General features: G+C 39.5%; 6 protein-coding genes across 7 annotated transcripts; 2 read left to right on the top strand and 4 right to left on the bottom strand.

The window, feature by feature from the left end:
* Nucleotides 1-4710: 4710 nt before the first annotated feature.
* LOC123768203 (probable glutamate receptor) lies at nt 4711-24367 on the bottom strand. 2 transcript variants are annotated; one of them, XM_045758627.2, is made up of 6 exons: nt 11116-11175; nt 8992-10060; nt 8581-8777; nt 7447-7684; nt 6793-6954; nt 4711-5257 (listed from the first exon to the last, which is right to left on the bottom strand). In XM_045758627.2, the coding sequence occupies exons 1-6, from the start codon at nt 11148-11150 to the stop codon at nt 5123-5125; spliced, it is 1836 nt and encodes a 611-aa protein (XP_045614583.2). In that variant the 5' UTR covers nt 11151-11175; the 3' UTR covers nt 4711-5122. The 2 variants fall into 2 exon arrangements, 1 of the variants encoding a protein (XP_045614583.2); XR_011223252.1 differs by lacking the exons at nt 4711-5257; nt 6793-6954; nt 7447-7684; nt 8581-8777; nt 11116-11175 and adding an exon at nt 23909-24367 and having other exon boundaries at nt 9922-10060.
* LOC123768202 (alpha-amylase) lies at nt 13649-21226 on the top strand. The gene is made up of 15 exons (XM_069306953.1): nt 13649-13763; nt 14273-14444; nt 15093-15247; nt 15803-15960; nt 16356-16534; nt 16658-16796; nt 17511-17672; nt 17919-18066; nt 18404-18488; nt 19296-19424; nt 19643-19823; nt 20042-20194; nt 20328-20559; nt 20786-20909; nt 21067-21226. The coding sequence occupies exons 1-15, from the start codon at nt 13741-13743 to the stop codon at nt 21208-21210; spliced, it is 2184 nt and encodes a 727-aa protein (XP_069163054.1). The 5' UTR covers nt 13649-13740; the 3' UTR covers nt 21211-21226.
* Nucleotides 24368-28461: 4094 nt separating the features above from the next.
* Nucleotides 28462-37661, bottom strand: LOC123768199 (alpha-amylase). The gene is made up of 15 exons (XM_045758623.2): nt 37535-37661; nt 36579-36750; nt 35195-35349; nt 34484-34641; nt 33753-33931; nt 33491-33629; nt 32614-32775; nt 32184-32331; nt 31761-31845; nt 30831-30959; nt 30448-30628; nt 30077-30229; nt 29712-29943; nt 29363-29486; nt 28462-28621 (listed from the first exon to the last, which is right to left on the bottom strand). The coding sequence occupies exons 1-15, from the start codon at nt 37555-37557 to the stop codon at nt 28478-28480; spliced, it is 2184 nt and encodes a 727-aa protein (XP_045614579.2). The 5' UTR covers nt 37558-37661; the 3' UTR covers nt 28462-28477.
* A 6257-nt stretch (nt 37662-43918) lies between these two features.
* LOC123768200 (mucin-22) lies at nt 43919-47127 on the top strand. The gene is made up of 2 exons (XM_045758624.2): nt 43919-44068; nt 44299-47127. Exon 2 carries the CDS (start codon nt 44299-44301, stop codon nt 46309-46311), a length of 2013 nt encoding a protein of 670 aa, XP_045614580.2. The 5' UTR covers nt 43919-44068; the 3' UTR covers nt 46312-47127.
* Nucleotides 47128-47985: 858 nt separating this feature from the next.
* Nucleotides 47986-89861, bottom strand: LOC123768198 (polyamine-transporting ATPase 13A3). Its single transcript, XM_069306954.1, is given in 26 exon segments — nt 47986-52844; nt 57383-57561; nt 57915-58069; nt 58703-58831; nt 61897-61991; nt 62229-62435; nt 62886-63116; nt 63505-63674; nt 65024-65141; nt 65308-65435; nt 66390-66543; nt 67260-67388; nt 69561-69941; nt 71148-71357; nt 71745-71933; nt 75205-75387; nt 76925-77061; nt 77275-77406; nt 78595-78679; nt 79511-79715; nt 80245-80397; nt 82166-82326; nt 83058-83096; nt 83098-83333; nt 85846-86027; nt 89805-89861. Coding segments are annotated over 25 exon segments (4050 nt in total). The 5' UTR covers nt 85931-86027; nt 89805-89861; the 3' UTR covers nt 47986-52685.
* A 6319-nt stretch (nt 89862-96180) lies between these two features.
* pigeon (protein) lies at nt 96181-116800 on the bottom strand. The gene is given in 22 exon segments (XM_045758615.2): nt 96181-99283; nt 99738-99809; nt 100248-100469; nt 100681-100895; nt 101559-101641; nt 102627-102728; nt 103064-103234; nt 103868-104074; nt 104272-104448; nt 106010-106201; nt 108055-108185; nt 109315-109474; nt 109726-109893; nt 110353-110435; nt 110576-110758; nt 111383-111464; nt 112037-112126; nt 112128-112153; nt 113460-113529; nt 114614-114628; nt 114630-114799; nt 116646-116800. Coding segments are annotated over 22 exon segments (2775 nt in total). The 5' UTR covers nt 116695-116800; the 3' UTR covers nt 96181-99176.
* Nucleotides 116801-144179: the final 27379 nt, after the last annotated feature.

Raw genomic sequence — 144179 nt, forward strand, 5'->3', positions numbered from 1 at the left:
CCAACTGATAACAGGTTCATATGTAAGAAAAACTGCACCCTCAGTCACCTATTATAACACCTACAAACTCAGTCACTTATTATAATAGGTGCAACCTCAGTCACCTACTGAAATGGCTGCCAGCTCGGGCATGGCTGCACGCTTTACCTATATGGCTGCAAGCTTAGTCACTAATTACACAGGTTTCCGACCCCTCTTGCTTCTTATCTTACCACCTTGAATCTGTGAATGGAGTTAATCTCAAGTACTTGTCTTTCTAGTTCATATCACTTACCCACAACTCTTGCACGAGACTTGTGAAACAAACTTCGATTTTTTGGGGGGTAAGTGGGTATTTCACATCTGGGCTACATATTCTTGTATTATTATATTACTTTCTGTGTATGGTGTTCTGAAGGCTTTCGTGCCAAAATTCATGAAGGTTACATGAATTTTCGCCAGGTTGGCAAATGCTAATGTTATCATGTTAAGGTGTGCTGTTATCATCGACTTTAGTGCTACGTATATTGCCCGAGCCTTACATATTAATGTTTTAAGTTTTAAAGTAATTCGTATAACGAACATGAGAGCTCATGTTTTACTGAGATAATGTGCAACGTGTTCGGGGGTTCTTAAAGTGATGAATGATGACCATTTCAGTCTCAAGAATCTTGGGGAGCGGCTCCCAAATGACTTGAGACATTGTGCGTTTTTTTTTTTTTTTATGCCTGGTATGTCCTTGGGTACATTTTCGGGAGCGCGTGTACTCGCCTGATTGTGTTTGTGCTGAGCTTCAGCTCTCACTATCTTTTCTTCAGCTCAAAACGCTTCATTCGTGTTTATTAACTTACGAGGGACGTGATGTGTGGTGTATACCACCCAACTTGGGTGGGAGAGTTCCGTACGACACCAATACTCTAGTATAAATTAAAGACCAAATCGAGACCTGATTATCTGCAGGGTGACGGTAGAGGGATAGCCTAGTGTGCAGAGGTTTGTCAGGGTGTTATTTGTAATAATACAAATGTTTACAATATTATTATTATTATTATTATTATTATTATTATTATTATTATTATTATTATTATTATTATTATTATTCTAATACGGTGTTCTTGTTATTCCTGCTGTTCTTGCACAGGCCCCTGTGGTGACCTTGCTTTTTCCAAGTTGAACAGTCCTGAGCATGCGACTCCCAAGTATTAGTGTTGATGTCCAGGTGTTTGAGGGTCACCTAGAGCCAGTCCTTGACTCTTTTCTTCTTTGCACATGCATGAACGCGTGCCCTGGCATAATTCTCCATACAGCAGCTGTTTAGACAATCGATTGTCAGGCATTCTGACAACGTGGCCTGCCCATCTGGCCTGAGTTTTCTGTAGGAGGGTGTAGACGCTGGGAATACCGGCCTCTTCCAGGACCTCCGTGTCCAGGATTTGGTCCTGCCACTTGATGTGGAGGCGTCTGTGGAGACAGCTCGTGTGAAAGTGATTGAGCCGTTTGGTGGGTATCTGCTGTAGACAGTCCAGGTCTTGCTGGCGTAGAGTAGAATGGTAAGCACCACTGCACGGTAGACTTTCAATTTGGTGGTAAGACTGAGTCCCCTCCGCTCCCAGACATTCTCACGGAATCTTCGAAAGGCAGCGCTGGCCTTGGCGATCCTGTTGTTGGTTTCTGCGTCTATGTTCACAGCTTTTGAGAGTATGGTGCCAAGATAGGTGAAGTTCTCTACTGCCTGCAGGTTCTGCCCCATGACAGTGATGTGTGGTTCCTGGTAGGGCACTCCGGGCGCAGGTTGGTACATGACTTCAGTCTTTTTGGTGCTTATAGTGAGACCGAAGTTGTCGCAGGCTTGTGAAAAGCAGTCAATTTCGTGTTGCATCATTTGCTGTGCTGGCGTTGAGGACGCGATCATCAGCAAACAGGAAGTCTCTTATGATAATTTCCTTCACCTCTGAAGGAACCCACCGTCAATCCTGTATCTGATGGGTATTCCATCCTGACAATTACAGAAGGCATCAGTGAGCATGGCCGAGAATATCATGCTGAAGAGTATTGGGGCAAGAGCGTAGCCTGGCTTCACACCGTTCGTCACTGGGAGGTTTTTGACTCGTCTCCATCGTCCAGTACTTTCGCCATCATGCCATCGTCGAACTGCCGAACAATATCTGTAAATTTGCCAGGACAGTCAAACTTCTCCATTATCTTCCTCAAGCCATCTCTGCTGACCGTATCGAAGGCCTTGGTCAGTCTATTTTGTGAGCCGCTATAATTTTTACTACATCAGTTTCTGACCTTAAGGAGATTTTTTTACGTCAAAATGCGACGTACTATTCGAGAGGATTATTAAGTTATCACAGGTGATCACAGGACGTGTTGTGTATGGCTTGACAGCGTGTGGCTTGACAGCGTGTGGCTTGACAGCGTGTGGCTTGACAGTGTGTGGCAATTAGCGCACATCCAGGCTACCCTCCCCTCTCCCAAAGCCTCCCCTCCCTGCTTAGCGTGTGTCCCCCACATCATCGATCCTTATGAATACCGAAGCTGGAGATTTAGGATATACCCTCAAATGTCACGATCATTCGATTCTTTCGACACGATATTACCTTCAATATTTCTGGTATGTTTTGTTCACAAAACAGGAATTTTCTTGCAATTAAACGCCTGCTCGATTAATATTAGTTTTATTTATCGTGGAAATTTCTAAACCCCGAGAAAAACTGTTTACAGACTTTAAACAATAAAGCCATTATTTGTAAATGACGCCTGGACTTAATTACGCCGAACTGCGCACAAGAACGTTTGTCAGTTTAAATACTATTCACAAAGAGAATTTAATTGCTCCATAGCTATACTGGTGAAATTCCTTGTGTACCTCCGCCCTGACCTTGGACAATATGAATTACCATTAATGCCAGGGCAGATATATTTAAATCCTGGTGACTAGGATAGATGCCCCCGGTTTTATATTTCGTGACTTATTTCGTGTTAAATTATTGTATTTACGATGTTCCTCAAGGCAGTCTACGGGAGGTTAATAATGCAACGCGGCCGTTAGTTGATTGTATGCTCTTCATTGTTTCTTTGCGAGCTAATTTGTTGCACGTTATTGTTCTCACAAAAGGAGCTCGGCTAGGATTTGTACAACAAATCTTTTATATCTACTACATACCTTTACCTTCAGAAATATTTGTTATATATAGTTTTATATTATTTATTCAAAATAATACTTCTACAATTCACACTGAAAATAACTATTTCATTCCCGATTCCATCCTAGCAGAGATAAACAACGAAGACAAAGAATAAGACGACAAAATATAAGAAGGAAGAAATAAGAAAGATAAAATATGAGAATAAAACAATGGAAGATTGGGGGGGATGTGGTCCAGAACAATTAGAGCTGCCCTGAGCTCTAAAATCAAGCAGTTTACGCCCTTCATACCTTGTTATGTTAAGCTGGTAGTCTCTGCCTCACTGTTATGAACTACGTTGTTCATATTGACTCTTAAATACCCTGGGGTTATTTACATACCGGACGAGTAACTACCGCCGCACATTTAACATCTTGTGTATGCAAATAAGGAGTAGCTATGTAAGACTAAGCATATCTATAGTGACAAGTAGGCTGACTTTGCATGTGTAAAGTAAATGTTTTGGTTTAATCTCATTCATGCTGATTTGCGCATTGAACGTCAGTAAGTGATTGGCATACGCCGATCATATTGTAGGCTTAAACATTGCGGTTACCTTGCGATGATTCCGAGGCTTAGCGTCCCCGCGGCCCGGTCCTCGACCAGGCCTCCCCGTTGCTGAACTGGTCAATAATGAACATAGAGACTTGAATGTATTCTCTAGCATGTTAATATTTTAATTGACATGAAAGTCCCAAGGACATAGGACGTATCCCAGTTGCATTAACATCCTTCATATCTCTGGACTACAAGAAGTCATATACTATATGTTGTCACTTAATACATGTCAGATTGGGAGCCGGTCAGATACGGGATTGGGAGCCGGTCAGATAAGGGATTGGGAGCCGGTCAGATACGGGATTGGGAGCCGGTCAGATAAGGGATTGGGAGCCGGTCAGATACGGGATTGGGAGCCGGTCAGATACGGGATTGGGAGCCGGTCAGATACGGGATACGGGATCTACTCGCCAAGCCTGGCCCCAGGCTAGGCTTGGCGAGTAGAAGAACTCCCGAAATTTTCGAGGTATCTGCAAGTATATACTCCCCTCCTTCCCCCCCCCAAAGCCCGCCCACAATCATGTTGACTGACTACCATGACCACAGAACCACAGACACAATACACTATAAATCACACTAAAATACAACCCACAACCCACACGGGAATTACAGTAATTTCAACACATCCGCATGACATATGTAGATCAGCCGCATTTAAACCGAATTATGTTTAGCATGCTGTTCAATATCCGATCATTAACGAATCTTATTTCTGCCATTGTATATTTTTTGTGTCAGTAATGATGTGTTAACGGCCTGGTAATACAGACCAAGATGGGTACAGATTGAACATAAGGCTGTTAGGCTCCAACAGCTCAGTTTAGAAAAAAAAACATTTTTTATCTATAGCTGAATGTATAAATAATACACCATTGCAACTACTAAATTTATGTATAATGCAAGCGACACATTACTTTGTGGAGGGTTATTAAGGCCACCACATTAGCTTACTGGCTACCCGACAAGTATACATTTATTCTGAACAGTCGAGGACTAAAAAAGACGTATGCAAATTCATGTAAATTAACTGATACTTTTCCCCACTTACATCTTGACGCTCAGCAAACTTTAGGCAGGTGTTGGGAGTGTGGATAAGCCTCACATAAAACAAATACAAATACAGTATCTTAGATCAGACATGAAAACTATTTATACAACCGAGAAATAACCTTAGGTGGTAATCGTTGATTATTTGTTACTAAAGAAGGAAATGCAAAATTTTTGTCAATCAGGACTTTTATTAACTCACATTTCTCCTTTTCTAAAGTTATGCAATATTGAGTGAGCGGATTTGCCCTTTCAGTTAAATATTAAAAAAGAATTAAATGAAATAGTGAGAGTTCGGAGGAATAATCCTAGGCTGAAGGGCGATAGAACGTACTCTGCTGAGGGATCTATTTGATTGGCAAGACACGAGAGTGCACTAGGAATTCTACAAGTAAGACTAGAGCAGCTGCGGTCAGTCCCAGAGCCCAGAGCATGAACGCTCCCAGCAACTGTCCTAGCTGCAGGCTCCTCCCAGCCGACACCTGCCTCAACAAAGGGGAAAAATATGCACGCCATTAGGCCTTATTCCTAGTTATATATTTCAGATAATTTGCAAGAATCGCTTTTCATAATGTGCACTTAATGTGACAATGTGCGTTTATTTCTCAAGTATTAAAATTGATATGTATGCACTCAATTCAGTTGGAAATGCACCTTGTTTAGGCAATATACATTCATTTAAATATATATGCACTCAAGATTTTACAGTGTGCACCCATATATATATATATTCCAGGTGACTATTCAGTTTTACTCTGCTTCAAATTGAGGCTCTCACCCTTTGGCCTAGGATTTTTGTCTCCAATCAGGAAAAAAAAGCAAAATGGTGAGTAAGCAGATGACTCTGGCTTGCTAACGTTCGGCTTACTATAGGAGAATCGGAGGTACTAAAGTGTGTCTTGAATCATATCAGATATATGAAAGACCTGTTAGTTAATATACTGTATATTACCACGTTATTTAAATCAAAGTAAAGTACTTTCGTTTTAGTTAAGGTGGTTTATTATTTGAATAAGATTTAAGCCAAAAATGGGGTGAGGCTAGTATACGTTGCTGAGATGTTTAGTTTTGCTTAATCCTGTACACAATTATGTATTACCGTATACCCATTTACTCCTGTGTCCTATATAATGTATCGTGTGTGCCAGCAGGCTCTGGCACGGCTCTTAACAATTAAGTGTCCTGACTCAGGTTTACTCGTTATTCTGTAATGTATGTGTTATGTGGCCAGGAGTGTGTCAACACCACTTGTTTTGGGGCTGGCTGATGTATATATCTTGACCAGTGTATACATATGGGTACTTGTACTGGGTCATGTTTTGCATAGTCTTGTAGTGTGTGTATTTTGTATTATACATTAGCGACAGCTCTGTGGATGGTTATTCATTCATGTTCGGAGCTGGTATTTTCGATTATCCCTAATTGTATTTTTGTATATGTTAAATTGTTTTCATTTTGTATTTAGTTTCTCTGCGGCGTTTGTACTTTTGTCTGTGCTTTTTCTCGTGGAATCAACGTGTGTCCTTTTCTTGTGTTGTGCTTTTGTGTCGAGTGTTCATGGTGTTGACCTCCGTGTTTTTTTTCAATGCCCTTTAATGTGTGGAAGTGCACCTGGGTGTTTTGCTGGGGCGTTGAGTATTACCTGTCTGGATGAGTGTCACAACACACTGTGTGCGCGCTCGAGGAGTGGTCGTGTACTGTGGATAATTTTGCTTTTGAATGTGCTTGAGTACTGCATGAGTTTCTTTGTATAAAATGCTGTTTCATTCATTTGTCTTGTTTTAATCGATTGTATTTGATTAGCCTGTTTTTGAAGTGTGTTTGTGTGTATTTTCCAGAGGTGTTGGTTTTCTGTTGTGCATCTAATGTGTTGCTCGTTTTAAATTTTGTACATAGTTTTAATTTTTATTGTACATAGTAAAGAAAATATATCCTGTATAAATTAGTCTCGGGGCGGTCTGATAACCCATTACAGTTTCAAAAACTTGTACCAAAAACTTATCAAAAACTCGCTCACCTTATCGTGGCCAACTTGATCTCGGCCGCGTACTTTCGCCATGCGGGTGTTGTACTCGTAGTCGACCAGACCGGCCTCCTGCAGGCGGGTCAGCGCCTCCACCAGCAGCGGCGTGTACGGACAGTTCTTCCTCAGGATCCACGACACGTAGCCTGGATACACCTGAGGGCCAACATATACATGTAACACACTCCGTGATACATATATAATATGCTACTAGTTGTAAGCTACTGACTATTCGTTACTCTGACTACTATTTACTTTAGAAGTAGACGAAGACCATTATTAAGAATGGTGTAGAGGTAGTGAGAGTTAAGTCATTGGTTCCTCATGTCTAGCAAGATTGATAAGTCTTTGAAAACGGATGCAGCTTGGACAAGAATGGCCTAAGGATAGATTGAAACACACCAAACCAAACCTAGGCCTATAGGTTTATATACAAAATCTAATCAGTTTAATATATGCCTATGTTCGAAACCAAAATAAATAATCTAACCGAAGTTTGCGTATTGTGCTGTGGTTTTTTATAAACGTAGAAAGTAAGATTAGCATAATGTAATATCAATAATTACATATTGAATTACTAAATTTGTGACAGATAATATCAGTAGGCCTACAAAAACAAACACGAAAACGTCTTGAGTTGCAGGTTACCATCTCCTTCATGAAGTAGACGTCATCAGTAATGCCATAGTGGTCCACGATGTTGACCAGATAGGAATAGGTATCCAGCAGAGAATGTGTATTGCTCACTACCCACTTGAACCCCACGTCGAAATTCAGGTAGGCGTAGGGAAAGAGATCCATTTTGTTCCCCAGGGTGTACAGGGCCGGGTCTGTGGAGACCTTGAGGGCGGCGGGCACGAAGCTCCCGTAGTCTTGCATGCAGATCCTGCCACCAGATGGAGAGCAATTGTTATTAACTGGTCAATGGTGCTTCCTAGGAAGTGTTTAAATGGCCACCACATTAATGGGCTTGAATGGTGGACACTATAAAGTTGGAGGTAACTACTTGTTGAAAATCACAATACTTTGATGAATCTATGAACACATACTACTGCGTTATGTTTTGGAAATAATAATTCCTATAATCACCATCTGTTATTGGGGACAGGGAGCCTGTAAAAATCACTGGATCAACATGTGGATGGAACCAGCGTCCTGGTGACCCCATGACGCTGCTCCCCAGTTCTGATACAATGATTTTCGCAGATATATCACCACTGTGATTTCCTAGTGCATGCGTAGCCTGTACGTAAGCTTATCGAGGTCTCTCCACTATTATTTGTACTAACGTTAAACTCTGCGGACTTTGAGCGATACATTTCATTTACACAGACCTCCCTTCAAGGGAGGTCGGTGTATACCCTTGACCCCCTTATGCACACACTATATACAATTACCAAATTTAATACAAATTTAATGAGACTAGCCGCAAGCATCTGGCCTCCAACCTCGAACACACATTCTCATAGATATAAATGGTCTTTATGGACTATTTATATTATATATAAATGCCCATTTATATTCGAACTCGTATATTGTTATAGGCGTCAGTAAGTGTTAATTAGGCATGCTCTTTCCTATGTAATTCGTAATGAAAATAACTTGCATAGTAAAACATGGTTCATAAGTGTGGATCACTGGTATGTATTCTCTTCATCGTAATACATAGAACTAATTAACCGAGTCGTATATTGGATATAAACAGAAGATGCTTCGTATATACCAATAGGTCTTGTGCAGCTTCGCTTATTCCCATGTACGTGTCCTGTTTACCATTTTTACCTCAGTCCGGAAGCTGCAAGCTGCTCTACCGTCTCGATCCGTGTGGGATAGACAGGAACGGAGAGGAAGGCGACCAGGTTGCCGGTGTAGGCGGTAGTGAGGATGACGCAGGCTAGTAACCAGCACCCTAGCCACAGTCTCGTCCACGTCGCCTCTAGCCTCTGCTTCACGCCTTGACACACCACCCCGCCCAGGACCTGTACGTACAACCTCAACCTTGTACACAGCCTCATCCCCAACAGCTTGTAGTCATCGGGATGTGTCTTAAGCTACTACAGCAGAATGCTCACTCACAAAATTAGTAAAAGCTGTACAGTAAACTAGCTGTTTTGGGCAAAATTTTATTTAAGTACGGCAGATATACACGCATCTATCATCAAAGTATATATAGGCTATCCACCAAACACTTACCAGAATAAAGACATTTGAGAGGTCGTATTGATCTGGCACCAGATGGAGGCAGAGGGTGAGGAGCGCGATCACCAACACTATGGTGGATATGATAGCCAGCCACAGGAACCCCGAGAACGGGTACACGAGTCCCCGCCACAATGGCAAAGGGGGAGGCACACGGAGCACAAACACGTAACTCTCCACGAAGTAGGGATTCGAGATGTCGAACTCGTAGATGATTTCGTCTGACAGCTGGATAAGATTGATGGCAAGGTCCTTGTCGTTATACATAAGATCCCCCAGCATGCCAGTCCAGGTTCCATTTTCCATTGCGCCCCATTTGTGGTCTTTGGGCTCCATTTGGGTAGTGTACGTGAAGTTGAGTTTAGCGGCGATGATATCCAGGAGGTCGAAGTTCGAGCCTACACACACATCGTTCTGTGGGTACAGGAAAGGGAAGTTGTCGCAAAAGGAGGCTAGTTGGAGCACTGAGCCATCAAGAGTTTTCAATCTCTCTGGGAAAAGACTGGTCTTAGAGGCAAAATCCTTCTCTTTCCATAGGCCCATAGGATATTTCACTACGGTGTTTTGTTTGAATGACTTGCTTGTGAAGACCTTAAATTTTGGAGGAACAAACTTCATCTCAGGTTCAATGAGCGCGATGTGTCTAGATCTCTGAATTTTGTCATTCCAAAAGAGAATAGTTGTATTTATAGTTGGGTTGAGATTAAGCAAGAGAAGAAAATCTGGATTCCATCGGTGATCCAGGCTGTCCAGGAGACGTTGTGGATCCTCAGCAAAGATGAACACTGTCGTAAGAAATCTCCCTCTAAGAAAGTAGAGAGAGGCCTGAAGGAAGAAATCCGTGGACTCCTCGCTGACGACCAGAATACCACCAGACGGTGTTGTGCCTCGCTTGGCCAGGATTATATCGATGTCCAGAATTGTCAGAGCTCCAGAATCGATAACAAAAAGAATGTTATCTTGGGCCAGTGGTCCACGAAGAAGGCCGAGAATAACAGCTTCTGTTTGTTGTTTACTTGGTGCATTGTGGGTACACGTCACAGGACACAGCCAAGCCAGCCTCCTGCAGTGGACATTACAAAATAAACATTAATGTTGGATATTCCCAGGAACAATTGCATCACGTAGCTAACAATCAAACACGTATTTAAACATTAGTTACCAGTAGTCGTGATTAACCAATAAGTTAAATAATAAATAATAATTATTAAATAATAAATCAAAGGCACAATAGTCATAATATAAGAAAATATCGTGTAAATGTTAAGCCAGAGAAAATCTTTCTTGGCGCTCTGCCCTCCCAGAGGGGATACCGGGCAGACAGGACACGACAGCATGAACGAAGCGACCGCCGCCAGACTGACAACACAGGGACAATGGCTTGAAAATAAAAGAACCTAAATCGTTAACTAGACAAAGAAGAAAAAGCTATAAGACCCTTAGAACACCTCAAATGTTGAATCTGTCTGATATCCCGTGCTGCAGCAAAGGAGAAATGGACAAAACTTGCATAAAATTATTGGAAAAGTTTTCTTTGTACACTTAACCAGCATACTCCCTTTAGCAAAGCCATAAACCGAATTATTGTTACACAAAGTAAATGTCTCTCACCCAAACCAGATACACAAAGCCAATGAGTTAATTTCAAAATAGTTTCAGGTCTCTAGCTAGGATAACACTCTGGAGAAATTGCGCGGGAAACCCAAAAACGGAAATGCTCTCATAAATTTTATGTTGAACAAGCAACATGATGTTGAACGTGAAAAAAAATAATTGGACCAGGACTGCAGAATAACAGTGAACATTTTATAAATTATAAGTTTAGCGCTTTTAAACAGCATATATACAGCTTGCAAAGAAAGCCTTGGCATTGTAATCAACATTGACGAAACTAAAGTATTCAAGACAAATTGGTAATCGCAAGAGTGGACCACAAAAATTAAAGATTGATATAACTTAGTGTCTCCTCATGCAAATGCATCGGAATCTCAGTCCTTTAATTGTATCTTACGTTGTATTTTTGTATAAACCCGAGGACCCAGATAATGCTGTATATCTAACAGGAGTGCCTAGAACTATATCGTGTCGCTACTATGCACCCGAATCATAGTAACTGACCAGAGGAGGGTGACGAGGTGCTGAGAGCCCTTCATCCACACGTCTGACTCTAATGCTGGCCAAGGCCACACTGGACTCGTGACCAGTCCTTGTACAGCTCTTATGGCAAGGTGAAAGAAGACGTGGGGAGGGGGTAGACTTTGTTGACGTTGTGGGAGGGGGAGGAGGAGGCAAGATCGCCTAAAATGGAGCAGAAATGAATAATATTGGCAAGGTGGCGTCCTCAGGCTAAGGTAGAGGGAGCGAGTGGTCATAGTATGCATTGTTTTATACATAAATCACGACATAATTACCAGAGTGACGAAGGTGAAAGAGGTTAATTACGTTTTTCGTTTGCCAGACATTTACCTTTGTAATATTCCTAACAGGACATCAGTTTGGCTGTAGAGTGACCCCCAACACCACCAGTGTTGGCAGGTGTCGGCAGGTGTTCTCGTTGTCTCCACTTGTAACATGACAAAGGCACAACTCAACTCAACTAATTATCAATCTCATTTTGTCTTTCCGGGACTCTGGAAATATTGTGACCATTTTCGACGACCTGGCTACAAGTTGAGATTAATTTAAAGATGTTCTTTACTTTCATTTTACCTTGTGAATGATATAATTTTAATTTGTCCTTGTTTAATTGTGATATTAATTCTTTATATTGTACTAGAGGGTGTATCCTGCGGTGCCAGATCTTGTCTCTTACACACACACACACACACACACACTGATAGTGGTGTGTGTGTGTGTGTGTGTGTGTGTGTGTGTGTGTGTGTGTGTGTGTGTGTGTGTGTGTGTGTGTGTGTGTGTGTGTGTGTGTGTGTATCAGTCTGATACTGGTAGTATCAGTATCAGTCTTGTATCAGTCTTCACTGACCACTATCATCAGTAACCATATTTGTTACAGTAACGTCACTATAACCATCAACAGAATGGTTGGTTAACAACCATTTACACACGACCATCTTCATCACTGTAACCATCTTCACTACACACGAACGACCATCTTCATCACTAACCGTTATCATTACCCGGGCACCGCTGTTAACCCCATCTACACCCATCATCTGTACCTATCCTCGCTCCTTCGCCCCCTTTCCCTACTTCACTGTCTTCGCCAATAAACAAACTACATTAAAAGAAACTAACATTTTAATCATCAAATAGACCATACCCTTCTGGGTGAATCTTAGTGAGAATGGAGTCTGGTATTGAAATATTAATTGCTTTCAAAGATGTGATCGCTCATTAAGAGGCAGCTTAAAATACTCCTAATATTTGTATACACTTTCACGAGTGAAAGTTGAAGACGCCATAATATTAATGTCACATAAAGTGGAGTCATTAATACGTTTATCTGGTGCCGTCAGCTGTGTGGGTTCCCATGGAGAGTGTTACATAACCCGCCACTCCAACACCACATCACTCACTAATAATGTTACACAATCCCTCACTATTATGCTCGCTGTTGGACAGGATTATTGTTATGATTTTCTGCAGACGTCTCAAGTTTGCTTGTCGCTTCTTTACACGAATACAGTACTTGTATTTAGATTTAACAATCGCAGATTCAAAATAAAACGGATGCCTGCATATTCAGCACATTGGCAAGAATAGCTGCTAGTTAATTATTTGACACTGAAGGCCAACAAATGACGACATAAAGCACACAGTCCATCTTAACACCACCACCTCCCCCAGCACAGTAGCTCCAGGACCTCTTACTTGCTAAATACTTTTCGTAGCCAGACCAGTCAATTCAAGCAATGACACTCTTTCCAACACTATCTGTGATTGCCCTGTTATCAATGATTTCACATCAAATGGTATGAGGTACTATGAGCTCTGTAATTACTTCACACACTCACGAATATTGAAAGATATTCCCTTGTGCTTTACCCACAGTTTGTTGGTATAGGCTACCAGAGTCGACTCGCATCTCGTGTTCTGGTTCCACATAAGGGCTAGCCATCCTGTGAGATGGAGATATTAGATGAACTCATAAATAGCCTTTGATCTACTCTGTAATCCGTCATACACAATAATATAGCAGCACATTGCTGTGTATACCTGAGCCTGTTAATAAAAAAATAAGACCAGCTCTGAGTAGCCGGTAAGATACGGTGTCTTAAGTGGTCAGTAAGTCAAGGATAATGACAAACTTTATTAACAGCAACAGAGCCTGCCAGGAAGTAGCCTAGGCTATAAAAACTCTCTTACAAAAGGCGCGAGAGTAAATAATGAATAATGCACAGGACAAAGTGTTAAGTCAGAGGTGGTATATACAATATGCTCATAAGAATGTTAAGTAAAAATTTAGACTTATCAAGACACTTTCAGCTACGGTACAGAGGCTGAGAACCCGACATGTGGCTCCACCTGCGTCCCTCGTATCACGTCCAGACGATAAATAATATTCACGTAACATATATTATTATCCCGGAAGGAAGTTTAATTCTTCCACATTCTACAAAATATGTCATTACTGCAGCAAATATTTGCATTATTTTGTAATACAAGCAGACAAACATATTTTTAGGAGAGGGGAGTTGTGTATTATTGCGGTACGATAACTGCGGCGGTGCGGGGATATAATGCAGGCAGCGCACTGTTGCAACCCGAGTCTTGCAAGACGTCATGGCGCTCCTTGCACTCCTCAGGTATTTGTTGCTTTCTTAACTCTTCCAGGCATAAAATTGTGTATTTTATCAGCTTTAAAACACATGCAGGAAGACGTGCATTCAAAACTAAACTGAATATAAACGAAAATATTTTGTAAACCATAATAAGACTCAAGTTTCATGACTGCATTAACCCACTGAAAGTTTTTATTGTTGACAACACCAATGACTTCATGACAACATTCCTCACCAACTGAAGATTCCCAAGTTGACACCACCAATGACTTCATGACAACATTCCTCAGCAAGTGAAGGTCCCAAGTTGACAACGCCAATGACTTCATGACACCATTCCTCACCAACTGAAGGTTCCCATGTTGACAACACCAATGACTTCACGACAACATTCTTCAACAACTGAAGAGTCCCATGTTGTCAACACCAATGACTTCATGACACCATTCCTCAACAACTGTAGGTCCCATATTGACATCACCAATGACTTCATGACAACATTCCTCACCAACTGAAGGTCCCCATGTTGACAGTCTGGTGGTGGTGGTGTTGAGTGGAGGGGCGAGGAGCCAGGTGGTGGTCGGCTACGACAACCCCGCTTGTGATGGCAAGACCGTCATCATCGAGATCTTTGAGTGGAAATGGACGGACGTCGCCCTGGAGTGTGAGCGCTTCCTGGCCCAGGCCGGCTACTGCGGCGTACAGGTTATTAACTATTCACTGATTGAGTTGATTTATCAAACAACTGATAATTCAGATCTCTTGTTTTGGGTACTAATACTTCTGAATTTTACAGTAAGTAGAGCAGTATTGAGCGGTTCCGGGTTCGATTCCGGAGCAGGAAGACACACTTAAGCAAGTTTCCTTACACATAATGGAAGTGTTCGCCTAGTAGTAAATAGGTACCTGAGAGTTAGGGAACTGTTGTGGGTTGTATCTCCGGGAAAGGCAAGTGTTAACCAAGGCCCGCCCTATCACCTCAACTGTGATAGTTGATAGTAGAAAATCATAAAACTTTATATGATTGACCAAATTGCACAAGATACCTACAGCCTTGTAACTAAATATATTTCACTGACAGATACTAGAAGATGTCCACATTGTCAACCATCAGGGTGCCAGTGGAGGCTGGTAGACACGACTCGCCCCACACACGACACCTTCCTGCAAGATAGGCATATTAGGCGAACATTTAATATTAATGCTAAACTCTGGAACTAGTCATGTGGGTTAGGACAACAGTACAGTGCTGAGTATGGAAGCTTGTTAATGAGAGCAGAATAATGCGTGGTCCTACGTCGTGGTATTAGTTTGGTGGTTGTTTCATGGGTGGTAATGCGTCTCCATTGGCAGATCTCGCCCCCCAACGAGCACGCTGTCATCACGGCCGACTACCCTTACCCCTGGTGGCAGCGTTACCAACCCATCTCGTACAAGCTGGTCTCTCGCTCTGGCAACGAGGAAGAGTTCATTGACATGGTACACCGCTGCAACGCTGTGGGTGTCAGGTGTGTGAGCCGTCAACACAACTAAAGTCATGTATTTCTACAGGCTTATCCATGAATTAAATTCTGACAGGTCACTTGTGAAAATCAGCTTCACTAGTACTCTGGCATGGAAGAGAGAACGGTTCTTCTTTCGTGACATTAAGTGGTGAATCAGCTGAAAATCATACGATTTTCAGATGTGTCACATAGTGTCACCATCAGAAGCGTCACTCTTCTCTACGACAGACACTTTGTGCTTGAAGGTTTGTCCATAGTGGTGGTCCTCTGGAGCAGTCATCAGCCGATGGGTGTGAGAGCAACGCACAAGCACAAGCCTTCAGTGTACCTCGGAGCCAGCATGATCATGTCTGTAAACTGGGAATCACATATGAAGCGAAATATTACCATGTCTTTCAGGGGTGGTCTTCCTTTATGTTTTGATCAGCAACCCTCGGCCAATGCTTTCACGTTTCAAGGCCTTCTTGCATGCCTCAAACTGGCCCAAATGGTGTCCCTCTTGGGCGAGGCTTTAGTACTCACCGTCATGCTTGTGTGATGCGGGCCTTACTGCTTCAGGATCTTCGCGGACGCTGTGGTAAACCACATGGCAGGTCTGGGCCGGGAGGGAGTCGGGTCTGGCGGGACGCCGTTTAACTCCGACAACCTCGACTTCCCCGGCGTCCCCTACACCGCTGACGACTTCACGCCCAGGGAACTCTGCAATTCTTTCGATGGTGGGTGCTCACGCCCGCAGGTTTTGTTTTGATTTCATTATGGACCCCAATACCTATTCTATGAGCGGTGGTAGAAAGGTTACAGAAGCCACGTAATGGTTCAGGATCTAGATACCAATAGAATATGCAAGTGAAGGACTCGCAAAGCTCTTCTCTCCAAGCTTAAAGCACCCTAGCAAACACCTCACCCGGCCCGCGGGACTTGTTTGCCTTTAATTTTTCTGTTTCATAACTTATTCCCTGATAACCATTAAACTAATCAACCTGTCCTCTTCACCACCAATAAAGACTTGTTCGGCTGAAGGCATAATATTAAGATCTTTAATAAATCCTGACGATATATTTAAAATACTACTCATTTCTTTGTCATTATACATTATATGACCTGTCTTCAGGTAACGTGAATAACTATGGCGACCCCTACAACGTGCGGAACTGCTACCTGGTGGGACTAACCGACCTGTACGGCGCCACTGACTACGTCAGGCAGAGCGTCGCAGGCTACTTCAACAAGCTGGTTGACATCGGTGTGGCTGGCTTCAGAGTCGACGCTGCAAAACACATGTGGCCGGAGGTAAGGAGTACTTTTGGGCCATAGAGAGACGAGATACGAAACATTTACACATAAAAGAATGTGTAAAGCGGATGACAGAGCACGCAGACAAAACATGCGACGTAACAGAGATATTTATGACAGGACCTGCAGGCGATGATGGACCTCACCCACGATCTCAACACCGACCAGGGCTTCCCGGCCAATACTCGACCCTTCTTTATGCTCGAAGTCATCGACAGAAACGACGGTGCAGTTACTGTGCAGGAGTACTATGGCATGGGTAAGTGTAGTGTAAATACCGTGTGGGTTCAGAACTACATTGTGGGTTAGTTCAGACCTACGGTGTAGGTTAGAGTAGCAGACTTACGGTGTGGGGCTAGACGATTGTTGAGTGTTGCATCCTGGGAAAGGTCGGTTATTACTCTAGACTAAAGTTTAGACTTTAGGGAGGACTATAATAAGTCCAAGAGGAATCCTGGTCCCGTCAATTGAAAACTTAATGTTTCAGATACAGTATTCTCCATCCATACGATATTAATAACGACATTTATAAATGTCTTTCTTCAGATAATCAGAACAGGAGAGGGAAACCTTGATTAGCCCGACTGCGTATTGGTCACACAAGGTTAACTGAGACACAACTGATGGCAGGCAAACATGCAATAGTGTCAAAGCATTTCCCTTGCCAGTTTGTTCTTATAATGCTACATAGTCTCCCCGGCTCGGCGCCTTCTTGTCATAATTACTTTCTCCTGTAACACAACCCGTCAATCAGTTTACAGTTAGGTCCGTAATTACTGCTGGATGAACAGGAGCGAACAGCTAAGGATAAGTACCTAGTACACTTCCTGCTAAGGACTCAAACCCGGACCAACTCAAAGGCAAAAGCCGAACATGTTACCACTGTCAACAGAGTTGTATACTATAGTTATACTGACTAAATACTTCCTCTTGATTTTTGCCGTCTCACTTGATAATTCCTCCCCGGTGACAGGTCGCGTGACGGAGTTCCGCTACAACCAGAAGATTGCTTGGGGCATTCAGAACTTTGATCAGCTGAATGGTGTGTACGACCCTGGCTGGGGCATGGCTGACCCCGGCAACGCTCTCGTCTTTGTTGACAACCACGATAACCAGAGAGGCCATGGTGGTGCTGGTGAGTATGTGGTGGTGTTGGTGGTGGTGGTGAGTGTGTAGTGGTGGTGAGTGTGTAGTGGTGGTGAGTATGTGTGATGGTGGTGGTGTGTGTGTGGTGGTACAGGATGGTGATGGTTGAAGTGTGGTGCTTTAAGATGGTGGTGGTGAGTGTGGTGATACAGTGACCAATAGTGAGGCAAGAGAGGTAATATCAAAACACAGAACACAATACCACAGGATCTGGACATCTTGGTCCCTCCCACAGGAGACACTCTGACCTTCAAGTGGCCCAAGGACTACCGCCTGGGGGTGGCCTTCACGCTGGCCCAGCCCTACGGCTTTACCCGCATCATGTCCTCCTATGACTTCGGCGACGACTCCGACGCCGGCCCGCCCCACCTCACGGACTACAGGTGAGTGTTGGCGACCCTCATGTAACCTGTTTACCTTGTAGTACTTGTGGGGGATGAGCTCCAGCTCTTTGCTCCCGCCTCTCAACACTTGCTCAACTGGTGCACGGGTTCCCGAGCCTGATAGACTCTCATATTCACATTCAACGTTGTGTATAGACTTAACTTCCACTACTTCACTTCGTGCGGTTATTTCCTACGTCTCTGGTGTAGACTAAATCAACGACGATAATAACTGTGATTCACGAGGATAAATATATGAAATAAAAATATTAATAATGACTACAATAGAGTTGTTATGTCTTATATTGTATTATTTGTGGCTGGTTGCGTGTGGCAGCACAGCGAGTGTGGTGATCACTGGAGACAACCAGTGTGGTGGAGGATGGGTCTGTGAGCACCGCTGGCCGTCCATATACAAGATGGTACGTCACCTTGTCCACCAGGGCAACTTGTTATTCTACTCTACCTCATCTACCATCCTATACGTGTCTACTATACCTCATCTACCATCCTATACTTCTCTGTCTTCTGGAGTAGATAAATTAGTAACCTGGTACACGTGTGGATAGTATTGTGATAGCATGAGGCGTCCTCTCACCTTTTTACTGCTATCACAAACCTATATGGGGACGCTTCTTTGTTGTAGAGTATTTGCGAGGTCTCTTAAACAGGACTCCTTGATATCATTTCCGTCCCCTGTCAAAGCGCACCAAATGTTATTCCTTGACGATAGTGTATATTCCTCAGCCTCTTCACCAGTCCCTTTCCTCAGCTACTCCCTCAGCGCCCTCCCTCCAGCCCGTCCTCTCCAGATGCCACAGGACGGGTTCCTCCTCCTCTCCCTCAGTCATTTCCCCTCACCCACTCCTTTCAAATACGTCTCAGTCGGCTACAGGTTAACTCCTACAACATAAGCGAGCTCGCTAATCTATTTTTTGATACATTTAAAACTTAATTACACACAACACAACCCAACACTCTCTCTCTCCCAAGTCAATGCAACCTAAACCAACAGCAACCTAACCCAACGCAACCTAAACCTAACCAAATATGACGTAAAGAAACGCAGCATAACTAAACATAACCCAGCCCTTCCTAACCAAACATAACGTAACCAAACCAAGCATAAGCCAGCCTTGCTTAACGATTCACACAGTTCACACAATAATAAAAGGTGGTATGTGGGAGAGGGGCGACCACATCCTGGCTCATCTGGTGTTGGCCAACAGGCACGCTTCAGGAACGCGATGGTGACGAGCGACTGGTGGGACAACTACTACTGCGACGGCAACGTGGTGGCCTTCTCTAGGGGCAGCAGGGGATTCTTCGCCATGGTCAAGGCTGGTACAGTAGACCAGGTGAGGTTCCCGACAGTCACGGAGGTCTAGGCGAGTGCCACCATCATTATGAGCGTGCGAGAGTGAGTGAGTACGAGTGAATAAGTGAGCAAGAGTTCCTCATATAAGGAGTAACTAACCCAAACATGATCCGGACCGTGTCGTCCACCATATTATTGTTTACATATTATAGTCGCCAGATGTCGCCCTAAAGTGTTCGTTCGTGTGGCGTTCCGCAGACGTTCCAGACAGGGATGCCAGCAGGGACATACGAGGACGTGGTGTCCTGCCAGAGTGTGACTGTCAACTCAGACGGCACCGTCCACGTCTCCATCACCAACGAGGAGGAGCCCGTCTTTGCCATCTGTGTTGACTGTGACTGTTCTGAGCCGCCCGTGGTCACCGCAACACCAGAACCTGGTGAGTAATACACTATTTTGTATTACATTGTCCTGGGTAAAATTATCAGTAAAACTGCCAAATGCCGTTTTTTTTTGTTCATTATCAGATGAACACTTCAATGCGTCATGGCGCAGCAGATGGGACAAGATGTGCTAGTGTTTGTTTTGATGGAAAGTTCATATTGGGGTCGCCATCATAATTTGTTGTTGGTTTTAATAACACATCTTCTTCACTAGACCGAACAACCACAACAACCACCACAACCCAGGGACCGACCGAGCCCAGCTACACTGACGGCATCCACCGTACTGTGATCTTCATTCACAAACAGACCAACGACGGTCAAGACCTCTTCGTCAGGGGCGGCATTGATGGCTCTCGCCGACCAGGTCAGCTTTGGCACATTCTTCATGGACAATATGGTCGAGTTTACATATAAACTGGTAGTTTACAAGGGTAGCACCAAGAGGAGGTATAACAGTATCACTTGCTACTCTAGTTTACACCAAGCACCACCTACAGGGTGCTCCCAGGACGCCGAGACTGACCCGTGTGCCATCGACATTACCACCAACTCCCTGGGCACGACGACCCACTACGACAAGTACAACTCGTGGAGGGAGGGCGACACCCGCCTTGACTGGATGGGTGCCCAGGTGGGTCAGGGCACCTACGGCGGTCAAGCAGCTTCCGGAACACCGCTGGCCTGGACCTCCAGCACCCCAAGCAACCCTGGATACCAGCAGCTCAACACGTTAGTTACACCACAAATTATTAATTTCAATCATTTAACATGCGCACTAAACGATGAATTTTAGTCCCGGGTTCGATTCTCGGGCAAGATAAGGCGGTTAGGAACGTGTCCTTACAGGCGGTGCCTCCGAGGGCCACAAGACCCTCTTCTATTATAAGAAGAGTTTAATGATGATCTGGTACAGCGGAATATAACCGTTTAAACTGACGTGGGTTGTGTGTACCAGGTACGGGGACCACTACTGGATGGTCGACGTAGACATGGACTGCTCTCAGACGGAGGACGGATGGTTTGAGGTCAAGGCTTTCCTCACCAACACTGATAACGGCTGGGAGGGAGACATCAGCCAGGTCTGTATTGTTGGTAACGGCTGGGAGGGATCCCAGTCTTTCCCCAGGTCCATGAGTTATATAAAATATATATATTTAATGTAAATAATGTATACAAGATACATATGTAATATAGTATAAGGAAGTAATGAGTAGTACAGCAAGAGGTGTTTGACAGAGCGGAGGGTGCTCGGGAACGGGCGGGGGACGGGCGCCCTACACCACCAACAACCACTTGGGACGCTGCGGCTACGTCAACGTCTTCACCTTCGACTCCCCAGCTTGTACTGTCAACGATTTCACTGATTACTTTGACATCTAATAAACTACCAAGCTGATATTTTGTATTTTTGTGTACCTATTATGCTCGCTTCCTGTACCATTATCAGAGACACGGGTCAAATACTTTTTAATATAATTTTGAAGTAATCATTAATAATACAGTAAATATAGGCCATAATAGGTTTATCTACGATGCTTCATAGTTGTTTTACAGTACAGTATTTTGTAACCTACACGGTTTCAAGGCTAAGACTAAGCAAGACTAAGAGGGAATCACTAATAAACTTAATTAAGTCAAACAATATATGCCACTGCCTTACACGTTGCAATCCCGGGAAATAATGAAGCAGATAGGCTTCAAGGAAACTATATATCTGTGCGAACGGTCTCTTAACAAAATGACGAACAGCTGAATAATGAATCTATGAAATGGTAACCATTTGCTCTCGTCTCCTTGCATACCAACCAAGGATACGAACAAGCACTATATTGCACCTAAGACTTTCCAAAAATTTAACTTAAAATTTTCCAAAACGGCCACAAAAATGTAAAACACCCAATACACAAAATGCTAAAATACAAAACGTCCAAAAAATAAAAAATAGTATATAATAAAAAAATCAGTTTCAAATACACATCGCGTTAAAAATTCATATCGACAAGCATGGACAAGCGTAGCCTATGGACGCGTAACGCTATACCACCACCACCTTGTATTTCCTAACTTAAAAACATATTTGTACAAAATTAAATTTTATTCGGTGAGACTATTATTATACTCTGAGAAGCAGCTTAGGAATGGTTAGAAATAAATGCTGGTCGTCTCTACTCATGCCTCTTTTTAAATCATTATTTCCCGTCTCCAACCCTCTATAGTCCTTTTATTAGTCTTCAGTAGTTCACAAAGTATTGTCTTTCTTATTCTCGAGAAGCAGAAAGACACGTTTGCACATATGAAAAATATATACCTTTTTAATTATGTTTTTTCAGCTAATACTTTCATAAATTAAAATCGGTATTATCTTTCATGGTAGTAATAGGTATACGAAAGAATGATTGTATTTATCATACATTACACAATAATTATTCCACACAACCGATCATGATAACTAATTGCTGACGATTAAAATCTATAGACATCAGCCCAAACACACTTCTTAAATAATTGGTGCATTTTTTACCTCATTTTCCTTAGTAGGTTATTCATGTGTCGAGTCGTCTCGGAGCTGTAATTATGTCAAGATCTTTTCACGGATTGATACGTTTATATACTTGCAAATTTGACATGAATACTAAATTAAAGAATTTAAAAAAAAAATTAGGGAGATTGTTAAACTAAAATATGTTAGTACTGTGTATAGCATTATAATTTTGATATACAGTACTATATTTCACGAAATAGTAATTTTGTGAAAGTTATAGACTCGAAAATTCAGTTAGCATGGTCTGACATTTAATAAATGCTCAGGAAGTACAATCTGTTTTTTATGCAGATTATATTATTACAGCTATTGTGCAAAATACATGTTCTGATGGTAGATATGTAGTATGTGTGCTCCCAATAATGGCGCAAACTTTTGGGGGTCGACCTGGGCACTCCTGGCTATTACTTCAATTTGACATTAAAGGGAACATGGAAAAAACAATGGAAAATGGTCCATGGTTACATGGAAAAAGAAAAAGTCCTCTACAGGATCACCATAGCTCGTGCTACTTGGAACTTTTGTTCCAAGTAGCTGAATCTACTGCCCCCAGTGCCTAGGTCTCTACCAAACACCCTCATATCTAATCCCCAACACACTCCCTGCCTCTCCCAATCACTGTAACCATCTTCAATTCACGATGTCTTCATCACTTTAAACATCTTCACATCCAACCCATCTCTCCCAACATGCACTTTCCCTGTCTGTCTATATCTGAATGCACCAACATTTAAACAATCGCTAAAATATACGAAATCTGGGGCAGAACATTTCATATTCACCCCATATGCTCTTTACATAAAATCACCTTGAAAAGTTGCACACCTGCTTCTAGCTTCCAACCTTGGACAGAAAAATTTACATTATGTTGTTATTGTTTTAGATTCGGCTACTGGAATAAATAGTCCAAGTAGGCCTAGGCTACTCTATCCCTTTGAGATGTATTTTATTGTCTAAAACATACTTGAACAAAGACGTATTAGAATTTGTGCATAGTTAGGCCCAAATTAGGTTTGGTTAGGCGATCAGGTTCATGTTGACAATTTCAGCAGTTGTAATACGTGGGTCAAGCAATCATAACTTTGAAAATTCATCAATTTTCGCTTTGAATAGTTATGATTTAACTTAGGTGTGATTCCAACAGAGGACACGTCGGCGAAGTACTGAGAGTTGTGTGTAAACTGTTATTCTTTCATTAGAGGACTTGGCGGCTGCCTTAATTAGCACTTGGGTATCAATTACGAGGATGGACTACAGCCCACTATTAAGCCAAGGGTTTCGACGTTCGAATTTCGTAAATTTGAATTTAACGGATTCACAACATTTCACATTTTTGAGGGATGAGATAAAATCTCTTATGATCCAAGTGAATAAACCTGAATGAATATTTATTCAGCTTGATAGGCTGCGAACTAGGCAATTACAGAACTCTCTCAGATAACAGAAACATACAAATAAAGGTACTATAGGTAATTTAATATGCCGATTTGCTCTAAACAAAATGAATTATTCATTTGTTATAATAAAAGAGCTTACCAAGAAATTCGTTGTTGAAGCGTCTCCGTCAGTGAGGCAGTCAACCAACTTCTTGTTTATCGTACCTGCAGTTTGCTTGGTTTTCTCCTCCCTATGACAGCACGAGTGGTAAGGAGACCCATCACTCACACCTGGCGCATCAGTGATTATGTTCTGGCAAAGTGGTTGGCGAGCTATGCAAGGAAGACGACGAAATAGGAGTTAAGATTCGACACGCGGTGGGGAGGGCTGGGTACCGTTGTTGATGGCGGCGGCTGACCTCCACTGAACCAGGGATGCCAGATCTAAACTGCTGAGAGTAGCGAGCTGACGGTCTAAAAGTAGCGAATTTGTAATAAGAGTAGCCCAATTTTTTTTTTTAAATTTGAACTTGAAAAATTTCAAATTTTGAAAATTTGGGACTTGAACAGAGGGGCTGTGAGTTAGGTTCTTTTAATTGCCTTATAAAATTTAACGAATAAAAAGGTTTTCGTGCCTTAACATCTTTATATTATGATAATCACGACATATCTGCATTAAAATCAGTGTGCAATTCCGGTTTTGGCCTCCACCGCCTTCTCACTTGTTCCCTTGTAACTTGTAACTCACTTGTAACACTTATATGCTGTGCTTCCTATTTTAACCTACTATGTTAAATGGGATTCTTGTATTGTGATTTATGTATTTGTACTCACTGAATTTGTGCGCCCCTTGAGGGACTTGAAGTAGAAGGGGGTAGAAATAGCCTAAGCTACTCTATCCCTTTGAGATGTATTTTTTTATTGTCTCAATAAACATACTTGAACTTGAAGTGGACTTTAATGTTTTATCGGCAGCTTTATTTCCTTAGTTTCCGAGCTGTTTTCTTTACCGTGTATGTTGTAATAAACTATTCCTATATTTACAGTTGTTTCTCCCTGTGAAGATTATTAAACAATGTTGATTATAAGGGCGCGGAAGTTCAGCCTGGCCAGGGCCGCCAGCAGCCCTTGGGCCCGCCCCGGCAGCTCCCAGTCTTTAATTTGGCACCTTTGTGGCACCTTTGTGGCACCTTGGTATAAGCCTAACATGTATATATACACTGGCTGCCTGTCCCCCTACTCAATGATTTATTATTACCTATTATTTTATCATTTAATTTAAATATTAAATAAAATAATTCATTTAATTATTATAGTAAGTACTTAATAATTTAATAATAAGTAGTAAGTACATAAAAATGATTAAAATGTACAGTTTAGTCATAGGAGATTCCTAGATTGGAATTCACTACCAAATTTCAATATATCCAAGTATTTTTAGTGTGAAATGCTGTTATTATATGCATAAATTGTTGTTTTAATAATATTAAGCTTAACCACTTGGGCTGGACGGTAGAGCGACGGTCTCGTTTCCTACAGGTCCGCGTTCAATCCCCGACCGCCCAAGAGGTTGGGCACCATTCCTTTCCCCCGTTCAATCCCAAATCCGTATCCTGACCCCTTCCGAGTGCTATATAGTCGTAATGGCTTGGCGCTTTCACTTGATAGTTTCCCCACCCCCCTGAATAATATTTCGAGAGCAGTATTTACGGGCTATTCATGCCCGTGCCACATCTTGGGTGGCTTAATCTTCATCAATCGAGAGCAGTACGTCCTAACCAGACGTTATATGATGATATCCTGAACAGTTGGTAAATAAAAGTAATTGCGGAACTCCAGGTATCTAATACTTATCATAAATGGTATAAAACCTTATCATAAGCCAAGGGATTTGTAGATCAGTGTTTAAAGGGAATTCGGAAGTAATAATATCACAGCTGATGCCATCTGTCGGCAGAAGAGAACACTATCAACTGGCTGGTCAACAGTGGCCATAAGATACAGCTTACGCCATCTGTTGACATCAAATTACACTTATAACAAATTACCCCACAAAATACCACTAACGCCATCTAGTTTTTTTCCAACGCACTATAAATAGCCAAACAGCAACCCATAAGGCGGGTTGTTGTGCTCGGGTAGGAGGTTCCAAGCTCCGCCCACAAGTGGTATGGGGTGCATAATAAATGGCATATCATTGGTAGATATTCTTTGTTGACATTCACACAACAGCCAATCACAGGAAGGGATCAGCTAAAGGCTCCATCCACTTAATAAATCATATTTATTCAGCACGCCATCCTTGCTTATGACATTCTGCTTCAACTTTAATCTACCTAAAAAGTGAAATGTTAAGTATTTAAAAATATTAATATAGTGATAATTAAATACAACAGGATGTAACGGGTGTTACAGAAACATGGGCTGGCTACCTAACTTGAGACGTTATTATTGGGGGTTGCCTTGACACAAATAATGATACGCTGCTCTGGCCTCTTATTCGAGTAAATTATTCAGTTAGATGAAGATTTCTGTCAGGTGCAAAACAGAAATTGTTGTTCTTTTTCACAACAACCTTGTTGTTGTGCACAAGGACCTATTTCTTTGTTAAAATTGTATTCATAAAAGAGTGTTGGTATTCCCCGCAACAGCCAATCACAGGAAGGTATTTCTGGAAGCTCAGCCTCCTTATGGACTCAGCACATCGCTCTAGCTCATGGCTCTGTTTCATCTCTTGTATATACAAACTATGACTTTTTTCGATTACTGTTATAATTAATAATATGAGATATACAAGTTTTTACACACAATGGCTAAATTCTGCCATTAAATGGACTTTGTCTGGTATACATACAAACATACACCAATTTATTACCATTCATCCATTATTAATTTCAAATGTAATGTATACTGTCTAGTTTTTTCCTCTCGCCATTACTTAGTGCAATATTTGAAAGTTGTCTATTTATTTATCGATCTATCTATTATCTTGTATTTATATTTACAAATTTCTGTGCTTGGAAGAAAACTCTGCGTTGAATTGGGACTAATTTATTAAATAATATTATTTAGTATTAATTAATATTTGCAATTATTATTAATTACAATTATTTATAGCTTAGTTACTTTCATGTAACTCGCAATCGTACATTCTTAACATTAATAGCCCAAATTAGCACATCTTGCTTTTAAATTAGCCCAAAAAAGTAGCAAGTAGCGAAATTAAAAATTTGGGAGCGCGGGGCTCTTAAAAGTAGCCCAATTCGCTATTTGTAGCCCAATCTGGCAACACTGCTCTTCCCAGCGCTCCGTTTTCTGTGAGATCATCACGTCACACCAATACGTCGGTTGCGACACAATTTTTTGGGTCGACTGGAGATTTTTCGCCAATGCTTTGGCTGCTTGATTGTTTATATGTAGTGAGAGGTATTGGGTATTTTAATTGGTCAAGGTAGAAATCTAATTCATTTAGGTTTATTGCTCATCCGGGGTTATATGCCCAGATGTGTGAAAATTGTGTACCATTATAAGATGTTAATTATGCTAAAGTTTCTAGTTTAACTTCTGTGAATTTGTTTTGGATCATGGGTTTGCATGCTAGGTTACGTCAAGAAAAAAAGGAAAACATGCGGTTAGTTCTGTCCTGTCAACGCATATGGAAGTTTTTTTTTTAATGAAATTATGTTTTGGAGTTAGCCACAATTGTCTGGTTTTGATGAGTAGAGGAATTGTTTTAGTTCTGGGAGTGATGTTTTAGCATTCCAAAACATGAAGGTCAAGGGAGTCATTTAGTACATTTGGTTTGTGACTGCGTTTGTTTCTTCTTGGTGTTCATTGGTATAGCGTGATGGATAGGGAGTATGCCAGGGGAGTAGATGGGAATGTGGTTTAATGCTTTTTTTAACTTAATGAAGGACGGTTCCTTGGTTGTTTAATATAACGACAATTAGTTTCTTGCTTTTATTTTCTGCGGTTATGTGGCAAGTCAACAAGGGAGGATGAATTGGGTTTGTTTATTAGGTATTTATCTATTACTTGATCCAGTATCAGCTCCATCCTCATGTCTATGCAACAGGAAATTGTGTTTAGATTTTACTTCTGAAAGTGTTGGTGCGGTGTGCGTTTAGTCAGTCTCAGTCAGGGATGGGTTCGATATGTTGTGCTAGGAATTTATTATGAAGTCAGTTCATTGTCTTTTCTACTGCATGTTCAATGCCAGCGACGAGGTTGGAGATGGGATCTTCATTTAGTCGAGTCTTGTTGGAGTGGATCATTACTGCCTGAAGGTGAAGGCCGCTTAATTATCGTACCTTGGGAGTCCGTGTAGGTTACAAAGAATTGTACTGTACTACAACTATGAAGCATTGTAGATAAACCTATTATGGCTTATATTTCAGCCCGTCCTCTTAAGGTTTCCCATATTCAAGAAAACGGTAAATTTAAAGTGTCTCTCTCCTGTCAGAGGATCCAAAACAGAAAACGGGACAGTACATTACTTTCCCGAGCCGGTTCCATTTTCTAGTACGACAATTTTTGGCCTTGTGTAACGTATACGAGCGAAAAGCGACGTTCTTTATAGGAGAACAAGTTCCATATTTACTGAATTATTAATAATTACTTAATTATTAATATAGTTTTGAAGTAATAACTTGACCCGTGTCTCTGATAATGGTAAAGGAAGCGAGCATAATAGGTACACAAAAATACAAAATATCAGCTTGGTAGTTTATTAGATGTCAAAGTAATCGGTGAAATCGTTGACAGTACAAGCTGGGGAGTCGAAGGTGAAGACGTTGACGTAGCCGCAGCGTCCCAAGTGGTTGTTGGTGGTGTAGGGCGCCCGTCCCCCGCCCGTTCCCGAGCACCCTCCGCTCTGTCAAACACCTCTTGCTGTACTACTCATTACTTCCTTATACTATATTACATATGTATATTGTATACATTATTTATATTAAATATATTGTATATAACTCATGGACCTGGGGAAAGACTGGGAACTGTTTACGTGTGTACAATCGCGGGGCTGAGGGTGCAGGTCACTTGTGACATATATAATTTACAATGATGGTCGTGATGAAATACATAGGAGTTAAGTTAAAGTATAACTTGTGGGACTCTATACAAAGAGGCTACAGTAATATAAAGTATATTTATACGTTTTTATTTGTCCATTCATGACTTAACAACTGGACAAGCACGGGATCGCCTGAGATAGTGGGTCAATAGCAGTCAACACAATTATTGATTTGTATGATCATAGGATTGGTATCGGGAAGCTCGTAAGCATGTGGGGTAGAAATTCAGGAAATATATAACTAAGGATTGGTAAATATCACAATAACAATGGCTGTGGGGTTCATACACATGTGGCTAACACCTGGCTGATGTCTTCCTACCAGCCCTTGTCAACTATACATACCTGGTTCATGTCTTCCTCCCAGCCGTTACCAGCTATACAGACCTGGCTGATGTCTCCTTCCAAGCCGTTACCAGCTATACAGACCTGGTTGATTCTCTCAGCCGTTACCAGCTATACAGACCTGGTTGATTCTCTCAGCCGTTACCAGCTATACAGACCTGGTTGATTCTCTCAGCCGTTACCAGCTATACAGACCTGGCTGATGTCTCCCTCCCAGCCGTTATCAGTGTTGGTGAGGAAAGCCTTGACCTCAAACCATCCGTCCTCCGTCTGAGAGCAGTCCATGTCTACGTCGACCATCCAGTAGTGGTCCCCGTACCTGGTACACACAACCCACGTCAGTTTAAACGGTTATATTCCGCTGTACCAGATCATCATTAAACTCTTCTTATTATAGAAGAAGAGGGTCTTGTGGCCCTCGGAGGCACCGCCTATAAGGACACGTTCCTAAGCGCCTTATCCTGCCCGGGAATCGAACCCGAAACAAAATTCATCGTTTAGTGCGCATGATAATTGATTGAAATGAATCATTTGTGTAACTAACGTGTTGAGCTGCTGATATCCAGGGTTGCTTGGGGTGCTGGAGGTCCAGGCCAGCGGTGTTCCGGAAGCTGCTTGACCGCCGTAGGTGCCCTGACTCACCTGGGCACCCATCCAGTCAAGGCGGGTGTCGCCCTCCCTCCACGAGTTGTACTTGTCGTAGTGGGTCGTCGTGCCCAGGGAGTTGGTGGTAATGTCGATGGCACACGGGTCAGTCTCGGCGTCCTGGGAGCACCCTGTAGGTGGTGCTTGGTGTAAACTAGAGTAGCAAGTGATACTGTTATACCTCCTCTTGGTGCTACCCTTGTAAACTACCAGTTTATATGTAAACTCGACCATATTGTCCATGAAGAATGTGCCAAAGCTGACCTGGTCGGCGAGAGCCATCAATGCCGCCCCTGACGAAGAGGTCTTGACCGTCGTTGGTCTGTTTGTGAATGAAGATCACAGTACGGTGGATGCCGTCAGTGTAGCTGGGCTCGGTCGGTCCCTGGGTTGTGGTGGTTGTTGTGGTTGTTCGGTCTAGTGAAGAAGATGTGTTATTAAAACCAACAACAAATTATGATGGCGACCCCAATATGAACTTTCCATCAAAACAAACACTAGCACATCTTGTCCCATCTGCTGCGCCATGACGCATTGAAGTGTTCATCTGATAATGGACAACAAAAAACGGCATTTGGCAGTTTTACTGATAATTTTACCCAGGACAATGTAATACAAAATAGTGTATTACTCACCAGGTTCTGGTGTTGCGGTGACCACGGGCGGCTCAGAACAGTCACAGTCAACACAGATGGCAAAGACGGGCTCCTCCTCGTTGGTGATGGAGACGTGGACGGTGCCGTCTGAGTTGACAGTCACACTCTGGCAGGACACCACGTCCTCGTATGTCCCTGCTGGCATCCCTGTCTGGAACGTCTGCGGAACGCCACACGAGCGAACACTTTAGGGCGACATCTGGCGACTATAACATGTAAACAATAATGTGGTGGACGACACGGTCCAGATCATGTTTGGGTTAGCTACTCCTTATATGAGGAACTCTTACTCGCTTATTCACTCGCACTCTCATAATGATGGTGACACTTGCTTAGACCTCTGTGACTGTCGGGAGCCTTACCTGGTCTACTGTACCAGCCTTGACCATGGCGAAGAATCCCCTGCTGCCCCTAGAGAAGGCCACCACGTTGCCGTCGCAGTAGTAGTTGTCCCACCAGTCGCTCGTCACCATCGCGTTCCTGAAGCGTGCCTGTTGGCCAACACCAGATGAGCCAGGATGTGCTCGCCCCTCTCCCACATACCACCTTATAATATTGTGAGAACTGTGTGAATCGTTAAGCAAGGCTGGCTTATGCTTGGCTTGATTACGTTATGTTTGGTTATGAAGGGCTGGGTTATGTTTAGTTAGGCTGCGTTTCTTTACGTCATATTTGGTTAGGTTTAGGTTGCGTTGGGTTAGGTTGCTGTTCGTTTAGGTTGCATTGACTTGGGAGAGAGAAAGTGTTGGGTTGTGTTGTGTGTAGTTAAGTTTAAATGTATAAAAAAATATATTAGCGAGCTCGCTTATGTAGGAGTTAACCTGTAGCCGACTGAGACGTATTTGAAAGGAGAGACTGAGGGAGTGGGTGAGGGGAAAGGGAGGAACTCTTTCCTGTGGCATCTGGAGAGGACGGGCTGGAGGGAGGGCGCTGAGGGAGTAGCTGAGGAAAGGGACTGGTGAAGAGGCTGAGGAATATACACTATCGTCAAGGAATAACATTTGGTACGCTTTGACAGGGGACGGAAATGGTATATCGAAGTCCTGTTTAAGAGACCTCGCTAATACTCTACAACAAAGAAGCGTCCCCATATAGGTTTGTGATAGCAGTAAACAGGTGAGTGGACGCCTCATGCTATCACAAACCCATCCACACGTGTACCACGTTACTAATTTATCTACTCCAGAAGACAGAGAATTATAGGATGGTAGATGAGGTATAGTAGACAAGTATAGGATGGTAGATGAGGTAGAGTAGAATAACAAGTTGCCCTGGTGGACAAGGTGACGTACCATCTTGTATATGGACGGCCAGCGGTGCTCACAGACCCATCCTCCACCACACTGGTTGTCTCCAGTGATCACCACACTCGCTGTGCTGCCACACGCAACCAGTCACAAATAATACAATATAAGACATAACAACTCTATTGTAGTCATTATTAATATTTAATATTTCATACATTTATCCTCGTGAATCACTGTTATTATCGTCGTTGATTTAGTCTACACCAGAGACGTAGGAAATAACCGCACGAAGTGAAGTAGTGGAAGTTAAGTCTATACACAACGTTGAATGTGAATATGAGAGTCTATCAGGCTCGGGAACCCGTGCACCAGTTGAGCAAGTGTTGAGAGGCGGGAGCAAAGAGCTGGAGCTCATCCCCTACAAGTACTACAAGGTAAACAGGTTACATGAGGGTCGCCAACACTCACCTGTAGTCCGTGAGGTGGGGCGGGCCGGCGTCGGAGTCGTCGCCGAAGTCATAGGAGGACATGATGCGGGTAAAGCCGTAGGGCTGGGCCAGCGTGAAGGCCACCCCCAGGCGGTAGTCCTTGGGCCACTTGAAGGTCAGAGTGTCTCCTGTGGGAGGGATCAAGGTGTCCAGTTCCTGTGGTATTGTGTTCTGTGTTGGGATATTACCTCTCTTGCCTCACTATTGGTCACTGTATCACCACACACTCGCCACCACCATCTTAAACCACCACACTCCAACCATCACCATACACTCCCCACCACACACTCACCACCACCATCCTGTACGACCACATATTCATCCCCACCACCACCATCCTGTACCACTACACACTCACCAGTACACTCACCACCACACTCACCACTACACACTCACCACTACACACTCACCAGCACCACCATGGCCTCTCTGGTTATCGTGGTTGTCAACAAAGACGAGAGCGTTGCCGGGGTCAGCCATGCCCCAGCCAGGGTCGTACACACCATTCAGCTGATCAAAGTTCTGAATGCCCCAAGCAATCTTCTGGTTGTAGCGGAACTCCGTCACGCGACCTGTCACCGGGGAGGAATTATCAAGTGAGAAGGCAATGATCAAGAGGAAGTATTTAGTCAGTATAACTGTAGTATACAATACTGTTGACAGTGGTAACATGTTGGGCTTTTGCCTTTGAGTTGGTCCGGGTTTGAGTCCTTAGCAGGAAGTGTACTAAGTACCTATCCTTAGTTGTTCGCTCCTGTTCATCCAGCAGTAATTACGGACTTAACTGTAAACTGATTGACGGGTTGTGTTACAGGAGAAAGTAATTATGACAAGAAGGCGCCGAGCCGGGGAGACTATGTAGCATTATAAGAAAAAACTGGCAAGAGAAATGCTTTGACACTATTGCATGTTTGCCTGCCCATTAGATGAGTCTCAGTTAACCTTGTGTGACCAATACGCAGTCGGGCTAATCAAGGTTTCCCTCTCCTGTTCTGATTATCTGAAGAAAGACATTTATAAATGTCGTTATTAATATCGTATGGATGGAGAATACTTTATCTGAAACATTAAGTTTTCAATTGACGGGACCAGGATTCCTCTTGGACTTATTATAGTCCTCCCTAAAGTCTAAACTTTAGTCAAGAGTAATAACCGACCTTTCCCAGGATGCAACACTCAACAATCTCCTAGTCCCACACCGTAGGTCTGCTACTCTAACCTACACCGTAGGTCTGAACTAACCCACAATGTAGTTCTAAACCCACACGGTATTTACACTACACTTACCCATGCCATAGTACTCCTGCACAGTAACCGCACCGTCGTTTCTGTCGATGACTTCGAGCATAAAGAAGGGTCGAGTATTGGCCGGGAAGCCCTGGTCGGTGTTGAGATCGTGGGTGAGGTCCATCATCGCCTGCAGGTCCTGTCATAAATATCTCGGTTACGTCGCATGTTTTGTCTGCGTGCTCTGTCATCCGCTTTACACATTCTTTTATGTGTAAATGTTTCGTATCTCGTCTCTCTATGGCCCAAAAGTACTCCTTACCTCCGGCCACATGTGTTTTGCAGCGTCGACTCTGAAGCCAGCCACACCGATGTCAACCAGCTTGTTGAAGTAGCCTGCGACGCTCTGCCTGACGTAGTCAGTGGCGCCGTACAGGTCAGTTAGTCCCACCAGGTAGCAGTTCCGTACGTTGTAGGGGTCGGAATAGTCGTTCACGCCACCTGAAGACATTGATTAAATTATGCATGATCTGTTTTTTTCATTTCACAAGTTTTCTCCTTCTGTTCCTCACTGGACGTTGGTTTAAACAACGGAGCTGAAGTATGAACCATGACACCATTAACGGACTGGACCTGTCATAATATTAAGAAGAAATATTCCTGCAGTAATATTTTCTTCGTAGGAGCAGTTGCTCTCGTTTTCTCGATTTATTTTAGGTTATAAATGTGCAACAGTGATGAATTTTCACTGTTCTCAAAAATATTTCATGATAACAAATATACATCACCCCAACCACAACGAGATTACATATTAATTATTTAAAGTCTTCGCGTCTTCTTAACCCCAGCACTTTAATTTGTATCGTATTTGTTAAGTTTTTTTTTATCTAGTTCACTACACAAGTAAATTTCTTACCTTTAAAACCATCGTAGTCCATGTCTTGAACCCATTATGTGACTAACCTCTCCACCGCCGCTCAAAGACTGGATATTGGGTCCATAATAAATTAATTAAATTAAGCAAAGACTGAACCTGCTGGCGTGAGCACCCACCGTCGCCAGAAGGGCAGAGTTCCCTGGGCGTGAAGTCGTCAGCGGTGTAGGGGACGCCGGGGAAGTCGAGGTTGTCGGAGTTAAACGGCGTTCCGCCAGACCCGACTCCCTCCCGGCCCAGACCTGCCATATGGTTTACCACAGCGTCCGCGAAGATCCTGAAGCAGTAAGGCCCGCATCACAAAAGCATGACGGTGAGTACTAAAGCCTCGCCCAAGAGGGACACCATTTGGGCCAGTTTGAGGCATGCAAGAAGGCCTTGAAACGTGAAAGCATTGGCCGAGGGTTGCTGATCAAAACATAAAGGAAAACCACCCCTGAAAGACATGGTAATATTTCGCTTCATATGTGATTCCCAGTTTACAGACATGATCATGCTGGCCCCGAGGTACACTGAAGGCTTGTGCTTGTGGGTTGCTCCCACCAATCGGCTGATGACTGCTCCAGAGGACCACCACTATGGACAAACCTTCAAGCACAAAGTGTCTGTCATAGAGAAGAGTGACGCTTCTGATGGTGACACTATGTGACACATCTGAAAATCATATGATTTTCAGCTGATTCACCACTTAATGTCACGAAAGAAGAACCGTTCTCTCTTCCATGCCAGAGTACTAGTGAAGCTGATTTTCACAAGTGACCTGTCAGAATTTAATTCATGGATAAGCCTGTAGAAATACATGACTTTAGTTGTGTTGACGGCTCACACACCTGACACCCACAGCGTTGCAGCGGTGTACCATGTCAATGAACTCTTCCTCGTTGCCAGAGCGAGAGACCAGCTTGTACGAGATGGGTTGGTAACGCTGCCACCAGGGGTAAGGGTAGTCGGCCGTGATGACAGCGTGCTCGTTGGGAGGCGAGATCTGCCAATGGAGACGCATTACCACCCATGAAACAACCACCAAACTAATACCACGACGTAGGACCACGCATTATTCTGCTCTCATTAACAAGCTTCCCTACTCAGCACTGTACTGTTGTCCTAACCCACATGACTAGTTCCAGAGTTTAGCATTAATATTAAATGTTCGCCTAATATGCCTATCTTGCAGGATGGTGTCGTGTGTGTGGGGCGAGTCGTGTCTACCAGCCTCCACTGGCACCCTGATGGTTGACAATGTGGACATCTTCTAGTATCTGTCAGTGAAATATATATAGTTACAAAGCTATAGGTATCTTGTGTTATTTGGTCTATATCCATCTATATTTGGGAAGTCACTAATATGTGCCAGTAATTTGATCAGTTGGTCATTTATTTGATTACCAAATAAAATAAAAAATTGCATATTGATATCATCACCAATATATCAACTCTACTGGAAAACAAAACACTTATCTGAAGATTGTCTCAACACAACACAATCTGTAACACACTTGCCTCTTTACGAGTACTGTTTAATGATAAGTACATCTATAATAAATAGGTTAACCCCAGATACTAAGTTAATTAGGATTTATTCACTTTGAGATAAGTTAAAGTGACCATTGTACCTTTCATCTCAACTGTTATGAACAATTAAAATACTAATACATAGTAACAATATTATACATCATGATTATATTAAAACGCTATTTACTTTCGGGAAAAACACTGAATTTAGCATTCACAATCCTGATCTCTTTATACAGAATAAGTATGATTGGTGGTATACTTAGATTATATTCTTTGGACGCAACTGAACATGAAATAACAAAGTAATATTTGTAAAGTAAAATTAAATTGCATAGAGTACAAATACACAATCATAATTACTCCTCTTTACACGGAGTAAAGAGGCTATGACGTAGCCTCTAAATTATGTTGAAGGTGTACGAAATTAAAAGTGTACGCTTTTGTATACTACAAGTCATCGAATGATGGAACAGTAATGTATGGAGATATCAGGCAATGAAGGATACTGTAATTAAAATAGAAGTGTACCTTTGTGTACCCACAATAGCAATGCCTAAAATAAAGAGACCTGAATTATTTGTTGCTAATAAATAAATCTAACCAAATAATACATGATTCCAAAAGATGAGCTCATCAAGTATTAAGATGAGTCTTAGTGAACTTGTAAATAATCAACTCAATCAGTGAATAGTTAATAACCTGTACGCCGCAGTAGCCGGCCTGGGCCAGGAAGCGCTCACACTCCAGGGCGACGTCCGTCCATTTCCACTCAAAGATCTCAATGATGACGGTCTTGCCATCACAAGCGGGGTTGTCGTAGCCGACCACCACCTGGCTCCTCGCCCCTCCACTCAACACCACCACCACCAGGCTGCCAACATGGGACTCTTCAGTTGATGAGGTATGGTGTCATGAAGTCATTGGTTTTGTCAACGTGGGAATCTTCAGTTGGTGAGGAATGGTGTTATAAGTCATTGGTGTTGTCAACTTGGGAATCTTCAGTTGGTGAGGAATGTTGTCATGAAGTCATTGGTGTTGTCAACTTGGGAATCTTCAGTTGGTGAGAAATGTTGTCATGAAGTCATTGGTGTTGTCAACATGGGAACCTTCACTTGTTGAGGAATGTTGGCATGAAGTCATTGGTGTTGTCTACATGGGAATCTTCAGTTGTTGAGGAATGTTGTCATGAAGTCATTGGTGTTGTCAACATGGGAATCTTCAGTTGTTGAGGAATATTGGCAAGAAGTCATTGGTGTTGTCAACATGGGAACCTTCAGATGGTGAGGAATGTTGTCATGAAGTCATTGGTGTTGTCAACTTGGGAATCTTCAGTTGGTGAGGAATGTTGTCATGAAGTCATTGGTGTTGTCAACATGGGAACCTTCACTTGTTGAGGAATGTTGGCATGAAGTCATTGGTGTTGTCTACATGGGAATCTTCAGTTGGTGAGGAATGGTGTTATAAGTCATTGGTGTTGTCAACAATAAAAACTTTCAGTGGGTTAATGCAGTCATGAAACTTGAGTCTTATTATGGTTTACAAAATATTTTCGTTTGTATTCACTTTAGTTTTGAATGCACGTCTTCCTGCATGTGTTTTAAAGTTGTTAAAATACATTATTTTATGCTTGGAAGAGTTAAGAAAGCAACAAATACCTGAGGAGTGCAAGGAGCGCCATGACGTCTTGCAAGACTCGGGTTGCAACAGTGCGCTGCCTGCATTATATCCCCGCACCGCCGCAGTTATCGTACCGCAATAATACACAACTCTCCTCACCTAAAAACATGTTTGTCTGCTTGTATTACAAAGTAATGCAAATATTTCCTGCAGTAATGACGACATATTTCGTAGAATGTGGAAGAATTAAACTTCCTTCCGGGATACAATTATATGTTACGTGAATATTATTTATCGTCTGGACGTGATACGAGGGACGCAGGTGGAGCCACATGTCGGGTTCCCAGCCTCTGTAACGTAGCTGAAAGTATCTTGATAAGTCTAAAAAATTTTACTTAACTTTGTTATGAGCTTCTTATATATACCACCTCTAACTGATAGACTCTGTACTGTGCATTATTCATTATTTACTCTTGCACCTTGTGTACGAGAGTTCGCACCTTTTGTACGAGAGTTCTTATAGCCTAGGCTACTACCTGGCAAGTCGAATAATGTTTCACGCAAAAAACTTGCTTTAAATTAAGTATGAATTAATATATGTAAAAAAATAATTCGTATATCATGTATTTCTTATGTCTGGCAGAGATGCGTCCTTCATGGTAACTGAATCAAATAGTAATAAATAAAATGTTTAGTCCTAGCAACATCATTTTTATTTATTGTGCAACGGTTAGGATAAGCTACTAAAAAGCAGTTTGATACAAATTAGGGCATTCATTTCAATAACACAATTAATGACACTCCGAGTATTAACTTAATCCTCATACTGAGTATGCATGAAGTACTGGAGCACTCAAGGAAGATCATCAATTCTTCGTTTTGCATTTTTGTCAAGCCCTCCAACCATTCTTTCAGGTAATAAAACAAAAACAGGTGCAGCATAATTAACTAGAGATATAATACACGGCAGGAACATCATTTGAATAATGTGGACATTTGCACCATAGCCTAAGTAATACTTCCACAATTATCACAATAATAATCCAGCAAGCATAATAATCCAGCAAGCATAATAGTGAGGGATTGTGTAACATTATTAGTGAGTGATGTGGTGTTGGAGTGTCGGGTTATGTAACACTCTCCATGGGAACCCACACAGCTGAGGGCACCAGATAAACGTATTAATGACTCCACTTTATGTGACATTAATATTATGGCGTCTTCAACTTTCACTCGTGAAAGTTTATACAAATATTAGGAGTATTTTAAGCTGCCACTTAATGAGAAATCACATCTTTGAAAGCAATTAAAAATAATAAATATATATATATATATTGGTAGCGATCATATATAGACATATGTTATTGAATATGACAGAAAGGTTTACTCAATGTTTCTAGCACGAGTCTTCTCTATATTACTGATGTTCTGCTTCACTTAGGAAGGAATCTGAAAAATTAACTCTCCAAACCTCATGTTACAGTTTTACTAGGGCCGGTACCCGGCGGTGCCCGGGACAGTCTGTCTCTCCTCCCACACACCCCATTCAACCCCTCTTCTCACATCTCCCCCTTGCCGCCCCCCTCCCCAACTTGTATTCCCATTCCCCTTGGTCCTCCCCCCCCCCCCACTTCTCCCTGCTCCCCTTCTCTCTGAAAATGCGTCATTCAGAAGGCCCCCCTCTCCTCACCTCTCTCCCTCCTCCTTCACCTCCCCCCCCCCACACTCACCACTTCCCCTTTTCTTGGTAAATATACTTCATCTCCCTTCTGGTGATTCCAAGACACCACCTGGTATCTGGGAATCACCAGAACGCCAGTTCGAGTCATCCCATTGCATTAAAATTATTTTTCGCAAGAATAATAATAATAATAATAATAATAATAATAATAATAATAATAATAATAATAATAATGCGCAAAGAAATCACATTAACGTGTTGTTTCAATGAAAGAGTAACTAGGAATCATAAGGAGGATTCGAACTTGCACACTGGGTACTCCCAAGCACACACTTATATTAATAGGATTTCTTTGTGCATCTGAGAAAGCGTTGGGGGTCGAATTCCTATACCACAGCCAGAGTGTATGCCGGTAATGGGTGAAATATTGATTTCGTGTCAGATGGATGCCTCAGGAAACCTTAGAGGATTCAGTTCAATCCCAAGTTACATTACTTCATATGCGTATAGTGGTCCAGTGATTTACGGCGTGTGCTTGCGAGAACCCAATTGCAGGTTCGAATCATCTTCATGACTCCTACTGATTTTCTCAATAATAATAATAATAATAATAATAATAACAACAAAAGTAATAATAATAATAACTAAATAAATAATAATAATAGTAATAATAATAATTAATAATACTAATATTAATACAAATTAAAAATCAATAATAATAATAATAATAATAATAATAATAATAATAATAATAATAAATTGTCATCCACACTTCCGTGGAAATAAGGACCCCACGCGTTTGGGGTCTGTGATTCGAGTCTCCTAGCACCCAGGTGCATGAAATAATAATAACAATACTTTATTCATAATAATATGCATACAAAGAGCATAAGGCAGACGTATGTAGGTACAGGGGCTGCTCATGAAATAAAGTCATCATTATGCAAAGCGTTTTGGCCGAAACTTACAATAATACAGAGAAACAATATGTATATGTGGTGTAATGGGCTATGATAGTCGCAATGGGGACTATCATATCCTCTTTGATTCCCCTCGATTATGGTGAGGAGTTTCCATGGTGACAAATGAGTTAAAATGAATGAAATAATTACAATTTCATTTTGTAATTAGCAGTCTCGTCATTGTGGGTTCAAGTCTCTTGTAATTATTGTACAATTATGACGTAAGTGTTTTACTACAGGCCTTATACAGTGTGTAGAACTTCTGTTCCATATAAATGTTAGGCCTTCCCCCAGGCGCCATACTTCAAGATGGACATAGAGTAGAGAGCAGGATATATAGACGTCACAAGCTTCCGGCGATGTCTCCGCTGATAACTAAAGCGTGCGAAATTATCCCACGCCGTGACGTCGGCTGTGACGTCGGCTGTGGCAACATCAACACTGGGTTGAGTAAGCAAGGAACTTCTGGGGAACCATGAACATTTAATAGTATTTTACGTTGCTGGAAATCATTCACTAATGCACAAACATATATATCAATGAATATATAGTTTGTACCTAATAGGCCAAATTGCCAAACAAACCGAATTTTCCTGAAATTATATATTTTTCAATTTTTTTTCTTATCGAGTGATAAAGCATACAGTATATTATAAATGATTTATTTTTTAATTTGATTTAAAACTAATGGAATTTTTTATCAAACCTAACCTAAGCTAACTTATCCTAACCTAACTTAACCTATCCTAACCTATCCTAACTTATCCTAACTTATCCTAACTTATCCTATCCTAACTTAACCTAACCTAACTAAGTCAGTAATTCATGTTCATAATATAATATAATAATATTAATAAAATAAACCAATTTGAAAAAGAATATTTGAAAATAACGAAAAGCACGATACCTGTTAGGCAAATCAGGCGTTACATAAGTGTAAGCTGGTGAAGATGGGGAGGGAGTGTGTGGGTGGAGGCAGGAAGGGTGTGTGGGTGGAGGCAGGTAGGGTGTGTATGGGTGGAGGCTGGTAGGGTGTGTATGGGTGGAGGCTGGTAGGGTGTGTATGGGTGGAGGCTGGTAGGGTGTGTGTATGGGTGGAGGCTGGTAGGGTGTGAACATATATACAATGATGAAGCCAGCATATACTGAAAGATAGTTACAGTGATGGGGGGAGAGTGGTTGTATATTAAGTGGTGTCACAGGAAGGTCGGGGCTGGCCCCCCCCCCATACGTCAGTGGATATGAAATATTCTGCCCTGAGTCCAAAGAGTTGTAGCAGTTGTTTATATATTAGTGAATTATGTTTTGATGGCAGATTTACGAGGGAAATAAGGGAAGAGAGGGGAAAAGGCGGAGGTGGGTATCCTCACCTAGGAACTGCTACGTGTCCCATCAAGTGTTTATTTATCTATATATTTATCTATATATTTATCTATATCTATAAATAGAAATGTCTGTCTACCTCTCTGAGGTTGGAGGCTAGGTGCTTGAGGCTAACTTCACCCAGGTTTACACTGTAATTGCTGTTGGGTATATGCCCTACATGGGCGGGTCAGGATTGGCATCAAAGAAAAATGTGCCAAGTGACATTGTATCAATGTTACCCCTATGAAAATCTTGCTGGACCATATCGCTCGACTAGAGTTATTATTATTATTATTATTATTATTATTATTATTATTTACTGTTTTGTATCGGAAACTGTATGCGCTATCACGCCAAAATTAAAAAAGATCCACTCATATTACTCACCCTTTAACCTCCTAGAACTTTAATGATGCGTTTTTTTCCTTAGACTATTTGGTTTTGTTAATAATAATAATAATAATAAAAATAATTAATAATAATAATAATAATTTATTTGCAAGAAGGTACAATGGGTTGGTGAGATTACATAATCTTAGTATTTTTACATACATACAAAACCACTAACACGCATATCGTTTCGGACAGGTCCTTAATCTAACATATCAGGTAAGATGAAAGGGTACATTGTAGCAAGGTTTTTATATCAATAGATAACTACAACATAAGTTGACAAAGGTGATTACACTGGTAAGGATATATGTCTTAACTTAAATACTAATAACGGGGAAGTGGGGAATACAAGATACAGTGTGAGTTTTAAGCACACGGTAGGAAACTATGAGGATGATATTAAGTACTTTTTCATTTCACTTTTGAACAGGGCATGGGATGGACAGTTTTTTAATTCATCATGGAGTGAGTTCCAAAGACTGGGTGCTTTTATATGCATGGAGTGTTTGCACAGATTTAGTGTGACTCTGGGGATATCAAATATATATTTATTTCTGGTGTGTTGCTCATGGGTTCTATTACATCTATCATGGAAAAGTTTCAGATCAAGATTAGCATTTAGGAACAAGGTATTGTACATATAAATATCTCATGAGAATGTGTGGAGTGAGCGTATGTTTAGCATGTTAAGGGACTTAAACAGAGGGGGCTGTGTGTTTTCTGAAGACAGAGTTTGTTATAGTTCTGATAGCAGATTTTTGCTGAGTGATGATAGGCTTGAGGTAATTTGCAGTGGTTGAACCCATGCACAGATACCGTATGTAAGATAGGGATAGATTAATGAGTAGTATAATGGGAGGAGAGCAGAGTGGGGAACATAATATCTGATTTTAGAAAGAATACCGACCGTGTTTTGAAACTTTTTTGCTTACGTGTTGTATGTGGGTGCTGAAGTTTAGTCTCTTGTCTATGTATAGGCCATGGAACTTTCCCTCATTCTTATTTGTAATGTTAACATTGTCAATCTGAAGATGAATCTGATTTGATGAGTTACTACCAAATAAAATGTAGGTCTTTTTTATGTTTCGTGTAAGTTTGTTTGTTGGTTGACGTCCCAACCCGTCCTCTTAAAAATAACGTCACTTACGTCCACGAGTGGACTTTTATTAATTCACTTTTGACAATATTATTTAGTGTGTAGGGGTTGGGGTCAGAATAGACGAAGGTAGTATCGTCTACAAATAGTATAGGTTTAAGTAATGTAATGATAGGTAATGAAACTGTTGTGTCAAATGTTCCATAGTCTTACGATTAGTGATATTGTAGGAGAGAAGGGGGGGGGGGGGAAAGGTTCCCCCTTCTTAGTTTCTGTAACAAACTAGAAAGACTAGATGCCCACTTCCAGACAGTAAACTTATACTGCAATAAATAAGTGCAAAGTAATTACCATAAAGCAGATAATCTTCTTATGGACCATTTGGTACCAATATTTGTGTACCGTCAGCCTGTAGCCTCTGCCTGTCAGCCAGTCCGCACCATTGTTCTCAGTGATCAACAGAAGGCGCTCATCTCAATTCAATACCTCTGGTATTTCCGCTGACCGCACTGTGTACGTCACCTGCTTATCACATCCGTGTTGTGATAACCAGTGGTTCCTCAACCAGGACAACCTCGTACCGCCTCCTTTTCCCTAACTAGGCCATATTCCTTCCCTTCTCCCCTCTCACTAAGTAATTTCCCTTCCCCCTCCATTGGGCATTCCCCAATTCCCCTCCCTAAAGGGATCCACATTCCCTTCACTAAGTCTCTATAATTAGCAGCCTCACATCTCTGCTAGCAATTCACGAATATAATGTCTTTTCTAAATAAAAGTTTATGCTCGAAGAGCGTGTTAATAGGATGACAGAAGCCTAGACGAGGTGGTATTCCCGACACAAGATCTGACAAGATCTTTGGAGGAAGTGCATCATTGATTAAGTGCGAGGACATCACACTTCGCTGATAACGTGGAGGGTATTTGAACCCTTTAGCAGAGGTGGTTAGCATAGTCTCTCAGCAGACACCTCCACAAGCACACCACCAGTCAAGGCTTCAAGACTGTCAACAGTGTCAACTGTCAACTGCTCGCTGTCATCTTATACAAGAATACGTTGTATTACTCATTACTAAAGGTACGAAAAATTCGGGGCTGTGTTATTGTTATATTTTCGCTTAATACAGGTATAACGGCTGGCTTGTGACTTATATTTGATTCATTAAACAAAATATACCTAGGTCTTTAAAACGTGAGAATAGTTAAAATGCCAGTATTTTGTAAAATTTAAATATGTTATCGTGGCCATGAATGCATGACGGAATACTTTTCAATTTACGATACTAATTGTAAATTCATTTTACAAAGATGCGACCAGCTTGGGCAGCGATGGGAGCGTGCGTGGCTCTCCAGTTACTGATGGCAGCATATGGGGCTGTTGTAGTGACAGGTCCTCCAGAGATCAGCTCCCAGTGCCCCAACCCTGAAGAGGAGCACGTTACTCTTCTACCCAACCCAGACGATTGCTCTACCTACTACTCCTGCAGCTGGGGTGTCGCTTACCTCATGCAGTGCCCGGCGGGACTCCTCTTCGATGTTAATCTTCTCGTTTGTACCTGGTCTTGGGATGCTGTGTGTTACCTACCCACTACATTCACTACTGGCCACAGTGAGCAGCCTAGCACGACTACAGAGGTCTTCACTCAGCAGCCTAGCACAACTACAGAGGTAAACACTCCAGTCGTTACCACTGAAGAACCCAAAACTACAGTAATCACCACTGAAGAACCCAAAACTACAACAGTCACCACTGAGGAACCCAAAACCACAACAGTCACCACTGAAGAACCCAAAACTACAGTAATCACCACTGAAGAACCCAAAACTACAACAGTCACCACTGAAGAACCCAAAACTACAACAGTCACCACTGAAGAACCCAAAACTACAGTAATCACCACTGAAGAACCCAAAACTACAACAGTCACCACTGAGGAACCCAAAACTACAACAGTCACCACTGAGAAACCCAAAACCACAACAGTCACCACTGAAGAACCCAAAACTACAGTAATCACCACTGAAGAACCCAAAACTACAACAGTCACCACTGAAGAACCCAAAACTACAACAGTCACCACTGAAGAACCCAAAACTACAACAGTCACCACTGAGGAACCCAAAACCACAACAGTCACCACTGAAGAACCCAAAACTACAGAAATCACCACTGAAGAACCCAAAACTACAACAGTCACCACTGAAGAACCCAAAACTACAACAGTCACCACTGAAGAACCCAAAACTACAGTAATCACCACTGAAGAACCCAAAACTACAACAGTCACCACTGAAGAACCCAAAACTACAACAGTCACTACTGAAGAACCCAAAACTACAACAGTCACCACTGAGGAACCCAAAACTACAACAGTCACCACTGAGGAACCCAAAACCACAACAGTCACCACTGAAGAACCCAAAACTACAGTAATCACCACTGAAGAACCCAAAACTACAACAGTCATTACTGAAGAACCCAAAACTACAGTAATCACCACTGAAGAACCCAAAACTACAACAGTCACTACTGAAGAACCCAAAACTACAGTAATCACCACTGAAGAACCCAAAACTACAACAGTCACCACTGAGGAACCCAAAACTACAACAGTCACCACTGAGGAACCCAAAACTACAACAGTCACCACTGAAGAACCCAAAACTACAACAGTCACCACTGAGGAACCCAAAACTACAACAGTCACCACTGAGGAACCCAAAACTACAACAGTCACCACTGAAGAACCCAAAACTACAACAGTCACCACTGAGGAACCCAAAACTACAACAGTCACCACTGAAGAACCCAATACTACAACAGTCACCACTGAGGAACCCAAAACTACAACAGTCACCACTGAGGAACCCAAAACTACAACAGTCACCACTGAGGAACCCAAAACTACAACAGTCACCACTGAGGAACCCAAAACTACAACAGTCACCACTGAGGAACCCAGTACTAGACCAGTTACCTCTGATGAACCCAGTACTACAACAGTCACCACTGAGGAACCCAGTACTAGACCAGTTACCTCTGATGAACCCAGTACTACAACAGTCATCACTGAAGAACCCAGTACTACAGTAGTGCCAAATACATCCACAACACCACTACCTTTGCCCACATGTCCCCATGTTGATGGCAATGCCCACGTGTTGTTGGCCAACCCTAATGACTGCTCCACATTCTTCATGTGTATCGATGGTTCCCCGCACCTGTTCTCGTGTCCCCAGGGAACCTACTTCGACCAGAACCGCCAGGTGTGCAGCCACTCCCACTTCGTCAAGTGTGATCACAGGGTATTGGAGTGGTAGCTCCAGCTCCCACTACGTCAAGTGTGATCGCGGGGTATTGGAGTGGTATCTCCAGCTCTCACCACGTCAACTCCCCCTCTTGGTGATTCTCTTTTAGTAATAGTATGTATTATTATGTAAAAAGTAAATTATATATTATTTTAATTTATTTATATAATTGCTAGGTATTATAATGCGAATTTTTATTATAATGCGGTATTATACATGGAATAAGAATCCCTGTAATGTTCGAGTACTGAAGGATTTAACTAAATAATTTTTTTTTAATTTCTGGATAGGTATTCCAAAAATTAATATAAGCCTACTTAAGGCATGGAAAAGAAAACACCTGAATGATTGTCTTAATGAACTGCTTACATAAAAACGAATAGCAATGTATTGATGAATAACCATCAATTTGGATTAGGCCAACCATGAATTTAAGTACTGTATTTAGAAACTGATCTGGATCTACCCTGAAACGTTTAGTTTTAAGATTAGCAATAAACTTATTTTTCTATTCTAAATGGTAAGGTTGTTTATATGTACTGTTTTTTATAAATTGTGTAACTAGCATAGCAGTAGTTAGTTTTTACCTGTATTTACCTGAAGGCCACATCTCTCTAGTGGGCTCGATAGAACGTGATGCTGGCGGCTTGTCATCAAAGGTCCCACATTGTTGCTGAGGGTTTTTGTCCAGCTGTATTGCATTTTAATGGTTACAGGTCTATGTGTGTACCAACATATAGCATACAATGGATAAGAACATAACCACTGTAACAAACAAAATATAAAGCTTATGTGTTTTATAATAATAAAAATTGCATAAAATATTAATTTTATCGTTTAATTCGTTTATTATGCACCCCCATACTCTTCTTGTGGGTGGTAGTGGAAACGGTTACAGAGGCACATAATGGGCTCAGGGACTGAACCATAAAATTCATTTAGCTAAGCAAGTTAGTCTTGAGCTAGTTTACAAATTTAAATACAGGGTATATATTATTACATCAACAATGGGATCGAGACAGACCACAAGTACTGTAGTCTCTAAATTGTGTAACTTACATATGTGAAGAGTTCTTGTCATAATTTATATATTTATCCTGCCACACCGCCCCCCATCCAGTGGGCAGCAGTGGAAAGGTTACAATCACCCACAATTAACAAACTGGGGATATTTGGCTAAATCTTTTTGTAGCAGATAACTTTAAATAAAATATTTACACATATATTGAATATTTGTTGTAGTTATCTCTGAAATCACGAACCTTTTCACATTTCATCACATATTGATGAATGGTACGCGAATAATTTTGTTGACACCACAGTAGATAATGAAAATTCCAAGATACTTATAGCAGAGTCCAAGCCGAGCAGTAGTAACATCTTGGTATCTACCAATTTCATTGGATGATCCATAAATGTTGTTCTTCTTGCGTGATAGTATGATAAATGGAATTATGTACTAGTGTTGATTTCACTTTGCCTCAGATCTTCAAAGATTTGTTGAAGTTCTTGGTGTATTATTGCTCTCAGACTGCTCATAGTCAATCCAAGGTAATCAACTCCTCCTTTGAATTTATATATTTAATTTTTATATATCTCTAAAGGTGTTGTTTACAGTAGAAATTTTTTTTTTTTACTTTAACTGATCTTTAGGTTTTTAAACACTCAGGATTTCCAAAGTAAGTCTTGGTTCTGTAATTGTTTTATTTTGAAATATACAAGAAAAAATATATTTTTATTTTTTATACTGTATTACTGTATAAAATTAATCTCTGCAAAACATGGAACATAAAATACAATGATCACATTCTTAACTGGGCATAAGAGTCAGCTCAAGACACGATATTCTGTTACAAAAGTAAACGACCACGAATGTAAGGCAGAGGCAAGGAGCTGAATGATATGATAATAAACTTGCATGATTCAACAATTGTTATAAGAAACTTAACCACAAATATTTAAAACACTGAACATGGGAATGAAAGGCACAAGTTCTCACGATAATCATACAAAAGAACTGTATAATGATATTTACTAATATAGATATGCATCTTATTCAATAAAGAGGTGACCTATATTTTCATTCTAAATAGTAATTGAAGAAAACAGTTCTTGTCATTTTACTTCACAGGTTACCCAACTGCAAGTAAATATATACTAAAAATGGTAACACCTTGTGACAATTTTTTATAAATGGCCCAATACAAAGGCAGTGCAGTTTACTTATTAGTGTTACTTAATAGTGAACTCAGAACAGTCTTAATACACCAGTTGCCAGCTTCAGTAATCCATCTTCCACAATGCAGTCATATTACACACCAGACTCAAAATTACAATTACTATATTAACTGACAAGAGTGTTTGTGTTAGCACATTTAATCTGTAACAGACAATATTCCTCTGTTCTCATTAAAAGATCAACAATTACTGGCATACATTACCATTCTCAAATTATACTGGCCATTATACTTAAAGCATAGTCGAAGGAAATGGTTTTATTATTTTTCCTTATATACTAAGACAGGTTATACAGGTTATAATACTGGAAATGTGTATTTCTGCTTAAAAAACTATATATTGTACTGTACATTGTTATGTCTTTAATCCTCGTACTTTGTTGTGTACAGCTCCAGGACAACGTCTAATTCAGATTTTCTCAATTAACACTAGTTTTGTTTCCTAATAATTTTTTCAAACATCTAATTCAAAATTAAAATCATCATCATTCTTTCAACATAACTATTTTCCTTAATTCCCAAAAGAATCCCACCCTATATCCATTAGGTTAAATAGTGACATTAAAATGCATCTTACTAAATCATTCCTCCATACACTTCACAAACCATTGTTAATTCATGCTCTGCAGTGTATCATTCACTAGACCAACCAGAATGTTAACTTTATTAAATCAACCAGTACTCTTAAGTACTGCTAAGCATATCAATCACTATACAAGCTACCATGTTAATTCATTCTCTCCATTGCATCATACACTATATGAACCAGTATGTTAATGCATTCTCTCTCATTTATCATTTTCTCTTCACTCTGTTCATATCATAAGGGTTATTTGAATACCCAAAACAATTTGTCCAATTCTCAGTTAATTGATGTAATGAATGTGCTGCCTCACAATATAACATTATGAGGGATAATTAAAATTTCAAGTAACCGGAACACAAAATAATTAAGAGCAACGAGTTGGTGGATTGTCCCAACAGTTTTTACAAATAGAGGATTGAGTAACGCTGAGTTAATACATTTTCTCTCTCTACTGATGATGCAAAACAAGTCTCATAATATCAACATCAAAATACTCTAAAATTACTACAATTATATGGTACATAAATAAGATATATCCATAAAAGAAAAGATATTTAGGCAAAGTCAGGTACTGGAATGTGTTAAGGTACTTGGCGCCATATAAACATATATTATTTTTGTGCGAGTGCGTGCGCCAGCGTGTGCAACACTATCCAGGCAGCGCCATAAGCAAGTAACAATATGACTCACTCTCCCATTTACCTAGATAAGGCAAGACAGCACCAGATACTGTATAGTCAGAGTAAACCTTAAACATGATTAGTTGGCAAGTAAGAAAATCTTACCTACAAATATAAAATTCTCTCTGAACAAGGTCACTTATCTACTAATTATAAAAATATAATTAGAAAAGTTTATACACTAAGGTCTTGAATCCTAGTAAATAATATATTTGTTTAGTAATTCTGCCAAAAGTATTATTATCAAGCTGGATAATGAACAAAACTACTTCATTACAAAAATTAAATGCCTATAAAAATTGCTCATTCCTGACTTTTTTATCTGTAAAGAATAATGAAAACTCTTAACACTTTCGCGCTTTATATTAGAGATAACTCGTCACTGGTTTTTCTTACGATTCCGCATAACTGCCTACTTTTCTCATCAATCGAAAAAATATTTCTATAAATTCCATTTTTTAACCGAAATGAATGGGGATACTTTTGTTTTGTAGAGAATTTATTTGCGAATTTTTTGGTACCAGAATGAATATTATATCACATAAACTTCTATGAGTAAAAAAAAAAATACACAAAGTATGTTTGGGGGTGTGGCGAGCGTGTGGCAGTGGGTTCCCTTTAGCCGTTGATATATCCAACACGTGGGAAATATTTGTATGTGTTATGTATATGTCTGTGTAGGGAATTTTACTGCGATCACTGTCATACAAATTATAAAATGTTTCAACAAGTATAAACATGACAAACATCAAACGAACGAAAACAATGCGTTCGTTTCTGCCGCGAACGCATACTGAGCGACGTGGTTCTATATTTGGCGCTTCTCTTACACATGCTTTGTACAAATGTTGTACAGTTCATCTTATAGAAAATTTTATTGCGAACACATTGGTATAAAAAAGAAATACGTACATAGAAAAGTAGGGTCAGGAAACGTATAAACTTTCCAAGCATGATTTCCCACCTGTGTTTTCGCCAGTGCGCTCGCGGCTAACTACTCTCCACTTCACACACTCTTGCGGGTGGGCAATTACCTATATTAAACATTCATATGCATATGTCCGTGTAGAGAATTTTATTGCGATTCCAATGATACCAAAATTAGCGATGTAGGACAACTGTAGGCTTCGCAACCATTAAGAGAGTGGAAACATTTTGTTGCTGTTTGGCGCTCTCGGCGAGTGATCTGCATAGTTTTTTATTTGGTGTTGATACTCCTTATGCTTGGGCGGCATTTTATAGGTATGCTCTTATAGACAATTTCATTGCGAACACAGTGATACCAAATTTAAATACGTGCGCCTTCAATTATTGTCAGGACAGTCAAAAAGAGTGTACACTTTTTCGGTCTTACCGCGTAGGCGCGCGAAGTGCCAAAAGCATCTGGGGTATTGTTTTTTTTTGAGCGCCGAGAGCGCGAAAGTGTTAATACTATTGCTGATAAGAAGCCCAAATTAGTGAAGAGCACAACAGTATGCTTCATCAATATGGAATCATGTTTACGGAAGTGAGAATTTAACTTGTATCTCGTCAACGCAATGACATCTTATCTCCGGCAGGAGAAAAGTACAAATACAGAAGCCATTCTAAAAGTTATGACTTTTCTAATGCCCAGCAATTTATATATAATACAACAGTTCCAATAGGTGAGGGAGGACATTCTCTATAGTTTAAGGATGAGCACTTGCTTTCAGTGTCCAAAATACTGTATTAACACACAAAGCAATCACATTAATGTGATGTATCAATGAGAAAATCAATAGGTGCCATGAGGAGAATTTGAACTTATGCTCTGGGTACTCCCAAGCAATGCCTTAGACCACTACACCACGACATGGTCAAAAGTATTACAACCTGGGATTCAACTGAATCCTCTAGGGGTTCCACTGAAGCTAACCCTGGTTAGGCTTAGGCTTTATTTTTTACAGATCTGCTGTGCTAAAATCTGCACAGCAACCAGGAGTTTTGTTATTCAATACCAACCAGTACATTGTCAGTAACATTGTGTCTGCAGAGGCTTTCTTAAAGGCTTTTATATGTCAAACATTCTCTCTAAATAAAGTTTCTCAAATGTCATTGTCAGCACAGTTGGAGCACAGCCAGAAGGTCCCAGGTACTATTCCCGTACAGGACAGACACATTTGTGCACGTTTCCTCACACCGATGTCTCTGCCCACCTAGCAGTAAGTAGGTACCTGGGAGTTAGACAACTGTTGTGAGTTGCATCCTGGACAAAGGTCATCTCTTGACCTAGGCAGACATTAATAAGCCTAACAAGCTTTCTATCCCTGATAACGGGAAACAATGTTACTAGACTAGACATCCAACTACCTTCAGTGTAGTTGACTTAGATTGGCTTAAGACAAATTACAGCTATATTTCATTTCCTGTGAAAGAATACATCAATTAAAGAGGCAGATATACAATAAATGTGTTTGATTTTATTCAGAAATATAAAATAAATTTTATATTTATAATATACACATACACAGTAGAAATACTATGATAGTTAAATTGTAAAAGGAATTGTATATTTTAATTGGTACATTAAAAATGCATCAGGTACTGTGTCCATCATGCACATAACATTAACAATCATTTGTGATTGTATTATATATTGACGAATGTTTATAATTAAATTACAGTATGTATTGTATAGCTATTTTCATATCGGTTAAAAAAAAATCCTCTATACATTAAATGTGCTTTTTCCTGTTGTCAACTAACTTATAAAACTTTAGAATTTGCACATACAGTACAGCACAAATATTTAAATTAAAATTTATGGTAGCAAGATAAACTACAACCAGTGATCACAAAAATATATCTTTAATTAGCTTACTGATAAAATTTACATAGATAAAGACATGAACGTAATAATTATCACGTTCCGTGACAACCATTGATTGGAGTTTCAACTGGTGGCCAGCTGACGTCTTCATCCATATCTCGCAGCACGATTTTGTATCGGTTCTTCGGCTGACGCTTGCAGGTAATCCACTGGAAAAATTTCTTCAGTGTGCGGCTGCTTGCAAAGAAGTACTGTTGTAGAGAAAATTACAAAATGTTAAAAGAATGACTAATGCTAATCATGCATAAAAAAAAAAGTTAAAAATAAACTTTATTTGGAGGTAATATTTTACCTCCAAAGCATTTTCAAAAATCTTAAAGGTGGGAAACATTATTTCAAAATATTCTTCTTTCATCTTGTTTCCCTGTTTGTTCTATTCAACCAAAAACAATCACATAAAAGAGATACAACATAATCCTGATGCACACAAAAATAACAGTTGCACAAAAATCAAGCACTAAATGCAATGAAACACCTCTTTCTGTTAGAGCCCCGGTGGCTTCCATTAGCTATCTCACTCAGATTGCTCCAATCTACCAGTCACATCAGTTCATTGGCCTACCAGGGACCAGAGCCAAAACCTGGCCCCTTCACGTGAGGTGCAGGGAGCAAACTTTCTGGATGCTAGGGAAAGCATCCAGAAAGTCAGCGAAGCTAAACAGACAACTGTTGGATTCACAAGACTCAAAAGCCACTAAAATGCCAAATAACTCCCCAAACAAAACAAAGCAAACAAAAGAAAACACACAAAACTACCTAGAACCTGAAAGTACTGAATGCCGCCACCTGGCATTCAGTCCAGCATCAGCTATCAAATCGGTTCACAAGCAGATAAACACCACCATGAACTGATGAACATGGGAGGGAGGGAAGAGACAGGTAGCCACCAAAGGCTATACCAGAAACAGCCCTTTCATTACATTCAATGCTGGGTTTCTGGGGAAGCCCCTTGGTGGATCCCTGTAGCTAAATAACCACAGAGAAAATTTGAGACTTACCAGAGAAGAGGAGAGGCAGCAGGCACTAAGTCAAAGTAGAGTCCTATGTCTGGGAAACATGACCTAGGGCAACACAGGACTAAAGAGGACCAGGGACATTGACTAAATACCTGGCCATCATGACCTTGTTAGTTTGCCAAAACCCCCGAGCTTGAATATCTGCCCAAGACATATTAAAGAAGATCGCTGCAAGTAAAGCATATTTGTGAACATCAAAAGCTCGAGAATAGACCGCAGGTTGGGTAGCCTTGATGACAATGTGGAGAACCTGCGAAATACAAGCCTTTGAACAGAGGACCAAGGAGACTGGATCAACCCAAAGAGCATCCACAAAAGCTGAGGATAAGAGAACCATTTCCTGTCAGTATACAACCCTTCTCAGAATCAACAAAATATCAGGAAGAATCCATGGGCATCAAATAGCCCAAATTGGGCTTCCCTACAGTCCAGAAAGCTTGCCATGAAAACTCTGCTCCAGAGTGAAAGTCATCATCCAATGCCTGAGAAAGAAAGGTGTTTTCTACAGGAGAAGGTACAGAGGAAGCATGAGGTTGTGAAGGAGAAAACTCTATATAACCTTAATTGGACTAGATAGCTCAACTACCACAATGCTTAAGAATGAAGGGACAACCCCCAGAATTTGTTGAGCTACACCCATAGCTAAACCCTGCCGTGACTCCAAAACACTAACACATTTTGGAGCTGGAAACAGAGGGGGTAAGAACTGAAACAGGGCAAACCAAACCTGCCTGGGAAGGAGGAAGGGGCGTCTCCAGAGCCAGGGTGGAAATTGCCAACACCTCAAATTCTGGGTCCCTATACACCACACAGGGCAGTCCCAGGCTTCCATCCAAGTACAACACCATGAACGGTGAAACCAGGCAAACCTAGCCTCTAATGTGGCAGCTGCCTGAACTGCCTCTACTTCAGAGGCAGGATCAAGTAGGATCAGATCCTGTGGGGGACAAATACCATAGGATTTGGAGTCGTAAGAGTCATGGCAGTGGCAGAAAGAATGATCATCATCAAGTAACAACAGTGACGAACAGTCTTCAAACTCATAATGGGTGAGACTGGCTCAACAGACCATCCTTTATACATAACTGACCTTGCTAGAGACCCGCTGGGAATGCAAGGGACTGCCGATAATAAGCCAGACAGGCGCTCACAAGCACTGGGGATGCTCGGCAAAGGAACCAGCAGCCCATTCCTTGCTGCAGCGTGCTGCCTGGTACTTTCACAGCACAGAATGCCACATGCTGCAGCATTCAGTACTTTCAAGTTCTAGCTAGCTCTGTGTGTGTTTTGTTTATTTTGAATTGCTTGAGTTATTAGGCAGTTAAGTGAGTTTTGAGCCTTGTGAATCCAGTAGTTGTCTGTAAAGCTTCACTAACTTTCTGGATGATTTCCTGGTGAAATGGCAGAATGTCATCTGCGCCCTGCACCTCATGTGAAAGATCCATGTTTTGGCTTTGGAAGGCCAAATGAACTTGTGCAACTTATATGACTGGTAGACTGGAGTAATCTAAGCGAGATAGCTAATGAGCCACCAGTGGGCTTCCCAGAAATTAGATACACTCTTAATTATCCTCACCTTTGCTAATCCATATCACAAAAACTATTTACATTTAACATAACATTTGGTGCAAGATTTTACTGCTTCTCTTTTATCTCATTCATTTGGAAACTTTGCAAATTATACTTGAGCTGCAGCGAGAGGTTTGGATGGAGTGGTAATGCCTACCCTCATGTTCAGCTGCAAGTCCAGTGTGGCATAAGCAAGAAAGATCAAGAATTAGATACATGAAAATGAATAATCTGGGATACATTTGCAGCGTTGGAGAATAGATAGAATAAGGAATGAAATGGTCATGGAAGATCTGAAGTGCAAAATATAAATGGTAAGAATGATGGCATCAATCCAGTAGAATGAAAGTGGATAAAAAATGAAAGATGGTTTTAGATAAAACAAAAGTGAATTATTCATTCCCTTTACCATTCACACTACAGTATATAGTATTGCAGCTAAACAAGTAATAACATAGTTCAGCATTTGTCTACAACAGCATCCCACTGCTTCATAAACAAGATCTGCAGTGCCGCTCAAGAATTATCATATAATATACAGTCAAAATGCATTCATTCCCTACTTACAAACCATTTCAAACTTGCTTTGTCCCTTAGCATATACCATGCTGCTCACATTTTATCCTTTTTCCCCCTTTCTCAACATGTCCAGCCATCACCACTGCTGCTTTCTCTCTTACTCTCGACTACGCTCACCTTTTCACCACTTCACCATTATCTGTTCAGTCATTCAACCAGTCCAAGTGATCTCAGAATGACTTCTGCACTCCACATCTCTCCATGGCATTATTATTCCTTTATCTGTTCTCTTAACACTACATGCATGCTTTGCAGATTCTCCCTTTCTGTTATTATAATTCTTGATTATTGATTTGATGGTCCAAATGGTTGGACACCATTCCTTTCCTCCATGCTATCCCAAAATTCCTGTCCTCATATCCCTTCCACATGCTATAGTCATACAGGGTTAGTGTTTCTTCCCCAGAATTATCTTGCCTTACCTCTCCCACCATAACAATCCACATTAACTTTTATCAGTATACTCTATCAATGATATTGTAAACTACAGTACTCGACATAAGTCTCTATCACTCACCAATCCGTCCTAATAACATGTCACATTTTGTTGACATTTTACCTAAAGCCAAAAACTGTTGTACTGGAAAATAATAGCAACTCGCAAAATTGACAAGGTACTGTTTTCTATTTGTGGCTCCTCTGGTAGGTCAGGATGAGGCACTTTAGCACGATAGTTTCTTGACAATGGGAACGATCGCAAGAACAGGCTGCACTCACTTCTGTATGTAAAATTTGACACAGTATTTCAATTAGGCCTATACTGTATACTAGATTTGAAACTGCCTTAATGTAAGTATCTCTACACACCTTCCACCATGGAAACTCACCTTGTTCACCCCTGATCAATTTCTCAGCAATGTATACTCTTCTATTCACTATCTTGCTATACAATATTCCCAATACACTCGGTATATTATTGCCTCTAATTCTTGCATTCAATTCACTAGTATTTATACAATACTTCAGTATAACAGCTCTTCTCAATCACCGGGCACAGTACAGTACCCGAATTCTATGCCTTTTAACAAAATCTCCACCCACTCAATTTCATTTTATTCACCACATTTAATAATTTTTACTTTTACCTCAATCAACACTTAGTTTTCCCCACATTTCTCATCTTCCACTCCACCAATCTTCCTGCTGGTTGAGCAGGAAGACTTACTTCTTCCCAAAATGAACATCTTATTTTCTTAAATTTCTGAACAAAAACTTTTAAAATAATCTTTCATATACCTTTTATTCTCATCATACATCTTACCAATTTTACTCATTCACATTGCTTCCATACAAACCAATTCTATTTCTTATCATATATTCCTTTTGTAACACACTTGCCATGCATTCCTAACCAAACGTTTCTTGTATACCATCCGACATGTCACTACGGTTCATTTAGTCATAGGCTCTTTCTGCAAGATCACAATCAATCTATTTTTGTTCATCAGCCAATTCGCTCCCTTGATTTATCAATATTCTTTTACAACCTGTAACAATTTATTCAGCTGTCTCATAATACAATAAAATTATAATAAGGCTGTAATGTAAAAACTGTAACAATTTACCTCTGTGCTCATTGAAATGACAAAGTGTGTAGTGGCAATGAGAAGAAGACCAATCCTGAACATGAAGTAGCTGTCAGGATCATACTTTATTTTCATGAGATGCATGAGCCAAGGCAATGGCCACAGCAGCATCAACATGGACGTTGCCGTTAGTGTCAACAGCGACGCAGTAAGCCACACTGGAAATAATAAACCATGCTTTACCCTTATTGAAGACAGCTATATTGTGCAGGCGATGAGTCACAATAACGTGGCTGAAGTATGTTGACCAGACCACACACTAGAAGGTGAATGGACGACGACGTTTCGGTCCGTCCTGGACCATTCTCAAGTCGTTTGTTTAGTGTGTGTACAACGTCGTCGTCCTTTCACCTTCTAGTGTGTGGTCTGGTCAACAGCTATACTGTACACTACTTGGCAAGTTAGTGGGTATTAGTGTCAATATCTTTAAATATGATAATGATCTAATGTATATTTATCAATGTTTAAATTTAGGATATATTTCAGACAAAATTTAATTCCTTAACTGTACCATTAGTAAAGAGTGGTTTCCTGAAAGGCCGTCCTGGGGAGTACGCCACACAGAGGGTCAGATACTGGAAGCTTGAGATGTAGAAAATAGTGGTAGTTTCCCAGCTTACCACATTGTCAGGATTTGTATCACCACTTGGTTTGTTGGCCTCGAACCTTTCAAATTAAAATTGTTTACCCAAATTTTGTTATAACGTTTGAAAAGTCTTAATTCGACTAAATATTCACTACAATGCAGAATGAATTTGAAGTAAAACTTAAGCATCAACCATATAAGAAAGTCAAGTACTGAAGAGTAGACTACTGTCTACTCTTTTTAGCTTCCTTAAATGACCAGCCCTTGTTAAAACTTGCTTTACATGTATGATAGTTTACTGTGGTGCAAATATGACTTGGTGTGTAAAGAATTAACTCAATAGTAACTATATAAAGTGAATATCCATGCCATGTACCCCCCCACCTTCATAAGAGTAATAATAGCATTTCCTTGCAAGAACCAACATAAGATGACTACAAGTGAGAAAGGGAACACAAGCTACTTCAATGGAAGGATTTTCTTAAGACTGCTTCTACTTTATTAATTGCATACCTAAAGCACAAATTCCAAACAAAATATTCATTGATTTACAAAGCCTTAGGAAGTATATCTCCATCAGCAGATACAGCAAAAGCTATAGTTTACTGAAAGTCAATTTTCTCCATAACAATGAATTATTTAAAACATTTAAAACTGAAAAAAATATTAGGCTTAAGATGCAATACCTATATAAATACAAGCTTCAAACATACCAGGGTTGTTGCAAAAGATAAAAATAAGCGATGACTTGGAAAAAGATGACAAGGAAGATCTGTGACATGACGGAAAACAAGTTGACGGGTCCGAGCAGGTTACCAAGTGGTTTTTCTGCCACAAGCTCACTGGAAGCAACAGAATGTATTGTCATGTCATACAAGCTCAACTCTTTATCAATACTTGTGCCTCCTTTAACTGAGATTGGCAACATGGAGTCACAATGCACCAAATCATTATTTTTTAAAAGCTGATAAGCATGAAAATTATACCTAAATCTGCAGTGAATACATTGGATACTAACTCAATGAGTGCTGCACTATTTGGATACAGGTCAAGGGACTACTGCACTATTTAGATATATTATCGTACAACAAATAAACATAAAGTAATGCATTTCATCTAAATATAAAGCAAAAGCATGATGATAAGCACTGTGATGTCCCCAATGATATTTGGGTTTGTTTCATGCCAAGTTCAAAAACACACGTGTTTACGGTAGCCGGGCCTACCAGCATTGTCGATTTACCTACTGTTTACACACCAATAATGCCTTATTCTACCTAAAGTACAGTATCACAGTACAGTATCAAGTAGTTTGATGGACTACGCTATTATTTAAGGAAAATAAACTTTAAAGCTAACTTGCGCAAACAGTATAATAGTCTACCTTATTGTGAAACAGTGTATATCAGTACAGTAATGAGAAGTATGTGCACAGCAAGGGTTTAGGCCCCAACACTGGAATATTAACAAGTTCTATTGTTTTGTTAAATGTAACTATTCATTAAATGCCAAGGTCTGTTATTTAAATAAATACTGTAAATTCAAAATGTTAGTACAATGTGACAACACCCTAACAGTAGATTTACTCCATTTATTTATAAAGTACAGCATTCTTATAGTGATTAATTAATTCTGGCAAACAAAAGTCAAGCTTACTTCAATATAGAAATGGAATGCTCATTTTGGTAGATAAAAGCAAACCAAGGTTTATGCTTCAGGAATTGGCAAACACACCACAAATCTGTTGCTTCTGTACTCGAAGCAAACAATGGAGGTTTGATAAAAAATTTTTATGCTGTTTAACAAAGATGCCAGGAATCTGAATTCTATAAAAACTATTTTGCATAAAAATTTGTCCAAAGGTGTGAAAAAACATTTGAATTCCATATCTATACAAAATTAAATATAGCTGTATTTCAAACCCCTAAATGGTCTTAGAAACTGGCATTTTATTGTAAACATACAAATCCAAAAACAGCCTAATTACCATTTAAGGTCATGCAATTGATTGTTCAGGACCAACATTGAGCCTCAGAGAGAGACAGTTAAAAAAGGACTGAGTGTGGAGAACAATTATCTTCCCTTTGACAATCTTTTCATTTTTCTTACTTTAACGATTACGTGTGATAACGAAGTAAATTTCCTAAGATGAAGAACCTGATACTAGTAAATCTGTGGGAGGAGAAATTAAATTTTAGCTCTTGGGTATTAGTCAATCAGTCAAATAATTCTTTGTCTACCACTATAGTAATGAATCACAGGCCTACAATATGAAATCATGTCCTACAGTAGTCGAGTCATAGAGTCTACTTTATGGAATCAGTTTACAGTGGTGAATCACAGCCTACAGTAATGGATCACAGCCTACAGTAATGAATTACAGCCTACAGCAATGAATCACAGCCTACAGTAATGAATCACAGCCTACAGTAATGAATCACAGCCTACAGTAATGAATCACAGCCTACAGCAATGAATCACAGCCTACAGTAATGAATCACAGCCTACAGTAATGAATCACAGCCTACAGTAATGAATTACAGCCTATAATAAATAATCACAAGCTACAGTAATGAATAACAGGCTTTAGTAAACGTGCACAATGCCATCACATTAACATGAAGAGTCAATGAGAAAGTCAGTAGGAGCCGTGAGGAGGATTCGAATCCGCTCACTTGGTTACCCCTAAGTTCTAGCGCCCTAGACCACTACACCCCTCTTTTCAGACTGCAGCAATGAATCAAAGCCTACAGTAATGAATACCAGGCTACATTAATGGAATCACAGGCTACAGTAATGAAACACAGGCTACATTAATGGAATCACAGGCTACAGTAATGAAACACAGGCTATAGTGAATAGTAATGAATCACAGCCAACAGGCTATAGTAATGAATCACAACCTATAGCAATGAATCACATTTTAAACCAATGAACTATAGCCTATAGATTTAATGAATCATAACCAACCAAGTTAATGAATCACAGCCTACAGTAATGCCTGCCTCCTATTTAATGAATCACAGCCTACATCAATCAATCCCAGGCTACTGTAATGAATCAGCCTACAGTAATGAATAACAAGAGTGTAGACCTAATGAATCACAGAATACAGTGATGAACTGCTGGTTACAACAATGAATCACAACCTAACAGCAATGAACAAGACTCCATTAATGAATTGCAGCCCACAACAATGAATCACAGCCTACAACAATGAATCACAGCCTACAACAATGAATCACAGCCTACAACAACGAATCACAGCCTATAACAATGAATTGCAGCCTACAATAATAAATCGCAGCCTAAAACAATGAATCGCAGCCTACAGTTATGAATTATAGTCTCAGTAATGACTCATAGTCTCAGTAAGTCCATTCCCATCCAGTAGTTGACCACAAAGACGCATTCATCAATTGTAACATGCTGTTCATTCAAAATAGGAATTTTATCAAATACATACTAATATTGTTATATATTAGCATATTATGCATATTTATGCTTTGGTTAGGTTAGGTGTTTAGGTTCTGGTGGGAATTATTTGTATTTGTAGTACGTGGGTGTAGCATTTACACCGTTGTGGTTCGAACAACAGTCGTCAGCAAAACACTTGATCCGGAAATGCTCGGTCGTCATCTGTAGTGAGTCGAGTGTAAACCGTTTTTCATTCATAAACGGGGGTTTGGCGGATGAATGGAATGGTCTTTGGCATTTGTTTAAGAGGATGGGCTGCAGTAATGACTCAATAGCCTAGATTAATGAATCACAGGCTTCAGTAAGGATTCACAACCTACAGCAATGAATCACAGTGATTTACACAAGATGATTCGTAATCTTTGGTCATTCAGTGTAAAGCACAGTATCTTAAGACTCGTACAGTTAGAGCTGTACCTGCAGTACTTACCGGCTAGGCCCCGTGTAGCCCATGAAGATGGCAACAGTAGTTACAATAAAAAGATCAATGTAGAGGAACTGGGGGTCAGAGAGATTAGTATAGGCCTGAAAAAATATAATAAAATCTATATTACTTTCAACACATGCACAAGCTAAAAGCCCCCCTATTTACACACAGCATTTTGGGCAAGTCTTATAGCTAAATGCAGAGAAACAGAGAAGGCCCAATAACATCAGCAATGAATTTGTGGTGTAATTATATTGTACAGTTTTTATCATGGATATGGATATATGGATTTGTTTTTATGGATATGCTTAATGAACTAGGACTACGTAACTCACTGAATAAAGTATTAGCACTGAGATAAACTGGATAATGCTGTAGAGAGCCATGTACTTGAAGACAGAGAAGTTGGTGGTGAGAGCGCATCGACCTTCACACACAACCTGAGGCACACACTCAATGTTATTGGTCCTGGAGGTGAAGGGGGCGGCAACACTGGCCTCGGCCTCAGACAATGAAATGCCTACATGTGCTGCTTTCAGTGCCTGGATCAAATTAAGAACATTATTTATATCAATGCAATGAAAATCATTTAATGTTCCTTATAAATAATTTTATATAGGAGAAAAACCAGACATGTTCATAATATCAAAAGAATAAAAGGGCATGGCTGGAAACTTAAGACACTCATTATCGAAAGATGGGGAACAAATCTTTTTATTGTAAAAATAGAATGGAAATGGAATGAACTAGACAAGCTATCCACACTATTTAACAATTTCAAAAGTAGATATAATTGAAATTTAGACTAGGAGTAGACCCCTCATCACGACCCTTGTGGATATGTTCATTAGACTGGGAGTCATTGTATTAGATGAGCAGCAACTTTGTACAGTTAGGTCAAAGAGCTAAATGTCAATCCCACATGCACAAATAGGCCAGTACAACCATTGGAGTACAGTACAAACATACTTAAATTTAAAAAGGAAACTTACCCCGCAGTCATTTGCACCATCTCCGCACATAGCCACTATGTAATCAATGGCTTGTAATTCCTGAACAAGGTGTGCTTTTTGGTCAGGTGACATCCGAGCAAACACCGTTCCACGTGCAATAATTCTTGGTACTAAGTCTGGGAAGTACTGGCATATTGAAGCCCACGCCTTGCCACTCACAGCCAAATGGTACTTTGGATTTAAGGTATTGACAGTGATACACACGCCAGTCTGGAGAAATGTCAAATTACAAGCTATTATTTTTTTCAAATAATTGGGTGTATTTTTTTGTATTAAACCTAAAAGTCATTTGTTACTAACATCCTCTCTGAATGTGAGATGCCATTATCTTTGTAGATTTTCTAAGGTACTGATGTATATACTGTACATTCACAAATATAAATTCCTTCAATTTTAAAACTTGTAAATATGATAAATCCATCAAAAGTTTTCATGAACGTAGAGAAGCATTTCATTCTGAACTTCAAGGACTGCAACTACTGTACAAACATTAACTAGGGAAGTACTGATCAGTTTCTTTCGAGACTATCCTTGTATATGGTAGTAAGGTGAGAAGTGATACCGTATGTTATTTATAATACTTGATATTAATAATTACCCCCTGTCTAGAGGATTCAACAATAATATCAGATGTGTCAGCTGGCTCAAAGATAAGCGAGGCTGGAAGGTCAGAAACTGGAGGCATAACTTTGGCTACAAGGACCCGATCAGTAACGCCCACCATGCCACAGTCACGTGCTACACTTATGGCTGTCAGAATGTTGTCTCCTGGAAAAAACAGAAATGTCTTGAGTGAGAAAGTACATCACAATAAAAATTAGTTTGCAGTGATTGTACCTACAGGAGGAAGCTGAAATGTATCATGGTATACACAATAATCATAATAATAATAATAATTTTTATTGAAAAGAATGTGTGTACAAAGAACATATACGAATATGGGACAATTGTAAGGACAGGTACTACACATACTAATGAAGTATTATGCAAAGTGATTCAGGCAAAACTTAGAATAATTTAGATAAAAATGATTTAATGGTGTAAAGTGGAAAACACTTAATACTAACAGAGAAACTAAAATAAGTGAGAATGTTCCAAGAAAAATAACACACGATATTCAGTACAATATAAATGTGATACTTAATGATGACATAGAATATTACAATATTATGGCATCTGTAGTTCCAGCAACAGTACAGTAGTTTTCTAACATTAACAAAATGGAAATACAAAGGTGCAATTTAGTAAAACTACAAGAACTTACATAACTTACTGTGCTGGACACAGAACCACCATAGTAAACAGGCAATCCAGGGTGGGATAAACATGTACCTAACTTCAAGGTCAACTCCTTTATATTTTTTTAAATTTGGTAAAGACCCCCAACCCAAATCCTTTTCTGTGAGTAGAGCCCCAGAGTTTTTTGCACTTTATTCTTGGTACACTTAGACCCCACTGAAAGGATTTGGGCATGGAGTTTCCCCCCTCCCTACCACAGACGGGGCTATGGTGCTAACCAACACATATACATTTCCTTCTGTCCTCCATGGACAGGGTTAGAGGTCTGTTAGACATATAGTTCAGTGACTTATTCAATAATCAACTGCAGAAGGTGACTGTAGTGCTTTTAAAATGCTAATCTAACCTATATATATAGATTTACATCTGTCTTACACAAACAGTGTTCGAGGTGTGTTGATTTATACATAATGTGATTAATGTATGTTTACAAGGAGTTGGTTGTATTGTTACCGGCACATGTGGAAAAGCTTCTAGGTATGTACAGTTGATTGAACTGTAACCTGCACATGTGGAAATTCTTTTTGTTATGTGATTACCTGCTGCAGCATGCGACATTCATAAGGGCAGTGAAACTAATGCTTGTCATCATTATTATTATTATTATTATTATTATTATTAGAGTTATTACTATTTACTGCTTGGCAAAGAGACATAGATGTAAGTAAAGGTGCACAAACGTTCCAGTTTGCATGGTAATCAAACCCACGACCAATCAGTTGTGAGCCTACTGCACTCACCACTGTGCAATGTCACTGAACGTATAAGCATTTCTTAACACTATTATTACAGTACAGTATTATTTAAATTTGACTAACCTGTGACCATAACTGTTCTTATATTGGCACGCTGCAGCTGACGTATGACAACAGAAGTCTCTGGCTTTAACATGTTTTGGAGTATTAGCAGACCAACAAATGTCAGATCACATTCCACCTGGATTTATAAAATTGTATTAAAAATTATAAAACAACTCTGTTTATATTATAAATCTGAATTGGATTGACAATTCGAAATATAAAGCTCTAGTAAAATTGGTCTTATCACATTTTTTACACAAATCAAGTACTGCAAGATGTTTGAATAAAATTGACCTACTAACTTGATCTCTAGAAATTCTCTGGGCAGCATGCCACGACAGCTTCATCTGCAGCGGACGGTAGGCAAGAGCTATGACGCGGAAGCCTTGCAATGTGAACTGGGTTAGGATTGGTCCTAAATCATCTGGTACTGTTGAAACATGTAAATTGTACGGATCAAACTACAAAGAAAAGATAGCTAACAAGAGATAAAATTTATCAAAACAAAAAATCCTCCAGATTAAAAGTTCTGAATTAACATTTCCATACATATGATTGTTGAATGTACCAGCAACTTACTGTATTACACAGCATATTTTATATAAAATAAATACTGAACTCAAATTTAAGGCCAAACTCTGCTATGCTTTCCTATAGTGACAATGGGGAAAATCGAGAGAAGGTGGGGGAGGAAAATTGAGAGAAGGTGGGGGAGGAAGACCTTTGACAAGCTGCCAGCTTCCTGTTCTCATTAAGGTCACTATAGAAATGGTGACCCTCAGGTGAATTCAAGCAAATATTGCACATTAAATGCTAATGAGAGTTTCTGTCATACACAGTTGGTATACATAACCACAAATAATACTGTTCATTAACAGACATACTGTACCTCAAATCTTGCTGATGTATATATCACTATATCCTACAGAGAATCAAATACTAATGTTTCTTTGATTTAAATGTTACCAAATTTCTTTGTACAGTATTTATTATATTATGGTTATAAATTTTGTTTAAAATGTTCTTAATTAAAACTTTTCCTAATTATAAACCCTTCAGACATCTTGCTGCATACTACACTCTCTTTATTGTCATTTCTTAACCGAATTTAACAAATCACACACCACAAATTAACTCTTAATATGTGTAACAATTATGCTACTTTTCTTTTTATCTCCATAACATTGAAGATGACATCTAAATGACCTATCCACAATGTGACTGACCACACCATACAGTACCTTCTACTACATTTACAGTACTGCAAATATATTTTGAAATACTTTTAATGTGTTTCTCACCTAACTGGTTAAATGACATTTTAGCATTAGTAAAGATTTATCTATCGAATTACGAAAAATCATAAACTCTTCGTTATACGAACTTGATTCAGGTAAGCACAGACTCTGCACCACCTCTGGAGCCCCTTTGACATAAAGATCCATGTAGTGTTGTCCAAGAGTGCGCACCATCACTGACATGCGTTGAGAGCTGCTGCTGAATGGAAACTGCCGTACAATGCCGATCTCATAAGGCACCTGATAATCGTATGACATTCAAGTTAAATCTATTCTGTAATTTGGGTTAATTGACTTTAATATATCCACTCTATGATCTAAAAGAATAACAAAATATAACACTGAATCAAATTTTATGTACAGTATCTATCAACATCATTATGTTATGAAAGTAACTCTTAAAAAGTGAATTCCATGATTTTTTTTTCTTTTTTTTTTTTAGATATAAGCAAGCATTCCATGAAAAACAATTTAGCACAATTAATAATGTGTTGAAAACATTGTCATCGTACTTAAGAAAAGAGGCAAGACGATTCTCTTCAAATACAGAAATTTCCACTAGCCACAAAAATAAACACATGAAAACACACTGCTACTTTACTACAACAAAATACAATTATAAAATATAAAAAACTCACAAAATCCATTATCCCAGTGACTAGGAAAGCTAATGATAAAATACCCATCATATTTTGTTAATAATGGTAAATTTTCCAAAAGGATGGGTCATTGAAGAATGCGTGGGCAAGTAACTTTATGCCATGTTTTGTTTACGTTTAATGCATGGTTAACATCCTTCATAATCACTGGTACACACAAGAACACTACAGCCATCACCCACAGATCAGAATTGACACTGCATCCCTATGCACCACAATTTAAAAAAGTAAACAGCATGACTACTAGACAATAAATTAACAAGGTTGCTATCACACATAACTGCTTAAGTGTATAACCTGGAACGGAGTCTCAACAATGTTTGTGATGTCCGGTGGATCAACATACATTTCCCGATTGCTTGGCTTGACCACAGAGGGAGACACTTGGTCGTAGTTAGTGCTGCCATATAAGGGCTCCTCCAAACTCTGTCATAAAACTCCAAAACTTGCAACATCACATCATCAATAACAGCAAGGCCAAACTACACAAACTATCAAATATGAACAAGATACTCTCATTTACTCATTTCAAATAATTTGCTGTATAGTAAATCATGCAAAACAAATGAAACAAGTCTTAAGAATATCTTTAAAGATACAAGACTCACACTCAAGACTTTCTACACACCTGGGATATACAAATGAATAATCAATACCAAGATCTATAATTTTCCCATGATGGCAATTCCACATATAACTAAAATTTTAACTTAATGTACTTTAAAACTGCCGTTTCTAAAAACAATGTTAATAGTTACAAGTAGACATGACCCTGGGATGAATAAATGTAGTCTTGTGTGGAATCTTCACCAAACAACATACTGCATTATTAAATCACACAGTGAAGTTCTGATGGTAATCAAGTATAATCACTACCATGAACCTGCATCAATAAAAACATATTTCATGTTTTATTCAAAACATATATTTATGTATCAAGGGCAAAATCATAAATGGGAACCATGAAATTGCAAAGCAGGTGCTTATGAAAGAGTGACGTGCAGAATGTAAGGAAGCGAGACAGGAAACTGCACCATGGCAAATAGGAGACACTAACTTCATTACTACCCCACATATGTACTGCACTTCACTAATGATATGCTTATAGTTATACACTACTGTACTTATAATCAAGGGTCTTGCTTGCATCAATATAGTTATTCATTATGACCAGTCTGCTCAGTGTGCTGTACATCATCTTACCAATCACAGTATAAAATGATGCTGGAGCAAGTCCAATTCATTATTATTACTCCAGTTCCCTCTTTCATATATTTATTTTATTTATTTACTTATATATACAAGAGTTCTTACATTTTTGTACAGCCACTAGCACTCATAGCATTTCGGGCAAGTCCTTAATCCCAATTTTCCCTGAAATACGACCCGCCAAAGCGTTTAACAACCAGGTACCCATTCACTGCTGGGTGAACAGAGGCTACAGTTAAAGATTGGCGCCCAGTAAATCCTCCTCGACCATGATATGAACCTAGGCTAAAGCACTTGCAAAACGCCAGGCGAGTGTGTTACCACTTCGCCACAGGGACTGCTCGACTCTTTTTATAGGTTAGTCAGTCACCACAATCCTAGAAACTATTACACTCCACAATGCAATACACTACAATACTACTTATCATACATGAACTATTCACATCCAGATTCTTTTGATATTCGAACAGACAAATTTAATATGAATTGTCATTTGATTAAACAAATGTCTCAAGAATGTACCTTATCCCACTGAATTTGGCTTATGCAAGCACATGCCAGGTCAGGGGCAATTGTTTTGGTGCTGTCCATGTGGTACCAACCCTGTCCACATTTAGATCTATTTTTATTTGCCTTCCAGCTGTATGCATTTCCTTCTACATAAAGACTTTAATTTCATTTGCACAAAACTTTAAATTCGAGATTGCATCAAATAGTACTAAAAAAAAGTTTAAAATGTTCTTCAGGAAGCATAAAAAGACAGGAAGCTTGTAGTGATTATGACCAAGAAGAGCTGGCAAATTGCTAAGCATGTCAAGAATGACATTCCACCTGCAGCTACTGCACACAATTGTGAATAAAAACACAACGATGCCTCACTTTTCCCACTCTGCAGGCATCCTGTGGATAGTTTAGTCACTACACTTAAAGTAGTTACTGCCACCCTGTGTCTTCCTCAGCACATTTGATCTGGCTTTCAATAAGTGTGTGTGGCAATATCTACTGAACCAAAGTTTAAAAAGAGTATTCCTTTGAATTTATTTAACTGGCCAAGCAACAACATCAAGTGGGTAATGCTACCATTGCTGGTCCAACCTAACAAACTGACAATCCTAAAACCTTATCAGAAAATTTAACAAAATCTGACATTTTCACTTATATCAAATTGGATGCTGTTGTTTTTGTTATACCACTTAACTTCCATGGTTATTTTCCAAAATAACAAAATTTTGTCTTCAACATTAGTAGAGGTATCACCATTAACATTATATTATGATTTTATAGATATAATTAATGCTCTTATTTTTAGACAGATAAGACAACCATGCAGAAGACTTATAATACAGTCAGACACGATGACACTATTATACACTTTAAAGACCAAATCACCTGCTGGATTAAGCTGACATCTTGTTGGTGAACAATACTACCATCACAAATATTGCCAACATCACCATCGGGGAGAGTATATACGGCAACACGACTCCCAGCTGCACGAGAGTGCACAGAGGCAGCAGTGTCAGCCGGACGAGATTGTGTGGGGACTATAGTGTCAACTGCATGAGAGTGCATGGAGACGGCAATGCCCACTGGATGAGCGTGCATGGTGACGGCAGTGCTGGGGTCAGGCGGGGAAGTGCTGGTGCTTGGTGGTGGTAAAGGAAGGGAAGCTTCAGAAGAAGTTGGGAAAGCTGAAGGTGGGGGGTGCACAAGAGTAGGAATGAGGTTATCAAATCGTTGGGTGTCATCTTCGACCGGCTCCTCCAAGTCCTGATATGGGTTTAAGCGATGTTAGTTTATATCCCTTCACCTTAATAAGTCTTATTCAAGACATAATAAAAATTTCAATGATAATATATTTGTTAATTTCTGCATTTTGTATCATCAACATCAACAAAAGATAGCAATATACAGAAGTATATTAATTGCACTGTAATTGAACAAGTTCACAATGCAAGAAATACTTGCACAAAGTCTTGGTACATGAAGAAATGTTTGTGTAACTCAAGCACTATAATTGAAAGCACTGTGTTGCGATAGGTCTGGCGTTTTCCTGATTGGCCGCCAAGATACACACGTCACAGGCAGGTAACAATTTGCTAGTATTTTGTGTGATGTAAATGTTACCACTTCTCACATCCCTGAATTAACTCAAAATTAAGAAATATACATTCCTTAAATATATTGGCTCAAATGATGTGTTAAACAATATTTTTTCTAGAAGCACAGTGAGTAGGAAACTTGTAGTGTAGATAGCAATCAGGAAAATAGAGATTACATAAAGTTGAGAGTGATGTGTCTTAGAGTTCTTGCTCATGCTGATATTACATCACCCTCTTCTATGTTTTATAAATGACACTTTTTTAAAACATTACAATACAAGTAATTAGCATAAATTATTATTCCAAAAATGCTAGTAAACAATTATTTTTAGAAATGTACTGTCAGCCAATTAATAATGAACAAAATTCTTGTGTAAATGCCCAGACCTTGTTCACAAGGACTATACATACTATATCCTTCATGCAGTATCTGTAGTACTAAAATAATTTTCAAACCAAATGATTAACATTCAAAACAAATTAATAATTAAAAGACCCACTATTTTGTTTTTCTACAAATAGCCAAAATTATCATCAATTAATTTAATTTGCCTATACATTATAAAAAGGTTAGAAATGTCCTTTTATGTAATTTCAATTTAGTGGCATGCACCCACACCTCTTGCTCTACCATGCATTCTGCACTCCTCCTCAAGGTTTAATCATCTAACTTTCACATTGTCCCCCGTTATGATTCAACAAGTTCAGTCATATCTGAAGAGCCAATTCAACCATAATATAATTTTTGCCTAAAATATATAAGATTTAAATATTGAGAATAAAATCTCTCACAAGAACAATTCTTTCAATAAAAATTACAGTTCAGTCCTGTATTTATATCTTTTATTCTACTATATGAGAGGTATTAACTTACCCACTTTGTAGCCTCAAACATCTTAACATCTAAGGGATCTCCAGTTAATTGTCCATTAAGATACGTGAGTGAGTGGCAGGTAGCCATGGCAGTAACCAGACGTGACGTGTGGTGAATGCTGGACACGTTCATCACTGGTGTCCCCATAGTGTTGTTCTCCACCTCAACCACACCCCACACCTCTAGCCCATCCTCAGTTAATGTGCCTGTCTACAACCAGTATCAAAATTTAGAAAAAAAAATATATATAAATATATATAAATATATATATATATATATATATATATATATATATATATATATATATATATATATATATATATATATATATATATATATATATATATATATATATATATATATTTATATATACAGTATATAAAATTGTGCTTGAACTGATACTGAATGTAAACATATTATACAAGGACATGTCATTTTCGGCTTGATACAATTGAAAAATTAGATGGTACCCCTGACAATGAAGGGTAAAAGTATTCCAAGCATCATCATATTTTTGATGTGCTAATAGACCATAATTTTATTCCATTACTTTATATATATCAATCAAACTGCTGCCTATGCAACCATATAACATACCTTATCAAAACAAACAAGTTTGGTTTTGCCAGAGACATTTATTCTTGGTGGAGAAATGCAAAATATTCCTTGCTTTTTAAGTCTGCTTTGGGCATAATAAGTGCCAACTGTCATAGCTGCAGGAAGTGCCGGTGGCACGACAATGGTCACAATGTCTAGTGTTCTCACAACAGTTTTGATAACCCCTTCCTGTTTAGTAAAAAAAACCAAAAAAAAAACAATCATTAACGTGCACCTCTGAAGTTCAATCGTATTGTTTCTATACAGCATAACAAGATTTTTGTAATTACTTGTCCACTTGTATATCATAAAATAATTTGTTTAGCATTTACAACTACCTTAAATAGAATATGAAGATAGGCAAAACATTTCATTTGTAAACCACAAATATTCTTCAAGCCTTTCATGATCCATTTCTAGAAACATTATCATGACCCAACTGAAATTCTACAAACATTTTCAGAAAATTTTGTAGATTCAATTAATTATTAATACATTTCACTTTATATAATATGCTTAAATAAGAAATAAATATAATACGCAGATAAATACAAGTTTTCCTTGCCAGATATGATGAAAGAATCGAGAGCTAGTTTTGAAGTAAATTAAACTGAAAAGCTTTTCAAATTCTGACAGATGGTTCCACAGTGTATGTGATTCCCACTAGTAGTTCTGTACCATGAACTACAACTCCCTGTACAGTTGCTATAGGTACTACCAGTTTTGGAGGACAGATTGTGTAATACAGTGCTCAACCAATAATCAAAAGTGAGACTAGACGCTTGTTTTAACACTGTTCCGTACAGTGTTGGTACTTCAGATTACCAAGAAATGTCAGTTTCTCACTACAGCATTACCAAAATAATTTTATATTATATTATATTATATATATATATATATATATATATATATATATATATATATATATATATATATATATATATATATATTAGTATATTTTGGTAGCAGTCTTTCCTGTAGACATATTTTATTAAATATGACCGAAAAAGTAAGATTAATAATTCTAACACGAATTTTCTCAATCTTTCGTACATTATGCTTCACTGTTGGAGGTAAATCAAAAATCACTTCTCCAAAATTCATTTTTATTTCTAGTCTGACGCGACACGGGCGCGTTTCGTAAAACTTATTACATTTTCAAAGACTTCACAAATACACAACTGATTAGAACTTGCATTTCCCTGATTTTATATCTACTTTTGAGTGAGGTGGGAAGGGTGATGTGGCATTACATTTGAGTGAGGTGGGAAGGATGATGTGGCATTAGAGGATATTAATAGGGTATTAAAAGTATCAACACAAGACAGAACACGAAACAATGGATATTGAATAGAAGTGTTTGTAGAAAGCCTATTGGTCCATATTTCTTGATGCTTCTATATTGGAGCGGAGTCTTGAGGTGGGTAGAATATAGTTGTGCAATAATTGGCTGTTGATTGCTGGTGTTGACTTCTTGATGTGTAGTGCCTCGCAAACGTCAAGCCGCCTGCTATCGCTGTATCTATCGATGATTTCTGTGTTGTTTACTAGGATTTCTCTGGCGATGGTTTGGTTATGGGAAGAGATTATATGTTCCTTAATGGAGCCCTGTTGTTTATGCATCGTTAAACGCCTAGAAAGAGATGTTGTTGTCTTGCCTATATACTGGGTTTTTTGGAGCTTACAGTCCCCAAGTGGGCATTTGAAGGCATAGACGACGTTAGTCTCTTTTAAAGCGTTCTGTTTCGTGTCTGGAGAGTTTCTCATGAGTAGGCTGGCCGTTTTTCTGGTTTTATAGTAAATAAATATAGTATTTACTATAAAACCAGAAAAACGGCCAGCCTACTCATGAGAAACTCTCCAGACACGAAACAGAACGCTTTAAAAGAGACTAACGTCGTCTATGCCTTCAAATGCCCACTTGGGGACTGTAAGCTCCAAAAAAACCCAGTATATAGGCAAGACAACAACATCTCTTTCTAGGCGTTTAACGATGCATAAACAACAGGGCTCCATTAAGGAACATATAATCTCTTCCCATAACCAAACCATCGCCAGAGAAATCCTAGTAAACAACACAGAAATCATCGATAGATACAGCGATAGCAGGCGGCTAGACGTTTGCGAGGCACTACACATCAAGAAGTCAACACCAGCAATCAACAGCCAATTATTGCACAACTATATTCTACCCACCTCAAGACTCCGCTCCAATATAGAAGCATCAAGAAATATGGACCAATAGGCTTTCTACAAACACTTCTATTCAATATCCATTGTTTCGTGTTCTGTCTTGTGTTGATACTTTTAATACCCTATTAATATCCTCTAATGCCACATCATCCTTCCCACCTCACTCAAATGTAATGCCACATCACCCTTCCCACCTCACTCAAAAGTAGATATAAAATCAGGGAAATGCAAGTTCTAATCAGTTGTGTATTTGTGAAGTCTTTGAAAATGTAATAAGTTTTACGAAACGCGCCCGTGTCGCGTCAGACTAGAAATAAAAATGAATTTTGGAGAAGTGATTTTTGATTTACCTCCAACAGTGAAGCATAATGTACGAAAGATTGAGAAAATTCGTGTTAGAATTATTAATCTTACTTTTTCGGTCATATTTAATAAAATATATATATATATATATATATATATATATATATATATATATATATATATATATATATATATATATATATATATATATATATATATATATATATATATATATTTATTTATTTATATTTATTTTTAATGCAGATTGTAAAACTTGCAAAATTTGCCACTAAAAAAATCTTGAAAACAAACTTCTAACCTATATCATTCAGTTGCTCCTTTAAGGCAAGGTACTGTTGATTTTAAGGACAGAATCCTATACATCCAAGGTAGGCTTCCTGCACCGACACAACAGGCGAGCTTTGGACAATTCTTTAGACAGACTTTCCCTGGTATTATTATTCCGAGAAATTGCAAAACAGATAATTGGTCAGTGTAAGCAAGCAAGGTTCAAATATGATATAGATATTTGTAATATTTTTATATTTTATTTTATTTTTTCTTGTAATAATTCCGAATGTCAAGGACAGAATGCCTGTACAGTACAGCCCTTTGGCTTATTGCGGTCCCCCCCAGGCCAACTATTGACCTTCTCGAGGATACAACCCACAACCGTTGTCTAACTCTAGGGTACCTATTTTACTGCTAGGCTAGATGAACAAAGCCATCAAATTTAAAGAAACATTACCAACCATTTCTACTCCACCCGGGCACTGAACTTGGGATTATTGGTATTGAGAGTAGGACGTAAACCACTATACTGTACTACAGAAGCTGCAGTGTGTCACATTCATCTGGTTACTGCTGCTGCTGGACAATCATGCACAGATAATTCAACCCCTTTTGTTCACATCACCCCATGTCAAGTTATCAGTTGAAAAAGTATTATAAAATAATTTCATACCTTATGTAAAATGTAGATGTACACTGAATAACCCATGCCAACAGATGCTATGCAAAACAAGAAGATAATAAATTTCACTGCATCTTTATAAAACTTGAAATCCAAAGGCCTTGGGTAGAGTATAGATCGCACCAGCTCCCCCTTTGCCGTGCTAAACCCTGTCCGCACAACAACTGCCAGAACCTGAAATACAAGCCAAATTCCTTTCAGTAACTTGTGCATTTATGTTGCATGGTATTCACACAATCTTAATTTCTGCATTACTATGTACAATATTCAAATTCATCATTTATGGTGTTTTTTACTGATAATATTTTGGCTAGCGACTATGGAGTTTTATACTAGATCGAATGCAAAGTATTAGAAAACGTGGAACAACACAAATAAATTTAATATTACAATATAAAAATAAAAATAAAATAATTTTAGCTCTAACTCTAATGCAGTATTTGCAATCATGCTTTTTTCTTTTAGAATGGTGCTGCTAATTGTTAGCTAATTCCTAGTTTGATATAATTATTAAAAATTAAGGTACCATTTCTAAATAAATTCTAGTAATTGTCTGACAAATAATTATCAAAATTTAGATCATTTTTGTGAGGTACAGCTTATGTATACAGTACAAAAGTGGGATCATTCATCATAAACCAACTGGTGTACTGCAATGCTATGATTTTACATACATTACATTCCATTCCATTCTTGTAAAGCCACTAGCACGCATAGCGTTTTGGGCAAGTCCTTAATCCTAATTTTCCCCGGAATATGACCCACCAAATTGTCTGACAACCAAGTACCCATTCACTGCTGGGTGAACAGAGGCGACAGTTAAGGATTAGCATCAAGTAAATCCTCCCCGGCCAGGATATGAAGCCAGGCCACAGCACTCACGAAACGCCAAGTGAGTGTGTTACCACTTTGCCACGGAGACCGCAGGCATTTTCATGTGTATTACTCCATGAGTGCAATATAACTTTACTTGGAACCAGGGGCATTATGATTGGATGCTAGGCACAACATGAGGGTTACCATATCCTTCGACCCTGTTGTGCTACCAGGTGTCGGCACTTTGGTGGCAGTTGGTAAAGAGACAAGTTAGCATTGTGTGTAACTTCAGAGTAATAATTGGCCATCTTTGAAGTCCCATTGAACACATAAAGAGTGTGTCAGTTGGGTTGTTTATGTTCATTTGTTTTACTGTATACTAAGCAGTATTTTGCAGATGGATTGAGGGATGTTATATACTGTTTTACTGCGTGTTGCAACCTAAGAGGTATTGTTCAGAAAGTACTAGTATGCAGTTTAATACACAAGGAATACTTGCTAAATCATAAGAAATAGATACTAGATATACAAAAATGAAAAATTAAGCATGAGTTGCAACTTCTCATTTTTATACAGTATATACAGATATTAAAAAGTAGATACTCAAGAGAAAACTTCAGAGACCCAGTTTTTTTTTATTACAAATGAACTTTGAGACGTGAAGGAAAACTGAAGAACACAATTAACCCAAGGCCTTCCATTGTATGTTCCATTTAACCTCCCTTCTGACATTCATAATTTTATAAGTTAACAGATGGTACTGCCAGTTAATGCCCAAAAAAACAATCAATAAAACAGAAGCTTAAAACCATTGAGATCAGTAATATTCCAGAGGAGTTAATCTACAAATGTTTCAGCAGTCTGATTTGCAATGGCTGTAAATACACATACAAACCTGAGCACTGCCATAGTATCTGGTCTGGATTACCGATGTCCCACAGAAGAGTGTATGCCGTTTATGCCTCTCGGCTGAATAAATCTCAGTCTCTTCCGACACTGTAACTGGGATTTTGGTGACTGGAACGCTCTCACCTGAAAAAAATTATAAAGGCTTAGCTTGGAAACAACAAAATCAAATCCGTCACATAAAGTGAATGCAATATATTACATGTATTTAACCTTAATCAAAGTGTAATTACACATTACAAACAATTTGGTGCAGGATTAACAAAAAGATTAAGAGCAACAGAAAAGTTTTATATTATCTGGAAAAGTTTAGAAAACAAAGCGAGAGTAATAACATACCTGTAAGCATGCTCTCATTAACAATGGCATTGCCAGATATGAGGACGGCATCACAAGGCATGGTGCACCCAGCGGAAGGAATAACCACAACATCACCCGGGACCAGTTCCGTTGTGCTTATGTCCGCTTCAACTGTTGGATGTAAACACCATCCAATAAAAAAAAAATGATGTGAACATTCTTTTCTTGGCACCTGGGCTCAGGTCGCTTTTCAAACGGAACAACCAAAATACAAGAGTGATCACAAAAGCTTTTTGACAGCAGAAGGGTTAAGAGTGTGTCCATCTAGATAAATGTTCGTTATTTGCACCAAGACAGTAATAGAAAAAAAACATGCAAAAGATAAAATATTATGGTATTTATGGACTTGGAGAAAGCATATGACAAAGAAAAAATAGATACCCTCGGGAAAGTATCGAACAACTATGATTTTAGCGGAATCTTATATAATATTATGAAGAACTTCTATTCTATAGTATTTCTCTCCAGAAATTCTTCTCTCTCTTATTTACAGTAATTCCTTTAACTACCCTCCAGTTTTTCTCAATTTTCTTCTATTTCTTCCAGTTTTTACCATCCTTAGCAAATTTCTAAACAAAGTCAGCTGGTAATATTTGGCTCCCAAGTTCATCACAAATTTCTCCCAACACCATTAAAATCCTCAGTCTTTTTTGACACTTTCATTCCAGTAATTATTCATGCACTTTTGGTCCTAACTGACACAACCCTCAGACCTGTACTATACAGTATAGACAGCAAATGAATCCATGGAAAAGATCTCAAGAGCAGTTGAAATGAATACCAAAAATTATTGCAGTTGGACCAGAGTTTAATTCATGGGCAGGACAAGATGTTTGGGCATGTTTCCTTACACATTATGCCTCTCTTCACCTAGTGGCAAATAGGTATCAGAGTTGGACAACAGTTGTAAATTGCATCTGGGAGAAAATCGATCACTGAATTAGGAGGACATCAATAAGCCAAACAGGTTTACTATCCCCAACAATGAAAAATTTCATCACTATCCCATTTCCCCACTTTCTATGGCATACTGTACAAATATAACTATATGCTGTAAAATAAAACAGGACATCTCGAGGGACAACAATAATTATGAGCTTTGTTTCAGTTAGTGGGAAGCTATTGATCATTAAGCTGTGGCCTTACCATCTAAACCAAAATCAGCTCTAAAATAAACAAGTCAGTCATATGATATTACTGTGCTGTTTATCAATTAATTTCAGTCTATTATTGATTGCGTGAGTTGACCTATGATTTATATAGGCCACACATAGGCTTATAATCTTTTGAAAAGCATACCTGTTGTTCCTTCTGGTGTTGCTCGCAGTACTGACGCAGTATTGGTGTTTGATGCCTCCACCATATCATGCAGAGACTGACTTTGCTAGAATATAATAAATATATACACCTTTAACAGGAATAGGACTACAGTTATTGCACAAAACAAATATCACATTAAAGCGTTGTATCAATGAGAAAATCAGCAGGAGCTGTGAGGAGGATTCAAATACGCTGTATATAAGTATCCCGAGCATAGGCTCCACTCCTCATGCCTCCTGCTGATTTTTCCACTACAGTTATAAGTGAATAAGGCTCTGCAATCTACGACTAGTTATTAATAAATAAGGTCTGCAATCTATGACAGTTATTAGTAAACACGCTCTGCAATCTACTGACAGTTATTAGTAAATAAGGTCTGCAATCTACGACAGTTATTAGTAAGCAAGGTCTGCAATTAAGGTCTGCAATCTACGACAGTTATTAGTAAATAAGGTCTGCAATCTACAAATAGTTAAGTGAAGCAAACTGCAGTCTACTGCAAAGTATTCAAGTGAACAGCTTGACTAATGAACTAAAGACTTCTGCTGATAAGGAATCTGCATAGAGATAGCTGGTGAGGCAGACATGCGAGAAAGACTGTACAGTGTACATGGCCCTTACAAATTTGGAGAAAGTTAACACAGTAACAACTAAGTATAAAATTGGTTGACTTGTATTAACTATTCTGAAGAGCTTTTGATGAACAAAGCAGTGCATGTATGAGAATGGTGTAATGAGTGACTTACCTTGACCAAACCTTGAGGTGGTAAGTAGCATGGACTAAGTAGACCTAAGTAGCATGGACGAAGATTATGGTAAGTAGCATGGACTAGTTGGACTAAGTAGCATGGAATAAATAAATAATTACATGGCAGAGCTATTAATTTAATATCACCTTGCGTGTTTCAAGGAGCGAGAGGAAGACGGAGAGGCAGGACACGAGGAAGATGCACGTGGCATAGAGGTAGTAGTTGTCAAAGGACCACAGAGTTATAGATGCAATTTGAAAGACATAAAATGGATTCAATATTTCTGTTACCAAAAGATAACCATAGGACTTGACCTCCACACTTATCACATTGAGGCCATACAGCTTTTGTCTGAAAAGAGAAAAGTCATTTTAAAAAATCTTCGATAGCCATTTACCATCGCTGTATTATTTTACTTGAAGGTGTAATTTTAATCGTGTTCTAGTGATATGTTGATTTATTCCTTACAGAAAACTAAATGTACAATACAGTATAACATTACTATACAAAAAGCCCACGTGGTTAAAACAAGGTAAACAAATAAATATAAATAGGAATCAGAGGACCATCAATGAGACTCCCATATTTGACTATGTACCTCAACCAGTTTTGAAGTAAGGAAATGATTAAGATGAAAAAGTATGGGATAATGTTGCTAATTCAATAGCCAGCATATGTTTATGGATTAACAACCATACAGTATCATAAAAGTCTGGCACACACTTAATGAGCCTTTAGCCAATTAAACTCAATTTAAAATTGTTTATGCAACTTCAATATCAAACCTAAAAATGGTTATGAAAGTGAAATAATTTACATTATCTACAGACTGCATCTTCATTGCCTGACTTCGTGTAAGGAATCAAACATTTTACAGTACCTGTTCATTTGCTCTTGGACGGTAAAACCCCTGAAGTCATTAAGTAGAGAACTGATTGGAGTATTCACATCATAACCATAGAGACGAGTAAATAACCTCTTCTCCGGAACCCAAACATACTTAATGTAATGAAATACAAAGTACCGGAGGACTCTGTCAATATAAGAAAAGTAATTGGACTTCAAGTCTCAAAAGATCACCAGGGATACCTAATTAAAATGCTTGAAACAAATGAAACATTGGAACATATTCATAATAAGCACATAAGATAACATTACAGGTTTTTCATTTATGCTTAGAAATTGTAGTCTTCATAAAGTCTAAAATTATACATAGCATTTTGGGAGTAATATGGCTATGAAGTGATCTGTAATGAATGTAATGAAATGCCTCTTTCTGGTGGGTTCCTTCTGTGGCTACAACAAGCTACCCTCCTGGTTAGCTACAAGCCTAAGTACCCCCTCAGGCCCTTTGATTCACACTTATACTATGGACTGGCCCCCATCAACAGAGGCAAGTGGTCTGGGGATCGTAGATCAATCCCGGCCAAAAGTAAAAACTCCAGCAAGGTAGGGCACCCTAAAACAAAAAACTGCATGGAAACACTGGTAACCTTAACATAAGCTACATATTCTTGTTGTCCATACTGAAATGCTAGTTACACTTGCCCACACCAGATGACAGCTTCGACACCTTAGACCCCTCATTGTCTGTCTCCATCAAACATGCAGTCACCCAAAAGTGACCCCCAAGAACCATGGCAAAGATACAAGGGCAGAAACGTGCACCCACCAAAGGAGTCTACTGGACCAGCATGTGGCATTTCATTACATTTCATGATGGATTTCTGAGAGGGCTTCCTTTGGTGGTTCCCTGAGCTAGCTCACCACAGAAAACAAAGAATAAAAGGCTGACCAAGGGGGAAAAGAGAAGAAGCGGTAAGGAAACCTTTCAGGGAACAGTGCTGAGGCATCCTGAAAGAGCACCAAAAACTTTAAGCCCAAACACTGGATCCTGAAACAAGGAACTAGAGACAACGGAAAGTTGACCTTTTCATGTTAGTATAGCTGTAGCCATCAGAACAGTGAAGCACCAGACCTTGCCATGTAATTATGAATGTTTCTGCATGTATAATAATTGCATATCTAGAGAAAGGAAGGATTTGTTCAAATGGAAAAGCAAAATTTAATGACAGCAATATTATAATAGTTATGATGTAAAGGTAATAATATACTTTTCCCTTATGGCCCATGAGATAAGCACATTAGAATTGCAGTACAGTATAATAGTAGCATAAAGAATTTCCATTTAACTTCCTGCTATTTATATTTTAAATTCCATAGATATAATTGAAATGACACCAACCATCTAACAACTTGACTATTCTCAATTTGATTGGCTAGAAAATATGTGGAAAACTTTAATTATAATTCAAAACAACTGAAGCAACATATATTTTTTTCATCAACTATTTTATGAGAATATCAATTTGCTCAATTCCTCAAAACTATCCATAATAAAAGTCAATCTGGTAGATTTCCCATTGTCAGGGACATGAAGTCTGTTAGGCTTATTGAGGCTACCCTAGGCCAATCTAAAGACCTTTCCCAAGATGCAACCCATAGCAGCTATCTCCCTACTAGGTACCTATATTTACTGCTAGGTGAACAGAAGCACCAGATGAAAGGAAACATCTACATCTATCAGGTGGAAGGAAACCTCTACAGCACATCAGTAACACAAACTTTACACCTTATCCCAATGCCATTGTAACCTGCAGTAAAACAAAACTCTAATACAAAGATTGGGAAAGATATTTGTCAACTGAATAACACGTCTGAGCTATTCCAAGTGAACAGCTGAATTTATCCAAGACAAATAGGGTATCTTTAAATGTCTTAAAAAGACGAGGTTGACTTACCTATGAAGTGGCTGAGTGAGGCAAGTGGAATCTGACGCTCCATAAGGACTGCCATTAATAGCACCATTCACACAATGCGAGGCTACCACATACTGGGAGGAAAAGTCAGCCTCCACTGCTTCTGCCTCAACTATTACTACATGAATTTGGCCATCAGCATCCTGGTCAACAAAAACAGTATTTATAGCATTTTATACACTGCACTGTATAAACTACATTCACTTCTGTAGTATAAGCCTAAAAAATACATAAGCAGAACAAATCCATAAATGCAGATACAGTAATTACTTGCTAGAGTCAGTAGTTGGCCACACGACAAGATGACAAGTCTTTAATAAGCTTTTAGTCAATACAAAGCATAATGAACACACCCGAAGGTGGTACCACTCCTCAAGCCAGTGGGAATGCTGGAGACAGCAGGGAAGGTCTACCAGTGTTCAAGCTGTATGCATCAACCCCCACAGCTGCACCTACCAGTGGTCCACCAGTGTTCAAGCTGTATGCATCAACCCCCACAGCTGCACCTACCAGTGGTCCACCAGTGTTTAAGCTGTATGCATCAACCCCCACAGCTGCACCTACCAGTGGCTTTGTCCTCCATCACCATAATAAGAGCAGTGGGGTGGCAAACGATTAGTCATAGCCCCCTATCATGGCTATCAAGGAACAAAGGCAATGAATAATGTTTCTTTTGATCCCGAGTTATGCATAGACACTTATGAATTCAAATAAAATCTATTTGGCATGTTAATATTTGCACACTGGCATGAAAAGTACATCATTTGATGGCCATGGACACAACAAATTGCAATGAACGCATCGTATGACGAGTTCTGTAATTTAACCGTTAATCAAGAACAGATAGCGAACACTGAATTGTCTGAAACCTCACCTTTATGACTAGTGTATCAGCATCTGATAAAGAACACTGCTCTGCTAAACCAGTAAACGCGCCATTCTGGCTTCCAGTAGGATATTAGATAAAAAATCCCAAGGGTGACCAGAGTGAGTGCATAGAAGCAACCTGCTTTACAGCACGAGTACTGGTACCCATAGAGAGTTAGCTGCTCCTCTGTCCCTGGATGGATAACGCTGTGATGATTGACAGGTCTCTCCTCCTCCCCCTTCTCTCCATCTTCTCCTAAACGGTTATATGCCATGTCTGCAACTGCAACATGTAGATGTGAGATGATGTGCATGCATATCTGTATATCATTACATGTATCTAGAAAAAAAAAGTAATAATATTTTATTTATGCAAAAATATTACAGGTTTCAGGTTGAATTTTTACAAGCAAACACTATTGAGTCCCACAGTCCTGCAATGTTTAGCAACTTATTTTCCATACTGCACAGTACAGTACAATGCACCCTCCAAAATTCAGATGTCCATATAACAGGTCCATGTAAACAGCAAATAAAATTCGCCCACCAGATTTTCAGGTGTCAGGAGCAGGTGTGTGTGTGGGTGTCAGGAGCAGGTGTGTTGGAAGTGGGTGTCAGGAGCAGGTGTGTGGGTGTCGGGAGCAGGTGTGTGGGTGTTGGGAGCGGGTGTTGTGAGTGGGTGTCGGGAGCGGGTGTTGTGAGTGGGTGTCGGGAGCGGGTGTGTGGTTGGTGGGTGTGGATATTAACATTTGGGTATTGGCATACAGGTATGGATACTGGCATGTGGGTACTGACATGTAGATACCGGTGTGTGGGTGTCAACATATTTTGAGTGTCAGGGTGTGGGGGGTGGTGTCACCAAGAGGATGACAATGGAGCAGTCTCTCACACATCCACAGCACTCCACAGAGATGGACAAGACTGGTACAGGATCACGTTTAACTGTGGCTGGGCAGGATTCAGGGAGGATTAGCTCTGGATATAGTGTGCAAGAGCTGCTTACTCATCTGACATAGTGTAAATAACAGGACACAATATTTGTATTTAATTGGCTATTTAGTAATTATAATATTTACAAGAAAACAAAATGGGGTTTGACATAATTTATGCCATATAACATCATCCTACTGCAAGGGTTGACACTTGTATGAGGCGAGTTTGGGGGAGTGGGATGTACAGGTATAAGACATGTGGTCATCATCCTACCTCCTGCAGGACTTTATTTAATTGCTTGGCTCTCCAGTGTTCTCTCTCCACTCTCTCCAGATTGGCAGTGTGCAGCCTATCTGGCCTGACAGTTTGTAAAGCCTGGCAGCCTGTCCAGACTGATAATTTCCCTAGCCTCACAGTCTGTCGAGCCTGTTTGTTGTAAAGCTTGACAGTCTGTCCAGCCTGACAGGATGCCTAACTTGATAAGGTACACCTCCTGTTAGGTGCTCGTGCCACTCCCACACTGCGTTAATCAACGCTTTATACCTTAGCTTTACTTGCTGCATTTCTATTACATATTACTTTATCACTTTCACTTCTAGAAAAAGTCAAGGGTCATGTCTGAAAGCATAGTCTTGCTCATTTGATATTCAGCGCACACAATAATTCCCAGGATCACACACACTCCACCTTCTTAATTAGTTCAACTTTCTTCTTAAATATCAGTACTGACTTGTTTCTCTTATGTATCCCTCTTGTAGAAGCTTTAACTGACAAAATAACCACATTTCGAGCTGATATAGTAGACGGATGTCCTTAAACTCTGGGTATACTGTATACTCAACAAAATCACGAGTAGGAAAGCTGCAATGCCTCCTGAGGGATGTGAACAATGTGAACCTCTACATCACACACCTCACCACTGTACTCTTACTGGGTGTCACCAGCTTCACAACACTGTCACTTGCTTGCCTAAATGACTACAGATTTCTGGGTCGAGCGAAACTCAGACTTTGAATGGGGAAATAATTTGAATTAAAATAAACTTTTATAAGTAAAATATGTAACAATGTACAAGAAAAGGATACAAGTTATAATAGTAAATAAAGGTACATTAACTCATAATATGCAGTAAATAAATGTATATGAACTTATACAGTACACGAGTAATGTATAAAAGACCTCAGAAAGATTGCACTTGCACGATAATAACTTCAAATATTTAGAACGCACTATATTTTCATGCGATATATTAAGAAATTCAACACTGTTTAAATCACTACTCACAATGCATTCAAACTGCATTTTTCACAAGGATGTACACTACACTGAACTTGTATGAATAAAATATGGAGAGTAGGCAGACATGCATTCGTCTTGAACTGTGTGGAGCACACCTGTGTACACTCACCAGAGGTACAGGTGTGTACACTTACTGGAGGCACATGTGTGCGGATGGGGGGGGGGGAGAGGGAATGTGCACCAACCGCACCTATAATCACTACTCACAGGGTTGCCAAATGTCTAAATAATTTGATTTTTTTTATTTTGTTAATATAACCTATCCCGTATTGCAGCAATAATTATTTTATAAAGCATAGTATGACAATTACATTGTTCTGAACACAGCAGCAGACCCAGCAGTAGCAGCAGATGCAATAGCAGCTGACCCAGCAGCACCAGAAGACCAAGCAGACCCAAAAGCCCCAGCAGCCACCAGCAACAGCAGACCCAGTAGCAAGAGTTCTGGCAACACTTTTAATTACCACGAGGATAACCAGCACCACCAGTACCGCAGGCAACAGCACCACCACCACCTGAAGCAGCAACAGCATCAGAACCAGCAGCCTCCCACCACCACCTACCAGCAGCAGTAGCAGCACCAGCAGCAGCGCCATCAGTAGTTGCACCAGCATCACCACAAGCAGCTACAACCACCACTTGTGCCATGAGCAGAAAAAGTTCCAACAGCAGTAGCTTCAACACCAGCAGGACCACCACTGCCCCCCAACACCACCAGCAGTATCGATGTTGTAAGAACCACCACCTTCAAGAGCGGATATAACCACTCTGGACTGATTCATCAATATGAATGCATGCCCTCCCCCAATGTCAAAATAGTATTCACAAAAAAAAAGTAAAGGCAACCCAATGTTAGTATTGATCATAATTCATTTTTGTCAGGGGCAGGAAGCCTGTGTGTATATATATGCTTTAGATTTGCATCATGATCCTCCAAGGCCGAACTACTGAACCTCCCCAGGATGCAATCCCACAACAGTTTCCTAACTCCTGGGTACCTATTTACTGCTAGGCAAACACAGGTATTAAGTGAAAGGAAATGTGCCCAAACATTTCTGTCTAACCCGGGAATTTAACACAGGATCCAAAAGTGTGAGGTGAGAATAAAACTAACTAGTCACACTGGACCCACACTCTTATACTGTATTTTTTAATACTGTACATATTATACATTACAGACATTACCCACTAGTCATAATATGTACTGTATGATGACACATGTTTGAAAAGCACAGATAATTTGGGATAGCCTTGTGAATGAGATTGGTATGACACCCAGGAATTATAGAGTATGTGTAGTGGATGATCTGAATAGTTAAGTGGGAAGAAACCCAGAGAATGACAATGAGTGGAAATGGTATTTCAGGAATTAGTAGCTATGTCTATAAATTGAACAAAATAAATATAAAAGGCTGCAAAGTGAAAAAAAAAATGACTGAGATTAAAAGCTTCATGCAAAGAATAAACTTAAAAAAATGGGAAGCTGTTTTGGAAATAAATAAAAAAGAATTGCAGGGAGAATGGTGGAAGGGAAAATGGGAATGTTACAGATGAGCATGTGAGAATGTTCATTGGTAAAGAGGAGAGAAGCAGGGAGGAAATCGAGATATGGGAAAAACTGCAAATATTGGAGGTACACACAGAATACATCAAATTAAATGATTAATTGTAGTGGATACAAATTAGTGAAGCTAGTATGGAGAATTTCCCCGAAGGCACGAGTGTGTCATATTGCTCCAAAAGATTGGAAAAAGAGCTTTGATTTTATTACTGTATAAAAGTCAAGAAGCAAGTTGCAAATAAGAACTGTAGAGGTATTAGTTTACAAAGAATAGTAAGCACAATGTATGACACAATAGTGAAACGTTTTTTTATATGATTGACAAGATTTAAATGTAAAAAGTTACAAAAGTAAACTTATGGAGAACAAAGATGGAAGTTCCTCATGAAATTATATGAATTATCTGAAGTTACACAAGGGCCACCATTATTTCATGGTCTTGATGGGGACAAGAAACCTGCAGCTTGTTAAACATCCTTCCTCCCATTATTCCAGATGAATTTTCCTGGTTGAATTTTGAACTTTAGTATTACCAGTTTAGACACTAATACCAGTAATCTACAATGCATCATTGATAATTTTTTTTATGAAAATAAAAAGAGTAAAGCAAGTCAAGTAAGGAAAGTATAGAAATTTGTGCAATTAAAGCTTTGGTTAGAAAAAAAACAGGAAATAGATAGAGAATGCTGCAAGAATGAGAGGGAATAAGAAACCCTAGATAAAGATCTCATCATCAAAACAAGCACAAGGCTTATGCAAGCAATGCACAGTAGATCACTAACAATGTCTAGAATAATAAATGTAATAAGCATACGTACCGTAATATATGACAAGTGATTTACCTTGTGACAACCTACCACGAGTATTACACACCAACTACTATAGAGGTACAGGTCTTCCTCACACCTCTGTCATTAGTACAGAATGATAAGTATTTTAGTGGTGCACCTTATCATATCATCCTATTGTTATTGTGACCAAGTACGCCATGTAATGTATGGACTCCTGATAACAAACTCCATAGAGAATGTAGAAAACTTCCTATTAGTATTGCTAAACTATTTGTTAATGATGATTCATTTACACAGTATAAATATTCAGTTTCTTATCTAATGCATGATGAAATACATTGCCATCATTGTATAAACTGAACACTCCTGAAGATTGTGGAACACTGAATTAAATACAACACATTCAACTAATGGAAGCACTCTTAAGAAAGACTGCCACCCCCATACACATCCTTCCCCAACTGATGATGTAAGCCGCGTCTGCAAGCACTCAAAACATTTGTTGTCATTCTTTTAAACATTGAATTTTTCTTATAAACCTGATTTTTCTCATAAAATTGTCTTTGCCATATGTTCTAGACTCTAAAAGATGTAGTAGTTCGCTGTAGATGAGTGATGACTTACTAGAAAATAGAGGGAGAAAAAGAGAGGAAAAAGGGAGATAGAGATACTGTATATATATGGAGAGAGGTAGAGGTAGAGGTAGAGGTAGAGATAGAGAGAGAGAGAGAGAGAAAGATGCTTTTGGAGCTTAGTGCACTATAAAGAAACAAGTACAGTACAGCAGATCACTTAAATTAACTGCACTTGCATCATTCTAGCCCCTATCTGCCTTCAGCGAGCTCACTTCCTCTCACATTTAGTCTCCCTCCCTCCTGCACTCACTCATTCCTTCCCTCCCTCCCTCCCTCCTGCACTCACTCATTCCTTCCCTCCCTCACCCACTCATTCCCTCCCTCCCTCACTCACTCATCCTACAAATCCAATTCGCTCACTCACACTTTCACTCATCCATTCCTTCCCTCCTTCCCATTCTCATCCCCTCATTCACTCCTCCCTTCACTCACTCATCCATTCCTTCCCTTCTTCACTCATTCCCTCCCTCCCTCCCTCCCTCCCTCACCCACCTGCTCACTCCCCCCCACTCTGGGCTGGTCTGCAGAGCAGCACCCTTGCTTCTCTCAAGGCCAGTGTTCAATCACCAATGGTTCAAGTGGTTGGCAAGGGTTCGTTCACGCCTCCATAACCCAGTTGCATGTCGCCATCTCCCTTCCAAGTGCTACACAGTCATACTGGTTTAGTACTTCCCCTCATAGTTACCTCACCTCTCTACATATTGTGCTATACTGTAGTTACATAAAATTATCAAGCCCCTCACATACAGCTCACAGTTCAGTCAAACTTTACAATTTTATGTACATTCCCTCAGTTATCTAATTCACATATTACTTTCATATGGCTACAGACCCTTATTACTTTAACCTTTTTAAAATCCATTATTTATAGATTTTATGCTGTCTAAATGTTTGTAAACATTTGTTTTTAAGTATTTGCCAGTCCAGTGTTTTTTTGTTTGTATGGTGCAAAAACCGAATGTTTTGCATGGCAAACAATATATACAGTACTGTGTCATGGTTTGCTTTCAAATTGATATTGTAAACATTTTATTATACTCCTCCCTACACCACTTCAGCAACATGTGGACACAGATGATGCTCTCAGCATTCACCTTACCTTTAGGTGCTTCCGGGGCTTAGCGTCCCTGCAGCCCGGTAGTCAACCAGGCTTACCACTTGATTTCACACTACCACTGATTTCTACAAAATTATGGCCAAAGCAATACTCATTTTACATGGAATAAGGGCACATGACTTTTCTTCGGAGAGCAGAAGCCTTTTTCAGAAACAATGTATTCCTTATTGTCAAAGCTTGTACAATTTTCAATATTAACACTCACATCTTCAGACAGTGAAGCATTATCAAAGAGTGAGTGTTTAAAGAATGAATTAGTGCCTAAGGATAAGATATGGTTTAATTTTATTATTATTGTTATTATTATTATTAATTATTCATAATTTTTAAACCACACAACTGAAGAAAAAGAAAAAAGTAGGAAAATATTTAAAAATAAAATAATGAATTACAAAATTCTTGTTAATACTGTACTTACCAGATGACCTTATATCTATCCTCACGTGTGTCATCTCTGCATCTTGTGTATTGGGCACATCTGTAATTGTTTGTAAAATAACATTTAAATGACAGCCATCAGTGTAAACCTACAAGCACAGTGATGCGATGAAACACTTCAACAAATACACTACTGCACATTAGTGGACAATTGTGGTCCATTTGTAACAGTACTGAAAAACCTGTAGTGTGCTACAGAATATATATATATCTATCATCAGGTTCATTAGTACTAAATTATTAAGACAATAATTTGAGTTTAATAAAGTTAATAATTGTTTTCCTGTCCTCGTCGAGGCCACCAAAGTGTTAAGTGGCCCTCAGGTAAATTCGGGTAAGTACTTAACGGGACAGTGTACAGTGGTACCTCGGAATGCGATTGTCCCTGTATGCGAGGTTTTCGGAAGGCGAGGTGTATTTACTCCAAAAATTTGTCTCAGAAGGCGAGGGTTACTTCGGGAGGCGAGTTTGGACGCGAGTTTGTTGATACGCGTACAGCCGACCTAGCGCGTTCGTCGCCCCTCCGCCCCGCCGCCCCTCAGTTTATTATTGTCTCGCGCTCAGTGACTACCCCCACATCAATTCTTCTCGCGGATTTTCAGTGTTTTGTTGGATTTTTGGTGATTTGTCTATACAATTTGTTATTATATATCTCACCATGGGTCCCAAGAAAGCCAGTGGTAAGGATAAAGGCCAGAAAGCTCATGTGAGGATGACAATAGAGGAGAAACAAGAGATCATTCGGAAGCATGAGAACGGTACACGTGTTGTTGAACTTTGTAGGCAGTACAACAAAGCCACATCAACAATATGCACTATACTTAAGAAGAAAAATAAGATTATGGGTGCTAAAGTGGCAAAAGGAGTAAGAACATTAACGGCACAAAGACCACAAATACTTGAAGAAGTGGAAAAGTTGTTATTAATTTGGATACACGACAAGGAGTTGAGGGGTGATAGTGTTTCGGAGGCCATTATTTGTGAGAAAGCCAGGGTGTTGCACGAAGACCTTCTAAAGAATACCCCTGCAACGAGTGATGCAGATAAGAAAGAGTTTAAGGCAAGCAGGGGCTGGTTTGAAAAATTTAGAAAGAGAAGTGGTATCCATAGTGTTACAAGGCATGGGGTTATGTGATGTGATTATGGAAGGGGACTCCCCTTCCAAACAGTAACTCCTCTCCTCCTCCCCCCTCCTCACCATCTTCCATACGCCTACAGCACTCGACAGCAAGGTAAGTAATAACTGGAACACAGTTTTGTAGGTTTATTTAGATGAATTAGGTAAATTAGGTATAAAAATTTAGTTTGATGTGGGGTTTTTGGGGTAGTCAGGAACGGATTAATTCATTTCCCTTTATTTCTTATGGGGAAATTAACTTCGGAATGCGAGTTTTCGGAAGGCGAGGCGTCTCCAGGAACGGATTAAACTCTTATTCTGAGGTATGCCTGTACTAGGAAAGGACATATATAGGATAGGTAATGAATATTTCTTTACAAATCCTATAATGGAGATAAAGGGAACCCTTGCCTCATCATTAACTATTTCACTTCATCGAGTCATAGAACTCACCTGGTACAGTATTTTGTAATAAAATAAATTTCATTGCTTATCATGATGCACAGAGTTGCATCATGATAAGCATTTAGGATTTATCCATTGTCTGACATAGACGAAAAACTTAACTTGTGTTTGATCACAAGTTAACAAATTTGATGCATCTCAGAGTTTATCCTCCCTGTGTAAGTGTTTACCAAATAGCTGGTGCATCATAGGAAACCCCATATTGTCACAAACTTTCATTCATTGAACTGTTTGCAATGGAGGGGACATACACAAATATACAGTACATTTTTTTTTATTTACTAGAACTATTATTTTTGTATATTCACTATCACATACAGAACAGCAAGGTACTAAATTTCTGGGAATTATATAGTGGTTCACTTAGCATTTACTTGCTCAGTTTATGTGACTAGATGAGTAGGCATGAAAGGCTGTGTGGTGAACACACATACAGTACTGTATATGTATGACAAAAATGTATGGGTTCTTCCCCCTAGCACTCAGAACAGCAATCCTACACATGGTTTTTTTTCTACAAATATTTTTGTTATTATATAATTGACTTTACTGATACTGATAACACACTTTGTAAATATAAGGGTCCCAATAGTACAGTTGGGTTTGTTCTCGACTAATAATAAAAAATTCCGGGTTTGAATCCCAGGCGGGACGCAAATGGTTGGGTGCATTTCCTATCACCTAATGCTCCAGTTCACCTAGCAGGAAGTCGGTACCCAGGAGTTAGTCAGCTTGTTGTGGGGTTCCATCCTGGGGGGGAGGGGTCTGTAATTCACCATCAGATGGGACCTCGATATATGTCTAATGTGTGTAAACACACTTTGGCTGCCTGCTCGACAGGGTGGCCCTCTAATGCATTATTGTTGTGGTGACCTACCTCAGCCTGGGAGCTGCAAGTGATATTCTAACCTCTTGATTAGGTGACTATCCTAAACTGTTAAGAAACACACTGACCTCTCTCCTTCCTGGAATGTGCAGCAATTGTATGGTGTCCTTATCTCAAGAAGCACTTATGTGAGTTAGATAACTGAGGGAATGTACATAAAATTAAAAAGTTTGACTGAACTATGAGCTGAATGTGAAAAGCTTGATAATTTTATGTAACTACAGTATAGCACAGTATGTAGAGAGGTGAGGTAACTATGAGGGGAAGTACTAAAGCAGTATGACTGTGTTGCAATTGGAAGGGAGTTGGCGACATGGAGCTGGATTATGGAGGAGTGAACAAACCCTTGCCAACCATTTGAACCATTGGTGATTGAACACTTGAGAGAAGCGAGGGTGCTGCTTTTCTGACCAGCACAAGTGTGAGGAGTGAGGGAGTGAGCAGGTGGGTGAGCGAGGGAGGGAAGGAATGGGTGATAAATTGGAAAAGGTGCAAAGACATGCAACTAAATTGCTCCTGGAACTAAAAAAGCAAGAGCTACGACCAGAAGTCAGAAGTGATAAATAGTATACCAAGAATAGAAGATACAAGAAAAAAAAGAGTTGATATGATCACTATGTAAAAAATAGTAACATGAATCGACAAAAACCAACTTTTAAAGACGATAACTTCATAAACACGGTTACATAGGTTCGAACTAAGGAAACATCGTTGCGAAAATAAAAAAAATGAGAAAGGTCACTTTTGTAAATAGTGTTGTACACAGTTGGAAGAGGTTAAGTGAGAAGGTGGTGGAGTCCAAAACTATCCATCGTTTCAGATCGCCACATGACACAGAGTACTGGGAAGATGGGACACCTGAGCATAGCTCTTATCCTGTAACTACTACTAAATACTAGTGTTAGATATTTAGCGTTTGATAGCTAGTATACCTCATTTATGATGCACCCCCATACCCATCCTGTGTTAGGTAAACAGAAGCATCAGGAGTAGGGAAAGGTAGCCAAACATGCGGTACCGGGGTGAAAAATAACTGGTCTAATTGCTCATGAATAGACTGCCTGTTCCACATCACTCACGTTTTCAAATTTCAAGCAATTTTTGAAAAAATTTTCTCTGAAATTTTTGTTTCAATTCATCAGTTCTGACAAATCTGTAACCACAGGAGCAACATACGGTTCCACGCGTACTGTACAGGAACACCCCGCAGGGGACGCTATATACCACACTCAAGGTTATCTGGCCACACATATCCCTCCCTCAGAGGAAATCCAGAAGGTGTGATTGTGTAGGATGAAGGAGGAGGACCCACCTGGGAGATGTTAGCACCGTCAGGAGCAGCAGCCACCCTCACCTGACTCACCACCAGCCATAACAAACAACAGCTGATCATTGCCACACATCCCTCAGACTCCTCATCTCCCCCCACCCCCTCTCCATTACCACAATAGCTCTATATAAACCATTATATATTTATTTAAGATGTTTTATTTGAATGAATGTCATCTAGTAAGGAATGTAGATTATGATGGGAAGAATATGGTAGAGGAAACATGCGGACATGAGGTAGGGAGCCCAAGTATCCTCAAGATAAACACATCATGCTATGTACTCATAAACCCAATGTACATTCTTGCAAATAAATAAATTAATTAATTAATTAATTAATAAATAAATAAATAAATAAATAAATAAATAAATAAATAGATAAGATACCCCCAGTATCAGTTGGGTTAACCTATGTGTTGAATTTTCAAAGTGGTCGCCCATAGACGAACGCCCCGAAGAATATTGTTGAAAACATCTTGATAACTTATTAAACCAAAAAATCTTTATATGGCAGAAGAACGACAGAAGCATTATCTATATATGAAACATCTACCAGGACAATATTTAAAGTAAAACCGAAGATATTTGTAGTCGTATAAAAGTTGCATTTTTCATCGCTCGTCGAGCTCGAAACCCGCAATTTTCATCTCAGAACAATGGTTATTTCACGCAGATTTGTTAATAAAGGTAAGAGTTTTATGTATCGCAAGAAAGATAGATATATAAGCTTCATTTTAAATGCCTTACCAAGGGCATATTTGAATTTAAAGCGAAGATACATGTAATTTTTATAATCGCCGAGCTCTGACCCCGGACAGACTCAACGGCAGAGCAACTCTCTCTCAGATCAATGTTTATTTCACGTAAATTCCTCACTAAACACAAATGGTGGGATATTGCTCCCACAATATATGAAGAGAGAAACTTATGAGTACTTGGGTATCTTATTTATTTTATTTACTTATTTATTTATTTATTTATTTATTTATTTATTTATTTATTTATTTATTTATTTATTTATTTATTTATTTGTTTATTTATTTATTTATATACAAGAAGGTACATTGGGTTTGAGAAACTTATATATGAAGAGAGAAACTGGTGTTGGTAAATGAGTGGTGTGTTATGGAAAAATTAGTGCACAAGCTGGAGATGCAGGCAGGAGTTTAATGGAAGATACTCACTTCACTGGATAAGGGAGTACCTAAGCAACAGAAGACAGTAAGTCACTGTGAGGGGGGAGGGTGCCATAGGAAAGGCTGCCACATTTGACGCCCTTGCTAAGGTTGCAGTAAATAAAGACAGTATTGAACGGAATCTTGAGTTATCAAATAGGTCCCTTAAAAGTGTCATTAGACGAGAACTCCTGGAGGAATTTGAAGACAGTAGAACAGTGTAAACTGGAACTAGCAGGTCCATTATTTATCACAATGAAATGTGTGAAGTAAAACATGTGTATGGGACAAATAACAAAGTCAGTAGACTAACAGACGTTGTCACAGCTCGTATAAGACTTTGCTACAAGTATCTCTGGCAGTTCGGCTTATATAGGGATCTGGATGAAGTAAAGTGTGTGGACAAAGACAGGGACACACACTCGAACACTATATCTTGGAGTGTAGTAAAATTGAGCCATTTAGAGATAAATCTAAGCTCACGCTGTATGATATGGCAACCTATCTTATTGCCAAAGATAAAATACCTGAAATCCTTGCGCTGTGTCCATATTACGCTTCCAGTAGATAAACGACATATGAGATTGAGAAACAAATAGTGTATTGTGAAGACTAATAATAAACAGCAGCTCCCCTATGACGGTAATATTTCCATTGCTCAAACAATTATGTATTAGCGAAAAGGCCTACCATATATGTATAATGACTTACTGTAAATATATAGCTCTTGAAATAGAACATTCTCTGTAACTAGCTGACATTGTAGTTATAAGGTGTGAAGGATAGAATTCGGAATTCGGCTCAAAAATCACGCTCAGGAGTCAAATTTCCGACATTTCAGATATTTTGAAAACTGCAGGGGGGGGGGGCAAAATATGACCCATGTTCGTTTTCAGTAATTGGCATATTTTCGGTATAAAAAGTCGTAATTTGAAAATGAAAATAGGTGCAGACAGTCAGAATTCGGCTCAAAAATCACGCTCATGAATCAAATTTCCGACATTTCAGATATTTTGAAAACTGCAGGGGGGTTTGGGCAAAATATGACCCATCGCCGTTTTCAGTAATTGACATATTTTCGGTATAAAAAGTCGTAATATAAAAATGAAAACAGGTGCAGAGAGCCAGAATTCGGCTCAAAAATCACGCTCAGGAGTTAAATTTCTGACATTTCAGATATTTTGAAAACTGCAGGGGGGTTTGGGCAAAATATGACCCATCTCCGTTTTCAGTAATTGGCATATTTTCGGTATAAAAAGGTCGTAATTTAAAAGTGAAAATAGGTGCAGAGAGTCAAAATTCGGCTCAAAAATCACGCTCAGGAGTCAAATTTCCGACATTTCAGATATTTTGAAAATGTGATGTATTTTTAATAACATGACACTTTGTTAGTAATTGTTTTTATTGGTAGGCCCAGATATATAGTACAAGATTTCTAACCACTTTATTCATTAAACTGGAAACATATTTAAGATGTTGCAAATGCTGTTATCTATAATATACAACATGTATATATTGACCACTATCATAAAGTATTTTTAAAAAGTTTTAACACATTTATACATTTGGCACAATCTGATATTTACCTTAAATATTTAATATAAAAATTCTACATATTCAACGTAAAAATATTGAAAATAAAGTAAAAAAATATATATTTATGGAGAAATTAATAAATAAATCTAAAAAAAATCAGTTTTGTCTACAATAATGGTATTACCAGAGAATGGTAACTGAACGTACAAATTAAATAACTAGTTGTTGGTGCTCACTAACAACCTTAGCTTGCTCTCAGGATACTGTATGCAAAGCCTTTTGAAGGCATTTGATTTGGCACCTTATCAATTACAGTACTCGATACTCTTATTACTTAGAAGAGTACATAATTTTTTCCATGCAATAAAACATTACCTGGTTAAAATATTTGGTTAGCAATGTATGGCATTTACATTCACCCTTTTTAAGACAAATAAGACTGAATGTAAGAGCAATTGTGCTGAATTATATTTGGATTATAACAACAAAGGAACATGTGGAAATGAGTAAAATAGTTGTGCAATGACATTTGCTCACAAAAGAATCTTGTAATATTATGTGGCAAAACTCCAGTTAGTAATAATAAATGTTGACCGACAATTTTTGCGGCAACATGATCAAATAGCGGAAAATACTGGACACGCCCATCAAAATATTTTACAAACACACACATTATACAACACCTGGAAGTTGACACTTTTTGAGTACCACATAAACAGGACAAAAATGACTTGTTACTGACCCCATTGTACACAGTTAATACTGGTATAACTCTTACAGCTAGAACAATAGTGTGGGCTTTACTGAAGATGGCCTTTTGTCTGTTACAGCTTTAAATAAAATTTATGAAAATCTGATTAAATATTTAAATACAAAATACCCTCATCAATAAACTCTCCACTATTGTGCTCCAAAAAATCAATTTAGACTATTTAAAGGTTACATAATAAGACACAAAAGAATACCGTAAATATAAATTGTAAAGGGTTTGCATAATTGCAATACAGTATAATATCTTTGGTCAAATGATGTCTACAGTCTTTCTAGAATGTACTGACATCACACAAACAAAAAATATCTAGTATACCTATAAGAACATTTGCGAGATAAATATAAACTTATATTTAATGTCGGGGCAAATAGGATGCTTAGAGCTTGTCCAAAACCTGAAGGAACTTATGATATCAAACCCTAATCTCCTATTCGATAAATTATTTATAGGAGGAATTTCTAGTGATAAATTACAAAATATATCTTGTGAGAATTCATAACAAACATTAGAGCCACTCAGGATAGTACGTGTTCAACTCGTGTACCTGGTGATCAAAGCATGTTAATACACCAGCTTAAAAAAAAAAACGAGTTGCAATGTTTTTCCATAAAATACAGTACCATACAATCATCATCTAAATATTAGAACATCACTTACTTGTACTCATTAATGGTACAATACCTGATTGGCTGACCTGTTCAAAACATTGTTTGGCTAAGTTCACACGTGTATAAACTTCAAATTCGTCAAAATCCATAACAGAAATAAATTAAATATACCATAATATATTAAACATTTCAACTTCCAATTCACAAGAGTTGCAAACAGGGTGCTGATATTGCATGTATACAAGGCATTTCAAGACAAGTCAAAGGACATGCTTCATATTAGATGTTGAGATGTAAGTCTCGTCCTAATCACACACACTCAGACCTTGACAGAGCTCTCTCAGGAGAGTGCAAAAGACCTGGTGTAAATTTCTTACATAAAATTCACAAATACACAAATTTCTTTTTTTTCTCTATGCTTTATAAATGTTGAATATCTTTCAACTTGTTTTAATTGTTCTTGCATTTACATTAATACAGTAAATTTAAGCGGAAACAAAAGTCAATACACCAGAAAGCCAGTTGCAACATAAGGACTCTTATTTCAGATGCATGATCATTAAATTCAATTGCAACTGTAGATAATGGAAGACATCTGGTGGGGTGAGTTTGTGCAATAACTAGACTGGAATTCAATGGCAGAAAAACTGAAATAAATTGAACAAAATATTTTTAAATGCACACTCCCCCTTCTTCCCCTACAAAAGTGATTCTGGTATCAAAATGTGTGCAATGTAAAACCCATAGTAATGCTAGGCAAGAAATAGCAAAAATCACCATACTGTACTTCAATTGCAACAAAACTTCTGATCTGTGCGGAGAAGGGAGTGTAGGGTTGTGACAAATTTGTCCGTTCAAGTGGGAATACTGTACCACACATTTCAGAAGGGATGGCAAGTTACTCAGATAATGTCTAGATACAAGCTGGATAACTGCATTGAATACGTTAAATTAGAATTGGTGAATGGGCAACGACAGCCATCATTAATTATGTTACATTTGGCACCATTGTAACTTCTAACATGCAAATGAGCTGTGGGACTGTCTGTTATGATTTATAAGACATGACAGGAACGTGTCATATTCCCAACACATCTGTAAACTGTATACGATGTCTGAGAAGAATACATTCACATGGAAGCAATAATAAAAATACTAACAAATTAATCAACTGATGAAAGTGGTCCTAAATTATTTTCAGTTATTTATATATTTTATCTTTAGGTCATTTTAAAGCAGGTAAAATAAATGTTAGCTAAAAATGGATGCAGCACACTATAGTGAAATGTAAACAACAACAACTCTGTAATGAAAGTCAATGATTTTGAAATCAAATAATGTATATGGAGTATTAAAATTAATGTACAAAAGCACATGAATCATAAATATGTGTACTAAATTTATATAATAACTAAACGTATAGCAAAGTATAAAAGATAATCCAATAGCAAATTCCTGAACAATTCAGACCCTTGCTCCAGTAACATCAGTCTCCAAGTCTGGCTTGATATATTCACAGGAAGCAACTGTCCCCTCGTACAGCAGGCCCAGGTCTAGGTCTGTCAAGTTAGCTGAAATCAAAACATTCAAGAACACAACATTAACATTATCTACACGATTTGTTGACTTAAGTATAAATGTTTACAAAGACACCAATATGTGCAGGACAGTAGTCTCTGACTTTCACTCACTTTTCTTTACCAAAATAGACGCTACAACTCTTTCAGTAGCCTATAAAATACACATGCGGAACATTATTTATCAAAGATTATATATTCTTACTAATTAATTAATGCAACCATATTTACAAGGCTTTGCATATTTCAAATAATTAATGAAAACCGAGTGGCTTTGTATAGCTCTAAATGCCTGGGGATAGTCACCAAGTATACTGTATACAGTATAATATAATATTCAGCAAATGCAATATAATATTCATCACTATAAAAGATGCTTAAAAATTAGTTGTTATGATCTAATAATTTATACAAATTTTGTGATACAATTGATATGATAAGTACTCACCTTTTGCTGTTAACAAATCCAAAAATGTATCAAATGGAGAGAGGCGGTCAGTTGTCGGAAATGCAGTTATACCTGTGGCAGGAGAAGTGCCATCACTAACAATGCAAAGCCATTGCCCATCTAGTTTTTTGTTTTTTTTTAGGTTTATATCACAGAAAATTGGAATTAATTTTCATTATTTCATTCATGTTACAAATCCAACTGAAAGCAGAAGTAACAGAAGTATACCTGACTGCTGTATGACACCTGGCAGGCTAGGTGACAGCCTGTCACCTTATAAAATGTAATATTACAATCCCATAGGCCTAACTTTCTATCAATAAAATGTAATATTATGGGCCCCACTACCTAAGAGTTCAAAATTAGTATGTTAATTATTATGTTGCTTTATAAACATAATTCTAAATATAATAGGTATTTTTTATGTGTGTTAATGAACCCACATTAGCCAGAGAAGTATAACAATATTTCTGTGTCAGGAGTTTACCGATCACAAACTAATTGCAATACCTTTTTTCTGAAGATGTTGAGCATTAATTCTGGCCGACTGTGTTGGTGTCCGTGGCTGTCCTGGTCCCTCGCCAGCAAGAATGGAACCCGCATGCAGCCTTGACCTCAGAATCAAGGACATTGGGTGTTGCCAGAACTGCAGTGCTCGGAGGCTTCTAACAACTGGCACTGAAGATATTATTTCTAGCTTTCTCTCTACATTTTGCGGGGTATCATCCAGATCTGTAAAGAAATGCATAACAATGAACCTACAGTGATTGGATCTAATAATACTATACATTTATTACTATAACAAAATTTATGTTTTATCACAGAATTTCACATCAAAATGCATCAAAAAGTTAAATAAAGGAATCAATCAAGCAGCATAAACTATAGACAATGACGACTACTACTTTATTAAGATATGAGCTAAATAAAATGTTGTTCTCACCGTAAATAATTTCCCTTAAAACATCCACATTAAGCTGAAGAACTCCACGTCGTACATACTGCATAAACACAAAGTGTGGCAGACAACGGTGTGCTAAGTAAGCCAAAAAGGAATTGTATCCTTGAGGCAGAGGATATGCTACAGCTTCAGTAGCTGAGTGGTATCGCTCTAGTAATGTAAACAGTCGGGTGGCAACACCATCATCCAACTGCTCTCTGTAATGATACATAAATTCCTGTAATTCTGCTTTACACATTCATTCATTAATGATATAAAAAAAACATGATTTAGAAATGAGGTAATTATTCTAATTATTATATCACTCACTGAAGAATTATATTGCATGAAAATGAGAACAATTTGTTTATAAGTACAGTAGTGGTATATAACATAAGTCAGATGTAATTTACTAAGGTACTATTAATTAGGAAATGTTAACAAGCACAGGGCCAACTGGGAGATACTGTGTTTGTCAGACTTTTCTGGAAACAATCAGGTTTTTTTCTGGCTAATTCCCAGAGCCTTGTGAAAGGTGTAAATTCTCTTTACAGACAACCAGAACAATCTTAAAATGCAATCCAACATCAAATTTATATTTGTTTTGTAAATTCTTTGTTATTATTTTCAGTTGCTAAAATAAAGTTTGGCTAAGTACAGGACACAAGATTATTAAATTTCATTATGAGCTTCATAAAGAAAAATTGCACTAATTCAAAGAGGATTAACAACATACATGAAACCTTTGATACTTGATATAAAGGTCATAACTAAACTGCATGCACTACCCTAACAGACCCTGGGAAGTAACATGGACTATTTCTAACAGAAAATGAGAAGGTGTGTGTCAAAACAAATCTAATCTTTCTTAGACAACTTACATGAATGTAAACCCTTTTTCACTCTTCTCTGCAGGAACGAGAGTCTGAGAAGAACACAGGATGGAGCATAAACGACGAGACACCTGACGGGTAAAAACATATTATTGTTACATTAAATAATTAAATAAGCTAAATATTCTCCAATTATTCTCAGATGCTGTTTATGAAAGGACACAAGATATACCTGCACATGAAGGGTTTTAACACCCCTGTACGGTAATAACATCCGAAACTTCTGCATAGCCAGAATACACAAAAATTTTCCTGGATTAAAAATAGAGCCATGAAATGAAAAGCCCTTTTCAAAGCTTCACTTTGGTAGCTTTCCCTCACCTTCGCTATGAACCACCAGAATAAGATGAAGATGCCAGGCTTTGGGTAACCATTCCTGCCCACTGTCTTCTGATATCAGACAGGGAACACAATGGAGAGCAAGCCTTGATCCATTATGACACACAAATGTTGCATGGCACAAACTCCCTCTGAAATGCTTCTTGTCAGCAATCACCTGCCAAGATACATTCTGAACTACCAAAGCACTGTACCTATTAACCAACAACTATGGCTACCACTAGGTGACAGCCCTATCGTCAAACGCTTTGGGAAGTAGCAACAACATTTGGATCCTAGCCCACTCCTACTAACTAGGAGAAGGAGGGAAACAAACAGTAGGACAGAGAGCTACCAAAGTGCCACTCAAAATGGGGGATTTTATTACCTTCATTGCTCTATTTCTCATCTAGACCAAATAGGTATCTTCTCTTTGCTACCTCCAAATGGTGCTCTATGATTCCCATTATCGAAACTAAACTTTCTGTTTATAAGAAGTTTAATGGTAGATAAGGAAAGATCATTATTTTCTTAAAAGAAAAACAATAAAAGAAACAAATATGAATTGTTAAGCCCCGAAACTAAATCTATAGTGGATGTGCAGCTACAGTACACTGTAATTACAAAGTCAAAGTGTTAAATTAGACTAAATATATAACACAAGTGTTAATTATGACCACTTTTCCCATTAGCATTTTACAGATTTAGAGTTTGTTTCTGGAAATGACTATAACTTACCTGTAGTTGTGTGCAGACATATTTGCTGGCCACTGCGTGCACTCTCATTGGGGACTCATGGGGAAAGTGCTTCAGGCAGTACATACTCAACTCCCTCAAGTTCTGTCAAAACAAAAACATAAAATTAGGCAAGCTAATAATTTACACTTATTTGGAAAATTTGGCAGTAAATAAGTGACATAAAAATCTTGTAGAATATCACAGTAATGGAGTACATATATATGAAGATGTACACTGGTATATCAGGTACATATATAGAATGTACAACCGTTAGATGTACTGTATTGTAAATTATATATATATGTACAATATATACAGTATACTGCATATACAGTAATAGCAAAATTCATGTGATGCATCACAAAACATGAATTTTCCTGTGGAGAAGACGAGTATTTTAACAGTTATTTATAAACACAACTCGTCTAGGTACTCACAACAGAGAGAAGGTGCTCCAACTTAGAGGATGTAGTGTTCTCAGCCTCGTTGAAGGGAAGTGGGTCAAACATGAGATGTGCAAGAGTTAGGCCTAGTGATGTGATTGTGAGACCTCCAACAAGTGGACTTGCTGGAGACACTGGAGTGCTGCCTTGAGACAACGCCTCAGGCTACCAAGGCAATAAAAGTTACAATATAATTTGTGTTATTAAGATGTCAAAAAGAACGATACATTTACTTCCAGAAAAGGTTGAACAACACACATTACAATTTCATCAAAATAATGACATCATTTACTGCAAGATTACAAGACTACAGAGTAACTATTTATTACACCAACCCATTGACTTGGACATGCACACAACTTGCACATCATTTAATTCTATAACATACCTATCAATTTATATATATCAACAAGCCTCACTTTCTGATCATTTAAATACAAATTTGATACAGACTAAACTAAATAATAATTCATTGTGTTAGGGGACATGCAGCCAGTGTATATACATATGTTAGGTCTATATCGAGGACAGCCCCAGGGTCGAATTACTGACCCTCCACAGGATGCAACCCCACAAGCTGACTAACTCCTATGCCTGTTAGCTCATTAGTTAGATCATACTGCTAGGTGAAGAAGGCCCATTAGGTGATAGGAAATGCAGCCAACCATTTCTATCCCACTCAGGATTTGAACCCGGAATTCTCGACTACGAGTCGAGAATGAACCCAAACCAGGACCCTACTTGTATTTAACAGAGAAAAATAATTGAATTGAATAGTGCGAGGAGTTAGGCAATCACCTTGTATGTATCGAGTGAGACCATCAGCTTCTCCACCACATCTGAAAGGCTGAAGCGCTGGTGGTGCCTCTTGCTTGTATGTTCCCACAGCTTAGTCCACGTGTCTGAGAGTGAACGGACCACACGTTCACGAGGGGACAGCAGCATTATGCACGCATTTTCCAAAAGACAGTATGAAATCCGAACATTTTCATCAGCTGGGGATTCCTGCAAAAGTAGTTTAGAATTAGCATCTACTTACATAAAATGAGGTATTAATTGTACTTCAAATGTTACTTATGCATTGTTCACAAACATAAAAGTATATTGCAAAATTAAATAATAATATTTAGAAAATAATGGATGCATGTACAAATGGAAGTTTGACTGTTGATATATCAAGATGATGACAGGGAAAATCTTACTATATATTCAGTATCGGTGGTGAATGGAGCAGTAGTGATCGGGAGGAGGGAGATGAGGTGTCCAGCATCTGAATCAATGTGTTTGTGGACAGCTGCATATGTTTCTCCCACCAGGTACTCTTGAAGCAGTGCTGGTGTATCAAGGTTGTATGGATCTTCACACACACTCCACATTAACTAGAAATAAAATTGTGGGAAATCATTAGAATATACTTTGTAATGAAATCATTCAAATATTTTCAATATGCAAAATAACATCAGCAAAAGCTAAAGATTCTTCTAACCACCTATAGTTAAAAGAACATATACATCAATATCTTTCACTGTGGTTATTCTGCACATGTTATTAACATCATGAGGTAAATGATGTTAAACCAATTATGTTAGTCAACAACCTGAATCCAAAACCATAATTACTGAATTACAATAAACACGTACCCTACTACTGAAATAAGAAACAGGAAGCATTGCACTTTATACACACTTAAAATCTGATTACAACAATCTGATCCTGATTACAAGGTATGAGTATATTTATAGTTTCATAATAGAAGGATCTAAGTTAATCATATACAGTCAGAGTAGTTAACAGATGGAATGCATTAGACAGTGAAGTGGTGGAGGCAGATTTCATATACAATTTCAAATTTAGATATGACAGAGCCCAGTAGGTTCAGGAATCTGTACACCAAATGATTGACTTTATAATTTGTATACTTATAATACGTGCAAATAGACTATATGCAGGAATGGCTATATTGCATGTGCCAAGAACTATACTGACAACAATTCAATCTATTACTATTAATCAGCAGGAGTAATTGCATTTAATCATGCATGTGAAAACATGGCTTTGCCAAGAAGCAAAGTGTAATAGCAGCCATGTTCAAGGAACACATGACAGGGCTACAACGAACCTCCTCCATATTATTGCATCTCTTGCTACTGCCGTAACTACCATATCTTTCTCGCACCAGGAAGAGCTTTTTTACAGAATGTGTAACATTATACAGACTTATGTCCCCCAGCCTGTACTCCTAAGGTTTCCCAATGTCAAGAACATATCGTAATAAAGTCTGCTCTCCTAACCTACCAGAGGACCCAAAACAGAAAACGGGACAGTATGTCAATTTTGTGAGCCACTACCATTTTCTAATACGACAATTTTTGGTCTTAGGTAGAATATACATCAAAATGCGACATTCTACTAGGAGGACAGGTTGATGTCCCACCAGGTATTCATGCAGTATCATATGGTAGTCAGGTTTCTTGGGACCTTCAACAATGCCCCATAGCAACTAATGATACCACACAGGCAAAATTAACATGATTATATCCTTTATTTTCAGTCAAGATTATATCCTTTATTTTCAGTCAAGAATACAGTTCAAATAATTAAAACCAATTGTAAATTAGTGTACATGCAGGAACAAAGTATAATGACTTATTCAATGACATTCCAAAATTTAATATTGTCAAACGAATTTTGCTTAGGTAATTAAATGACTAAAATTACAGGTCTGTATAATAAATTCTAAATGGAAACTGATAACAAATTTTAGTAGTTTTAATTAAGTTATACCAGCATTAAAAAATATTTGATGTTGATTTTTAAATAGATAATGTCAAGATTAAACATACACTTTGTACATACAAAATAATCATGATAGCCACAATTAGGCTGGTTATATCATTAAACAAATTACTAACATCAATAAGAAATTTCAATCTGGTCTACCTTTCGTGAAAGGTCATGATCTTTATCATGGATTGCTGCCAAGTGCAGTATTGCCAGACGTGTGCTCAGGGTAGAAGAGCTCTTGAAGAGTGAAAACAGAGATTCTTTAGTCACTCGAACTTCCACCGTCATCTGGTTTACTCCATCCACAAATGTTATGCAGCGACCCGAGATGACTTTGCCTCCGCATATCTAGAAGGGTGATAAACAATTTACAAAATATCCAGAAGCATATTAATATAAATTAAAAGCCAAAGGCTAACTTCCTTAAAATTAATCAGATCATATCTGCAATTATTTGTTTTGATTTGATTTGCCATAGTAGAGACAGGAAGCCTTTTAGGCTTATCGAGGTCCCTCTAGGCTAAAATAAAAAAACTTACTTTTCCCAGGATACAACCCATGACACTTGACTAATTCCCAGGTACTGCACCTATTTACTTCTAGGTAAACAGAGGAATCAGGTAAAAGGAAACATTATCCAAACCCTTCTGTTTACTGCAGGAATCAAACCTGGAACCTTTATTTGTGACCCAACTGCGCTTACCACTGCATTAGAGGTGACTAAAAAGTAAATTATTTGTCTAATGGAAATGTGGCACATATTTGCCTGAGAAAGGTACTGTATGTCCATTTGTTGCAGCTGTCTTGTTTTGCCTCTGTAACTTATCTTTCCTTCATGTGAAGGAAGCTTGAACAGTACAGTCACCCAAACTTGGCAAATAATACATACTGTCCTATGAATGGAAATAACCTTGAATCTAACAAGGAGAATGCAGGTGTTGGCCCTTAGTCACAAGGCTTAGTTGGGTACCTCCTCCGCCTGCACCAAGCACTGTTTTACATATCTGAAGGTGCTTCACTATACAGTACAGTACTTGCTAACCATTTAGATGCAAGCTTGCAACACACAGCTATAGATACAGGATCACACATATGAAAATTGCATCCCACTCCCAAGTTCTAGAGACAATTGAGCATTATTTCCACCACTGTTTCAGACAACACAGTGGCAGAATGCATTTCAAACATGAATCCATTACCCTCAATGTATCTTTCAACACTGAATGTATATCAAGAGGAGATCTTCCACACATAAAAAAAACATAGTCAAATCACTTACTAAATATCTCCAACCCACCATAAACTTGGCTATTTCTAAATAACACATGCAACTGAAATTCACCAACTACCAGCCATAAAAACCAAACATTGCAAGAAGAGCAACATAAGTGATCATCCAATACCATCAACACAACATCCATCTCTCACTGCTAAGTTCTAAGCTCATCTTTAAGAAACAAGAGTTAAGCCTTGCTTCAATGGCAACAGGGATGCTCCACTCGTTCAGTCACTGGAAGGAGTATACCTTCATGGAAACTGAACATATCAAGAAGAAGATCCACAGTAAAAAACAAATAATATCCTTCAACTTGACTAAGGCTGACCTATAGGGTACATCCCCACACACAATGATGAAGTAGTAACAGATTGTACCTAATGCAAAATGGGTACAATCACCTAACTCCCTGTCAGCAGTTTGAGGCAGTACAAGCTCACAGAGTGAAAATACTGCTTTGAACCAGCAGAAGTGAAAATCTGCTGGTTACTGTACTGAATACTGTACCAACCTGGAAAATAATCAAGGCAACACTCTTAAAGACCCGAACACAAACAAGCTTTGAATATAAGATTTGATGCTGAATAGTAAAACAGATTAATCTCTCTGAAAATCCAGCTCCTGCATGCCGGACGTACGTCAGTAAGGCAGTACAGTACAAGCGAGAGTCTGGTGGTAAGGTGCTGCCACCTTGCAACTGACAAAAGTGATATACTGGCAGTCATCTGCAATGTTATGGAAGAGTTCTGGTGAGCTTTAGTATTGGCTAAGGTGCTACCAATTGATGACTGAACTAAGATCTTCTCTAGTACCTCCCTTGCACTTGAACGACTTGAAAGTGAAAGTTAGACTTAATGTTTACTTACAAAATGAGTGCTTTTCCAATTTCTTCAGATTCTTGGGAAATATCAATTACAAAACCAACCTGATACAGCTGAGCATTGGGCAGGAGCTGTGGTGGAGGCGTTGTAACAATATGGTTGTTTGGCATATGGTCCAATCCAATATCCAGCATGTGCATGCAGACCCCAGGTACAATCACAAGAAGGTAGTGGTCTGCAAAACAAAACAACAACTCTCAAACTAGATACACACAGATCTGTACTTGATGATGTACACAACAAGTCCAACAGATATTTGAACTTGAAAATTCATGCATAGAACTATATCAGCAGTCAAGAAAAGCCTATCTTGTAATAGTAATATTGAAGTGGGTAAATATTTACAATACTTGGTATAATACATTTTCTTGCATTTTCTTTTCTAAGTGTTTAACATTAACCAAGGAAAAAATTGATTTAGTCATACCTTGGTAATTCTTCAGTCCTTGTACAAGGAAACAAAAATAGTATTAAAGTACTGCATCTATTTCTTGTAGAGGAAAACATTTTTCCACACGTACAGTACAACTGTACCAAATTGTGGTTTAATCAATTTCTATCAAATGGACACCTTTCTATGTATTCAATGTATGGGACACCTTTCTATGTATTCAACATTCAGATGATCCCAGATTCATCATGATTACTTATTTCACAGTTTTAGATGGTTAAGATTATAGCAGGATTGCTCTGAGCATTTGTTGAAGAGGTCTGTATATGTCTAATTTCAACCTAAGTGAAAAACAGAGCAATGAATATAATGAATCCTTTTGGGTGGCACCTCTGTAGCTTCTTTAAGCTTATGGAACTGGCTTACTACATACACCAGGTTTCCATGACTTCTCTTTACCTGCTGGTGAGAAGGAACTTTGCAAACATATTTATATTAATCACAAGCAGGTATCCAAACAAGCTAAAACTGATAGTTATCCAGGGAGCTTCCTTGGTCACTTGCGACATCAAGAGAGGGTTTGAAGGGCTTTTAGTTAATACAGGCATCACTGACTTTCATTCAGCTATGAATGGAAGACAGTGATACTTTTATAAACGGTGTTGAATGCTCTTCAGTAGCTGCCTAGCACCTTCATGATCTGATCTGATCCTGCAGGAACAGCTTGAAAAGTTCCATCTGGCAACAGTGCAGTATGTTGTCTTCACTGACTTTGTATGATCCTGTCTTATGGATATAGTGGATCTTGCCTTAGGGAGCAGCAGATTGAGATAGTTCAGAATAATAGTTATTACCAATAATGTACTGCATATTCAATAATAAGTTTGTTGATACAAAATACAAAACTGCTTACCACCAAAGAGAGAGTATGTGGGGAGGGCCGAGTGTGCATGTCCCCAGGGAACACCGGGAACAACTGTGTGAAGGACGCACCCATGGTGGAGGAGCGTCACGGAGTATGCCAAATATACCGCACAGCTCTCAGGATCAGCAGGAGTTTCTGCTAATCTCGACTGTAAATTATAATTAATGTTGATGCAGTGAGACCCATTACTTGAAGACGTAAAATATTGTAATTGATTTGAGTTATGAAAAACTGAAAAACTAAAAAGAATTTACACAACATTTTAACCATAAGCTATTTAAACAGCTTCTGGGGTGTATTTACCTCATTATACAGGCATTTAACAGTGACAACAGAAGAATCATTAAGCAATTATCATAAATTCCAATTATCCATTTGCATTTAGGTAACATAGCTTACCTTATAGATGTAATGGTGACAGATGCAGACAGCACCTGAGGGAGAGGTAACAACACGCAGGTCAAGCCAAGCATCTCCTGCAGTGTGCAGCAAACCTTGATCTCGGTAATCACCGCTCAAGTCCAGAGGGGAATGTTCCAGGCCCGACAGTTCCAGGGGAACATTTAACTGCACAAAAGAGGAAGCTTGTGTTGGACAAGAAGAAAACTTATACTACTGTATACAATATAGATAAAATAAAACTGATTAATAATCAACAGTCAAACCAGATATGTTCATATCCTGTTCTACTACTTTATTATGCTACTTACACCTGTCCATCAATAAATATATATATTTCATTAAAATCACTGCAATGTATATACTGCAATGAGTATGCACCATAAAAGAATCTTAAATATAGCCAATTAATAAATATTACTGTATGAGAAATTGTTTTTCTATCTTTGATGAATCAATCTTATTGATGACTGGCTTAGTTGTGATGACAAAAGTCAACAAATTAGACACTAATGAATCTTTGAATGAAATGGTGGGTCAATCCAACTGTTGGTTACATCACAAGTACTTCAGATATTTTAGTTCCAATACTTTACTTAAATGACATCCTTACTTATTGCCACCTACCACTGTTTCGTGAGGTTTATTAGGATGAAACTGTAAGGCTGTGAGCATAGGTCGAGGACGTAGGGCATCTTCCTCTGCTTCACCTAGTTCATCAAAAGGAATATTAGATCACATGAATACAGTATAAAGTTAATTATGTATAACCTTCCTGAAAATGCTAATTTCTGTATTATTACTCAATTAGGTAATAATTGAGTAATAATACAATTGTACTATTACTCACCTGACCCCAGGGTTAAGCCAGCTTCAGGGGGAGGACGGTAGTGTAGATAATATAAGTGCTTATGATGAGGTTCCCACTGAGCCCACACAAATGATCGCACCACTGACTCCGTCAGAGGTTGGTCATCAACAATCCATGATGATCCATCCTTCAGACTTAGTGGAAATGAGTAGATGGCAATGGCTAAAAAAGAATAATTTCTTATATAAATCTTTCAGCTTGAATGAGAATAATTAATAGAAAACAGATTATTAATAAAGAATACTTAATGACTAAAAATGCTTTCTCTGAAGCAAAACAAAATACTATATACTGTTTGTGGTGAGTTATCATACAAATATTACACTATTGCATAAATAATATATTTGTGTGTAACAATAAAGATGGCAGCTACATTGCATTATATATATTACTGCAATGTGTAATAATGACACTGATAAGATATATTAAATAGATAATAATATTCCAATAGTGGGTAATACTGTAGTTAAGTTTATAGATAAAGTAATAGAAGTGGGATACACAAGTCCTTCGAAGAGACGAAAGATGTATTCTGTGAAGATCTCATACGGAATGAAATAACACAGTATCAAACTTAAGATTAGTCTATACAATACTGGGAAAAATAGGGTTGTGTTTCAGAAACCTTCAATGGTCTATTTTTTTCAGTTCTCTCTCAATACAACACGTATTTAAACATTACCATTACTGTAAGTACTTCTGCCATATTTCACACATTACCATTACTCTCTAAATACATGTTGTATATTTTATATGAAGTGCTTTTAGTTGTCTTTCATCACTTACATTCCCGGTGGACGAAAACAAGAAGCTTAGCAATCCAGCTATCGTCTAAGGGTTTTCCACCTTCTGTGTGAAGAAATTCAAGCTGGAAAAATACGAAACCCTTTAAGAATCTCTGAGATATAATATACATACAAATATAGTTGTAATGCCCTTTATATATTTTTAAAATAAAGACAATAACTAAATGAAAAACAAAGCATTGATAAAAAAGAAACTGACCATTTCTGAGTGATACCTAAATGGCTCCCCAAGCCTTGAACACTGGCTTCAAGAGGACGGACACTACACGCCCCACCACAGAAAGTACACGTAAATGTAAAATTTTGCTGAACATTTTCTAGAGATTAAATAAATTAATTACTTGTAGATTATGTGGAACAATATAGATATAAACATGACACAAACTACCAAATTACTGATGCAATAAAATCTCTTATGAACAGAAGATATAAAGTGCAAAATAGGACAGAGTGAGTGGAGCAGACAAGGACCCAGTGTGAGGAGCAGGCAAGGACCGAGTGAGAGGAGCAGACAAGGACCGAGTGAGAGAAGCAGACAAGTAATGAGTGAGAGGAAAGGAGAAGGATACAAAGAGGTAGGAAGTACAATTATGTCAACATATAAATAATTGTATTTCAGCAATTATTTACTTACAAGTATCTGTCGAGAGCAATCAATGTTCAGGGAAAATACGCCCCCTTGAGGTGCAATTTCGGCCACATATGCAGAATATTTATTTCCTTCAGCCAAGACTGCGGCGAGTCACAAAGCCTGTAATTTGATACATGATCAGCCACAAATACTCATATAATTACCTCAAATGAAAACTTAAAAACTAATTTAAAATAATTATATAATTTAAGATTAACAAATTAAATACATGAAAATATTTGTCTGCAAATTAAGGATCATTTATACCTTTAAGATAATAAAACTTAGAAAGTTTTTAGTTTGAGTGAATGTAGTTTAAAAAATCCAACTCTATTGAATATCAAAGTATGCAATGCAAATTTTATATGGTGTATGTAACACAAACTATAAAACTTTCTCATTCTCATTCTACTGTATTTACATAAATCATAAAATATTAATTCATATAATAAAAATTTCAATACAGAACCTCAATCTTCAAGTATAAAATTTTAAATAGGATTTCCAATTAGATTTTTTTTTAATTCTGCCATATAAAATTAACATTTATCAGTAAACAAATATTGGTATAGCTTGTATGAGAACATTTCTATTATAGGAGAAAGCATGCTGACCAAAATACCTGCACAGTTCAGAGATTGGTAAGTTGGGCATAATAAAGAAAAATAAAATAAAAGAGCCTTTAACAGGGAACTAAAATATGATAATACTGTATACCCCTAACTTAATAATAAGGAAACAGGGTAACAAAGAAAGTGGATAAATGGAGGTCTCTTACAGTACTCCATAAATTAAGTAAAATTGAAACATAATAAAGTGACATATTATCCAAAGAAAGAAAAAACAAAAGGACACAGACACAAAGGAGGCCAAAAACAAGCTTCTCCGGAAGACAAGATAGTGTTGCCAACATCTTGGTTACTGAAGGCATATATGTTTCCTCAAGCTACTTTCCAAACAACTGAAAGCAAAATATAAAGCAATATGACTTTAGGTATTAACAAGCCCATTACTGTTTCAGTATCAGGATGATGAAGACTCCAATGCTTAGACTAAAGCTAGGTCATTAACTTGTTCTAAACTGAATACAGTATAAACCTTAATAAATGTTGTGCTATTAAATACATATCAGTTCAGTACTATACTTTGTGTGTTCCTAATTATATACAGTACAATACTTCTTTCCTATGTAGTGTAATAAATTTTGGTAAATTATTCATATTTAAAAACAACCAATGCTGACCGTATAAATTACTCAAGAACTTTGTTATTTTATGCACAGTAGGGATGCTTTCCAGTAAGAAATTGCTTGAGTCGGCAACAATATAAACATAACAAAAAGTAGAGCACTAGACAAAACTACACAAGAAACATAGCTACACACAGGCAACATGAGGAAGGTTGGTTGCAAGATACTGAGAGTTACCTAGCAGAGTCCTGGAAGCATTGACAGAGGCTTGGACCACAGGCACAACCTTATCAAATGTATATAAGACCTGTTATGGAGAAAGAAAAACAAAAGTTCCATGCTGTTACCAGAGAAGTAGTACAGAGAAGAGGTCACTGTCATTGTTTTGAAAAACCTGAACCCCACAGCTCTACTAATGCTACTGTACTGTATTAATATTTTTGTCTAATTGTATTATATAATACTTTCTGTCAATAAAAGCCAGTACATGCATAATCTCCATCAAACAAGGGTTAGGCTACTTATCATCTACTATATTCTGTACTGGAGCATACCTGGAGAGGGTTTCAGGAGTTCTTTTACTCCCCGAGCCCGGCCTGAGGCCAGACTGTGGTCAACTCTAGAGTAGAACTCAAAACTTTTGACAAAATCTTGGCAGTAATTGTTTTTGGTAACTTAATAATGCAATAGTCATCAACTAATGAACAATACAGCACTTATAACTGTCCAGAGTATCTTAATAATGACCAGGTTATTCTGTTAATTTAATCTACCACAGTATTGTAAGCACTGACTACAAATCTTAATATAATTACAACAGTAGATTAGTGTTATCCATGCAATACTTGTTTATGGAAATTAAATCTCCATGACACCAGCAATTTGCTTAACTTTTATCACTGTTTCATTAATCTCAGCATCCATTCTTCCATCCTGATTAGTCCTTTAGCTGTGAATAGCAGTTCCAGTCACAGAATGAAACTAGATGTTCAGGGTTTTCTTTCTGGGTGCCAAAATGAATTATTAACAAGTTACAGTATTATGTTTAGCCGTCAAAATTGGTGCCTGGACCTGGTAAGTGATACCTTGTGAAAGTGACAATAAAAAGTCACTCCAAGTGGTATACTGTACAGTCCATAAGACCTCAATAAGACCTAAGGAATATTATGGTTTTTATACATTGGCTAGCTGTGTAAAAGTATTTGACACTGTTCTTCCAATCAAAATGACTTCAATGACTGTACTATCCAAATATTAATATAAATTATATGCATAATGATAGTGTTGTTAATTACCGTAGTCTGCCATATGATGCAAAACCTAAACAGAATAGTACCATTAATGATACAATTAGGAATGTGAGTAAAATCAGAGAAAATTATTGAACTAACCTGTGCAGAGTGTAAGGTCAGGAGTAGCAATAGCAACCTGTGTTGCAAAGGCGAGAGAGCTTGTTGCACCCTCAATTCCTCCATCCCCTCCCGAGCCATCGACAGGGGCTCTCACCAGCACCTCCTCCTCCCATCGGCACAGCAAAGACCCATCCTCACTCTCACCAATCCATTCAAAGTTGGAATCTGAAAATCATGAAAGTATAAAATTTAAAAAAATAAGGAACAAATTAAAAAACTACCACACGCACACACTAAACTTAAATTTTACCCCAATTTGTTTAAAAACTCCTTTGGCTTGTATAAGGATTGTTTTGAGTTTCAGTATTCTACTTCTCAGGAATGTTTAGAAGCTAGCCATCAAACTGAGTACTGTAATACTATTTTAGCAATTATTGTGCTAGTGTAATAACCCACTATCTACTTTATAGTGCCTGTATATCAATGCATATGTGTGAGCAACATATTGTTGAATTCAGCCTAATGACTACATAAATATTTAAGTGTTTTTGCAATATTTTGGGGTTAAATTTACATGTTAAGGTTTGGTGAGACAGTGGTCATTTATCATGAAAATACCAGACAGCACTATTCTAATAAAAAGAAATACTGTACACATAGTATAGGAATATACTGTGAAAATATCATCACCCAAAAGAATATTTTGATTATAGCAAACACTAGAAAGTATTATAGATGCTAGTATTTAATTGTTACTCCTCATCTATATTGGTAATAATATCCTTGATTAAATATGCTTTGTTTAATCATTCTTGGAATTTATAAATATGTATATTACCCATAGTGCAGAGAAGCCAAGAATATTAGTCACACTCTGTGAGGGTACGCTCGAATCTCACACAAATATTTAACATACTGTATTGTGACCTGTTTTCTCATGTTAAAAACAGTATATCATTGGGCTAGGGAGGCTTAGGTCTGGTTAGATTTAAAAAATTCACTGGTGTACTTTCTTAGCCTATGTACTGATTGACGTGAATTCCTCCCTTGTACAGCCTAGCCACCATATATTTCAACAGTCTGTCTATAGCAGTATTATTCAAAAACATCCCAGGAGACAATCAGGATACATCAGAGTGATGTTACACACCTCGAACAAAGTACATATTAAAAACACAAATTTGTTATTTTCCTTGTTAGGATAGAATAGGTTTGGTCTGTAGAGTAGCAGTGGCATAGCTCCTCTCAGGGGCCTGTATAAGCCCTACTCATCTATTGTGGCACAGCACTATTTTGAAGAGATATTTATGTATTCCTTTGGGCCTAGCTGAAAATACACTCTAAGAGTAACATATAATATAATTTGATTCTCTAGCTTTGCATCCCAGTCATGGCCACTGTTGTGGGCATCTGGTATAAAATAATAAATTTGATGAATTGTTGCCCTATTTAGAGATCCTCGTTAATTACGACAAAGGAAACCAAGATACTGTAATTTAATAACCACATTGTACTTAGTGAGAGATTAACATGCTGCAACACCCAGTGGGTGCAATGCTGCAACACCCAGTGGGAGCATTGCTGCAACGCCTAGTGAAAACAATGCTGCAACACCCAGTTGGAGCATTGAATCAACACCCAGTGGGAGCAATGCTGCAACACCCAGTGGGAGCATTGATGTAACACCCGGTGGGAGCAATGCTGCAACACCCAGTGGGAGCAATGCTGCAACACCCAGTGGGAGCAATGCTGCAACACCCAGTGGGAGCAATGCTGCAACACCCAGTGGGAGCAATGCTGCAACACCCAGTGGGAGCAATGCTGCAACACCCAGTGGGAGCATTGATGCAACACCCAGTGGGAGCAATGCTGCAACACCCAGTGGGAGCATTGATGCAACACCCAGTGGGAGCAATGCTGCAACACCCAGTGGGAGCATTGATGCAACACCCAGTGGGAGCAATGCTGCAACACCCAGTGGGAGCATTGATGCAACACCTAGTGGGAACAATGTTGCCACATCTAGCATGATCAACACTTAAGTGTGCTCTAAACAAAATTTAATCCGTACACTGATTTTCCTCCAAGAATAATATGGGCTTGGCAGTGACGGCCGCCATGGCCGCGTCGTCTGTTTATTTACTGTGGTTGACAAGCGCGCAGCGCCCGGCGCAGTCCTCCCCCTCACCCACACCACGGAGCCAACACATATATATATATTTTTATTTTATTAAAGGGGTACCACCTCTGGTACAATTGTAGGGATCCCATAGCCTCGAAGAAAAAATAAAGATTATTCAGAGACGACCTTGTGGATTCTCACCGAACACTTTAAAATTATCTTTTCCTACCATCCCTATTCTTTATTTTATTAATAATTTTATTGCATTGTTACTGTTTATAGAAAACATACACACACACACACACACACACACACACATATATAACAATCACTGTTCGAAGACCTCATCAAGCTCTTCAGATGAGGGGGTGCGTGCCAAAGATGCAGCACGCATTTCTTCTCTGGATCGCAACACTGAGGCGCTGGAACAGGAAACTGACGACATATAGTTATTTAGTGACGTTGAGTGATGTGATGGACATAATCCGGGCTTCATAAGAACGACGGCCTCCAGCGTTAACACTATTCCTCTGAAAGCCCACAAACATGATTGAACATACAAAATACTTCATTGTGGCCCGTTTGTATTTATTGATTGATTGATTGATTTTATTGATTTTATGTAGACTCAAATTTGGGTCAGATTTATTTTTGGGTATTAGGTTTTTGGGTAGACTCCTATTACATTTATTGTGTGATAGTTAAACTTGTATATAACAATATGTATTAAAGGCAAACGCCTAACATGTAATATTAATTAATAAAACCAAAGTTGGAAACCACACTCCTGCCTCCACATGCTTTGTGATCAAACATTTTGGGCGCTCTTGTACTTGTGCGCTGGCGGCGTTCACAACTCATCTCGCCTTAGAAATAGTCAATCGCTACATTATAATAATTCATTTTTTGTTGTATTAAACATATAAAATACAAATAAACAATATTTCACTCGGAGATACTTACATATTAGCGATTATAGTCTGAAAATATAAGCAATTATATGACAATGTATAACCACAAAGGAAAAATAAAACGGAAAATTTCGAAAGCTCTTTCTTAGTAATGCATTATAATGATATAATGCTGATGAAGTTTTGATAAATACGAAATTGCTTAAATAATTTAGTTACATTTTCCTTCGTGACTACCTGTATATAAATAAATAAATAAACAAATAAATATTTGTAATTAATAATGGATGAATGATAATAAACTGATGTTCATTTGTGTGTATTCCAGACAAGAGAGTCCATTTAATGGCAGAATTTAGCCATTTTGTTTAATAACTCATATTTCTAATTATCATAGTAATCGAAAACTCATATTTTGGATATCGAGAGATGAAACAGCAAGCCATGAGCTAGATGCCGTGTATGAAGAGGCGGAGACAAATACCTTCCTGTGATTGGCTGTTGTAGGGAACGCCAACACTCTGAATGAAATGCAAACTAAGAATTACGTTCTTTTGCACAACAACCTCTTTGTACAAAGGAGCAAAAACGTACAAAACAATCTCTATATTATACCTGAGAGAAATTTTCATCTAACTGAATAATGTAGTCTAATAAGAGGGCGGAGCATCGTATCATCGATTTATTTGTGTCGAGGCAACCCCCACTGATGACGTCACAAGTTAGGTAGCCAGGTCAATTTTTCTATGTCACCTGTTATATCCTGCTATATTTAATTATCACTTTATTAACACATTTACATAATTAAAACTTAAATTTTTGGGTAGATTAAAGTTGAAGCAGAATGTCATAAGCAAGACTGGTGTGCTGAACAATAATGATTTATTAAATTGGTGGAACCTTTAGCTGATCCCTTCCTGTGATTGGCTGTTGTGTGAATGTCAACAAAGAGTTTCTACCAATGATATACCATTTATTATGCACCCCATACCATCTGTGGGAGGAGCTTGGAACTTCCTACCCGAGCACAACAACCCGCCTTATGGGTTGCTGTTTGGCTATTTATAGTGCGTTGGAAAAAAACTAGATGGCGTTAGTGGTATTTTGTGGGGTAATTTGTTATAAGTGCAAAATCTTACTGAAGCGACCATACGGGTCATATATACTCATCCTCCGCCCAGGTAAACCAGAAACGAGCATCACTTAGTGGGCCAGCCAGAGGCTTAGGGCCCGCGCAGGATTATCCCTGCTAAAAAGAAAAAAAAAAAAAAAAAAAATGTTATAAGTGTAATTTGATGTCAACAGATGGCGTAAGCTGTATCTTATGGCCACTGTTGACCAGCAGGTTGATAGTGTTCTCTTCTGCCGACAGATGGCATCAGCTGTATTATTATTTCTTCCGAATTTCCTTTAAACACTGATCTACAAATCCCGTAGCTTCTTAGCTAAATATCCCCAGTTTGTTAACTGTATAGGTAGTAACTAAGTGATTGTAACCTATCCACCGCTGCCCACTGGATGGGGGGGGGGCAGTGTGCAGGATAAATGTATCAATTATGATATTGATATATTAATTATGATATCTGCCCGAAACGCTGGGCGTACTAGTGGCTTTACAAGATTGTAAATATCATGCTATTTATTCTCACAAACCCAATGTACTTTCTAGTACATATATAAATAAATAAATAAAAATAAATAAATAAATATTATAGCTCTCCACATATGTCAGTTGCTAACTTGTGAGTTTTGTAATTAGCTCATCAAGATTGTAACTTACTTAGCTAAATGAATAATGAATTGTGGCGTTCAGTCCCTGAGCCCATTATGTGCCTCTGTAACCCTTTCCACTACCACCCACAGGATGGGTATAGGGTGCATAATAAATGAACTAAACTAATAAATAAAACAGTACAAACTGTACGCTAAATACAAGTCAGCTTACATTACATGCACACTGATTTTAATGTAGATTTGTTGATGTGATTATCAAATTATATAAAGATGATAAGGTAGGAAAACTTTGTATTCATTAAATTGTATAAATGCAGATTAAAAGAACCTAACACATTATTTGAAGACATGCGCTGATTATATGATCATGTGCCATCTATTTATTCACATTCTTAACTTATTACCAACTTCTATTGTCTCGTTTTTGGTCATTTTATTGTCTTGGAAGACGAGAACAGCAGCGAACACAAGCCAGCGCATATGTATATACGAAAGGGTTCTTCTATACAAAATTGTCAATGGTACCGAACCCACGTTATCTGAAACGATTATGTACGAATCGACCAGCACCCCGCAGACTGTGGGGGCTGGTCTTACAGGAACCATCTAACAGTGGAAGAATTTATACTGCCCTCAGCCTCCTCATATGTGCTATCACCAGAACTACTCACATCTCGTAGCTCTTTACTTATTTTTTTTCCGGAAGCCATTGAGTTGCAAGTCTGCACTTTTTCCAATTTATTGATGAGTTTCTTGAGATATGGGCAACATACCCCCCACTGCATATTCCAATTTTGGTCTCACATAGGTCGTGAATATCTGTTAATGTTTCACCATCCATGTATTTAAACAGACCATCCTCTTACAAATTATGTCGCTTTTCATTCATATCCTTTACGGCCAAAAATCGCCGTATTTGAATGAAGTTAAAATGGAAATTAAGTTTCCCAATTAAATGGACCCAAACAGATAATTTTGGGACCTATGGTAGGTTAGGAGAGAAACAAGTTCTCCTAAGGTTTCAAACCGTCATGAAAAGTTAATTGAAAGTATCCTTTCCTAACCCCAGCAGACTAAGCTAGAGGACCCAAAACAGAAATCGGGACAGTACGTCACTTTCGCGAGCCGCTTCCATTTTCTAGTACGACAATCTTTAGCCTTAGTGCCCACACGAGCACTATACTAATTAGTAAGAGGGAGGAAGGGATTATCAGGGGGAAAGCGCCAAGCTATTACGACTATATAGCACTGGGAAGGGGTAAGGATAAGGATTTGGGATGGGACGGGGGAAAGGAATGATGCCGAACCCCTTGTGGATGGTCGGGGATTGAACGCCGACCTGCATGAAGCGAGACCGTCGCTCTACCGTCCAGCTCAAGTGGTTGGGCTAATTAGTAAGAGGACGGGTTGATTTAAAAGCGATACGCTCCTCTCAGTTCTTTTTTGTGGTCCTCGGTTTTCTTCCCAAAACAACTCCCTAGATTTATTTCTTCACCAGAATTTCTAAGTAATCAAAGTTGGTAAGCACCACTCGGCTATAAGCATCGATCTGGGAGTAATTCCGCTTAATATAAGAATGTGTTACCACACCCTTCATCACTATATAAGTATTTATGAAAACAAACCCAAGAGTTTAAAAACAATTTTATTACAGATTTTCATTTCTTTAATATTTAATCCAAAATAATATATTACCCAACTTGTGAATTAAATAGTATACCAATTAAGTTGGAAAGTGAAAGCAACGTTTACCTCTCCAGAGGTCAGCTTGTGACCAGTGTTGCCAGATTGGGCTACAAATAACGAATTGGGCTACTTTTGAGAGCCCCGCACTCCCAAATTTTTAATTTCGCTACTTGCTACTTTTTGGACTAATTTAAAAGCAAGATGTGCTAATTTGGGCTATTAAAGTTAAGAATGTACGATTGCGAGTTGCATGAAAGTAACTAAGATATAAATAATTGTAATTAATAATAATTGTAAATATTAATTAATACTAAATAATATTATTTAATAAATGAGTCCCAAATCAATGCAGAATTTTCTTACAAGCACAGAAACTTGTAAATATAAATACAAGATAATAGATAGATCGATAAATAAATAGACAACTTTCAAATATTGCACCAAGTAATGGCGAGAGGAAAAAACTAGACAGTATACATTACATTTGAAATTAATAATGGATGAATGGTAATAAATTGGTGTATGTTTGTATGTATACCAAAGTCCATTTAATGGCAGAATTTAGCCATTTTGTGTAAAAAATGTTATATCTCATATTATTAATTATAAAGTCATAGTTTGTATATACAAGAGATGAAACAGAAAGCCATGAGCTAGAGCGATGTGCTGAGTCCATAAGGAGGCCGAGCTTTCAGAAATACCTTCCTGTGATTGGCTGTTGCGGGGAATACCAACACTCTTTTATGAATACAATTTTAACAAAGAAATATGTCCCTGTGCACAACAACAAAGTTGTTGTGAAAAAGAACAACAATTTCTGTTTTGCACCTGACAGAAATCTCCATCTAACTGAATAATTTACTCGAATAAGAGGGCAGAGCAGCGTATCATTATTTGTGTCAAGGCAACCCCCAATAATAACGTCTCAAGTTAGGTAGCCAACCCATGTTTCTGTAACACACGTTACATCCTGTAGTATTTAATTATCACTATATTAATATTTTTAAATACTTAACATTTCACTTTTTAGGTAGATTAAAGTTGAAGCAGAATGTCATAAGCAAGGATGGTGTGCTGAATAAATATGATTTATTAAGTGGATGGAGCCTTTAGCTGATCCCTTCCTGTGATTGGCTGTTGTGTGAATGTCAACAAACATTTATTTGTGCACCCCATACCATCTGTGGGCGGAGCTTGGAACCTCCTACCCGAGCACAACAACCCGCCTTATGGGTTGCTGTTTGGCTATTTATAGTGCGTTGGAAAAAAACTAGATGGCGTTAGTGGTATTTTGTAGGGTAATTTGTTATAAGTGTAATTTGATGTCAACAGATGGCGTAAGCTGTATCTTATGGCCACTGTTGACCAGCAGGTTGATAGTGTTCTCTTCTGCCGACAGATGGCATCAGCTGTGATATTATTACTTCCGAATTCCCTTTAAACACTGATCTACAAATCCCTTGGCTTATGATAAGGTTTTATACCATTTATGATAGGTATTAGATAACTGGAGTTACGCAATTACTTTTATTTATCAACTGTTGAGGATATCATCATATAACGTCTGGTTAGGACGTACTGCTCTCGATTGATGAAGATTTAAGCCACCCAAGAGGTGGCACGGGCATGAATAGCCCGTAAATACTGCTCTCGTAATATTATTCAGGGGGATGGGGGAACTATCAAGTGAAAGCGCCAAGCCATTACGACTATATAGCACTCGGAAGGGGTCAGGATACGGATTTGGGATGGAACGGGGGAAAGGAATGGTGCCCAACCTCTTGGGCGGTCGGGGATTGAACGCGGACCTGTAGGAAACGAGACCATCGCTCTACCGTCCAACCCAAGTGGTTATAAGCGTAATATTATTAAAACCATACTTTATGCATATAATAACAGCATTTCACACTAAAAATACTTAGATATATTGAAATTTGGTAGTGAATTCCAATCTAGGAATCTCCTATGACTAAACTGTACTTTTTAATCATTTTTATGTACTTACTACTTATTATTAAATTATTAAGTATTTACTATAATAATTAAATAAATTATTTTATTTAATATTTAAATTAAATGATAAAATAATAGGTAATAATAATTAATTGTGTAGGGGGACAGGCAGCCAGTGTATATATACATGTTAGGCTTATACCAAGGTGCCACAAAGGTGCCAAATTAAAGACTGGGAGCTGCCGGGGCGGGCCCAAGGGCTGCTGGCGGCCCTGATGGCCAGGCTGAACTTCCGCGCCCTTATAATCACCATTGTTTAATAATCTTCACAGGGAGAAACAACTGTAAATATAGGAATAGTTTATTACAACATACACGGTAAAGAAAACAGCTCGGAAACTAAGGAAATAAAACTGCCGAAAAAAACATTAAAGTCCACTTCAAGTTCAAGTATGTTTATTGAGACAATAAAAAAATACATCACAAAGGGACAGAGTAGCTTAGGCTATTTCTACCCCCCCCCCCCCTCTACTTCAAGTCCCTCAAGGGGCGCACAAATTCAGTGAGTACAAGTACACAAATCACAATACAAGATTCCCATTTAACATAACAGGTTAAAATAGGAAGCACAGCATATAAGTGTTACAAGTGAGTTACAAGTTACAAGGGAACAAGTGAGATATATATATATATATATATAATGTGTGTGTGTGTGAATGTGCAGAAATAATATTAATAAAACAATTAACATCGTGTAGTGTACTCTATATATCAAAATACATTACTTTGAAACCCATATCACTAAAAAAGATTGGGCTACTCTAATTACAAATTCGCTACTTTTAGAGCGTCAGCTCGCTACTTTCAGCAATTTAGATCTGGCAACCGTGCTTGTGACTGTAATCGTTCTCCTGGGCGCCATGGGTGAGGCTACGCTCACACCCACCCAATTGCTGGCCACACCCAGCTGTGTTGAACCCAGTGACCCTTACATCCCCCGCACCATTCACTGCACCGCTGTCTACACCATGCAGGTTGGGGGTCTGAACCAGTGCTGTTTACACCAGTTTGTAGGTCTTACACCAGCCTGTACATATATTACACCAGCCTGTACATATACTACACCAGCCTGTGCATATATTATACCAGCCTGTGCATATATTATACCAGCCTGTACTCATTATACCAGCCAGCATATATTACAGTATATCTATTGTTATTACAGCCTGTGGTGTTGATTACTCATTAGTCTTTTTAAATCAGTCTATGTTGTGGCCCTGGGACGGCTTTGTTTACATATATTAAATTATTTACGAGCTTGGGAACTTCACAATCCAAGGTTATTAGTGTTATAAACAATCTCGTAACGCTTCTGTTATGAACTGCTTAATAAATGTAATGAAAGCCGTTATGATTGTTGTAAGATGTACAGGTTTCGTAAGAGGGTAAATGACTGATGAATCTTGGTGCTCTTTCTCATACATGAACCTTGGTTCGAATCCCTCATTACTCTCAAAAGCTGACGAAATGATTGTTTAGAATTGCGTCGAGTTGTTTGATCGTGTTACGTATCCTTATGTCATGTTTTGCATTGTGTTGCGTGCCGTTACGTCGTGTCGCGTGCTAACTCCGTCGTCGTATGTAATGTTGCGTTGTGTTCCATGTCGCGTCGTGTGCTAAACGACCCGTATGACGTTTATGTCGTTTAGTGTTGGTGGTGGAACGAATGTAGCAGGCCGATCTCCAGCGCGTTTTCCCCAGCGAGCATAAGAAATATTGCCGGAACAACCGTGGACATCTTCAAGAGGAAACTAAATTGTTTCCTCCCAGGAGTGCCGGACCAACCAGGCTGTGGTGGGTATGTGGGCCTGCGGGCCGCTCCAAGCAACAGCCTAGTGGAGCAAACTCTCACAAGTCAAGTTTGGCCTCGGGCTGGGCTTGGGGAGTAGAAGAACTCCCAAAACCCCATCAACCAGGTATCAACCAGGTTTTCCAAGAATCTAGCAGACGACAGGAGGATATTTTCCACGGCGTGTGGCAGACCAGAGCACCACAATATACGTGAAATTTTGAGGGATTTCCAAGAAATTCTTGTAATAGCCGCGCACCGAAAGACCCAGTGACTGTGAGGGATGCGTTAGCCATATTATTTTAACGAGTTCACGGGAAGATATTACGACATTGGGAATCAGGCGTAGAAATAATGTATATTAGGCTACGGCCACCAGCCGTTCAAGGCCACAGTCTCGGACGGAGATCAAAGCCACGATATTGCGAGACCGAACCTAACCTACCGGTGGACCCAAGAATAGAAAATGGGTGATAGATGAAGAAGAGGAGGGATGAGAAGGGGGGTGAGAGGTGAAGTGGGGGGAGGGGTGAGAGGTGACGAGGGGACGGGTGAGAGGGTGACGGGTTGTTAGTGTAATCCGGCTTAAACGTGAAGGGCTCAGCGTTACTCAACCATTAGTGACCCTTCCCCCCCCCCCATGATCTCCCCCACTCCTCTACTCTACCATCCCCCCCCCCATGATCCTCCCCCACTCCATTACTCTCCCATCTCCCCACTCAATTACTACTCTCCCAATCAGGGATTGTATAACACGTGCCTTTATATGATTTATGTCGATAATTAGAGATGCAAGACATCAACCAATAGGAGAAGACATCAGAAGACATCTCTGTGGCACGAGACTTGTTCTTCAAGGTAACTACCATTGAGAGAGAGAGAGAGAGAGGAGTCCCTCAGGTTATTATAGACCTTATTTCCATCCTGCGGGTGGTGGCGGAACCGTTTGTCTCATACGGCTTCAGGCGTTGGATCTTGATGATGTTTCAGTCAACTCATTGCCCATGCAGTGGGCGGTGTTGGGATGGTCAGTCAACTCATCACCCATGCAGTGGGCGGTGGTGGGATGGTCGGTCAACTCATCACCCATGCAGTGGGCGGTGGTGGGATGGTCAGTCAACTCATCACCATGCAGTGGGCGGTGGTGGGATGGTCAGTCAACTCATCACCCATGCAGTGGGCGGTGGTGGGATGGTCAGTCAACCCATCACCCATGCAATAGGCTCTCGGGGGAATGATGTACACTGGGTAAACTCGGGATACTTGGCTTATATCATCAGTAGCCTATGATTTTGAATGAAGTATTCATGAACATTTGTGGTGTTGAATGAGTGTTTAATTTTTTTATTTGTTCACATTCCGTCAAAAATGGACGCAAGGTGTAGGAATCATTTTACTAACGGTTTACATTTGGTCAGGTCTACATCAGCAGGTAATGTTAACCCTAAGAAACACAGTATATTTAACAGAGCCCAAGCCTAGCATTATCAACATTTAGAATCTACTGATTTTATTGTTTGTCCCCACAGTACGGCTCTCCCTGCATCGTATTCTGATTATAGATAGAACGGCTGGTGTAGATTTCACGTTATCTCATGTCTACGATGTCATTCATCGCCCGGGGGAGTAGAAGAACGCTCTGCATACCAAATTATGCAGTTGCACTCCATAGTAGTACATCAGATACTTTGTTATATCCATGAGGCAGGTAATGGTAGGTAGAAGGTATAGGGATATGTGTACCTCGTAGTGAATGGTAGTGGGGAATTATCCTCCTGGCAGCAGGTGGTGGGGGAAATATCTCTGCTGGTGGTGGGAGAAATATCTCTGCTGATGGTGGGGGAATTATCCTCCCGGCAGCTGGTGGTGGGGGAATTATCCTCCCGGCAGCTGGTGGTGGGGGAATTATCCTCCCGGCAGCTGGTGTTGGGGAAAACCTTCCCTTACACCACCCACTTCCCCCTACACCGCCCACTTTCCCCTTATTCCGCCCACTTCCCCCTACACCACCCACTTATCAGTACACTACCCACTTCCCCTTACACTGCCTGCCTACCCTTATTCCACCCACCTCCCTTACACCACCCAGATTCCACTTATATTCCTCGCCTTTACCTCCCAGCAATGTCTACACTCGACTTATTTTTATGAAATTATCCATTGTTTTCCCGCAAGGTAACGTGCCCCGCAAAAAACACATGTGTATGATAGCAAGTCAGAAAATAGTTTAAAAGTTTTGCTGGGTGCATCCAGTGGGAAAGGGTCGTCTTTAGAAGCTGGAGAAGGGTCTAGAATCCTTAATGGAATACACGAGTAAGCGATCTTGCGGTAAGGAAGAACCAAGTACAATAATGCCAGCCAAGATGCCGCTGAACAACAACTTCTGGTCGAGGCACATCTTTCCCCTTGACTGAACGTGTAATATGGAAGACGCTAGAAAATCAAAGAACTCTCGTATTGGGCGGAGCCTAAAGCGAGCCGCAACGCTCATTGGCTAATGCCTCCCGCGCTCGACGCTGATTGGCCAGTAGCTTGGCGGGCTCATGGGCTAGGGAGGGACTCGACATCGTCCTAATCTGTGTAGAAAAATTACAGCATAATTTATCCCTTATCCAGCGGAGGCAAGAGCGGACAGTCCGTACCCGACATTTCCGATTCGTGAACTCATAACGTATATCACTGAGGACGGTGTGCAGTGTGTAGCGTGACTGAGCAAGAGATATCCGGCGGAACAGAGCTGGACGGCCATTTCGGTGGAGGTGCCGTGGAGAGTGCGGTGTGGGGACCATTAGGAGCGGACAGGTAAGTGTGGGCACCGGGCAACCTCCCTCCTTCCATTAACCATCATTACCCTCACTTAGCAACCACACCACTAGGGTTTCACCGCACAAAGGGCTTCCACATATAAATACCGCGTGGTGGTAGTGTGTGATTGAGGCTCTGGGTCACCACACCCTCAAGCCGCCGGGCTGGTCCTTGGGGCTACTCCTCGGAGCTACTCCTCGAGTTTATCCTCAAGGCTACTCCTCGGGGTGATCCTTGAAGATATTCCTCAGACTGGTTCTCGAGGCTACTCTTCGGGATGGTCATCTGAGCCACTCCTCGGGATGGCCCTCACGGCTACTCGGGCAGTGATAGTCTGGCAGTACTACGCCAACAGTACTACACCACCAGTGCTTATACTGACTACTAAACCAGTACTACTCCACCGATAAATATAATACATCAGCAGTTCTGCACCACCAGTAATACACTACCAATGTACACCAGTGCTACACCGCCTGTGCTACATTCACCAGTGCTACACAACGACAGTAACCACTACTAGACTACAGAACCACAAATTGACCTTACCACTGCTAGGCTACGCAGGTACAACACCGCTACTAGGTTTCACAACACAACTACTACTAGGCTAAATAACAACACATCCACTATTAGGCTACATACTTACACAACCGCTACTTGGTTACACAACAAGACAACCACTACTAGGCTATACCACCACACAAACACTACGCTACGTAACACAATCAGTACTAGGCTACACTACCACACAACCACTACTAGACTACAGAAACCACTACTAGCCTACGCCACTACGCTAACACCATTAGACTACATAACACCACCACTATGCTACACCACTACTAAGCTATACCACCACCACTACTAGGCCTAACCACTACCACTAGGACTAACCCATAGATAACACCACCACCACTAGCTACACCATCACTAACACCACCACCACTTGGCCTAATCACCACTACCAGGCCTAACCACCACTAGGTTACACCACCAATAGGCTACACCACCAATAGGCTACACCACCAGTACACTTCTTTGAATGACAGGCGTTACGACATCGTTGAGGTGATAGATATATGATAATAAATCACTGAACTCTAGTGTATAATTTCACAAGTGGTTATTTTCAACCTCATAATAATAATAATTTTTATTTATATATAAATACATTTGATACATGATACAGTGGAGAATTTGAAGGTAAAAATGTAAATTGCATTAAGCCTCTTTAAGACGCCTGTTCAGTCGTTTTGGGCGAACAGGACCTGACGACTTCTCACTCCTGTTAGTAGGCCTACAGCTTTTCCTCTCTATAGCTCCTGTTAAGAATTGTTATCATAGTTTCCCTGGAACATGACCCGCTAATCGGTTTACAACCAGGTTCCTTATTCTAGATGCATTTGCTAGGAAGGAGAATACGCGTGTATGTGTATATATATATATATATATATATATATATATATATATATATATATATATATATATATATATATATATATATATTACAGAATGGTTTATGTTCAAACCATTTAAAGGCATTGATTAATTTTAACTAAATTAAAAACTTATATTTTCTCATACAAATTTATATTACTATATATCAGAATTTAGTGCATCCGCCTCGGCCAAGTTTGGTTTCTTTGTTCTTCTTACACTAATGTGTACCTCATCCTGTCCTCAGGCTAGGCTTATCCAAGCTGTGTCCTCAGGCTAGGCTTATCCAAGCTGTGTCCTCAGGCTTAGGCTTATCCAAGCTGTGTCCTCAGGCTAGGCTTATCCAAGCTGTGTCCTCAGGCTAGGCTTATCCAAGCTGTGTCCTCAGGCTAGGCTTATCAAAGCTGTGTCCTCAGGCTAGGCTTATCCAAACTCTGTCCTCAGAGGCTAGGTTTATCCAAATTATGACCAATCCCCTAAAGCTCATTAATTTTAATATAATGTGTATTCAAACGGTATTTGTTCCTGTATAAATTAATATTATATACATTATTTATAAATAATAAATAATGTTATTATATATTAGAATTTGGTGTATAGTTAGCGTAGTTTAGGTTCTGGTAATAATTATTTATATTTGTAGTGTGTTAGTTTAGTTTAGTTCATTTATTATGCACTCCATACCCATCTTGTGGGCGGTAGTGGAATGGGTTACAGAGGCACATAATGGGCTCTGGGACTGAACCCCACAATTCATTTAGCTAAGCAAGTTACAATCTTGATGAGCTAGTTACAAAATTCAGTATAAGTCGTCACATCAACAATGGGTTCGAGATCGACCACAAGTACAGTTTCTAAACTAAGCAACTGACATATGTGGAGAGCTAGTGTCAATATTGATATGTTTGTCCTGCACACCGCCCCCCATCCAGTGGGCAGCGGTGGATAGGTTACAGTCACTTAGTTACTACCTATAGTTAGCAAACTGGGGATATTTGGCAAAAATTTCTGGTAGCAGATCATTTTGTATGAAATATTTACACATCGTTGCATTTACAGACCTGAGGAAGATTTACGAACCATTTCACGAGAAGTTTAAATGTCATCAATTAAGAGCAATATATAAAGTTTTTTTTCACTTATAAAAAGGGAGTTTGACGGCTGTATTACAGTTACCAATTGTTGATGAGTACAAGCAGGATTGACAGGTTGTTGGGCTGTCAATCGAAACTCTGAGGAGTAGGTTGTTGATTGTAATCTCGTGAATTATTTATATATATATATATACATTGGTCCTCGAAACGTATGTATCGTTTTAATTCCAGTGGCGTACAGCATTTTATTTTAAATATTTTTGCTGGGCAGTTTTATTGTTTGTACCAATTATGGAGTTTAACCTGAGAAACATGTGTGTTGAACTCGGGCACAGTAATGCGCTAGCTCAAAGAGTATATACACTGAGAGGTATACCCAATCTCTCGGTGTATGTTCACTGAGAGTTTACTTTAGTCCTGGACAATGTTCAGGACTCCAGTATACCTGCTGGCTGGTGAGTGAGGTGTACTTGATCTGACAACCTTCCCGCGGTTCATAAAATCAAATCAAAATGTTTATTCAGGTAAAAGTAGATCCATAGAAGATGATTTACAAACATAATGTTGGATTTATAGATAGAGCTAGTACATACAATACCTAAAGCCACTAATACGTACAGCGTTTCGGGCAAGATAGGCCTATACTCGACACCAGAATAGCCAGCGGCGTCTCCAACATACACAAATCTTCCGTTTCACAGATGTATATTGTGCGTGTATATTCTGAAAGTGTATATATACATTTCATGTATCGTATATAACGATACAAGGTTCGAGCGTTTTAGTACACTATTTTATGTCCGTTGTGGCAACTAGAGAAACGGGCTAATAGGCCCGTTTCTCAATATCAGTAAAGTCCCGCTTTCTGCGGGACTTTACTGATATTGTCCAGCTGGCCAAGTCTTGCCATATCGGCCTGTCTCTACTTATCATGCTGTACCCCTAGCACCAGCTGACGCAAAGTTTGACATACTGGTGGACTCGCGCCAGTCATGAGTCATCATGATAAACAATAAGTATTGGTGACGTGATGCATATTAGTGCGGCGTGAGATCAACAGATGGCGGGGAGGAAGCTTGCCTTGTAGAGAGGGCGAGGACGCGTTGAGTAGCTTTGCGTCCGCCTCTCTGGCGTCTGTTAGGTTACCTGAAGAACACGGTTAATAAATAACATCAGCTACACTCCACGGTGAACAGGACACTAGCTACACAACAAGAATACGGTGAACAGGATATTGGCTACACAACAAGGGCATTTGCATTAAAAAGTCAAATCAAACTTTAGGAATAATTAAATATGAAGGAAAAGAAAGTGGAAATTCAGTTGTACAAGTCTAGGGTGCGCCTCGTATGTACTACACTATCCAAGAGCTCCACCTTCTTAAGGGCATACATAGCTGCTTGTATGCCCTTATGTCATCTTTCATACCAGGAATGGTTGAGGGCCTCAGAGCTAATAACTGCAAGACAGACATGACGGGGCTGATCTCGTCGACACCTTTATAATATTGAACAAGTTGGAGGATAATAATCCACAACACTCCTTTCAAAGATCAAATGCGACGTTCACAAGAGCCCAACAGCTGTATTCTCAACAAGGCACAATGTAGGGACAAAACAGATCATCTTTCACCCATAGTGTCATAAACCTGTGGAACTTCTTACTCACTGAAACCGTAAATGCTAAGACTAAGTAACTACCGTTCAAAATCCAGGTGGAAAAAATCCTCAAACAATGAGTGGTGTTTGGAGGGGGGGGGGGGATGGACCTTTGACAATTCGCCGGCTTCCTGTTGCCATGGAGGCCACTAGAGAGATAGTGTCCCCTGAGGTAATCCTCCAAGCACACGGTGAACACAAGAACACCAGTTACACTTGAGGAACACTGTGAAGATAATCTGGCCACAGCACTCCTGTTGCCGCGCGCCTGTTCTCTGACCTGGCCTGGCCGGCCCGCCGAACACATCCTTCCTGCATTCAAATATAATTCCTCCTTGAATGCGTGTGTACATTTTCGTGACAGTGTGCTGAGTGTACTATTACCCTGAGGTGGCGGAGAACCGGCCCCCCAAGCTGCAGCCAGGGAAGGGTTTACGCATAATCTCAACAAGCTGTAGCTACCGGCCTCAGCGTCTCAGCAAGCTGTCGTTGTTGTTTTAGATTCAGCTGCTGGGAACAAACGTTGCATGTAGCACGGGCTATGGTGAGCCCGTAGTGGACTTACCTGGCACAGGAGCGGTGCTGTAACTTCTCCCGCAAGCTGTCCTCCTACAAAGAACGTCGCTTTTCGCTCGTACATAAGGCCAAAAATTGTCGTACTAGAAAATTGAAGCGGCTGGCGAAAGTGATGTAGTCTCGTTTTCTAGTATGGGTCCTCTGGTAGGTTAGGAGAGGGCACTATTAATTGACAGTACTCCTGATGTTGGGAAACCTTAGGAGGACGGGCCGTCTCAGAACTGTATTTATTTCTTACCTTTTTATTATAATTTACATATAATTAATTTTGAACCAAATTAGCATAAGAATATTTTATTTTTTATTTTATTTTATTTATATATATACAAGAAGGTACATTGGGTTTGTGAGAATACATTGGATAGTACAGTATTTACATTCTTGTAAAGCCACTAGTACGCACAGCGTTTCGGGCAGAATAAATATTTTACAAATAAGAATTAAATACATTGCCATTCGTCTCACAGAGGACCTAATTAGCAGTATTATTTTCCGATCTATAAGTATCTTTAAACTTAATAATTAAAGATATACTTGTTTAAGTTCTAGAGGACTCCCCCCCCCCTCCCCAGTTCGGGTTTGTTTTGCATCTTGGCAGCAATTCTTGCCCAGTTCGGTTGTTAGGCTGCCTTATGTGGCTAATTGCCAGATAGGACTATTACGGCTTCCTAATAGCCATAGGCCTCACTAGGTCGAAATACAGCCCTAGGTGCCCCGTTGTCTTCCTGTTGACGCTGGTGATGTCTTCCTGTTGACGCTGGTGATGTCTTCCTGTTGACGCTGGTGATGTCTTCCTGTTGACGCTGGTGATGTCTTCCTGTTGACGCTGGTGATGTCTTCCTGTTGACGCTGGTGATGTCTTCCTGTTGACGCTGGTGATGTCTTCCTGTTGACGCTGGTGATGTCTTCCTGTTGATGCTGGTGATGTCTTCCTGTTGACGCTGGTGATGTCTTCCTGTTGACGCTGGTGATGTCTTCCTGTTGATGCTGGTGATGTCTTCCTGTTGATGCTGGTGATGTCTTCCTGTTGACGCTGGTGATGTCTTCCTGTTGATGCTGGTGATGTCTTCCTGTTGACGCTGGTGATGTCTTCCTGTTGATGCTGGTGATGTCTTCCTGTTGATGCTGGTGATGTCTTCCTGTTGACGCTGGTGATGTCTTCCTGTTGATGCTGGTGATGTCTTCCTGTTGACGCTGGTGATGTCTTCCTGTTGACGCTGGTGATGTCTTCCTGTTGATGCCGTCGTTACGTTTCCGTTGACGTTACGATATATATATATATATATATATATATATATATATATATATATATATATATATATATATATATATATATATATATATATATATATATATATATATATACACAGTATATATATGTTGACGTCAGGGGGATATGTTGACGCCAAGTATATGATTATATTGACGTCAGATATATGATAGACTTTGGTATACCTTAGGCACCTCCAAGGTATTGGGGTCATATTTAACAACATATTCACTAACGACTTGTAATGTTACAACTAATTACATAATATATATAATGTAATATAAACAATATAATTAATATATTGAAATTACAACTTAAGAAAATTCATATTTTTGTGCTATCTTTGAAACCACTTTCTTCTATTTTGCATTCATCCAGAATAGGCCTAAATAGTATAGAAAAATATAAAATATTACAAATAGATTCTAATAGGATTAAGTAATTAGTGAATTTAAAAAAAAAATATCTCGGTACCAATTTAATAATGTCCTGTAGAAAATGGGGAAGACATGTTATAATTATATTTTTCGTAGGCCTACTGCATCGTAGGCCGTAGGTGCTGGGCCTAACTACCGTGTCTGATTGGTAATCCGGCACTGGTCCCCAATGGTAATTGGAATAATGTACTTAAAATAGGCGAAATATGAAATAAAATAGATGAAATATGACAAATGAAATATGAAAATACGTGAACTATGACTGAAAATAGGGAAATATGACTAAAATAAGTGAAATATGACCCAAAACAAGTGACATAGCTTAAAATAGGTGAAATATGGCTTAAAATAAGTGAAATGTGAAGGAAAATAGGCGAAATATGTGAAAATAAATTAAATATGACTGAAAATACGCGATAATATCATTAAAATAATTTAAATTATGACTTAAAATAGATGACATAAAATAGATAAAATATTACCTGGAATATGTGAAATATGAATGGAAAACGGTGAAATTATGCATGAAAAGCGGTGAAATAGGGTTTCGAAATGGAGAAATTAGTTTGAAATTGTGAAAATGGATTGGGTAGTGGTGAAATTAGATAACGAAATTGTGAAATTAGATTGGAAAATGGCGAAATAGGATTGGAAGGCCGAAAGTTAATTAAAGACAAAGGAGAGATAATATTCCATCTTAAGATTACGAATCATCGTGGAGGATTTGCGAGGTCGTAAATCGCGTCATTCAAGAAGAATTACTCGGCTCTTAGGAATATGACAAATTTCCAGGAGCCGGATTCACGAAGCAGTTACCCGAGCACTTACGAACCTGTAAATCTTTTCTCAATCTCTGGCAGCTTTGTTTACAATTATTAAATGAGCTCCGAAGCACCAGGAGGCTGTTTATAACAATAACAACAGTTGATTGCCTTACCAATCAGCTGATAAGTATACTTTTGGCCTCAACATAGTCCAGGAGTATGAGTAAACTCGGTGTTTAGACACCGAGAAGCGGGGGTATACCTCTATTGTATGTGTGAGAGGTATTCACTTGATTAAAGTGTAATGTGTTTCTTATATTATTATTCATTACAAAATACTATGTAAACTAAATGAACAAATCCAAAGTTTACTATGTAAACTTTCATGTAGTGTGAACACTCACCTCTGTTAACGTATCTGAAATTCACGGTCTTTTAAAGAATAATTTTTCTTGGTGTAATTTGGAATTCTAAATAATGCCAGAAATTCTTAATCCTAAAGTAATTGGAATTGTAAAAAACAATATTATTTAAATCTTTATATAATCAATTTATTACAAAATATAACTGGCCCAATGGGACGTTAATATATATATATATATATATATATATATATATATATATATATATATATATATATATATATATATATATATATATATATATGATGGGCCTTTGTGTCCCATTGCTCAGGGTAGGGAGCAGGGTATATATATATTGAACTTAGGTTCATATGTTATTTAAGGTATATATAAACTACCCGTCAAGAGAGCGCTTCGTTCAAGTCCCTTGTCTGTCTGTGGGCTGTTGAACTTGGTTACTCCTGTCTGTCTGGCCTGTCTGTGGGCTCTCAATTAAACGTAATTGCTTCCGTCTGTCTGTCTATACATGGTGGTCACCAACAGTTTGTGGAGCCCTCTTAAGGATAATAACAAGAACAGTAAGAACACGAAGGCTAACAACAACAACCACACTAACATCAATAATAACATCAGTAACAAGGGGGCATCAATTAGACCAGTGTGTTTACCACAGCGCCGCCGGGGTCCACACACTATTAACGCGGGTGATATATGCAGGCGGTACCAGCCAGCCCTCTGACAACACCGAGATGTGGTGGGCAGGGAGGGGAAGGGCAGGGAGTGGCAGGGCAGGGAGGGGAAGGGCAGGGAGTGGCAGGGCAGGGAGGGGAAGGGCAGGGAGTGGCAGGGAGGGGAAGGGCAGGGAGTGGCAGGGCAGGGAGGGGAAGGGCAGGGAGGGGAAGGCAGGGGCTTGGGGAAGTAGAGGGCAAGAAGGAAATAGGGGCATGAGACAGACAGACAGATGAATGAAAAAAGCCTATAGTGATCATTGATGAATGTGACAACTTGAGGGATGAAGTATGACGCTTCCATGACCGTGAAGAGCCAAGTGCTGAACCTAACAAACGAGGCGGACTAGAAACCTATTAAGTCTTAAAGAACATCCCCCCCCCCCGAGCCTTCTCGACAGTAGGGACTGCAAAACTTTATGTAAAAAACAGGTTCACTCCCATCTTAAGACTTACCATTAGTGAACCCGTTTTGGTTGGGCTAGTCAGTACATCAGTAGGCAACCACAATGCAAGGTGCTTCATAGAAGAATATGTAGAGAAGAGGAAGTGAATTACGAAGGGGAAGTGTGTGAGTGAAGGAGGGGGAAGAGGGGTGGGTGGGAGAGAGATAGAGGGGGGGGGGATGGAAGGGATTGAAGGAGTGGTGTAATTCACGTAGATTAATTAGCTTAGTCATTACCTGCCCGAGAAGTTGTTATGCTCAGGGGAGCAGTGGAGCATAGCCCCAGTCTCAGACGCTCTGGAGCCTAGTGCTCCCACACACACACACACGCCGGTGTGTGTGTCGCATGGTGGCTGAGTTAACAGCACGCTGGATACGTAATCATGTGGACCGGGATTCGATTCCCGGCACCAGCGGAAACAGATGGGCAGAGTTTCTCTCATCCTAATGCCCCTGTTACCTAGCAGTAAATAGGTACCTTGGAGTTAGACAGCTGTTACGGAGCTGTTTCCTGTAGATGTGTGTGTCTATGTTAGAGAGAAATACATGTGGTAGACGTTGTTGTTATAGATTCAGCTACTCGGAACATGTTCCAAGTAGCACGGGCTATGGTGAGCCCGTACCTTACCTGGCACAGGAGCGGGGCAAGTAGCACGGGCTATGGCGAGCCCGTAGTGGACTTACCTGGCACAGGAAGAGATGTAGTAGACATAATATAGTCTACCGCGCACCCCTGACCTCCCCCCCCCTAGTGCCTGAGCTCATCGGTCGGTTTCTATATTTTACAAAGTATATAATGAGTTTGGTTAGGCCTACGACAAGATTATGTTGTGATTTTCTAAGTGTTTCATTGTTAGGCTTAGTTTCCTTGGTTGTTAGGCTTAGGTTCCTTGGTTGTTAGGCTTAGGTTCCTTGGTTGTTAGGCTTAGGTTCCTTGGTTGTTAGGCTTAGGTTCCTTGGTTGCTAGACTTAGGTTCCTTGGTTGTTAGACTTAGGTTCCTTGGTTGTTAGGCTTAGGTTCCTTGGTTGTTAGGCTTAGGTTCCTTGGTTGCTAGACTTAGGTTCCTTGGTTGCTAGACTTAGGTTCCTTGGTTGCTAGACTTAGGTTCCTTGGTTGTTAGACTTAGGTTCCTTGGTTGTTAGGCTTAGGTTCCTTGGTTGCTAGACTTAGGTTCCTTGGTTGCTAGACTTAGGTTCCTTGGTTGTTAGGCTTAGGTTCCTTGGTTGCTAGACTTAGGTTCCTTGGTTGCTAGACTTAGGTTCCTTGGTTGTTAGGCTTAGGTTCCTTGGTTGCTAGGCTTAGGTTTCTTGGTTGCTAGACTTAGGTTCCTTGGTTGTTAGGCTTAGGTTCCTTGGTTGCTAGGCTTAGGTTCCTTGGTTGCTAGGCTTAGGTTCCTTCAGAGCATAATTTTCAACATAACAATGTGTTGACGTGTTTCTTCACACGTCATTTCGTATTACAATAATTCATTGTACCCGGGGGACAGGCAGCCAGTGTATATATATACATGTTAGGCTTATATCGAGGCCCCCCCCCTCTCCAGGGTGGAACTACTGACCCTTCCCAGGATGCTACAACAAGCTGACTTAACCCCTAGGTAGCTATTTACTGCTAGGTGAACAGATGCATTAGGTGAAAGGGGAGAACCTCTTTGTGAGTGATTATATTAGGCGAAAATTTCATGAAAAGTTCTCTTGATATGCAGTGGAGAAAAAATGACTTAAAAGGATCCGTTAAAGACCTGTTGAAACGACCAATTTCTGTTGAAATTGACCAATTTACTGGCGTGTGTATGACAGAAAAATAGTTTAGGCGTGTTTTAGACAGACGTGCCATGGTCCTCCCCCTCCTCCTACACACCTGCGTTAGGTGACAGGAAACTCGCCCAAGCATTTCTGTCGCGGCCGGGATTCGAACCAGGAATTCCCGAATATGTGTTGTCGAAAACCAGCCCGGCTGTACCACCCTCTGAGTGGTTGTATGTTCTGTCTGGTGAGAGGATGGTCTGAGGTGGTCCCTGCTGGCACATGTGTCATGACACGTGTGTCACTCCCCCCCCCTGGTGAGTGTGTCCATCCCCCTCCCCCCCATCAGGAACCCCCCACCCCCCAATTTGCCCTTCCACTATCCAATCATCCGCCTCTGCGACTCCCTATCCAAGCATCCTTCTCTCCCCTTCTCTCTCTCCCTCTCTCTCTCTCTCTCTCCCCTCTCACCAGGTGAGAGGTGAGGCCGCTCACGGGAGGGACGGGTCGGGGGGGACACCATCACCGTGGGGCGGGAAAATCGGGTTCGGCGTTGGAGGCTCGGGATTTTCGACTTTTGGTGGCAGCGTTGTTTGGCACTCTTTTGGCCCCTGTCCATATTACCTCATTAATGGGCTGTTAGCCGAGATTATCCTGTGTCGACTATTGCTTGTCTCTCTCTCTTGTTCCTTGTCTGTTTGTCCCTCCTTTATTGTCTTGTGTTCATTGTTTCCACCAGGCGTCTCTTACGATGTGTTGCTTCCACCTGTCTCTCTAGATGTAGCGGCCTGTAGCCTGGCTGTACCTGTTGCTAGCCGTAGCGGCCTGTAACCTGGCTGTACCTGTTGCTAGATGTAGCGGCCTGTAGCTTGGGCTATTACTGTTTCTGGCTGTATCAGCCTAACACTGTAGTCATAACACCATATATACCGTGACCTCGACTGTGCCACAGTAGTAAGTCAGGCCAAGAAACGATTCACTTTGGTATTTAACAACAACAATAATATCAACAACGAGAATAACAACACAAGCCGAGGATAACTCACAATAACGAGCCTGGAACACATAACACAACCCCTCCCCCCCCTCGTCAACACCCCCACAACACAACGTTTCGACCCCTGAAGGTGCCCCCTTGTGTTGACTCCCGCCCACTACCCCTTGTCGGGCTCTGATCAAGGGCGCCGGGCGGACCAAAACGTCGTCTTGGGGAGTATTATTGGTAATGATATGAAGTATTATGAAACTAATTTTACATTTATGAATTACAGTATTTGTAATATTTTCATATTGAATGGAAATATTACGGTTTATGTGTAATTATATTTAGTCTACCGGCTCCTCCTCCTGCTCCTTCTGCTCCTCCTGCTCCTCCTCCTGCTGCTACTTCTCCTGCTGCTTCTCCTCCTCCTCCTCCTCCTCCTCCTGCTGCTTCTCCTCCTCCTCCTCCTGCTTCTCCTCCTGCTGCTTCTCCTCCTCCTCCTCCTTCTGATTATGACGTCTTAATCTTTGTCTTAATCTGTTGTTGATCTAACTGTTATCTGGCCTGCTTTCCTCTCCTCCGTCTCCTCCTCCCTGGCTCACTTCTCTCCTTCCCTCTCTCTTCCCTGTGTCTCCAGCCGCCGCCGTCCCCTGACGGAGCTGCTGGATCAATGTCGCCCTCACTCTTCCAACTCGCCAAAAAACGCACGGTGTCACCCGCGACCCGGAAGGTGAAAGATTTCTGCGAACGTTATTTCGCAGCTCGAGTCTTGCGGGTGGCTCATGTCCTCGCGTTCGGTTGGTTCGAACCCCGACCCTGATGTGTGGTGGTCAGGCCCCCAGCCACACCAACACTCAGGAGAGAGTATGTGTATTTGAACGCGATTGAACAATTCGGTCTTGTAATGGTGTTTGGTCTCGTAGGGACTTAAGGTCTCACTCAGTCCTGCTTGACTCTCTTGTTTATAATAACTTTGTGATGCTATGCTGTCTGTTGTAGCTTAGGGAGAGTGTGGGTCTCTGAGGGCGGGAGAGCGTGGACCTCCCAGGGAGAGGGTAAGGGGCAATCACTACCAGAGACAATACAAGGCAGGTGAGGGGCCAGGTGCGGCTCCCTCCCCTCACCTAACCCTCCTCCTCCTGCCCTGGCCCCCTCACCTACCTCACAATACCTCACAATACCGAGCCTCCACTACCAAGTCATGCACTTCCCTGGTGAACGAGGTCTGGTCTCTCTCTCTCTCTCTCTCTCTCTCTCTCTCTCTCTCTCTCTCTCTCTCTCTCTCTCTCTCTCTCTCTCTCTCTCTCTCTCTCTCTCTCTCTCTCTCACTCACACACACACACACACACACACACACACACACACACGGGACCAAAGAGCCAGAGCTCAACCCCCGCAAGCACAATTAGGTGAGTACACAATTCCAACTGGGAGTAAAATATAAAAAAATAGTCCAGGTGACAGAGGGGATCATCCCATTTTCTGTGCGGTCTGTCACAGAAAATGGGACATTGTTATGGTAATTCATTTCCTGTGACGTGTGGCTTGCCCAGTGAACTGACGAGGAAGCTTCTGCCTTGAGCTGTGGACGAGGACGTGGAGCCGTGGGGGGGGGGGGCATGTGACACATGATACACATTGAATTGTGTGTGACTGTTTAATAATAATAATAATAATAATGAAACTACCCGCTATAGGTGAGTGTTGTGGAGGGAACGAAAGTCCCTAAAACAGTTTCTCACGCCATAGCGTCCAATCTCCGACCGTCCGAGTGATTGGGCACCATTCCTACCCACTGTCCCATCTCAAATCCTTATCGTGATCCCTTCCAAGTGCTATATAGTCGTAATGGCCTTGTACGACTTCTCCTGATAGTTTCCTTCCCTTCCATAGCGACCACTCACACCACCACCACCATCACCACCACCACTACTACCACCACCACGACCATCCCCAGCCCTTAGATTTTCCCACGAGAAAATTGTGTGAGTGGGGGGGGGGGGGAAGGGGAGGTGGAGGTAAGAGGGCAAGGGTGGGGGGGGGGTAGGGGAGGAGGGAAGGCCCTACGACCCCCCGTCTCTTCCTCTGGGCAACTGCCTGACCCATACCTGCAAGAGTGTGGTGATTACAGGTGAGGGGAGAATGGGGCACAGGTGAGGGGAGAGTGAGACACAGGTGAGGGGAGAGTGAGACACAGGTGAGGGGAGTGAGACACAGGTGAGGGGAGTGAGACACAGGTGAGGGGAGAGTGAGACAGATGAGGGGAGAGTGAGACACAGGTGAGGGGAGAGTGAGACACAGGTGAGGGGAGAGTGAGACACAGGTGAGGGGAGAGTGAGACACAGGTGAGGGGAGTGAGACATAGGTGAGGGGAGAGTGAGACACAGGTGAGGGGAGAGTGAGACAGGTGAGGGGAGAGTGAGAGCTAAGGAGCATATGGGAGGTATAAGAGTAAATAGATTTGGAAAAGGTAAACAAACTTCTTTACTCCTGTACCAGTCTGCCCCCCCCCCCTGCACCCCCACTTGCCCCCCCCCTGCACCCCTCATTGATCACCCCCCCCCCACCACTTGCCCTTCTCCTCCCTCCCCTTCACCCCCCCTCCCTTTCACCCCCCCCCATCAAGAACCTATACTTCACCGTGGACGCTCGGCACTTATTGGTTATAAATATCCATTCTCTCTCTCTCTCTCTCTCTCTCTCTCTCTCTCTCTCTCTCTCTCTCTCTCTCTCTCTCTCTCTCTCTCTCTCTCTCTCTCTCTCTCTCTCACTCTCTCTCACTCTCTCTCACTCTCACTCTCTCTCACTCTCTCTCTCACTCTCTCCAGGTAACAGGACCAGTCAATAAGTCACAGTCACATGGCGCCAGTCGACGGCAGCCTCGACCTTCTAGCAGGCGGGTATAAGGGCGAGTCTCGGGTGGACAGCCTCTCGCCCGAGCAGTTAATTGGCCAGTAGCACAGAAAGCGAAGGTACTGCACATAATAGCCTCATAACGATATATATATATATATATATATATATATATATATATATATATATATATATATATATATATATATATATATATATATATATATATATATATATATATCGCTGTTCCAGCCTTCCTGTCCTCCTTATCAGCATCCGACGACCTTGTGAAGGAAATTCTACCTGCCCACTTACATCAGCTGGCAGGTGTACATGATCCCAATTTTACACGCTGTGCCACAGAGTGGGCCTCTCGTGCAGGCCAATCACCTCAACCACCATCCCCAAAATCCCACAAGCAATCCAGCTGGGATGGTCCCATTGTAGACCAAGTTGCTGCAGAGTGCCTGGGTGCTGCAACAACACAACACGACATTGCTCGCCTCACAGCAGTAGCAGCACCACATGCAGGGGATTTCCTGTTAGCAACCCCAATGTCGGCAACTGGCACGCGTCTCACACCACACGCCCTCCGAATTGCTGTGGCCCTCCGCCTTGCTGCCCCAATCCACACCAGATATAGGTGTATTTGCGGCGAGGTGGTGGCTGACAGGTACGGTCACCATGGCCTACTCTGCCAAAGCACAGGGGGATGGCACTCGAGGCACAGTGAAGTTAACGACATCATCAAGAGGAGCCTCACTACAGCTGGATGCCCAGCTGAAAGAGAGCCCCGTTACCTAACGCCCCGTAACTCTGATGCTCTTATTGGTCGCCCGGATGGTATCACAGTGAACCCCTGGAAGAATGGCAAGCAGTTGGTATGGGACTACACGTGCGTATCAACCCTGGCTAACACCTACATTAACCTCAGTGTTGCACAACCAGGTGGCGCTGCCACCCACAGGGAAGCAGCCAAATCCCGTAAGTATAGAGAACTGGATCACCACTACAATTTTGTCCCCATTGCTTCTGAGACGCTCGGCGCCTGGGGTAAAAGTGCTACCAGTTTTTTGAAGGAACTGGGTTCTAGGCTCATTGAAACAACAAGGGACCCGAGAGCTGCAAGCTTTCTTTTCCAGCGCCTCAGTGTGGCGATACAGAGGGGAAATGCGCACTGCATCCAGGGTTCCTGCCCGCCATCTGAGGAGCTGGAGGAACTCGACAACCTATGACAACCATCTTTGTAACCCATATGTAACTCCTTTTTTGTAACAAAGTTCAAATAAAGTAAATATATATATGTACATACAAAAGAATGGGGGTGGTAGGAGAAGATAATATTAGTGTTCAGTGAGAGACCACAAGGTCTCCTCTGAATACTTTTTATTTTCTTCTCCGAGGCTATGGGTCCCCACATTGGCACCAGAGATGGTACCCTCACAAACCTTTAATATAAAGTCTATGTATATTTTGAGTAATAATCGCAGAAGAGTATATATATATATGTCGTACCTAGTAGCCAGAACGCACTTCTTTGCCTACTATGCAAGGCCCGATTTGCCTAATAAGCCAAGTTTTCATGAATTAATTGTTTTTCGATTACCAAACCTACCTAACCTAACCTAACCTAACTTTTTCGGCTACCTAACCTAACCTAACCTATAAAGATAGGTTAGGTTAGGTTAGGTAGGGTTGGTTAGGTTCGGTCATATATCTACGTTAATTTTAACTCCAATAAAAAAAAATTGACCTCATACGTAATGAAATGGGTAGCTTTATCATTTCATAAGAAAAAAATTAGAGAAAATATATTAATTCAGTAAAACTTGGCTTATTAGGCAAATCGGGCCTTGCATAGTAGGCTGAGAAGTGCGTTCTGGCTACTAGGTACGACATATATATATATATATATATATATATATATATATATATATATATATATGTCGTACCTAGTAGCCAGAACTCACTTTTTGGCCTACTATTCAAGGCCCGATTTGCCTAATAAGCCAAGTTTTCCTGAATTAATATATTTTTTCTAATTTTTTTCTTATGAAATGATAAAGCTACCCATTTCATTATGTATGAGGTCAATTTTTTTTTATTGGAGTTAAAATTAACGTAGATATATGACCGAACCTAACCAACCCTACCTAACCTAACCTAACCTATCTTTATAGGTTAGGTTTG

This window comes from Procambarus clarkii, chromosome 59 (assembly GCF_040958095.1).
Source record: "Procambarus clarkii isolate CNS0578487 chromosome 59, FALCON_Pclarkii_2.0, whole genome shotgun sequence".
NCBI lineage: Eukaryota > Metazoa > Arthropoda > Malacostraca > Decapoda > Cambaridae > Procambarus > Procambarus clarkii.

What these genes read in the sequence shown, in the direction of transcription:
- LOC123768203 (XM_045758627.2), bottom strand. Translation starts at nt 11,150, where the DNA reads ATGAAGGGCTCTCAGCACCTCGTCACCCTCCTCTG. An exon ending in TCTCAAATGTCTTTATTCTG is followed by an intron (nt 8,778 to 8,991) that starts GTAAGTGTTTGG and finishes TTGTACGTACAG; the next exon opens with GTCCTGGGCGGGGTGGTGTG. An exon ending in CTTGCAGCTTCCGGACTGAG is followed by an intron (nt 7,685 to 8,580) that starts GTAAAAATGGTA and finishes ATCTGGTGGCAG; the next exon opens with GATCTGCATGCAAGACTACG.
- LOC123768202 (XM_069306953.1), top strand. Translation starts at nt 13,741, where the DNA reads ATGGCGCTCCTTGCACTCCTCAG. An exon ending in CACCGCAACACCAGAACCTG is followed by an intron (nt 19,824 to 20,041) that starts GTGAGTAATACA and finishes CTTCTTCACTAG; the next exon opens with ACCGAACAACCACAACAACC. An exon ending in GGGAGGGAGACATCAGCCAG is followed by an intron (nt 20,910 to 21,066) that starts GTCTGTATTGTT and finishes GGTGTTTGACAG; the next exon opens with AGCGGAGGGTGCTCGGGAAC.
- LOC123768199 (XM_045758623.2), bottom strand. Translation starts at nt 37,557, where the DNA reads ATGGCGCTCCTTGCACTCCTCAG. An exon ending in ACTCTGCCCTTCTGGCGACG is followed by an intron (nt 33,932 to 34,483) that starts GTGGGTGCTCAC and finishes CAATGTCTTCAG; the next exon opens with GTGGCGTGAACGACTATTCC. An exon ending in TGATGGCTCTCGCCGACCAG is followed by an intron (nt 29,944 to 30,076) that starts GTCAGCTTTGGC and finishes CACCACCTACAG; the next exon opens with GGTGCTCCCAGGACGCCGAG.
- LOC123768200 (XM_045758624.2), top strand. Translation starts at nt 44,299, where the DNA reads ATGCGACCAGCTTGGGCAGCGATGGGAGCGTGCGTGGCTCTCCAGTTA.